The sequence below is a fragment of the Lynx rufus genome, unplaced genomic scaffold (assembly GCF_022079265.1).
Source record: "Lynx rufus isolate CCGP_SWC_20201006 ecotype Redwood Valley unplaced genomic scaffold, mLynRuf1.p SCAF_2, whole genome shotgun sequence".
Taxonomy (NCBI): domain Eukaryota; kingdom Metazoa; phylum Chordata; class Mammalia; order Carnivora; family Felidae; genus Lynx; species Lynx rufus.
In genome coordinates, this window is record NW_025814834.1 from 67705954 (window position 1) to 67850132 (window position 144179).

Genomic DNA, 144179 nt, shown 5'->3' on the forward strand with positions numbered 1-144179 from the left:
TGCTTCAGATTCTGTGTCTCCCTCTCTCTCTGACCCTCCCCTGCTCACACTGTCTCTCTCTCTCTCAAAAATAAATAAACGTTAAAAAAATTTAGAATATCAAAGTATAGTATCAAGTTAAATGTAGTGTTTAATGACAACACTAAAAGGTTAAAACATTCAGGAAAGAGAAAAATATATCCATTTTCCTCCCCATTAACTCCCTCTAAAAGCATCAGTTTTCTAAGAAACAAGGTCACCTGAAATATCTCCCTTGTGAACTCAACAGAAATTTTAGCCAAAAAATCCTCATCATTAGGATTGGCTATTTATAAGGGCAAAGGAAGTAAATAAAGAGCACAGACAGGTATGTTTCAGGACTAGTCTCCCCACGAGTGCCCTCACTGGGGTCCTGATAAAATGAGACACAAAGCAGGAAAATTGGAATAGTGACATAGAGTGGCAAAAACAGGTTCCGGGAGATCAGGATTCCACATACCTAGATACAGGGTTTTATCCCAAAGACGCCCTTCAGGTTTTACCACTAACTCTGTGCTTGTCCTGCTGGTATCATCTCCCACTTCATCTGACTGAGGAAGTTTTTGTTGAACGTCTCTTCTATGCCCTATTGTGAGCACTGGAGGGTATGAAAAGGAATGTAAAACATAGCCCCTGTCCTTATGAGTCTACATTCTAATTGTGGAGTTAACACATTAAGGCAAACATCCATGAAAATATGCTAAATGAGAAGCTACAAAAATAAATGGTAACAGAAGGTAGGCAAGTGCAGTAAGATGGACAGAAAAAGAGGCTGGAATAGGCTGGGTCCACAGGCGGGTCCTGGTGAGAGGGAAATTGGGCCCGTATTGGTGTTGTTGCCCAAAGATTCTGTGATTTACACACATTTGTGTACGGAGCATGTTAGAAGTGTCCCCACCCCAGAAGGTGATAATGTAGGCCAGAAAAAAGTACATCAAAAATTTATTTAAAAAGCAAACCATGAAGGGCTCTATAAGTGATAAATTTAATTTTTCAATGGTCAAATTCTCTGCCTAAGGACTGGTGAATCAGGCGGAATCATTTCCTCTGCTCTTTGAAGATCAGTCAGGGAATGCTGGGTTTCACTGCACATATCTGAAGCTTTTCCACACCCACAAAGCCCTCCAGCTATAGCTCAGCATTGTGTACCACTGGACATTCAATCTTAAAAGAAGTAAAACACTACCCTCTAGTGTCCAATGAGCAGAACTGTGAAAATTTAGCATGTTTCTTCATATTTTTCAACAGTAGCCAAGGCCTAGGCCGAGAGCAGTATTCAGTATTCAGGTTTTAAATGGGTTTGCAATTAAAAGGACTAGAGCACCTTGATAGGATAAAAGTAAACCCTTCAATAAATGAAATTCTGAATCAGAGAAGATTAAATTGTTTCAAAATGGGCCTAAAACTCTAATTACTACCATGACTCTGCATTTATGCAAATTTTTCCTCTAAGGAATTCAAAATTTGACTTAAAATCCAGAAACCTTGACTCCTGGTCCAACCCTTACCATGTAGTGAAAGCACATTCATTTAAACTAACTGTTCAGTAGGACATTTATTAGAATCTACCTCTTCTTGGCCCTAGCTACATGTGTTCTTTTCCTGCTCTAAATTCCAATAAGACTTGGGTCTACATTTGTCCAGGTCTTGTTTCCTGGTGGCAAGCAATATTTTTAGTTCCTTTGTGGCCCCTGAGATGGGCATGGTATGTAAAGTGCATTTAAAAAATGTTTGAATGAGGGGCGCCTGGGTGGCTCAGTCACTTGGTCCTCTGACTTCAGCTCAGGTCATGATCTCACGGTTTGTGAGTTCAAGCCCCACGTTGGGCTCTGTGCTGACAGCTCGGAGCCTGGAGCCTGCTTCGCATTCTTGTCTCCCTCTCTCTCTGCCCCTCCCCTGCTCACATGCTGTCTCTATCTCTCAAAAATAAAGATTTTTTTTTAATTTTAAAAAAAGGAATAGTACCGAGAATTCAGAAAAAAGGTACGTGTTCTTTAAAAAAAAAAAAAAAAAAGTTTGAATGAATGATGGACAGATGGATATGTGATAGATGGTAAAATAATCACCCTTATTTAAAGAAGAGAAAAAAATAGTATTCGTTGTGCAATTACAAACACACCCACAAAGCTCACTGCACTGGCTCTGAGGCCATAGCATACAACTAATAAAGAATATCAGGAAGGCAAGAATGGCTCCAAATCAAGCCTGGGAGCTACTACTGTACTCTGCTGACATGAGGAATGGATGCTCTAGCTCTGTCTGCTCCTTGTGGAGGCCCTCTAAGGATTACACAGACATGTGAGCACAAAAGGAGAGAAGAAATCTTGAGAAAGTTGGAACAGGTACCTCACCCTACTATCCTCAGAAAACGCTCTTCAGGGTTTAGTTCAGTTAGAACTAAACACACAAGTCAATGCTTCCTTGGAGCTGGGTAGAAATGTCATAAACAATGGCTCCTGTAGGCACCACTGAATCAGTCAATCCTTGAGTTTCTGGTTCTGGTTCAGTCACAATTTCTGGTTCAGGTGTTCTGTGGGTGGTGGCTGGGAATGGTTGGGTGATGTTGGTGGTTGAAATGCAATAACGCAATAATATTGGATGACTACCTGGTTCAGACTCTTTAAATGCTCTTTGCTTTCTCTTGAAGGAGCAAGCTAAAAAAGTGTAAACATATGCAGTAGGTATGTATACTTGCCCAGAGACTTCTCCAGACAAGCTCTACTTGTCTCCTCCACAGCAAGTAGCTCAAAGATTTCTGCTCTCTGTTCTCATTCCTTTAAACTGTGTACCTCGACTCTGTATTCTAAAGAGCTCTTTTACAGGTAACTTGGCTCAGTCACAACATGATAGACTTAAGGACAATTTTTCATATCTCCCTCTCTCCCAGGACCATAAGTATGAAAAGAAATTCACTGTGGTGCTCTCTTTGGGTATGGGGACAACTAGATGACAGGCCTGCCTTTTGGCCAGGGTTCCATTTCCCTATAGAACAGGAGGTACTGGAAGAGGTAGGAAATAAGAGGCAAAAATGAAGAAACCAAGGGAAAACGGCCTATGTACACAACACATACAGAACACACAGACACATGTGTGGTTCTAACTGCCAAACTCTCCTAAAGAATGGTTGAGACCAGTACCATTTTCTTATCATGTACTAATTCTTTGGCCACCTTTTACCCCAATATTTAGACTTTTTCCATAAAGAACTCCACAGGTCTCCTTAGTGAATACCAGGATCTTTTTTAGTGCTCATTCTCTTTGGTCTTTCTTCAACTTCTGACATTTCTGATATTTTTGATGACCCATTCCTAGAACAGTCTCCTTCTGATTTGCCTCCCAAGATTATCATTTGTTAGTTAATGGGAATCCAAAACCCTTCCATTTTTTTTTAAGAATCCAAATATTTTGGTATGTTTTAAATGTATACTGTTACTAAATTAAAGCTTTAATACATCCTCACAAAATATAGTGACATGATTTCACTTGAAGAGCATGTCAAAAATCTAAACTTGAAGCCATGTGTGACTGTGAGGGTCCATGGCAGTAGGACAGTGATACAGGCTTCTCCTACCTCTCCCCTTGGCTTCTACATCTCTTTCATCAATTCCTATTCCTCTTCTTGCTTGCAAGACTCAATCTTCAGTCCCAACACCCTTCTACTTACTTTCCTTTGGCCTCCTGATCCCGTCTCCTAAGGCCAATTGTCAATTTATACTAATGGCTGCTCAACTGATTTCCCAAACCTAACCCAAGCCTAGTTCCAATACCTCTAGTGTCCTAGAGAACATCTAAATCTTTCTATCTGCAAACTGAACACATCAGCCTCCCTCTGGGTAGCGAATTAGCTTTTCTATTTCTCCTGCCTCAAATCTCATTTCAACAGAAGCTGAGGGTTTCATACAGGGTTAGCTGCAGAGAAGGTGCCCATCCTATTTGAGCTTTCAGAACTGGGTATAGGTCTGAAACAGAGATTAATCTGAAGAAGTTTGGCAGATAAGCAAAGCTAGTTATAATGTGATGGAAAATAAGCTGTTATAACATTCTAGAACAAGAAAGCCCTCAGAGTAAAGGGCAGACACTGAGCTTCACACAGAAACTGGGGTATAGGTTATGGGTAGGCAGGAAGTTTTTAAGACATCTCCTTCATGCCATAGATCCAAGCTTTATGCATTAGTTATGTGCATATCATGGCAATAAGCTGAAAAATACAATTTTTAAATTACGTTTAACTTTTGCTTATCCTTCCACAAATTATTTACTTTGTGGATTTTCGTAGGCCATTTTTAATCCCCATATTATAATGATCTCTCAGGGATCTCTTTATGTTCTAAGATCATCCATAGCACCATGTATAATCTGTCCTTCTATATATGGAATCAACCAATACTGATCCATGGTATCGATGATATTGATCCAACCAGTGGATAGCTTTTCTTAAGCAAGTTATTACAGCCACCTGAACATCTTCATGAAAGGCATGATATGCACAGAAGGAAGAAAATTATGATGATTTGGCAACTTCCCTGTGAAAAGTCCTCCTTAGTTTAGACATTATGATTGGTTACATTCTGAGATTTGTATTTAATAGAAAAATATGCTCCTTTAAGTCCTAATGAGTACCCCAAATGAAGTAAGATAATCATGATTATACATCTCCATTGGATCACAATTTATGTCCTAAGAAAGATAATGAGAAAGGTCAGAACTTCTCTATTTTAGAAGAGTCACTCAGTCTTACTATTAGAAACCCAGCTGTAGGAAATGGACACTCCCAAAAGATGGAGTGTACTAAGCCCCTATGAGATAAAAATCCAGACTATTTAGATAATTGGTGACTCCTGTCTTCACACAGGAGGCAGAAGTGGTGCACAAAATATCTGAGTATGACACAATGTTGTAGAAGATAAGGGGAAACTGGAACCCTTTGTAAAGTCTCTATCTCTCAGTATACTGGAATTTTTCTTCCATCGTAATAAACCAGATCTGACTCAAAGGAAAAAGGAATCCCACATTTTGGCATTTCCTAGGGCACCTGGACTGATGTCCCCCAGCCATCTATTGGGGCTACATCATCATCATCAGTTGTTGTATAATTAAACGCACAACAAACATTAAGTGTGACCAAGATATAATTATGAAGGAGAATTTCCTTTTATGTATGACAAATTAGTAAGTTCTATTTCAACACTAAAGATAATTTACTTTTGACTGTCTGTGTTCTGCATAAATCTTCCTATAGTACAGAATTAAAAAAAAAAAGCATTAATTCTATTTACCAAGCAAATATACTACTGTATTAAACATATATATTTAATATGTAGGAACATGAACTATATGAAAATCAAATTTCACTCGTAGACAACAAATATTTCTCCAAGAGACATATTAGGATTACAGAGAGGGTTAAGTGGATGGATTCTTCCAGAAAATGGTGTCCTAGTCTAACAAAATTTCTATCAAGGAAAATTATTTTTCCTTATTCTAACCTTAGCAAATTTGTAACTCAATTTCCATCACAAATCAGAATGAAGCTTTGGGGGGTGCTTAGGTGGCTCAGTCGGTTAAGCATCTGACTCTTGGTTTTGGCTCAGTTTGTGATTTCATGGTTCAGTTTGTGGGTTTGAGCGCCCTGTTGGGCTCCATGCTGGCAGTGCAGATTGGGATTCTCTCTCTGCCCCTTCCCCACTTGTGCATGCACACTCTTTCTCTCAAAATAAACTTAAAAAAAAAAAAAAAAAAAGGAATGGGGCACCTGGGTGGCTCAGTCAGTTAAGCATCTGACTTCAGCTCAGGTCATGATCTCAAGGTTAGTGAGGTCAAGCCCTGTATCTGGCTCTGTGCTGACAGTTCAGCCAGATATCTCCTTCAGATTCTGTGTCTCTCTCCCTCTCTGCCTCTCCCCATCTCGTGCTCTGTCTCTCACTGTCTCTCAAAAATAATAAACATTGGGGCGCCTGGGTGGCACAGTCGGTTAAGCATCCGACTTCAGCCAGGTCACGATCTCGCGGTCCAGGAGTTCGAGCCCCGCGTCAGGCTCTGGGCTGATGGCTCAGAGCCTGGAGCCTGTTTCCGATTCTGTGTCTCCCTCTCTCTCTGCCCCTCCCCCGTTCATGCTCTGTCTCTCTCTGTCCCAAAAAAATAAATAAACGTTGAAAAAATAATAAACATTAAAAACAAAAGAAGGAAGTTTTGGTGGATTTACCCTGTAAGAAAAAAAAATGGTAAAAAGAAAATAGCATTATATAATGCATAATTTAACATTTGTTAGCAAAATTCTGTAAATTCATTCTGATTTATATTATGTATTATTAGTTCTAATATATTTTTCTCTACTCTTCTATTTTTTCTTAATATAATCTATTCCTACAAACATGCCCAAGTCTCTAGCAGCCAATTTAAGATGATTTCTTGACACTATCTTAAATTACATTGCCCTCATTGATCTCATCACATGCAAAGATAATGACACTTCACGTGTCCTTCCTCGATTTCTATAGTTCCCTTAATCCCTCACTTCCACTCCTACAATTCATTTGAAAATTGTGCAGAGCCCAACAACTTTTCCTCCATTTTCATCTCAGTTGATTTTAATCAATATTCAACTCTACTAATGTCCTCCTTTTCCTTGAAACTTTTCTTTTTTCTTTCTTTTTTTTTTTTTTTTTTTTTTGGCAGTTTTATTCCGGTCTATCTTCTGCATTTCTTTCTGATAGTTTCTTTTTAATTCCCAGCTGTCAACTCACAAGAGTTTTTCTTTGGTTCTCACTTCTCTCATATATAAGCTGTAGTTCACATGGCCACATTTTGTATCTCCTTTCTCTGACATTTCCTAGACTTAAGCACATGGGGAATTTTTTTTCTCACCATGCACCTAAAAATAGGGGTTTATCTACTGGAGAGTTAATGGGCAAATGCTCTCTCCACAAAGGGTTATCGCTGGGCCTCTAAAAATTCAATATTGTTCTCAACTATACTTTCTCCATTTTTATTATCACTGGAGATTAAACCCATAATTCTCCACAATAACAACTCCCCTCACAGAACTGCCTAAGAAAATTAGCCTGATTAGACCCCTAAGACCTAAGGGATGTTTAATAATACAAATATCACTGCATCTCTTTTCTCCTTTAGAATATCAATAGCAACTTTCATTTGGGGTAGAAGCAGATGTTTAAAAAATTGTAGCAAGACAATCCTTTCACTGCTGAAGTAGATGCAGACGTTGCTCACTTCTGCCTTGAATTCACCCATGTAACATTGAATTAATGCCGTGTTAAAGGAAACATGTGAGAGCGTACACCTAGTAACTAAGGTCCCAGCTAAGTCTTGGTGGGATAATTTGAAGGGAAACCTGGGCATTAAATAAGATAAGGGGGAAAAAATCACATTAAACAAAGTCAGCCACGGATCTATTCTTAGTTTCAGTTCTGTGTTATCAACAGTCCTGAAACCCAGGAGCAGAAGTTCCATGATGACCCTACCTGAGAACTTCAGGGTAGCCCAAAGTTGATGCAGTCTTGAACTTGGCAGCAGTAGTCTCACTATATACAGGCTATCATTGTCATTGCTATTTCTCCTAAGTCATTGCATTCCCCCATGCTATGCTACATTTGAGCAGTTCCTGCTTGAACCATGAATCTCTTTCCTCACTCCCAGTAATTTTTTTTCAGAAAAAAATTTTTTTCAGAACACTTTCAAGTGTTCACTTGGGCCTTGTATAGCTTCATGTTCAGGATATGTACAATATGAAGGTGACACCTCAACGAAGGATTGATTCCAGAACCCCGAAAGTATGTGGGAGACGTGACCAAAGTCTCACTCTTCCAAGTCATGATGATAATATATTTTATAGCTAAACACTTGGTGTTTCTACATCAAAAGTTCATCTTCCTGGTATCTGACACTCTGACAAATAATTATGGGTTATTATTTAATTCCATAAGTTTCTACAACTCATAATTTCAGCTTAGGACCTCAGGTTCTATCTCACTTATACACATTCATGATTATGCTCTCTTGCAATGGTTAATTTATCTTAACATATCTCAAGGGAAAAATGCTCACCACACATTTTTAAATGACTCTATCATAGTAGCATTATTCATAATAGCTAAAAGGTGAAAGCAACCCAAATGTCCATCAAAGGATGAATGGATAAATAAAATACGGTGTATACACACAATGTAACATTACTCAATCTTAAAAAGTAAGGAAATTCTGACACATGATTCAACATGGATGAACCCTGAGGACATTACAAGAAGTGAAATAAGCCAATCACAAAAAGACAAATATTATATGATTCCACTTACCTGGGCTACCTACAGTAGTTAAAATTATAAAGCCAGAAAGGAGAGTGGTAGTTTCTAGAGGCTAGAGGAGAACCGGAGAGTTATTTTTTAAAGGGTATAGAGTTTCAGTTTTGTAAGATGTAAAGAGTTCTGGAGATGGATGGTGGTAATGGTTGTACAATAATATGAATGTACTTAATTCCACTGACCATGTAAATAGTTAAGATGCTAAGTTTTATGTTATGTGTATTTTACCACAATAAAAAAATTAGGGAAAACCATTATTCTGGTGCCATATCAGTCATCCTGGGACAAGGGTGTCTCATTCCTTCCCAATGCAATGTTTTCTCATCATAATACAGAGTACTCATCTTCTCAAACACCCCATTCACACTGCATAATCCTGGTTCTTATTTCAAATATACTCATTCCAGTGGTGGATGACAGTTTCCGTTAATTCCACCTGGTACAGACTGAAGGATGGCTTACCAAACCTTCAGATAACAAAAGAAAAACAGCAGAGTCCTAAATAACCTAGCTGGTGACCACTTGCCCACCTGGTGTTTATATTTTCTCACCTCACTGACTAGCCATCTGTCTTTTGTCTAATGAACCTCAGCCTTGTTAATCCACCTAGCAGCAAATATGTTCACAGCCGGCTCTCATCAAAAGGTGCTCCAGTTTTAACATGGCAGTTTGGATTTGTACAGAGCGGCGGGAGTCCAGATCTATGCTTCTAAGCCACTCTACTATATTGTCTCCGTGAAACACAAAAATACTTTTTAAAACATAATTTATATTATCAACAATATATTAATACTTTAATTATAATTATTATATTAAAATGATTTGAGAATCACTAAACCGTTTAAAAAGAAAAATCTAAATCATTACGATTAACTTCACAAGGACAAAAAAACGTGTATATCACACTCAGAAAGCAAACAGAAACAATAACAGTAAATTGACTCCTTTAAATGATAAAGGGTGTGGGTGGGTAATTTATAAAGTCAACTTGAGAAACTCTTTGAGAACTAAAAGGATAGAGGATGTAGTTGAAGATAATATAGAAGTTAAGAGCTTTGCTAAACTGTGGTACATCCATACTTTGGAATACTACTCAGCAATAAAAGGGAATGAGCTGTTAATACTTTCCACAACTCAGATGGCTCTCAAGGGCATTATGATGAGTGAAATAAGCCAATCTCAAAGTCACATACTATTTGACTCCACTTATATAACCTTCTCAAATGACAAAATTATATCAGTTGAGAACAGGTTAGTGGTTGCCAGGGGCTACGGATGGTAAGGGTTCAGGGGCATGACTGTACAAAGAGAGGAAGATGTTTGTGTTGGCAGAATAGCTCTGTCTGTATCTTGATGGTGGTGGTGATTACACAAATCTATGCATGGGACAGAATGGCACAGGGCTATGCATACACCCTGGTTTGATACTGTAATACAGTTATATAAGGAATAAACATTGAAGGTATATGGATGAAGCACACAGGACATTTCTCTGTACTATTTTTGCAACACACCGTGAATCTAGAATGATTTCAAACAAAAAGTAAAAAAAAATTTTACTTTTTTCACTAAATGGAAAAGATCCAAGACACATATAAAAGGAAGAAGGGGAAGAAAGGAATAATCAGGAAGGAATAGAAAAAAATATGCTAAGACAAATATTTGTTCCTATTTTGAAAGAGCCAATCAAGCAAAATCAATATAGGATAGCCCACAGCTACAAATATCTTTGAAATATCTTTGGTTTTCAAGGATAATAAAAAGTGTTACAGGCAGAAACTACAAATAACATACAAAAGGAAAAATAGTTGGGAGTTAAAATTACACGTTCTTTTTATGATACTAAATTTTAGTAGTGCTAAGAGTGATTTCTATGCAAATAGTTCTTAAATTGTGAAGTTACTCAAAAGCTTGTTTAAAATGCATATTCCTGGACCTTATCTCCATAGATTCTGAGGCAGATGGCCCAAGAATCACATTATTTGAGTAAGACTGGTCTACTGAGTTATGTGGAGAAAAAATTTATGGTGATAAAATATTAACCTAGGGTCGTATGGGTGGCTCAGTCAGTTAGGCATCCGACTCTTGATCTCAGTTCAGGTCTTGATCTCAGGGTCATAAGTTCAAGCCTTATGTTGGGTGCTGCACTGGGCGTTATGTTTACTTATAAAAAAAAATCTTAACCTAGCCAAACTTTTGTTACGGTGAGAAGGAATCAGAAAGTGTGAGGCCCCACTGACCCTTTTGGGGGGAAAAAAGTACTGATGTCTGAAAAAATACCACAGCTGATCTACAGCGGATGAAAAGAATAAATAAAAATTACAAAATCTCAAGAGGTGATATGGTATTAAAAAATTGGTAATGTGTAATGTACCCATTAAGATTAGCATTAAATTTTAGGGGTGCCTGGGTGGCTCATTTGGTTAAGTGACCGACTTTGACTCAGGACATGATCTCACGGTTTGTGAGTGCTGACAGCTCAGAGCCTGGAGCCTGCTTCAGATTCTGTGTCTCTGTCTGTCCCTTCCCTGCTCTCACTCTGTCTCTCTGTCTCAAAAATAAATAAACATTAGAAAAAAGAAAATATTTAAAAAATAAAATTAGCATTAAATTTTAATTGGTAGTTTTTAGCACAGCTTTGTTATATAATTAATCTATAAAAAATATTTCTTGGGAAAGAACATACACAATACTAAAAAAGAAAGTCTTAATGTCAAAGAATTTAAATAAATCTTAATTAATTAATTAATACATGTTAGGAGGAGGAGAAAAGGGGAAGGTAAGTATATGAATCTCATGAGAATCAGTAGAAATCTTGTATTTTCGTCATCGGTTTAAAATTACATATATAGGGGCGCCTGGGTGGCTGGGTCGGTTAGGCGTCCGACTTTGGCTCAGGTCATGATCTCACGGTCCGTGAGTTCGAGCCCCGCGTCGGGCTCTGTGCTGACCACTCAGAGCCTGGAGCCTGTTTCGGATTCTGTGTCTCCCTCTCTCTCTGACCCTCCTCTGTTCATGCTCTGTCTCTCTCTGTCTCAAAAATAAATAAATGTTAAAAAAAAATTAAAAAAAAATTACATATATATACATGAAACTAATGCAACATTGTGCATCAATTATACTTCAATAAAAACTACATATTTTGTATATCAATCTATGTATTTATTAAGTTATACATGTATACAATATGTGTAAAATACGTATACATATTATATGTATTTTAACTATGCATATATTAAAGCTAAACACTGTAGAACTTAAATGAGACAAATGTACTGTATGTTCTACAAATACTTGTAGGAAAAAAATAACTAAAAGGAACAAAGAAAATCTTCAATGATATATAATACATAGGGGAGAAGAAAATGATAAGTATAGACCATAAATTATAAAATAAAATGGCAAAATAAGATCATATGTCACTTTTTATGGTATATGTAAATGACTTAAAAGGAAAATACCATCAGATGGCATCGTAAGGGAAATCAAAGTCACTGCTTATTAAAAGAAGAGTACATATAAACAAAATGACAAAGAAATGTTGGAAATTAAAGGGGTTTTGAAAATTTCTCCAGTCAAAATGAATATTAAAACATCAGAGGAGAAGAGAGGTAGAGAAATCAGAATCAAAGTATCATGTATTGTGGCAAAAACCATGAAATGGGATAGATGTGTAACTATACTATATGTAGTATTTTATAGATGTATAAAAGTTACAATGCACAATGTAAATATAATTGTGAACAATCCATATGGTAGAGAAATACATTCAACATAAACTATTAAGAAAGAAAGGAAAATTTCACTTAAAATTTAATGTGGCTCTAACAGATATATCAAGGACATGAAACAGAATTTCAGAAGGATTATAAAAATTGTAAGAAGAATTATAAAATATCATTTGAAGGCATGATTAAGCTTTACATTTATACAGAGAATATACACTTTTCTACAACATCCACAGAACAAATATTAAAATTGTTATGTTTTGATAAAGTAGTATTTTTACTCAACCAGCCCAAAGGGTACATTCTTTCCAGATCTAATGTGCAACCCAGGAGGTTAAGAAGTAATCACTATTCTCCAATGCTTAAAAGTTCTTTCTTAGCCCTAATGCCAGGAATTAGCCCTGATTCAGTCATTGTCTCCTAAGGGTCTTAGAGATGTACAAATAAAACCCACATCAGCTCTCTATGCACTTTACCTCACTGTACTAGGCCTCCAAATACACCCCAATCCTAAATCCTGAACCTATAAATATTACCCTACATGGCAAAAGGGACTAGGCAAATATGACAAAAGATCTTGACATGAGGAGTTTATCATGGATTGTCTAGGTGGGCCCTAAATGCAATCACAAGTGCTCTTATGAGGGAAAGGCAGAAGGAAATTTCACCACAGAACAGGAGAAAGCGATGTGACTGTAGAGGCAGAGATTGAAGTGGTGTGGCCACGAGCCAAAGAATACCACAGTCACCAGAAGCCAGAAGAGACCAGGAATAAATTCTATCTTAGAGCCTCCAGAAAGAGCGTGGCCCTGCTGACAACTTGATTTCAGTCCAGTGATGATGATTTCAGACTTTTGGCCTCCAGAACTGTGTGTGAATAAATTCCGTGTTGTTTTAAGCTATCGACTGTGTGTTTTAAATCACCTGCCACAGGAGCTAGTATGCTGACATTCTCATTACGTCCACCTAGTTCTTCTCTCTGGGACTCTCAACATATCAGCAATGGTACCATTGTTTTCGTTGTCACTCAATCACCATGAATTTCTCTCCCTCTTACATCTATATCCAAAATGGGGGAGAGGGAGGGAGGCAAGAGTCCATTTTTATCTCATCTCCCTTTGGGGGAAATAAATTAAAGAATATCTCCACAAGAGAAGTACAACTGCATACCCTTTTAAAGTAAAATTATCTCAGTTTGTATTCTTGTCCTCTCTCAATGAAACTGCTAAAAATGAAGAACACATCTTAGCAACCTACAGGCAATGGAGATAAAAGAGATGTCAGAAGAACATAATGCCTAAGTATTTAAAAAAGAGTTCTGGGGGCACATGGGTGGCTCATTTGGTTCAGCATCTGACTCTTGATTTTGTCTCAGGTCATGATCTCATGGTTCGGGGGACTGAGCCCCATATCAGGTTCTGTGCCCTCTCTCTCTCTGCCCCTCCCCCACTTGCTTGTGTGGATGCACACATGTGCACACACCGTCAAAATAAATGAACATTAAAAATTTTCAAAAGAGTGCTGTACATCTTGTTTTCTTACCAAAACGTTAAATTGCTAATATATTTTGCACCATAATTTTATTTTTAATTAATACTTTTGATGGAAAAGCAAAGCATTTGATAGATGTCGGGGCCATAATAAAGCCAACTGCCCTAAGAACCATGCAGTTCTTCACTAAAGATTTTCCCCACCTTGATTTACATGGACCCTGTCAGGAGATTCAACATGGCAGCTTCAATGAAAAACTGGATCCTGTATGTCCCTCAGTATTGGACCTGGAGGCATATAAAACAAACATTTCTTTTGATGCCAACGTCCACTGTAGGAACAAGTTTGGGCCAGTTCAGTTAATGTATCCATGCTTATGTTTTTCTTTCTCAATTATTTAAAGTCCTTTCAATGCTCTTGAGCAAATAGGAAGTAAACACTGTGGATTAGTCATAGTCTAGCTAGGAAAACAGAAACCATCTCTAGTATTCACAGAAGGAATGGAAAGCACAGGTGGTCCATGGAGAATGGAGAGGCTGAAAGTTACACAGGGAACTGTATAATAAGCCTGGACATTGGCAATAGCAGGAAGTCTTTACCATCCTTAAGCTGGAGGGACAATGGGAAAACATGCAATTACTAGAACCAAGAGGCCAGGACAGCCCTATGGAAACTAGGTACATCAGGATCCAGTGAGGCTGGAGCCGCAGAGGAGATAAAGCCACTAGAGAAGCCATCCTAGGTTGAGAGAAGAGAGTTTCTTGATTTCCCCCTCTCCCTTCCCTTGCCCTCCCGTCTCCCAAAATTGACTTAATCCTGTTGCTACTAAGCCAGTTAGGGTCGATCTGCAGGGGATCATCTGTACCCTCCTAGTACAGAGCAGAGCAGGAGAGGCGCAAAGGACAGATCTGCCTGGGCAATCAGGCCCAGGATCAGAACACCCTCTAATAAAATAATTTTATAGTGTTAGATAATGTGAAATATCATTTCATTCAACCTTTCCATTTTACACAGAGGAAATGAGGTCCAGGGAGATTAAACCATTTATCTAAATGTACACACACAGCAAGCTTTTAAGTCCCAGCACACAGCGAGCTTTTATTAGGATCTAGTATTTATTGTGAAACCATTCTTTGTTTAATTTAAGCCACATTATGAAGTGCGTGGTAGCTGGGCCCATTTCACATTCATTCCCAGTGTATGATTCAGTATTTGGTGCCTAGAAAACACTCAAGAAAATATGCATTTGACTAATACAAACTGAAAGAGAAAATGTAACCCCTAAGTGATTTAAAGTAGCTTTAAATAATTTCCAATCGAATATGGGTCACTGAACACGTTAAAGAAAGGACACCTTCTAAAACTAGGTCTCTTAAGTGTTTTAAAAGAAAGCACACATTTTCATTGGCTTGTGATGGTTTTCGCTCTCTACCATCCAAACAGCGGCAATGATACGGTCTTTCAACCATCATACCATTCTTTAATTTGAAATAATTGATAAATAAGGCTGTACAGGTTATATAGAACAGAGATATACAAATAAAAAACTAATAAATATTTATATGGTCTTGTGTGGGAGGCGTTGCCTAGAGCATTTCCTCCACAGTCATGACTATGGAGCAGAAAAGGAAACACAGGAAAAAATATACCCGAAGAGGGATATTTAAATGCTATGGTGGGCAGCTGGGGGAGCGATGACTAATACGGCTGCTAGTAGTGGCTTAGAAACAAAAGATACAAGTTGGCTAGAGACCTTCTGTTTTCTTCTGTTACCATTCCTCTTTAAAGCTAATACTGGAAGGGAGGAAGAGAGGGAAAGAGGGATGGAAGGAGAGAATCAAGGAAGGGTAGGCATTAGAGAGAATGCAAGCCGAAAACCCATGTCTTGCCTTTAGAATATACGTTGTAAGGCTCATCTAGAAGGCAGCATAAGTGGAATTGATGAAGCTTCTACAGTGCTTAAAACTTGACTACTAGTTCGCTTATCCATAGAAACTTAACATGCATTGAACTAATGTAATAACATGTGACGGAAGTCAAAGAAAATACAGTTCAAAGTTTTGGGGAAAAGAAACTATCAATTAATTTGAACTGAAGAAAACCTGAAAGATAAAGAGAGAAAGGCTAAATAAATTGAAAGGGTTTCTTTAGAAATTTGCAATTATTGGGGAATATTGTTTAGGAAGCTTCCTAGGGATGAGAGAAGCTCTGAGCCCTAGTCATTAGCCATATGACCAATGGCTGCTAGTTTAGGGGTGAGTGGAAAAGAGATCAAATGTATAAGAAGGAAGAAAGAGAAGGAGAAAGAGAGAGAGAAACAATTCTGTTTCAACAACACTACACAAAGCAAAATTCCATTACAACTTGTTGAGAGAAGTCACTTTGGGGAAAGATGTGATGGTAGGTTTGAACCTTCTACAAAGAATCCAAGAAAAACACTGATTTTTTTTTTAATTTAAGGTTATTTTTCTAGGTGTATAAAATAAAATGAAATTGTAAGTACTTTACATGTTAAGTAAGTTGTTTTCAACAATTTATGTCAATGGATTTGTGTCAGAAGAATATAGATAATGGGATTAAACAGAAGGAAATTATTATTAACACCTCAAAGTGCAGTATAAGAGATGAGTAACTGAAGGCAATTTCAGCTACATCAGAAAGGCTTTCCTTTTTTTTTTTTTAATCTTTTTTAATGTTTAGTTATTTTTGAGAGAGAGACAGAGTACAAGCAGGGGAGGGACACAGAGAGAGAGAGGGAGACACAGAATTCGAAGCAGGCTCCAAGCTCTGAGCTGTCACCACAGGGCCTGACGTGGGGCTCAAACTCACAAACTGAGAAATCATGACCTGAGCCAAAGTCGGTCACTGAAGTGACTGAACCACCCAGGCACCTCAAGGCTTTCCCTTTCTTTTCTTATGAATAAGAATATAATTTTATTATCCTATATACAGGCAAATAAACTAAAACAAGATCAGGAGAAAACATTCAAAATTTGAACAAATTAGGATAAATTCAAGTTAAAAAAAAAAGCATGTTCATATTTCATCTGAGTGCCAGCTGAAAGGTAATGGCATTTCTTAGAAGAGAGGCAATATTAAAATTTTAAACCATAGAAGTCTACATTCAAAAGACACATCGGGCACCTGGGTGGCTCAGTCGGTTGGGCATCCGACTTTGGCCAGGTCATGATCTCACGGTTTGCGGGTTTGAGCCCCCCGTTGGGCTCTGTACTGACAGCTCAGAGCCTGGAGCCTGCTTTGTATTCTGTGTCTCCCTCTCTCTGCCCCTTCCCTACTCACACTCTGTCTCTCTGTGTCTCTCAAAAATAAACATTGAAAAAAATAATTTTAGAAAGATACATCATCATCTATGTAGTATTCTTGCCCCAAATATTTTGTCTAAATGTAATCTTTAAGAAATAATCAGACAAATCCAAATTCAGAATAATCTGTAAAAGGAATAACCTGGACTCTTTGTTAATATAAACACACAAAGTAGAGAAACTGACCCCCTTCCTGCCCCCTTGCATCCATATGGTAGGACTGAATTTCCTCTGCCCTTTGGTTGGGTGGGGCTAGTCCTTGCCAATCAGTGATGAGTAAAAGTAACAAGCCACTTCTCCACTAGAATATTTCATGGTTGAGAAATCCACCCGTCTTCTGTCTTCCCCACAGTAGACTTGTAATTCTCTAGGTAGTAGCTGCCCCATCACATTAGTTCCTGATTAGTTCCAATATATCAGTTCTGAGCAACTAGAAAAAAGATTTACTACATATGATTAATATATTATGTTAATAACATATATATTACTATATATATTATCTCCTCAAAAGAAAAGGAAAAAGTTCTGTTTTGTAGAAGGTATTGGTCTCTTTGTCAATCAAATGAAGATAAATTATTCATCAGAATTTAATCTGAGAAGCGCCTGGATGGCTCAGTTGGTGAAGCGTCTGACTTGATTTCAGCTCAGGTCATGATTTCCCGGTTCAAGGGCTCAAGCTCCACATCCAGTGCACGCTGACAAAGCGGAGCCTGCTTGGGATTCCCTCTCTCTCTCTCTCTCTCTGCCCCTCCCTCATGCCCTTCCTCTCCCTCTCTATCTCGAAATAAAAAATAAATAAATATTTTAAAAATAATTAAAAAAGACTTTAATCTTAAGGAATCCAAGAACTAGAAGCTAATGGACAACATGTAACTAAAGAATAAATTAACTGAGCTTTATTTAGACCAAGAACCATGTAATTTTAGCCAGCTCATTCAAATGCTTTGATTTTTTTTGTCATGTGTGGATAAGATTACTTCAGGACAACCAGGCCTAAAAGAAAGATCAAACCCTTGACAGTCCTTTTACTTAAAGTGCAAAATTACCATGTTACTTGGATTATTTATTTATACTCCTACCTTATTTCAAAAAAGACTTAAAGTAGATTCCATATTATTATTTTATTAACACTTTAAACATCCCTGAGTAAATCCATGAGGATTTTAGAGTTTTCCCATAAAACAGAGTATTTTAAGCATATTGTAGAATTTATTCACTCATGACTTTTATACAAACTGAAGTGAACATCTCTTCTCTAGAATCCCATAATACTTAGAAAGCATAGCAACAAAGAAAGAGGAAGATCATATTTAGAGGAAGTAGGTGTTTTCTGATGCCCTGTCCCAAACATCAAAAAAGTTGCACTTACTCAAATACAAAATCTTCAAACTCTGTGAATTAAGGATTATGATTTGATTATATATTTTACGTTTACAGAATATGCGTAAATGATATCTTTTATTTTACCAACTGGTAGAAAATATTTAACATTTGTTGTGGTTTTAGTCTTCCAATGTATATGTACATGATCTAAAACATGAAAACATCACTAACATTATTCTATAAGTAAATATCAAAGGTGATTAACTTTAGCCCAATAAATTTTAATCTAATTTTAACTCTTCAAAAACTGGGTAAATATTTGAGAATTATTCCTTTTACAAAATATAATTTTATAGGGTGTTACGAACTGAAAATCTTTTATACTTATGGATTTGCAGAGGTCTTCATAAATATTAAATCATAAATTCTTATGGATTTCTCAATTGTTGAATGTTTCCTTTCATGAGCTATTTGTAAATATTTCACACACACACACAAAATGTATTGGACAGAGCATGGGCTTCAGAATTAGCCAAGCTAATTCTGGTGGGCTTACCAGTGATAGGGTTTAGGACACACTACCCCAAAATATGGCACCTTGGCATACTGAATATCTTAAGCTGAAGGAGTTTGAGAAAATGGCAGAAGCAGGAAGGTCACTTAGATCTCCCCACCACCTCACCCTTCTTCCCTGAAACAGATCATAAAACTCCCAGGTGTAAGGTGTGTAAGGTATCCTCCCTGTACAAGGAGGAAGGAAGGCATTCTTATCACCAGAGATGGATAATTTGGGGCTGAGAAATCTGTACAAACGAACCTTGTTAAAATAACCCTTATCTTCCTAGTTATTTCTTCACCACTTACTACCCTTAACCCAAATCCCTCTGCCTTGTCAATTCCTCACAAATTGTTTCTTTGTCTAAAGGGAATAAAATCTTCCCACTCTGGTCACTTCAGGTCTTCACGTACATGTAAAAATTCAATAAAATACATATGGTTTCCTCCTGTTAGTATGCCCTTGTCACTTTAATTTTCAGACCCAGCCAAGAATCCTCAAGTCCAGGAAAACATTTCTGTCCCCTACACCAGCTTAACTAAGCACATATTGTATTAACCCTGGATAATTTATCTACTTAAATTGAAGAGCTTCATCATCAGCACTTCTAAATTGGGGATAGTATTAACTACCTTTAAAAGACACTGTAAACAATAAATGAGGTTATTCAATTACATCCAGTAAGTTGACACATTGAGAAAAGTGTCCATGATGCAACAATAAAGTTACACAGGTAAAGCACCTACCAGAAATCAAGTATTTGCTAACCAACCCTTACTTAACCTTACCTCAACCCAAATTTCTAATAAATGTACAGGGAGAAAGGAACATTTTAAGAAACTTTCTTCAATGCATATAAAATAGGATATTTGAGGATGTGCTCATCTATCTTAGTCTACAGCTTGTTCCACAACTATTTTGGTGACTAAGGATACCAAAACCAGACATTGCTTTTATCTCTAAATTTCAAGTCAGTTGTTAAAAGTTGTGATTAAACTACTCAAGTAAAGAATTCTAGAGGAATAATGAACACTGACTACAAATTAAACTGATGATCACATATTCTATCTAGTGATTTGAGAGTCCACTTCTCATTGTACACTATAATTCATGAAAAGAGAGTACACAAACCAAGTACTTAGGAATAAGAAAAATTCAGACTTAAAATGAGCTGTCAATGTAATGTGCCATGTTAGAGATGAATAATAATTAAAATGTGCCTCAAGGGCTCTTCCCTCCCCTTTTTTTTCTGTTACAAATATTAAAGAGGAGGGTTTTAGAGGTTTTTTTGATAAACAATTTAATCAAAATGGCCAAATCAGTGATGCTTACAAGAGTTTCCTGTTCTTGACATCTAAGCCTTATTATAATGCTCTATTTCCTGTATCTCCTTGCTTAAATAGAATCTTGCTTCAGGCAACTTTTTTATCTGAACTTTTGTGTGTAAAAACCAGAGACTCTTATTGAATTGTTTCTCACTGGCTACTTGATCTTAACAAAACACTGAGATGGTACGGATGGCCTGTGCAACGGGGTGTTCCAGCCTACCAGTTAGTTGAACACCACACATCCAGCTCATTTGTGTCAGGGCTAAATGCAATTACAGGATTCAAAACTAACACGCAGAACACTTCTCTTTTAAGCAATTCATCTCTGAATTGGTTAACCCTTCACTGTTTATAAAATAATAACAACGTAGGAAACAAGGACACTCCCTAATATGCAAGTGTCCCAAAATAGATACTTGTTTCAAGGTTCATTTTTTTCAGTAAGTTATCTGGAACTTTCTCATGAAGGGAAATAAATTTTGAAAGATGATTATTTTCATCACAGAGCTAAAGTTTGCAATGATAAACAGGAAGAAATAATTGTGACAAAACAGTAACTGAATAAAACATAAATTCAATAAAATGATATAGAAAAATCAGTGTTTTACATTTATCCAGATTTAAATGTAAAGAGAATTAAATTGAAATTGAGAATGTGTGGTTTCTAATCTTTGTTCTGCCACTACTACTAATGTCTTGAGCAAACTGCCTGGAATCATATTTGGAAAACATGAGAAAAAGCAATTTTTTTTAATTCTTGAGAATTAATTTTTAGCTCTCCCCTTTGACAACTTGATCAGTAACTGATAAATATGAGATAATTATTTAAATTTAACTCAAATTCTTTATGAGTTATATTTTCTATATCTAATTTGTATGAGTTCAGCAAATATTTATTGACATTTATTGACATAAATCATAAATTCTTGTGGATATTGCAATTGTTAAATATCTCTTTTCATGAGATATTATGTAAATTTTTGCATGGTGTATTGGACAGAGAATGAACTTCCAAATTAGCCAAATCTGGGTCTGTCAGCTTAACCAAATACATATTGTATAATCTTGGTTGGTTTACTTAAACTGAAATAGCCTTTTTAATTACTTTTTCTTTAAATTCTGGGTCTTTTATATTGTGAATACTGTAGCTGGGAAAAATATTTTAAGATACTTGATAAAAGAAGATATATGATGTTCAGTACCATAAATCATCAGTAAAATACAAATTAAGGGGCACCTGGACTGCTTAGTCAGTTAAGCATCGGACTCTTGATTTTGGCTCAGGTCATGATCTAACAGTTGATGAGTTCAGGCCCTGTAGTGGGCTTTGCTCTGACAGTGTGAAGCCTGCTTGGGATTCTCTCTCCCCCTTTTCTCTCTGCCCCTACCTGGCTCATGCTCTCTCTCTCTCAAAAATAAATAACCCTAAAGAATTTCTTTAAATATAAGTTAAAATAAAAATGGGATATCACTGTATAGATCAACTAATATTTAAAAATCTGACAATATCAAATATTGGAAAGGATGTAGAGCACCTGAAACACTCATACAATGCTGATGGGAGAGTAAAATGTTGCAGCAGTTTATAAGGCTAAACATACATTTACCATATTACCTAAAATTACCAAGTATTTACTAAGAATAAACAACTGTCCACACAAAGACTTGTCCGTGAACGTTCACAGCTTTTCATAATAGCTGAAAACTGAATAAAGCTCCAATATAAAAGCAAATCAGTAAGCAAATTGCACCATATCAATTGAATGGAATACTCTTCAACAACAAAAATTAATGAACTAATAATACACTCATTGATATCAGTGTATTTTAAAATCATTATCCTACTTTAATGAAGCCAGACACAAATAATCACATACTATATGATTTCATTTGCATGAAATTTTATAACAGGAAAACCTATCTCATCCATAACAACAGAAAGAAGATAAATGTTTGCCTGGACTTAGGGATGCAGGAAAATTGACCGTAAAGGTGCACAAGGGAATTCATTGGGGGTGATGGGAATATTCTATATCTTAATTGGCAAGAGGTTATAGGATGTATATCTTTTTCAAAACTCATAGAGCATGCATTTCAAAAGTGGACTGCCAGCCAGTTTGCCAGGAGCTTCTGAGGGAGTAAACAGCAAATAGAAACTGTGCACATGATTTAGGCTGTAGGTAGCAACTAATAGTGTTAAGAAGAGTTAACCTTTTTCTTATTCTACTGTATTTAAAGTACAATGAGAAGGACCTAAGTTCTCCTGCTGAGAAATAGTAAAGACTTGATACAAGTCCCGCCAGAATGGAATCTAGTCTCTGGGAAAAGATGAGGAAGGAAGAAAAGATTAAGGAAATTGGTGGAGAGAAGAAGGAAAGAAAAGAGAAAAGAGAAGAGAAGAGAAGAGAAGAAAAGAAAAAGAAAGAAAAAAGGAGAAAAGCAGGAAAAAAGGGAATTAACAGATTCTTATCTAAGGTAAACTTTATTTGGGCTGGCTAGTGACATGATGAGAAAAATTTTTTAATGTTTGCACCACATTCTGGACCTCAAACACATCTCTCCAGAAATACTGTGTAGCCAAAGGGACCACCTAGAAGGTCTGAGCTCCCCACAGCATCAATCCCAGGACCCGAGCTTTCTACTTCTTTAAGGACCATGGGTCTTGCAAAATGAATTGTGAATCATTTAACTACTAAGGGCCATGCTTCTCTGACTGTGAATATTTTTATAATCACTGAAACCACTGAAGCAGTTAAATTGCTGCTTTTGAATCTTATCAGCTGACACATCACACACAAAAGGATTTCAGTTAGTAGCATACCAGAAAAGTGACCAAAGATAACCTGAACCAACACAGAATCTTACCAGGATTGTGGGATATTAATGATTTCAGTCTGTTATGTTTTCCATTTCATTTTAACATTATTTTAAAATATACCTTTCCTCATAATATTTGGGGAGTAAATAACAAGAGAGACATATAAAACAAGTAGGTATAGTCACATGATACTTAAAGTAGAAAATTTTTCTGAAAGGAATTTCCAACAAGGAAATATTTCTTCTAACCAGAGCACAGAAAATATACAAATTTAAAAATGTACTTGTTTTCCCCTGTAGCCAAATCAGTGGACTTATGGTACCCTACTAAACACTGGCTATTTAAGTTGAAAGGAAAAAGTGCACGTGATTTATTTTCATTCTCTGACCGCATGTAGTTTGGGATGTGTGTGTGTGTTTGTGTGTGTGTGTGTGCGCGCGTGCATGAGGGGAAGTATGTATTTTAAAATTATTAGATTGTTCTTATTTTTTGCTCTTATTTTTTACCAACATTACCCAGGCGGAAATTCTATAGGCTTTTGCATGAGATATACTTCATACCAAAAAGTTCTCAGATTGTTATGATTAAATTTTAAAACACACACACACAACAATGCACACAGTGTATTTACTCTAGTTGTTGCTACTATTCTACATTTCCAATCCTTAGGTCCGTGGCTTCTTCCTTTCAGATAATTTACATTTTAATTGCAATATGTTTTATATTATTTAATTACCATTTTTTCTGCCTTTTATACTGGAGACATTTAAGGTCAAGCCAACATCACGTAGGCAAAGACTCTGTATGGGCTTTACTGCACTGTGCTTCCCGCCACATCTGGGTTGAGTCCCTGCAAAGCAAGGTCATGAGAATGTGGCTGTTGTCCACCCTGCTCCTTCCTAGTCCTTAGGGAAATGCAGGTCATTTTGGACATGAGGCTGAAGAAGGTAGTAGTATTTAGAACAAACACACATGGATTCTTATCATTCTTGCTCATACTATTCAAAAACTACTTTTTATAATAAGGTTGAGTTCCTCACTGCCTGTGTGGCAAGAGGCTACTTTGTTCACACTGATATTTTTCTAGAAAACCTCTTACATAAAGAGTCTTGCTCTGAGAACAAGAGAGGTTCAAAAAGTTGTGAGAAAAGAACATAGTTGAGGAAGGGAAAATGAAAGCAAAATGAAATGAAATTAAAAACAAGTGTCTTTAAAAAAAAAAAGAATTCAAGTAAAAAAAAATGCTTGCTTCATTCTTGTTTTCACTTCATATTCCCATGTGGCTTTCTGTAGAGAGAATCAGCCACTGATAAAAATGAAACTGCTTATTACAATATATCATTTTTAATTTCATGAAACACTCTCAGTGCTTTATATTTAAAAAAACATTTTATATCTTTGAAAATTTACACTATTTCTACTTTCTGTCTAGTAATACATGGTATTGTATGGTACATGTAGGTACCTTCATAGTTAACAGGAAGAAAGCATGTAGGAGAAGGCAATATTACAAACCAAAAAGTAGTAAGAAATAATAATAAAACTAACTGGAAAGAATGAAATATGGCCTTTTGTAGCAACGTGGATGGAACTGGAGAGTGTTATGCTAAGTGAAATAAGTCATACAGAGAAAGACAGATACCATATGTTTTCACTCTTATGTGGATCCTGAGAAACTTAACCGAAGACCATGGGGGAGGGGAAGGAAAAAAAAAAAAGGTTAGAGAGGGAGGGAGCCAAAACATGAGACTCTTAAAAACTGAGAAAGAACTGAGGGTTGATGGGGGGCGGGAGGGAGGGGAGGGTGGATGATGGGTACTGAGGAGGGCACCTGTTGGGATGAGCACTGGGTGGTGTGTAGAAACCAATTTGACAATAAATTTCATATTAAAAAATTAAAATAAAATAAATAAATTTTAAAACAAAACAAACTAACTGGAATCTATCTTATCTATTTCTAAACAACCCTTTCTCTCTCTCTCTCTCTCTCTTTGATGTTTATTTATTTTTGGGAAAAAGAGAGAACAGGGCAGAGAGAGAGAGGAGGACAGAGGATCCTAAACCGGCTGTGTGCTGACAGAGTCTGATGCAGGGTTTGAACTCACCAACTGTGAGATCACGACCTGGGCCAAAGTTGGATGCTTAACTAACTGAGCCACCCAGGTGCCTCTCTTTCTTATTTTATTTTGCTCAATAATACATGTTTCTGCTTTATTTCCAATACTAGAAATTGCCATAACCTCCCCTTATCTTACTTTCAATCATCAAGGTCCAACTCAAATCCTACGTAGCATCATGGAATTGGGGGGTTACAAATTTCAGAAGAAACTTAAAATTACTTAGTGTTTCCATATATACTGGTCATGGTTTAGGCCACTGCCCAGGCCCACCTTTAGCTCAAACCACTTTCCTCAACCCTATTCCCCAATGCTTGGCAGAAAAGCCACAGTACCTGATCCAATGATCAGGCTATTGACTGGACGAGGGACTGGAACCTAACTCAAGAAGAGCACATCCCTCTGCTGGCAGCATCCCAGGAGGTGGTGTGGTTCAAAGGGCTGTGAGCAAAGAGCACCTGGGTGGCTCAGTTGGTTAAGTGTCCAACTTTGGACTTTGGCTCAGGTCATGATCTTATGGTTCGTGGGATCGAGTCCTGTGTTGGGTTCTGGGATGGCAGTAAGGAGCCTGCTTCAGATTCTCTATCTCTCTCCCCCTCTCTCTCTCTCTGCCCCTCCCCTGCTTGTGCTCACTCACTCTCTCTCAAAATAAATAAATAAACATGGGAAAAAAAAGTCTGTGCGCAAGAACTGAAAGCATTAAGTTGAGCATGTCAGACTCACTTCCTCCAGAAATTACCTAGGAGAATTAAGTGTCTAGCTGGTCAGTTGCAAGAGAAGAATGGATAAAGCCACAGAGAGAAGCCAGAATTCCATGAGATAAAGATAAGCTAGCCATGATAGAGAAAGCAAACATCCAGGGCTATCTGGAACCCTGCCAGGTTTCTAGTCCTGAATCCAGTATATAAATTGTTCTAACAACTATCCCTCCCCATTCCTAGGGAACACAAGTTTCTGTTACTTACAAGCAAAATATACCCAGCACCCTTCCTATCCTTCACCATCCCCTACAACACTCATAGTACATTCCTGCCCCTTGGTCATTTAAAGATTTCTAGTAGAAATTATCACTAAAGTTATCCCAATATATTTCTAGGTGATTAGATTATAACGCTATTTCTTATATTGAGTAAACCCTTAATCCACCAATCTTGTATTCTCCAGCTGTTTGAGCTTCATGAAAGCTCTCATCATTCTGATTCCTCCCTTCTGAAAATGTCATCGTTTATCTGTAAATTTTCCAACTGTGGTTTCTGCAGCTGAAAATAATACTCCTCCATGCGTGATGTAACCAATATAGATGGTATGAACTACCACCTTCCTTGTTCTGTGTCATACATTTCAAGTACTGTTGCCTAAAACTGAAGCAGACTTTTTTCAATGACATTGTTGAATCACTTTAAACTTATTGTTAATTGTAAGCACTAACTTGTTTTGAAATGACCTTCAAATAACCCACATATTCCCACCTTACAGGCATGTAGTTCATTTTTTAGATCCCAGGTTAGGATTTAGGTTGACAATTTCAATTTAAATCTTTGCTAGGCTAAACTTTTGCGTTTCCAGTCTCCCATTAAATGCCCCTAACCACCAACCACAGTCTTTGTGATCATTCGATCCTCTGAATTGCTCTAGCAAATAGATCTGTTTCACTCACCTGGTGTACCACTTATATTACCTAGAAGAAGTTATTCTTCTTTTTAATGAAGGTTGTCTCCAAAGTAAAGAGCTGATATACCTCACTCTCACAACCTATACAGTGCTATACACAAAGACTTTACTTATAGTAAAGCAATAACCAAACAATAAAAAAAAAGTATATTCAGTGGGTCATACACTGTTTTCTAGTCAGTACCTGTGAGCTTCCTTGTATATGACTAGAGTGGGGCTATGCAGTACAGCCTAGTACATTCTTTCCCCTCTTCATACAGGATGAGTGGACCATCCTCTCGAAACATGACTAGATAATATGTACCTTCAACTTTTAGTATTTGGGATATTTTGACACTTTTTTAGATATTTCTTTTTTTTTAATGTTTATTTATTTATTCCTAAGAGAGAGAGAGTGTTCACAGGCAGAGGAAGGGCAGAGGGAGAGGGGGAGACACAGAATCCGAAGCAGGCTCCAGGCTCCAGGCTGTCAGCATAGAGCCCGACGCGGGGCTTGAATTCATGAATCACGAGATCATGACCTGAGCTAAAGCCAGACACTTAACTGACTGAGCCACCCAGGTGCTCCTAGATATTTCTACTAAACATTTGTAAGACAGACAGTGCCTGTCACGGGTTGACAAGGTCATTTGGCTTGAGTCTTCAATTTGGCTTAAAGAGTCTCAGATTTAGACTTAACTCTAAATGAAGTTATACATACAGTTTCACTAAAGAGATTAAATCATCTGTCACCCAAACAATTTTAAACTCATGTCCCATTAAAACACCATCCCAATGTTACACATTATGGATAAATATATTTTAATATATCCTATAATTACCATATGAACAGCAGAATGGTATCACACTATATTTGGGGATTAAAATCAAAGCATTAATTTGTTAAATGAAAACATTTAAAACCATGTGAAAACTGTGTATCACCAGTTTTTATAATTTCAATATATAACATTGAATATCAATATTATTTTTAAATATTCTGACTGCATTAATAAATGGAGATGAGGCGGGCCTTTCTCAGTTTCTCAGAAGCCCTAAAGGCAAATGAGCATCATAATCTCATTACTAAAATGTTCTCCTGACAGCCCTTATTTCCAGCCACATTAAACTTATTCTCACTTAACAAGGCTTTTTACTAGCTGATTCCTCTTGAGATTATTTCTTCTATTTGGCACATTTTTAATGAGCAGCAGTAATTGTATGAATCCTTATGCTAGGCTCAGTGAAGAAAAAATAACATCAACAATAAGGACACTATAAATGTGATCCTTCCCCTCAAGTAGCTTACCATTCCCACAGTCAGTCCACAATTATATACAACACAAAGTTAAGAAATAGAAATTGCATTTTAGGAACAAACAAAATTACCCAGGACCAGAAAGAAAAAGACATAGGTTAGGAGATGTGGAAAAAGTTTGCCAGCCCCATATTTCTACACTGCGGGCAATTCTGGCTCTACTCACCAAGTTCTTTTTGGTCCCTTTACTCCCATTTCCTAATTTTAACCCCACTAGCCATTTTTCATGACAAAGTGTATTTCTGGCACACATCACACAGGAGAAGGCAGTGATCCAGCTAGAAGAGGACACGCAGCCACAGCTGTCCCTAACACTTCACCTGCCATGGTCCCACCCTACTCTGCTCCAGTCCTGGAGCTGATACAGTCGAGAGTGCGATCTTGCCAAATCTCTGATATTTCTAGCCAGCCTATCCGAGGCATACACAGTATCCTTACTCACAATTTATTTCAACTGATACAGGCATAAAATATGGCAAATGGAACTTTATTAAAACAAAAGAAAAAGAAAGATCAAAATAGGTAAATGAGCTCTTATTCTAGGGTAACCATCATAGATTGACTAAAATGACTAAAGAGTACACAGCAGCCAATTTCATTTCTTCACCTCCGCCACTTGAGGGGTGCCTGGGAATATTTATTAATGGGTGATAAAAACTGGCACTATCTGAGGGTCAATCACAGCTTGCCCACCTATTGTTTCATATCATGTTCACATTACAGTGGGCATGAAGTGACCAAGCTGTAAGAGCCTCTATAACCTCCAGCTTCTGGAGCTTGGGAAATGGTTCTGATCTTACAAAGTAAATATTCTCAGCTGCAAGCACGAAGGGTCAAACTTGAGTTTTTATTCCCAGTACAAATATTTTCTCCGTGGAGACTTAAAATTACATTGCGTGTCACATATGTAGAGAACGTCAGCACTAGGGCAGAAGATACCAAAAGTGCCCTCAAGGCAGAGTCAGAGATGCAGTTTTTCTGGGTCAGTCCTCAGGTTAACAATCAAAGACCAATGACTCTCTGTGGTAAGAGAAGCAGACCCTGAAGCAAGACATGGGCAACCAGAGCTGAGCAGACACCTACGTACCTAAAAATAAGACCAACATGGGACACAGAGGGAACCTACGACATGTTGACAGAGAGAGTATATATTAGCCAAGGTTCTTATCAGTTTGTAGTGAGGCAAAACTAAAAATATCAGGATCTAACGGCTTCTAGTTTATTACATATGAATAAATAGTAAACTGCCTACATTTATTAATATAGAGTTTAAGCACAGTGAGCCCTCTTATTATTCCACAAGGGCCTCCATTAAAAAACCTCTTTAGGGGCTGTTATACATAAATATCTGAATTGGATGAATCTTATTTGACAACTGCAATCACAGTTTTGGTACCCAGAGGAGGTGTGATAATTAATAAGGATTAGATTTGTCTACAAATGACAGAAACAAGACTGAAGTTTATTTCCTTCTCACATTACCTGAATAAGCCAGATTGACATATCCAGCAGGGGCTCAGGCCCCTTTGTCTTGTCACCCAGCCATCTTCACTACGTCCAACAGGTGGTCGTTCCAGGATAAAGCTCCAGCTTCAATCATCATGTCTCTGCACTCCATCCAATATGAAGAAACAAAAGAGAGTTAAAAAATAGTAACCTCCTCTTTAAGAACATTCATTCCAACGATATCCTCCTGGTCAGAACTTAGCCACAACCAGCTGTAAGTGAAGATGTGAATTTCATTCCTCTTTCTAGGAGGAATGGTGGCCATGGCCCAGACAAAAATAAGAGGCTCTATCATGGTGGAAGTAGAGACAATAGCTGTTTATAGCCAAATGGCAGTTTCTGATATAGTAACCCAAACCCCCTCCACATTATGCAATTTTGCACTAACAAAGTACTTTAAAATGTCATTATGGATTGAATTGTGTCCCTGAATAAGATATGTTGAGTCTTAATCTCAATACGGGCTCAGAATGTGACTGGACCCAGTACCTCAGAATATAACTTTATTTGAAAATAGGATCTCTGCTGGTGTAGTCAAGTTAAGATGAGGTCATTAGGGTGGGACCCAATCATATGACTGAGGTCCTTATAAAAAGGAAAACTTGGGGGGCACCTGGGTGACTCAGTCAGTTGAGTGTTCGACTCGATTTCAGCTCAGGTCATGATCCCTGGGTGATCACCAAGCATGAAGCCTGCTTGAGATTCTCTCTCTCTCCCTCTGTCCCTCTCCCCTGCTTGTGTTTGCTCTCTCTCTCTCTCTCTCTCTCTCTCTCTCAAATTAAAAAAAAATGTTTTTAAAGGGGAGCTTGGACAAAGACACAGACATGCATGGACGGAAGAGTCTGTGAAGGCACACAGAGAGAATGTCATGTGAAGATGAAATGTTGGAGTGATGCACATACAAGCCAAAAAACATCAAAGATTGTTGGCAAACTACCTGGGGTTAGGAAGAGGTAAGAAAGGATTCTCCCCTATGGGTTTCAGAGGGAGTATAGCCCTGTTGATACTTTGATTTCAGACTGTAAGCTCATAGAACTGCGGGAATAAATTTATGCTGTTTTAAGTTACCCAGTTTATGGTACTTTGTTACAGCAGCCATAGGAAACTAATACACATAGGTTATCTCATTTAATTCCCACAACTAGTGCTATGAAAGAGGTACTGTTTTCTTTCCCCTTTGTACAAATAAAGAAATTAAGGCTCAAAAAATTAAGCAACTTGCCAAGATCCCTTGAGCTTTGGTTCAAACCTAGGTTCTTCTGATTCCACAGCCAAAACTCCTGATCTGCTACACTAACTAAAGAATTAAGAAAAAAAAATGTGTTTTGGGATCTTCCATTCCATGTCAGCTTGGACATCACTAGAGAAAACTGTGAAGTGCTATGCAGATATTAGGTGGTTTTACTATCCCCCAAGTGCATTTGTAGCATGATATTGTAGCCTATCTTCCAAACTGGGACACATTTGAGAATGAAAAAGATGCTATTCATAAGTACATTGGAACAAGAAGGTGAAGCAAGCACTGCCTTGGGAAAACCAGGTCTTACAGTCACACTATTTTTAACTCATTCCTCAGTGTGCCCTCCCCCTACTCCAAACCAGAAATGACAACATAGTAACTTTACCAAATTCTAATAATTACAGTTAGAAAACATCAAAAATACCTTAACTATGAAATAATAATAACATGGCACCACAAAAATATTTCTTGATAAGGAGCAATATACAGGTCATAAAAGATAGTTATTAGAATGATTTTGTAAGATGATTAACCCATAAAAAGAAAGAATGCATCTTGACTATTTAGCCAAAAGTATCTGAGAAGTCCTTCCAGACCTCTAAAGACTGAAGACCTCCATCTCTGGAAAGCTGAACAAGAAAGAAAGCAGTCTACCTTGTTTGAGACTCTGCATATTAAGGTGCTGTTAATAGTGACTAAGCCAGTAACCTAATAAGATGGAGAGTATCAAGCATACATTTTTACAAAAAGATGAAATTGCCTCTCTCCTAGACTCCTTTCCAAGGTTGAGGAAAAAGGAACTTCCCCAAGGATGTGGATTGAAAATTGTTACCTCTAGTCTCACACAAACTTGGGCTGTAACAATGTCAGAAAGGAGTCAGGTTGGTAGACAGAAAAGAACTCTGTAAATTCGGAATTCTGCCAAGATACGGGCTTCTCTGATTATTTCCGAGAGAGCTAGGTGCTCTTGGAGGTCATCTAGTTTGATTATAACCAAATAATAAAGAAAAGTAATAATTCTCCACAAGCACAGTATACTATTACATAATTATATAATCTGATAAAAAAGCTCGAATTAAGGCTCTCTACATTCCTGGAAGTTTGGCTCCCATGGGTTTTATCTGGGGCTAAGACAGACACAATAGAACTGTCTCTGTGCAGGTGAATATGCACTTACCCTGCACATCAAACATTGTACAATCTGAGTAAACTGCAGGGTTCTAAAACACTAATTGTGTTTACCTCTACATGAGAGGATTTCCAGTCATTCTGTGTTCTACTTTCTTCATGTCTTCTCATTGAGAACATAGTACTTTTGAAATTATAATAAAAAATAATACTTTTGAAATTAGAAAAAAAAGGTATTTAAGAAAGATCATTAAAATATGAATAGAGGTACCTGGGTGGCTCAGTCGGTTAAGTGTCTGATTTCTGCTCAGGTCATGATCTCATGGTTCATGAGTTTGAGACCCTTGTCAGGCTCTGTGCTAACAGCTCGGAGCCTGGAGCCTGCTTTGGATTCTGTGCCTTCCTCTCTCTCTGCCCCTCCCCCACTCATTCTCTCTCTCTCTCTCTCTCTCTCTCTCACTCACTCTCTCTCTCTCTCAGAAAAATGAATAAACATTAAAATATGGATAAAGAACTTCCAGTTTCTTTAGAAAACTAGTCTAGCATATAAAAAGCTGGAAAAAGTCAATCCATCTTAAAAACAAGTAAAAGGCTTACCAAACTGAAAAATCAACTCTTTAGATCCTTCAGGGAAGTGAGGTCATAGGGCAAACTGATGTCTCCCAAAATTAGACAGACCAACAGACAAATACAGAGAATCACTAACCCCCATGGGAACCAGTGCCAAGGTAGGGAAACCTAAACTATAATTGATGAATTGCTGGAGGCTTAGCATTACATACCTGAGAGATAAAAAGTCCAGGGAGACCCAGTCATCAGGGGTCCCCATACTTTTGTGAATTTTACCTCCAGGAGCTCAATCAGGTTCTCACAATAAATACTGAAGAAAAATCTCCTCTTGTTTATTGCAGGAGGAGGGGAAAGGAATCATTTTTAAATATTGAGAGCATTCTGTTCTTAACAAGGTCTGCCCTCAGGAAAAGCTGTTTAACCAGAGCCTAGCCTGCTATTGTTTTATCTGAGCCTAATTGACCTGGGGGAAAGAAAATAAATAACTCTACCTCCTCTAACCATCCTATCCCACCTAAGAGGGAGGGAGTACTGAGAAACACATGTGGAGTTCACAATCCAGAGGTACAGGCTCACTAAAGACATAGACCTACTCATAGAATTATAGAATGCTTCCCCTCCCACCTCTTCACCATCACATCACTAAAGTCCTATTTATAGCAGTTCCTTTTACCCAGGAAATCATGTCCAGCTATCAAGCCAAAAATTATAAGACCTACCAAAAGGCAAAAAACACAGTCTGAAGAGACAGAGAAAGCATCAAGATCAGACTCTGATACAAAAAGAACGTTAAGATTCTCAGATAAGGAATTTAAAACAACTATAATTAAAATGCTAACAGTTCTAGTGGATAAAGTAGACAACATGCAAGAATCAATGGGCAATATCAGCAGAGAATTGGAACCAAATGAAATGCTAGTGATAAAAAAGAAAACCCTCTGTAACAGAAATGAATACCTTTAATGGGCTTATTAGTAGACCAGATGTTACTGAGGAAATAATCTCTGACCTTGAGGCTATGTAAATAGAAACTTCCAAAATTGAAAAGCCAACAGAAAAAAGATGAGAAGAACCCAGAACAGAATATCTAAGAACTGTGAACAAGTATGAAAGGTGTAACATACACATAACAGTAATACCAGAAGGAAAAGAAAGAGAGGAACAGAAGAAATACTGAAACAAGAATGACTGAGAATTTCCCCAAATTAATATCAGACATTAAACCACAGATCCAGCAAGCACAGAGAACACCAAGGAGGATAAAATGCAAAAACTGCACTAGGAATATCATTTTCAAACTATAGAAAATCAAAGATAAAGTTCTGAAAAAAGCCAGGGGGACAGAACACCTGACCTATAGAGCAACAAACTTAAGAACTATATAAAACTTCTCCTTAGAAACTATATAAGCAAGAAGAGAGTGGAGTGAAATCTTTAAAGTATTGTGATAAAAAAAAACCTCACCAACCTAGAATTCTGTACCCTGAAAAAATATGCTTCAAAAGTGAAAGAAAAATATAAAATTCAGAGAATTTGTTACCAGTAGACCTGCCTTGCAAGAAATGTTAAAATAGGTTATTTAGAGAGAAGAAAATGATATGTCAGAAACTTGGATCTACATAAACAAGAGAAGAACATCGGAAAAGAAGTAAGTGGAGGTAAAATAAAAACTTATTTTTCTGGGCACCTGGGTGGTTCAGTTGGTTAAGCATCTGACTCTTGATTTCAGCTCAGGTCATGATCTCATGGGTTCATGGGTTTGAGCCCTACATCTGACTCCACACTGACAGCACAGAGCTGGGATTCTCTCTCTCTCTGTCCCTCTCTCTCTGCTCTCCTTCTCCCTCTCTTCCCCTCCCATTCTCTCTCTCTCAAAATAAATAAACTTTAAAAAGTATTTCTCTTATTCTTTTTTTTTAAATTTTTTTTTAACATTTATTTATTTTTGAGACAGAGAGAGACAGAGCATGAATGGGGGAGGGTCAGAGAGAGAGGGAGACACAGAATCCGAAACAGGCTCCAGGCTCTGAGCGGTCAGCACAGAGCCTGACGCGGGGCTTGAACTCACGGACGGGACCGTGAGATCATGACCTGAGCCGAAGTCGGACGCTCAACCGACTGAGCCACCCAGGCACCCCGTATTTCTCTTATTCTTAATTGATCTAACAGATAATAATTTGTTCAAATAAGAGCAACAATGTATCCAATCATATATGCTTATAGGTGTAATAAATGTATGTATCCTAATGTATAAGTGAATGAATGACAGAAATGATACAAAGGATGGGAGAGAGAAATTAGGATTTTAAGTTATTACAAGGTACTTACACTACCTATAAATCAATATAGTGTTTTTTAAAGTGGACTTGGATTGGGTGTAAGTGTATTTTGTAAATTCTATGGCAACCACTTAAAAAAGTAAAAAATTAAGTACAACTCATATGCTAAGAAAGAAGAGAAAAGGGAATCATACAAAATTCTCAAATAAACCATAAAAGACAGAAAAAGTGTGGAAGACAAAAATAAGAACAAAGAACAGGAGCAACAAACAGAAAAAAGCAAATAAATGTGGTAGATATTAAAACAACGATATCACTAATCACTTTGAAAGTCAGTGAAAAGACAGAGATTGTCAGAGTGAATAAAAAAAAAGACTTATATTTTGTATACAAGAAACCTATTTCATATATAAATACATGTATAGATCAAAAGTAAATGAATGGCTTGGGCTCCTGGGTGGCTCAGTCAGTTAAGTGCCCAACTTGGGCTCAGATCATGATCTCGTGGTTCACAATTTCAATCCCCATGGTGGACTCTGTGCTGACAGCTCAGAGCCTGAAGCCTGCTTCGGGTTCTGTGTCTCCTTTTCTCTCTGTCTTTCATGCTCTGTCTTTCTCTGTCTCAAAAATAAAAATAAATAAATAAAAATAAATGTTAGAAAAATAAATTAAAAAAAAGTAAATGAATGGTAATATACTATACTAATATTAATCAAAAGAAAGCAGGAGAAGCTACACTAATTTCCAACAGGGTAGACTTCAGAACAAGGAAAGTTATCAGGGATAGAAGAGAATTGCATAATGATAAAGGGGTCTCTTCTCCAAGACTCATAACAATCTTTAACATGTATTTGCCTAATATGGAGCATGAGAATATGTGAGGCAAAATAGAACTACAAAAAAAGACAGATAAATATACTATTATAGTTGAAGATTTTAGCTATATCAGAAATTGATACATCCATCAGGCAAAAAACCAGTAAGTACATAGTTGTATTCAAAAAATACAATCAATCAACTGAATATCATTGATGTCTATAAACTACACCCAACAACAGCAGAATACATATTTATCTCAAGCACACATGGAACATTCATCAAGATAGATGACCTTCTGGGCTATAAAACACACCTTAACAACTTTAAAAGAATAGAAATCATATAAGGTCTGCTAACAGACCCAAACAGAATTAAACTAGAAATTAATGACAGACGAACAGCCAGAACATCCCGAATATTTGGAGATTAAACAACACACTTCTAAATAACACATGGGTCAACAAAAAATTTCAAGAGAAAGTTCAAAATGTTTTAAACTATATTAAAAATTAAAATATAATTTATGAAAATTTGTGAGATGTAGTAAAAACAGTGATTACAGGGAAATTTATAGCACTCAATGCATATATTAGAAAAGAGAAAAAGCTAAAATCAAACATCTAAGTTTCTACCTTAGAAAACTAGAAAACCAAGTGCAAATTAAATCCAAAGTTGGCAAAAAATAGTTAAAAAATTAAAAAAGAAATGAATGAAATTGAAAATAGGAAATCAATAGAGAAAATCAATGAAACCAAAAGCTGGTTCTTAAAAACACTGACAAAATAAATAAGCCTATAGGTTGGTTAACTAAGAAAAGAGAGAGGGCACAAATTTGTAATTTCAGAAATCAAATTAGCAATTTCAGACATCACTATAAATCCCATGGACATTAAAATGATAATAAAGGAACACTATGAACAACTCAATGCCCACAAATTTAATAACCTAAATGAGATGGACCAATTCCTTAAAAAATACAATCTGCCAAAACTTACAGATGAAATAGACAATGTGCATAGGCCTGTATCTATTAAATAAATTGAATCAATAATTAATAAGTTTCCCAAACAGAAACTACCAGGCCCAGATGGATTCACTGGCGAATTCTACAAAGGATTTAAGGTGGAAATTATACCTGCTCTCTACAATTGCTTTCAAAAAATAGAATCAAAAGAACTACTTTCTAACTCATTCAAAGCCAGCACTGACCTACTACCAAACCAAAGACATAACAAGGCAAGAAAACTACAGACCAATATCTCTCAGGAACATAGATTCAAAAATCCTCAACAAAATAATGAATCATTTCAATATTGTTCAATTAAATATTATTCAATTTCAATTAAATTGAATCCAACAGTGTACAAAAAGAATTATACACCATGGCCAAGTGGGATTTATCCCAGGTATGCCAGGCTAATTCAAAATTCAGAAATCAATTAATGTAATCCATTACATCAATCCATCAAAAGAGGAAAAAAAAATCACATAATGATATGTAAAATAATTACATGGTTTTCTCTTATAATCTATTAATGTGCAAAATTACATTTATAGATTTTTTTTAGTTAAGCCATCCTTTCATACTTGGGGTATACCCAACTTGGTCATGATATTGTTAATTTTTCATACACTGTTAGCATCAATTTGCTAATACTTTACTTGGAATTTTTGAATCTATATTTTTTAGTAAAATAATGCTGGAATTTTCTTCCTCTTAATGAATTCTATTGGGATTGAGATTACTAATTTTGAGTATGTCACAATTACTAATTTTGCTTAACAAAAAACTGCCACAAACAGTTAAAAAAAAAAGAGGCTGGGAGAAGATATGTACAAAATATGTAACTGACATACGTTGGCAAGCCAAATATATAAATAACTCAAACAAATCAATAAGAAAAAAAAGACTAACAACCAAAATCAAAAGGGTAGAAGATATAAAATGAAATTCACAAAGAGGACAGCCTAAATATTTAATTACATTCATCAAATATTATAAAAAGATTCTCAACTGCACTATAGATTGGGATAATACAAGTTTGTACAATAATTATATAGCATTGTAAAACCCATCAGAACAACAAAACTTAAAACAAGGAAACAACAAAGTCCTGGAGTGGTAGACAGTGCAGAAAAATAGGAGTTCCATCTCTGCTGGTAGAAGTGTAATTGGTACAACTAATTTGTAGAGCAATTGGGAATATTTTGTGAAGTTGAAATATGCATGACTTAGTTCCTAACAATTCTACTGCTAGAAAATCTGTCATTCAATATACACCAGGAGGGTGTAAAATGAGAACTTTAACAATCTTAATTAATTATAACAACCTTAACATCTGTCTTTCAGTAGGAGCATGGCTAACCGAACTGTGAGAAATAAAATAAATAAACTGTCCCGCTCACATCTACATAATACATCTTGAAAACTGTATATTGGGTAAACAAACACTAATGCTAGGGGGAAAATAACATGTACAATATGGGACCATCTTCTGTAAATCTTGAAAACACACAAATCAATGTTATTTATGATTTATGACTACAAATGAAAGAATTAAAATATAAGTATGGATAGAAAGATACACACCAATTTCATGAATTAGATGACATCAGGGATGAAGAGAAAGGAATGGGGATGGGCGAAGGGGTTTCTAACACAATACTAAATGTTTATTTTTGTGGAACATATGACAAAATGTTAACATTTAGTTTGATATAGAACTTATTTTATAATCCTCTTCAGTTTTTTCATGTTTTGAAAATGTTTCTTGATTTTAAGTAAAAGGACTTCTTTAATAAGCATTTGATAAGTACTTGTATTATATTACCACTCTTACTGTCCCTCAAACCTTTCTCTATAGGATTCCTTTTGTGATTTGAATATTCCCTGGGCCAGTTTCCTCATCTGTAATGTAAGAGTGAATAGGTGACCATGAAGATTCTATCTCATATATTCTAAGTGCTTTCTCTTTCCCATCCTCCTTTCACCTCCCACTTCCCTGTTTTTAAGATTCACTACCTGAATCCATCATGAATCCATCTTTTCCACTCTTAAGTCTCCTTTTCCGAAAAGTCATCAGGAAACATTTGACCAAAGCATTTGGTGAAACTCTAGAAAAGTTTTTTGTTGGGTTGGTTGTTTCCCATTTAAAATAAAAGTCCTACATTTTCATCTGTCCTCTCTAACACAGAAGATGTGTAGGGAGGAGGAGGTGGTGGGAACAGAAAAGATGCTCCATGGGAGGAGGGGTGCTACTGCATTCTTACCTGGGCGTTAAGACTCCATCCAAAGAGCAGCAGCTAACTTTGGAGTGGACTAAAATGAAGCCATCGTATCTCTTAGCACAATCTGGGTAGGGCAGCACAGAACAAACTGTACTTTCCCACTGGAGGTGGGGCGCGGGTGGGGAAAGACTGGTGAGGGGAGAGAGGGCTGCCCAGATCAGAAGCATCCCGTGTAGCATCCTGCCTGAGAAGGAGGGTGCATTGGCTGGACGAGCTCCCAGAAGAAACCATCCGGGGCTGCTGCAGCCCAGCAGCCCGCGCCCCCGCTGAACTGCGGAGGTGGGGCCAGGGGCGGCCGCGGGACCGCTCGCTCCCCTCTCCCGCCGCGCGGGCCCCCGGATGTGCGAGGTCGCAGGGGAGGCTGGGAGAGCAAGAGTGGGCTTCCCAGGCCCGCAAGCCTTCCGCTTGCTGAGGACTCTGTTGCAGCCATGGGCTACCAGGCGCAGGGGCCCGTCATCCTGCCTCAGGTAAAGCTGGGGACTGGGGCAGCTTCTGAAGCCAGGTCCCTTCCAGTTTCATTCACCCTGCAACAGAGGTCTGCTGCCTTGGGTTTTAGCACTGCAGAAAGTCCTCCAGGAGAAAAAGTTTTGCCTTCCTCTGACCTTTTTTTTTTTTTTTTTCTTGGCAGGCACTTTTCAATATACCCCTTTAATCTTACAAAATCGCATCATTGGCTCCCTAACTGAGCCTGTATTCTGGGATTCCATTCAGCAGTCCGTGAACTTGGTGCAGCTATAATTGGGACATTTTAGGATGGAATTTGTTTACAATGCTCTGTTCCTAGCTGTTATTGTTGTTCTTTATTATTATTATTATTATTATTATTATTCGTTATATTATTATTATCCTGCTCTCATTTTCTTACCGTTATCCTACATTGCATATTTATCTGACACTTTTCTAATTTTTTGACCTAGTAAATATTTAATTGCCATTTTATATATCAAAATAGAGCAATCTGGATGACAGAGAAACGCTCGTTTCTGAACATAAGCACAAAGGGAAAACTTGTCGTCAGTCCACAGCTGTTTTTAATGTTGTCAACTCGATTATAGGATCTGGTATAATAGGTAAGTGTTGTTTTGTTTTGTTTTAAGTTTTAAATGAAAAGACAAAATTTAAGGCTCTTACTCTGTTGCTAGTGTTCACTGATTATTTTTGAGGAAAAAATATTAAGTATTAAAATTGGTAATTTTTTCCCATAAAATCACCTCCTTTTTTTCCAGTGTAACCATGTGCACTTTTATGCTGAAGATGAGGTTCTGTTCACACTCTTTCCTCATTTGAGAGCATCTTCCATGAGTGGCAGATAAAGTTGGAGCTGCATATGGGATCTGCTGAATTTATTTTTATGGGCTCTATGGTCAATTGATAATAAATAAATAATAATATACTTTTTCCATCTTCCTGAAGTGTCCACCATTACTTGAACCACCTTTCTATGACCTTCTATAGTGTAAATCTCCAGATATTTGGAAATATTGAAGGTACATAAGTTTAATGTGAAAACATAATAACCTTGCGAATAATTAAATCATACAGTGTTTCCTTGCCTATCTAGAGTTAAAGTACAAACTTATGATATATTAATTTTAAGTATCATTTAATTAATAAGTAGATATTGGTTAAATGAAAATACATAGATTTTTTTTTAATGAAGGAGCCAAATAATCAGAATTGAAAGAAATGAGCAGCTCATATTTTCCCAGTTTGAAGCAAGGGGAAAATTCTGACAAAATTAGGTGCATTGCATTAGAGTAATTAAGGCAATTATTTTTTCAGTGCTTATCATTCTGTTTGTTCTCGGAAAACATCCAATTTAAGAAACAGCAAGACAAAACAAAATCCTGCAAAATTCATTGAGAATACTACTTTTTCCTGTAAAGTTTTGACCTTTTAGTTATAGTCATCATTGAATGTTCATCCGGATTGAGTTACTTTTTTCATCTGTTGCAAGCTGATGTGTCTCTTGATTTTCCTTGATTCCATATATAGACAATTCTTTTTGGTGGTACACAGAATAGAGGTAGGTGAGGCAAAGTAATCAAGTAGGGGCAATGATTTGTTTGAAATTCTGCCCCCATGAACCAGAGAGGTGTGGGCAACTCTGCCAGGCAGAATTCCGGAGTTAATTCCTAATGTGAACACTTTTAAGCTGATTCGTGTCAGCAGCATTGAAAAGTGCCTCTTAATTATGTACAGCAGATTTTTTAAGGAAAAATTTTTCATGGAATAAATTCTTGATGGAAATATTTTAAATACATTTTATCTTAAATATGTATTGCCCATAATCTAAAATTGACCATTTCCCAAAAAATTCATAGGAAATACTTTTATATAACCCTTCAGCTTTATAGAAAATACTTTTGCCTTCTCATTTTTCTCTTCTTTTCCTACATGGTTACCATTTTGATTCTGGCATTAGTCTTTCCTCATATCCCCTTTCTGTAGCCTTATTACCTTCTCTGCTTTCCCAGCTAGCACGAAAGGAAAGCTTTAAGTCATTACTTTCCACATATTCAAGGTCATGTTCCCCTCACCCTGAAGTGAACATTATTTGTGTGAACTGGCATCTTGCTGCTTTCTTATTCTTATTCCGTCATCTCATAAATTTGCTTTCTTGACATGTCCTTAGCTTGCATTTTATTCTGAAATAGTATTAACATACTAACATTTGAGTAGCCTTGTGCACTGTTTACAACCATGTCCTGTAAATATGTCACTTTATGAGCTTGTTATATATAGGAATTGGGGGGAAACTTCTAAATTTCTGTATGTTTTATTAATGTGATGGGTGGGGCATTTTATGTTTTTTCCAGGATTACCTTATTCAATGAAGCAAGCTGGCTTTCCTCTGGGAATATTGCTTTTATTCTGGGTTTCATATGTTACAGGTAAAATACTATGTAATTGCTTTTTCCTGCAACTTAAATTGTGCAATGATGATTACACACACACACACACACACACACACACACACAAATAATTGAATTTCCTAATTAAGAAGTGCATCAAATAATCCTAAAGATTTAGACATTTATGTCCGAGAAGATTTACTTTGCCTACTAATCCTCTGAACAGATTAGAAAAGCATTATATATCACCAAGCCTAAATCCTTTTCATGTGCCTTTTTTCACTTTGTGCAGAGAGCAGTAGATGGGGGAGTCATTTTAAAGGCTGGGAGAGACTGCTCTGAAAGTGTAGACATCAGGCCTTCCTCTCCCACAAATACCGTAAGCAGATGCACATGAATGAGCAGTATTTTCTAGCTATTTTTGTGCAGGTAAGACTGAAAGGCCTGGTGCTCAACCAGCACCTTTCAGGGTGTCCACCACCCGCTCCCCACGGTGCCTGCCCAGGCTCCCTACTACCACTATCTTAGAGGGCAGCAATAAGGTACTTCTCTATCACTTCTCTTCTGCTTCTCCCTTTTCATGTAACATGTTCATTCACACTCACGTTTTGCTACTTTACAGCTCATACTCACCTCCTCTTCCTGTTGTTCTCATCCCTGCCCTTTTACCCGCCACCCCCCCAACTCACCTCATAACAACCACAGGGTCCTTCCTCTACCTTAGGGTCACTGTGAAAGAGGCAGATACCACCTGCAGTGGCTGTTGGTATGGTGGCTGCTGTGTGTGGTCACTTGGATGCCTTTTACCAGGCAATGCAGAACTCCTCAGCTGTCTGTTTCTTCAGTTGACCTGGCTCTCGATGGTGCCACCTTCCTGTGAGGTAATGATGCCCAGCCTCTGGCCAATGACTGACTGGTAGGAACACAAAAGCTGACCTCCCAGCCTCCGGGAGACACCAGTGAGTGTTGCAGGTGTAGCTCCAGAGGGCCTCCACCACAAGGATTGGGCTGAGGATAGTCTTCACCTGAGACCATGCGCTGGCTGAGCTGTTTCCCTTCCCCTGTCCTGTTCTTCCCCTTCTCTCGAGGGCACTCCCTCAAATCCCATGCCCAGGAATCTCTGGTCAGCTCTGCTTCTGGAGCCCAAGATGCCATCCCCTCACAAAATCTCAGGTTTCCAAGACCAGCCTTTAACTCTGTTTTTTCCCTCAGGCTGAGGAAGAGAGAGTAAAGCACACAGTAGTTACCACAGTAGCTGCAGGAGCACTGGGCTGCTTTCCTCCCTGCTTTCTTCTCACCACCTGCTCTCCCCAAACCTAAGCTGCTTTGAGCTTCTAAGCTCTTATTTTGTAGCTTAAGACCCAAAACTGAGTAACCCATGGGACCCATAATGTTGTGCTTATTCAGAGTTTCTGGTGTTTAAAAATTGCATTCTATTCATGAGAACATTCATCACACTAAAAAATCCCATTCAAGGATTACTCTTGTCGTTTTTAATTTCCTGTTTCCCAGTCAGTCATCACTGACAAATAATTTCCACCCAGGCATAATAACCGTGGATTATTTAAGCGCGCTGTAAACATTTACACACACTGTAACCCAGTAGATAGAAAAAAATTAAAAAATATATATCACCTAAGAATTAAATACTTGAGAATTGACAATTTACCCAAGCCAAATCACATTATACATAAATAAATCATAATGTGAATAACTGTCTCAACTAATGCCATGCATAAACTTGTAGCAGTGACTGTGAACAGCCTTTTGCAAAGCCATATATTGCAAAGTTACTAATCAGTAGAAATTAGTTACTCTTATTCAGTTGCATGATCAAAATATTTAAGTAACTTTGATGAATAAAGGATGACCACACAGAAGCAAAAAAAAAAATTACAGACTGTGATTCCTTTTATTTTTTAATTAGGCCTTAAAGAGGAAAATCTACAAGTAGGATATAATACTGAATTTTTCTTTCAGTTGACACTGTAGGGGCCCCTGGGTGGCTCAGTCAGTTAAACTTCTGACTCTTAATTTTGGCTCAGGTTACAATTTCTCATCTCTCGGTTTGTCATTTGAAGCCCCACCCCACCTCCCACATCCCCCCAATCCGTCTGTTGACAGTGCAGAGCCTGCTTGGGATTCTCTTTCCCTTTCTCTCTCTCTCTCTCTCTCTTTCAAAATAGATAAGGGGTGACTGCGTGGCTCAGTTGGTTAAGCCTCTGACGTCAGCTCAGATCATGATCTCACAGTTTGTGGGTTCAAGCACCATGTCAGGCTCTGAGCTGTCAGCACAGCCTGCTTCAGATTCTGTGTCTCCCTCTCTCTCTGCCCCTCCCCCACTTGCACACATGCTCTCACGCTCTCTCTCAAAAATAAATAAATTTAAAATGAACTTAAAAAATAGACACTGTAATTACACAATTGTTTTTCTTTATAATTATTCTTTTTTTTTTTCTTTTTAAGGCCTCTAATGAGATATGTCCAGCTAGGAGGTAGTTTTTCTGTTTTCATGTTTTTGAAATGTTGGGAAATAAAAACAAATTGTAAATATTTACAACAAATGCTTTAGTTTAATTTTTTTAAGATTTTTATATTTGTTGATTAGAGTGTAATAATTTTTATTTTTCAAACATACATACTGATTTAAAAGAAAATTTTTATGTTGGATAACATAGACTCATTCATGGATTTATCTAAAATTTGCATGCAGTATATTTAAAGACTGCATAACGACAACAGAAAAAAAAGTATTGCATTCAAATTCCTTCATAGCTCAGCCACAATCTGAATTTTTAGTTTCATCTCCAACTAATCTAACATCTCTTTCACATTGTCACGAACATTACCATGTGTAGAAGTTATGTTTTAGCTATTCTGGAATATTCCATCCTCTGCAGATTGTGCTGTCATGCTGCCTTCCCATGGATAGTCTCCCTGCTTGACATTCTTTTTCTTCTCTACCTGGTGAAATCCTGTATATCCTCCAAGGCTTACTCACCTCCTCTGTGAAGCCTTTCCTGGTTTTAAACAAAGGCAATATAATTAATTTCTATGTCTTTTGTGATTTTAGAATATTTTTAAATATACTCATTAGGCCATTTATTACATTGAATTTTGATCAGTTATGTAGACATCTAGCAATCCTGCTATATTAATTCATTCAACAAATATTTAGTGACAACTGCTGTCATTATACCAATGAAGAATATTATTCCTGCCTGTATGAAGCTCACGATGTTGTGTCAGGCAGACAAAGACATAGAATTATAATACTTCATGAAAATGCCATAATAAAAATACATAAATATGTGCATTATGATACGGATGCTGGCACTTAACCCAGTCTCAAAGGAGCAGTCATATTTTGGGAATGAAGAGACACCTCCACTGACTGTTGATGAGTGAGCAAAGAAAATGGAAGGGTACTCTAAGCAGAGGGAAATGTGGAAGTGCAAAAGGAAGCTGTGTAAGTGATTCCATCTGGCTAAAGCATAGGGTTGATGTTCGAAGGGGAGAGAGATGAAGTTAGAGGTTTGCAGAGGCATTTATGAAGGCTCCCATGTAATGATCATCATTACTGCTTCCTGCGGACTGGCTGGATCCTAAGCGTAATGCAGCCACTGTTCTTAATCCTTCATAAGTAGATATTCTACTTCATGGAGTATGTTCTACTCTTTTAGAGAAAGAAATTGAGCCTTTGATAGGTTAAAAGACTTGCCCCAGGTTAGCAGTTATTGACAAGAAAATTGTAACTTTGACTAAGTGCATGGATTCTGGAGCCAGACAACCAGGATCTGAGTCCTGACTCTTCCTTTCTAACCCTGTGAAGTTCAGCAATTTGCTTACCGTTCTGTGGCTCACTTTTCTCATCTTTTAAAGGTGGTGGGTAATAATTGCACCTGCTTAGAGTTGTTGTGAGAATTAAACAAGTTAATATGCATAAAGCATTTAGGAAAAAGCCTGGCACAGAAAACAGTGCTGTGAAAGTATTTGCTAGTATTTTTCTGGCTGTTATCATTATTGTTATCAGACTCCAAATACAGAGCTTTCTCCACCACCACATGCAGCCTATAGAAAATAACCAAAAGTAGCACAAATTCCCGTTCATTTAGCCTGTAATAGCATGCTAGGCATGGTGGTAGACATTTAAATATCATAATCCTCACAGACTCTTCAAGGTTTGGTGTATTGTCTTACTTTACAGCTGAGACTCGAGAAAATCAAGTCTTTCACCCAAGATCACACAGCTAATAAGTAATTTTTTCTGCCTCATGAAAAGGATTTTTTTAATCCAAAAGCGTTAGAGGATTCCCCGGGCGGATTTTAAGCAGAAGACATGATCAGGTGTATGCTGTGGTCAGGTCCATCTGGTAGAGGGGAGACGTCAAGAAAATCTTGGTAGGGAAGGCATGTCAAAAGTATCTTGAAGAGGGGCCAGATGGGTGGATGGGAGAACTATTAGGAGTTTTTGCAGTAATCAAGGAAAGAAATGATAAAAGCCTAAGCCCTCAAATAAAACATATTAGAGATTAGAAATGAGAGGATACTGTTGAATAATTTATGGTGCAGTAGTTAATGGACTTGGTGACCAAAAGAATATAGCAGGTGATGGGTAATGAGAAGTCTATGGTGATTCTCAAATTTCTACTGATATTGTTAATAATTTGGAAAAATATAGATGGAGAAGCAGGTTCCAGAACAAATCTATAAATTAACATTTGGGCATTACAAAAAACAAAGATGTCTATGAGATGTCCAAGGTAAAATGTTTATTAGCTAGCTAGGTATAGAAATTGGAGTTTGGAGGAGACTGGTTTAGAGATACAATGATGGTGGTTAATAACAGCTGTATGAAAATTACAGCCACAGGCATGAGTAAGATCACAGTAGTTCATTTTGAGGAGTGAGAAAGAAGTCCCAAGAATCCAGGTTTTGAACAGAGTGAAAGAAACTGGTAAAAACAAACAAACAAAAAAACAAAAAACAAAAAACTGTATGATTGGTCAAAAGGTAGGAGGAAATCCGCTCTTTTGCAGACAGCGCTCAGAGCAATGCGCATCTCTGGGGACAAGTGGCACAAGCACCACAAGACAGGGGGCAAGAGAAAGCCCTACAAGAAGCACAAGTATGAGCTGGGATGCCCACTGCAAACCCTGATTGGCCCTGCCACATACACACAGTCCATGTTGGGGAAGGCAGGACCGTGCCTTGAGACTGGCCGTGGGGAACTTCTTCTGAGGCTCCCAGTGTTGTACACGCAAAACAAGAATTATTGATGTTGTCTGTAATGCATCTAACAACGAACTGGTCAGCACCAAAACCCTGGTGAATAACTGTATCATGCTCATTGACAGCACACCCTATGACAGTGGTAGGAGTCCTACTGTGCACTGTCCCTGTGCTGCAAGAAGGGGACCAACCTGACTCCTGACAAGCTTTAAACAAAAAACAAAGAAAATTCAGAAGAAATATGATGAAAGGAAAAAGAAAGCCCAAATCAATGGTATTCTGAAGGAGCGGTTCCAGCAGGGCAAGCTTCTTGCATACGTCGCTTCAAGACCAGACAGTGTGGCGGAGTAGGTGGCTATGTGCTAGGGGACAAGAAGCTAAAGTTGTATCTGAGGAAAATCAAAGCTCGGAAAGGCAAATAAATCTTCCTGCTTCCTATCTTTGGTCATGTTTATTGTTCTGTCCAAAAAAAAAAAAAAATGGTAGAAGGAAATCCAAAAGAAAGTGAAGTCACAAAGGCCAAGGGAAGGTGGTTGAGGAAGAGGGGAATGGTAAACAAAAAAATCGCTAGGGCGCCTGGGTGGCTCAGTTGGTTAAGTGTCCCTCTTTGGCTCAGCTCAATATCTCACGGTTCATGAGTTCAAGCCCCGTATCCCACTCTGTGCTGACAGCGCAGAGCCTGATGCCTGCTTAGGATTCTGTGTCTCCCTTTCTCTCTGCCCCTCCCCACCTGTGCTCTGTCTCTGTTTCTGTCTCTGTCTCTGTCTCTCTCTCTCTCTCTCAAAAGTAAATAAACATTAAAAAGTTTTAATAAAAGAAAAAAACTTGCTACTGAGATAGCAAGTTAGATTAAGATTTAGGACGCGTCAGTTGGATTTATCAACTTGGAGCTTACTGGTGAATTTGTTGAAAGAAGATTCGAGAAGGTTGGAGGGAATCAAGGTGGAAAGCATATTGCAATGATTTCTGTTTTTTCCTTTGTATTTTAATGCATTTCCAAATTACTTAAGGGATAAAAAAAAATCACCTGTGCTGGAAGCATGAGCAAGAGAAGAGAAAGAACAAGAATCATACCCTGTACATAGCTGTGTACCCAATGCACCTTCAATGTCATTCATTTAGTATTCAAAAAACATTGATTTAAGTGGGGGGGAAGGAAAGAGAGATCAACTTTTAATTGTATAATTTCTATATATTTGCGTCTTCAAATCCAACTCTAAAATGAGAGCTTAAATCTTTAAAATATAAATTACAAAAAAAAATTCTTGGGGTTCTCTCTTAACCACAATAACTGTAAAATAAAGTTCCTACTTGTACTTTGTTATAAAACAAATGATCTGATTCTCCTCAATCTATTTTTTTTCCTGAATGCTTGCATCATTTTTCATTCTTGGTTTTCACACATTGAATGTCTATGAAATATTTGATTACCTACATTCTGTTGCTTGGACAGTTGAGCCACATCCTGTTAAAAGTCGTTACATTGGTTAGGTTAGGAAAGTAAAATGGAAAACTGATGCTTTGTTTCTAGTCTGCATACTTCCTTCTGTCCAGGTCATTGCACAGATATGTTAAGTGTATTTGCATCTCAATTGAAAAATATATGACTGGAAATAGTACTGTTTCATGAAAGGTAATGTTTTATGAGAAGAAAGTAAGCCTTGCCATGCCAATCTACTGTGGCATTAAATTAAACTCTTCAAAAAGTTTCTTTGAAGTGTTTAAGTCAAAATATTTTTTAAAACTTGTGTATTAAATGCAATCTGACATTGTTTAATTGCTATTTTTGCCGCAGACTTTTCCCTTGTTTTATTGATAAAAGGAGGGGCCCTCTCTGGAACAGACACTTACCAGTCTTTGGTCAATAAAACCTTTGGCTTTCCGGGATATCTCCTCCTCTCTGTTCTTCAGTTTTTGTATCCTTTTATAGGTAAGTTGATTCCTTTTACAGGTATATCCTCATAGGTAAGGTGACAATGAATATTGGAATTATTTCATAAGCATACAACTATTTTTGAAGAAAGTAGCTTTAATAGTAGATTAAAAGTGAATAGGTAAGGGACACCTGGGTGGCTCAATCAGTTAAGCATCCTACTTCAACTCAGGTCATGATCTCACAGTTCGTGAGTTTGAGCCCCATGGTTCATGAATTTGAACCCCGCATCAGGTTCTCTGCTGTCAGCACAGAGCCTGCTCCTCTCTCTGCCCCTCCCCCCTCGCACACTCTCTCAAAAGTAAACATTTAACAAAATAATAAAAAAACAAAAGTGAATAGGTGAAATAATAGATTTCTTCTAAAGCTGAAATACATTTTTTGAAAACCTAAGGGTCTGTGGAAGCCATGTACAAACAAGGCCAACATGCAATTTAAAATTTGTGCCATACTGGTGAGCATGTCTTCTTAGGTGCGTTGTTAACGTTTACCAGTGGTTGAATTGACTTGATTTTTAAAATCAATAATGTAGAAGCTATTGTTCAAACCAGTAGCTCCTTATGTCTTCATGGAAGGCTAAGACTATTATTTCCCCCAAATCTTATTTTTTTAAATGAGGGGGTATTTGGGAGCCTTCACAATTTTCTATTATTGTTCCTTGTTTTGAGCAATGCATGTGTTACAGAAAACATGTTTGGAAACTGAACTTTAGTAACAAAACAAATCACATTTTAATTTTAATTAAAAAAAAGTTTTTAATGTTTATTTTTGAGAGAGAGAGAGACAGAGACAGAGCGTGAGCAGGGGAGGGGCAGAGAGAGAGGGAGACACAGAATCCTAAGCAGGCTCCGGGCTCTGAGCTGTCAGCACAGAGCCTGATGCGGGGCTCGAACTTGGAAACAGTGAGATCATGACCTGAGCTGAAGTCGGATGTTTAACCGACTGAGCCACCCAGGTGTCCAACAAATCACATTTTAAATGACTACCAAAACTCACTATTATTTAAAGGTGTTCTGTCTGGAAAAGATTTGTAAGGTGAAAATGTTTTTGTAATATAAATTTATATTCTCCCATAAATCTGTTATCTAGTTATTTTTGAAGTTGTACATATTCATAATCACAATACATATTTGAAAGATGTAGGAGTATGCCAATATTTGGGAATAACATTACTTTGAAAATCAGTGATGGGTATTAAGGAAGGCACTTGTTGTGATGAGCACCAAGTGTTGTATATAAGTGATGAATCACTAAGTTCTATACCTGAAACTACTATTACACTGTACGTCAACCAACTGGAATTTAAATAAAAAATTGGAGAAAACACTACTAAATGCAAAACAAAATTTTAAATATTCAAGATGAGATATGCAATGGCTTATCAGTAACTGTATTATTTTAATTATGTTTTTAGCTATGATAAGTTACAACATAATAACTGGAGATACTTTGAGTAAAGTTTTCCAAAGAATCCCAGGAGGTGAGTCAATATATTTATTTATGTATTATTCATAGTTAATGTTGTTCATAATAACTTACAAGCAAAATATTTGCAAGTGGAAGAATTGGATGACTTCAGATATCTAGGAATATCCATGATCCATTCTGATCCTAAAGTATTAATCTACCTTTATAGACAGTTTAGTTCTTATTTAGCTGTATAAAGGATATCATTGCTATTCATATACTTAGAATACTTTGGATTTTAAAAATCTTGTGCTACATATCACCAACTCTCTGTAGTAACATTTTTCATGTACTGTTTTTACTATGCTGTTTCTTAAATAAGCAAGCTGACTTTCCCCCCATTATTTGTATTAAGATATAATTTAATACAGTAAAATTAGCCCTTTCTAATGTATAGGTCAGTGAGTTTTGACAAATGCATAGCCATATATCCACAATCACAGTCAAAATACAGAACAATTCCATCCCCTCAAAAAATTTTTCCTTATTTCCCTATGTAGTCAAACCCTCCTTCATGTACAGCTCCTGGTAACCACTATACGATTTCTCTCCCTAGTTTTGCTTTTCCCAGAATGCCAGATAAATAGCATCATACATAGGTAGACTTTCAAGTCTGGCATCCTTTACTGAATATAATGCATTTGAGATTCATCCAAGTTTGGGGGTGTATCAGTAGTTTGCTCTTTTTTTATTGCTGAGGAGTGTTTCATCATATGGATGTACAGCAGTTTATCTGTCACCTAGTTGAGGGACATTTGGGTTGTTTCATTTGGCCTGATATTGAAAAACCACTATGAACATTTCAAGCAGACCTTTTCAACATGTGCCACAACCCCTCTCCCTGTTTGACCTTGCACTATATCATGGCGCGTTAAATAACTTAGAGGTCACGAGTCTTTTTGTCTTGAAGAGCTTCCCGTCCAAGCCACATAATCCTCAGTTCATGGTGACCTAACTCTACAGTTGTTATCATCGTTGACAGCGATGCAGATGCACCTTTCCTCTCAGTGCTGAATCACTCATCCTACACACATACAAACCGAAAGAAAACAAAACCTAAAACTAGAAATCACACCTACTCCTTTCACAGGGTTTAGTGGAAACGGAGATCAGGGAGACTTGACCATCAAATCACAGACACACTGTTTGCTGGCTGTGTTGCCTTGAGAAGGTTAATGCCCTCTCTGAGTTCTAGTCTCTTCATCTCTAAATTACGAAGTAGAGTACCACCTGCTTCATAGAATTGTGTGAAACAACAGAGGTAATACTGACAGTCCTTGGCAGATAGCAGGCTTACCCAACACTGTTAGCTCTTATCAGCAGCTTCTGTTCTAGCCCCCAGCCTACAAATCATGTTTTCATAAACTGAGATCATGTGAGTGGAAGAATGCCGTGTATAAAATGTGACCTAATTATGTAAACTTTCTATTTTCATCAACAACTAAGGGAAAAAACAAGAAAAAATACATTCACATGTCAGCTGTGATTATCTTTTAATTGGATTCATGAAGATTTTTTCGTTTCCTTTGTTACATTTTACGTTTTCAAAGGAGCATATATTAATTTAGAAAGATCTTTTTATCACTTTATTTTCTTATTTGAAAAATATATATATTTACTAGGAAATAATGGAAAACACAAACAAAATAGAGGAGATAGAACATACCCATAATTTCTTTGTTTGGGGAAAACCAGGTAGGGACAATTCTTCCAACAACTTTCTCCCTACTTTCCTTCCTCCCTTCCTTTTTAACATATACCTCCAGAGTCTTAAGAATATGTATGACTTCAGATATTCACATGACTAAGATAATACTATACAACTTATTCTATAATGTGCTTTTTCTCTTAGTAGTATAGTAGGGACACACTTTTATATCAAATTATAGATACCTATCCTATTTGCTTTGATGGTAGTTCAGTATTCTCCTGTATAATATCAGCTGTACAACAAAATAGACCAAAATTAATTTAAATTTCCCCAAAAGAGAAACATTTCGATCACACTTTTGTTGTTTTTTTAGTTATAAATAGTATATGGATATATACTCTTCATATAAATAAAACACCTTCTACAAAGCTAAAGTTCCCTTTGAACCTCCCTCCCTGGTTATTAAATTTTTAATAATCAAAAATGAATTTAAAAAAAATAGGCCACATAGCAAAGAACACACTTTATTCTTATCACAGTTTTTTTAAATTTTTTTGTTTATTTATTTTTGAGAGAGAGAGAAACAGAGCATGAACGGGGGAGGGGCCGTGAGAGAGGGAGACACAGAATTCAAAACACGCTCCAGGCTCTGAGTTGTCAGCACAGAGCCCGACGCGGGGCTTGAACTCACAAACCATGAGATCATGACCTGAGCTTAAGTCGGATGCTCAACCGACTAAGCCACGCAGGTGCCCCTTATCACAGTTTATTTATCATTGTTGAATGGAATATTTTATAATGTGTGCCTTGTTTGTATATTTTATGAAGTATAAGATGATGCCAAAATACTTTTAGAAGTAGATAAAATCCTTAGCTGTATTTTTTCCCCTGAAATATATCACCAATATCTTAGACTGGCAAGTGGGAATTGCTTATACTTCTCTCAGATAACCAAAGCTTTGGTTCTTGATACAAGTCAAAGTAGTAAGAAATGTTGGTATAAGAATTTGTATGTTTAGATGATTTTGAAATTTCTCAAAAATCTTACTATAGTTTAGGGGTGCCTGAGTGGCTCAGTCAGTTAATACCTGACTCTTGATTTCAGCTCATCTCATGATCTCATGGTTCCTGGGATCAAGCCCCACGTTAGTCCCTATGCTGACAGTGCTGAGCCTGCTTGGGATTCTCTCTCCCTCTCTGTCTGCTGCTCCCTTGCTTGTGCTCTCTCTCTCTCAAAATAAATAGACTTAAAAAAATCTTACTATAGTTTAAACACTTAAAATACTTATTCAGGTGTATTTTTGTTAGAATATCAGTATAAATAATAGATCTCATCATTAGATCCTTATTAAAAAATGTCCTTTATGGTAATAGAGAGCCTTTGTTACTAGGTTCGTCTCTGCTATTCATAGGATTCTATTTCAGTGTTTTTTAAGGACTTAAAATTTCCTAGTGAAGAGAACCTATACTTTCTACCAAACATATTAGTAGAGCAAATTATTTGAAAGGGTAAACAGAAACAGATATGCAAATAATTTAATTCAAATTATGTTCACCAGAAATATGTAAGTAGTTGAGCTCAGGGTTCAGGAACTTGAACTTCCTGTTTTAGTATTTTGATTTCACAACTTTATGATAATTGTTTAATTATGTCTGAGTTAAACAAATATTCATGATTATTTTTTATTACAGTATGTACGTGTGTGTGTTTGTGTGTATATTTATACCACTTTGAAATTGCATCTGAGAACTTCCCTGTAAGTTAATTAGCCATATGAGAAAATTAAAAATGAGTCTCACTTTTCCCAGTAATAGCTTTTTTTTTTTTTTAACCACACTCACTCACTTATTCTATAGACCTTAGACTTTGCACAAATTAATGAACAAAGACTTGGTATCACTGGGGACCTTTCAAAAACCTAATGGTAGGGTCTCTGAAAGAATTCAATATGAGCTCAAATATTTAAGCAGTGGTGTCTTCCTTGGAATGGATATATAGCTCCTGAAGTTAACACTATGGTTAGCACAGCTTTAAAATGATATAAACCCTTGCAAGTATGTTTTATTTTATGTTTACAACTTTTGCTTGTATTTGATGACAGGCACACGTGTGCACGTACACCCCCCCAACACACACACACACAATTATTTATTCATTATGATAGCCAAGAGTCTGCAGTATATACTGGTTTCTGCAGAGCTTCCCAAAGACTTGTCTACACAAGTTGTTTCTGTCTACTTTTCTTCAGGGAGACCACTGCTTCTCAACAAAAGTGTAGAAATAGAATATCTTTACCTAAAGCTTGATTTTTGAAATGTTAAGTTTTACTGCTGACGTCTCTCTAGAATACTGAAATTAAAAAAAAAAAAAGAAAAACCCTCAGAACATGCCCTGTCCTCATGTAGCTTACTTCCTATTGAAGGGATTTGCCATTAGAGAGTTTTGAACCAACAGTGACATCATGTGTTTAACCTTTGGGAAGGATCTTTGTACTTTCTGGGTTAAGAGTATACTCTAGGGGGACAAAGGAAAGGTAAAGCAGGAAAACTGACTAGAAGGCTATCAAAATGATTTGAATGAAAAATAAAAGAGTATTTGAACTAGGGGTGTCTGCATGACTCAGTTGGTTGAGCGTCCAACTTCAACTCAGGTCGTGATCTCATGGTTCATGAGTTTGAGCCCCGTGTCAGGCTCTGTGCTGACAGCTCAGAGCCTGGAGCCTGCTTCAGATTCTGTGTCTTCCTCTCTCTCTGCCCCTCCCCTACTCACACACTCTCTCTCTCTCTCTCTCTCTCTCACTCTCTCTCTCTCTCTCAAATATAAACATTAAGGGGTGCCTGGGTGGCTCAGTCGCTTAAGCATCCGACTTCAGCTCAAGTCATGATCTCACAGTCTGTGAGTTCAAGCCCCGTGTCAGTCTCTGTGCTGACAGCTCAGAGCCTGGAGCTTGCTTCAGATTCTGTGTCTCCCTCTCTCTCTCTGCCCCTCCCTTGCTCATGCTCTGTCTCTCTCTGTCTCAAAAATAAATGAAAACTTTAAAATAAATAAATAAATAAATAAATAATAAATAAATAAATAAACAAACATTAAAAAAATTTTTTAAAAGATTATTTGAACTATAGGTTCATCCTTAAGTTATTTTGTATTTATATTTTTGTGAATAATTTCTATTTTTACATGATTTTATGGGATTTATTTACTCAAAATCTTTGTCATTTAGGTAACATTTAATGTTGAGTTATTTTTGCAATTAAGTATTTGGCTAATTACTTGTATCCCTGGTGTGTTACTCTTACCCATAAAGACTTTATAATATTTGTTGTGTTTTAGTTGACCCTGCAAACTTGTTTATTGGTCGCCACTTCATTATTGTGCTTTCCACGGCTGCCTTTACTCTGCCTTTGTCCTTGTATCGTGATATAGCCAAGCTTGGAAAGGTAACTTTTACATTTTAAAAGGTGCAGACTGAAACCAAGAGCAGAAACGAGAAACCAAGAGCACACTTTACTCACTGTATGTTAGCCAATTTGACAATAAATTATATTTTAAAAATAAAAAGGTACTGAAGTATAATTTGTTACCTGTACTAATTGTGTGAAACTATCTTCTATATGGCCAAGTTCTTAATTATATTTATCTTAGTTTCTTTTAGTTTACTTATAATTATACTAGGGTAAACTGTGCTTGAATATTAATCTTATTTGTGGGAATTGATGGTTAAATAGTTAATGATTATGAAATAAATATGTTCTTTCCTTTTTTTAAGGTAGATACTCTGAAAGCAGACAGCATACTTTCAATTTAGAAAATAAAAAGAATTATACTTGCACAAGTCTAATTTACTGAAAAAATGTTCTATCATTTTTACAGATAGTAGTTCAAACAATTTAAAGTTAGACTAAGTTTAAGAAGTAAGGATAACTCACTTCATTGGCTAAAAATTTTTTAGTAAACTATGATGTGTTTCATCCAGTGAATTTAAATGTCAGTATGTTGATTGATTCATGAGAATTTGGCCGTTGTGTATGATTCTTATTGCTAAAGAGAAATTATGATTTATTTCTAGTGAAACCAAACAAGTAATTATTCCTCTCACCATATACGCTCATCTGCATGGGTTAGCCTTTATCTACTTATATTTTTATTTCATTACTCTCAAGGAGTGTTTGTATTTTATGCAAAATATTATTGGTGTTATAGCTATATTTTGCCAAGCATTCTGATGAATCATTTTTAAAGAGAGTTATTTATATATTTTTTATGTTTTAATTTGAAGAGTTCAACACTTGAGTGAATTTTACTTCTTACTGTGATGTTTCATGTGTATATGTAGTTATGGATCCTTCCATAAGGATCATGTTATGGGTCCTGTTACCCACAGTCCTTCTGGATGGAGCTGAGAGTGGAGATGATATTCCAAAGTATCCTGACCACTCTACCTTCATTCCCTAACAGACTTCCAGAAATAAACAAGAGCTTTTTTGTGAAAAATTTTAAATGGCTGAACAATTTTCCATTTCACATGTTATAGATGTAAATGTTATTTTCTGAGAGCAGAAGGCTGGGCATTCATGAAAAGAAAGCTAACATTCTATCATATTATTAATACCTGGACATTTTCCCTAAATTCCCTTTGAAAGATTCATATTGAAATATCTAAATAAACCTCCCAGTGAGCAAAGCACAGTAGTTAGGAGTCCTGATCTGGAGTCAGGATGGTTGCATTTGAATTCTCCCTCTGCCATCTTCTAGCTGTGTGACTTGGGGAATGCCATTTAAAATCCCTGTTCCTCAGTAGATCAGAGGACTCATAACACAACCTTCTTTCTAGTTAAAAACTAGCAACCCAGGAAACAAGGTTAATGACAATCAAATGAAATAAAAGCAGTTTCATATTATGTTTCTCTTATTAGAGAAAGAAGTCTAAAATGGGCGTATCCATTAAAAAATTAAGGGCAGAAACACAGATCTAATATTGAGTGCACAGAACACATATACACACAGACCGGTTTATATTTTAACCATTGAAATAGTGACAGAAGAGAGGGGAAAAAGCAAAGACTGTAGAAACAGACCAAAGGGCAAAGCCAAATAGGAAAAATAGACTAACAGAGCTAGAGAATAGAAGGGAAAAGGGAGAGGACACCCAAAATGTGTGAAAGTGAGTATGTGTGGGGAGGGTCTTATGTTGAAAGGGAGAGGAGAAGGTAAAGACAGAATCAGAAGAAGTAATTATAGGTAGAAAAAAAGCACAAGCCAACACCAAAATAGGACCTGAAGAAAAAAGAAAACAACTTCCCTTTCACTTTCATGAATGAAAATCACCAGTTTTGTATTCTATACAGTAAGCCACTATAAAAACATTTAAAGCCCTGTTGCAAGATTAGAGCACTCATATATGGTACTTGTCCCCTATTTTGAGAAAAAAAGTAATACTGTGATCTGATAAAAAGTTACATGCCTGAGATTATCAACACCAGTCTATAAGAATAAACTACTATAGGATTGTGTAAACAAAAACTGTATATGTGTTTATGCAAGTAAAAAGAGAAACACCTAATATTTTCAATACAACGATTTTTCTTCCAAACTGACAACATCTTTACATTTTCTTTTGCAGATCTCTCTTCTTTCTACAGTTTTAACAACTCTGATTCTTGGAATTGTAATGGCAAGGGTAGTCTCACTGAGTCCATACATGTAAGTTTTATTGCTATCTTGGTTAGTTTTTAATTTACAGCCTTCAGTAGATATTTATATAATATCTTGTAAATACTGAAGTATAAAGTAATCATGGCATTGGAAGCATTATTTATCTTTAGTATTTGACAAAATGAGAGAAAATAATTACGTCTAAGTAGACAGGCATTGTTCATCTGGACCCTGCATGCTGATGTGATTAAACTGAGGTTACTTTTTATGTTAATGGTCAGTCCTAAGAATTAGAATAAGGAAGGGTTTTGAATAGCGAGAAATAAGAATGAAGTCCAGCACTCAGGAGGAAAAATGGTAAATGACAGAAACTTTTTATCTATCTGAGAGAAATTTGCCCTTAACGAAGTTTCACCAACATAGGCCGAAATGAGAATAAGGAATATAGTAGATGTTTCCCCACTACATGAATATAGTCACTTTGAAAACCACCTTTTATTCTCTACTAAGATTATATTCTTTAATTAATTTGTGTGAAGATGCTTTGTCACTTGTGAACTGATGTTAATTGCTGAAAGTGGCATTCATTTGTTTTGAATGTTATTTGGCCAAATAAAATGATAACTTAGTATTGGTTCCCCAAGTTTTTTTTTTTTTTTTTAATTTTTTTTTTTAACGTTTATTTATTTTTGGGACAGAGAGAGACAGAGCATGAACTGGGAAGGGGCAGAGAGAGAGGGAGACACAGAATCGGAAGCAGGCTCCAGGCTCTGAGCCATCAGCCCAGAGCCCGACGCGGGGCTCGAACTCACGGACCGTGAGATCGTGACCTGAGCCGAAGTCGGACGCTTAACCGACTGAGCCACCCAGGCGCCCCGGTTCCCCAAGTTTTAAAAATATTATCTACAAGACAAAGCATGGATACTGCTATTTCAAACAATTCCATTTTTATGCCTTGATTATAGAATAGATTCTCCAGATAAGGGTTGGGGAGTTTATTATCCAGAGTCCCAAGAGAATGCTGGAATGAAACAAGCTTAAATTGGTCTTAAGACAAAATAAAATTAACTTAAGACAGTGTCTATAGCACAGTACAAAGACTGTACTGGGTCTTTAATGAATGTAACCTGTGAGGGAGAAAAAAGGAATCCTGATAAATAACTATCTTTGATAACATGGTCCCCAAGATAACTTATTCTTTCCTATTGATTGTTCTGAAAGATCACATCATTTTCAACTTCATATGCTGATGTCTAGGTTCTTAGTCAACCAGGAAAATACCAAAAATTATGCCTCTAATTTATTTGGGAGGAATTATGAAATATCTTGTCTAATTGCATTTGATATAGCCTTTCCTTTGGGAAAAAAAATGTATTTTTTAAAGGATTAAAATAAAAAAGCATAAGTAAGCACAAGTATTACTATAACATTTATATTAATGTTCTCATCAAATAACTTAATCCCAGTTCATAGTTGTATTAGCTTGGGGTGCCAGAACAAAATACTGTAGACTGGGGTTCTTAAACAACAGAAGTTTATTTTCTCATAGTTCTAGAGGCTGTCAGTATGGTCAGGTTTTGGGGAGAGATCTCTTCCTGGTTGCAGAAAGCTGCTTTCCTGCTGTGTCCTCACAGGGCAGAGAGGGAGAGAGACAGCAAGCTCTCTGGTATCTCTTTTTTTTTTTTTTCAACTGATCAAGATGTTTATTTGATTTCAACAAGTCACAGACGCAGTATTAGGCAGTTCTGAATGGCACTCGTATCTCTCTTCTAGAAAACACCTAGCTTATGCATGAGACAGATGAAAGTTTAAAAAACTTAAAAATGTTTATATTTATTTCAGTGGATTTCAAAATCCAAATGTGCATCTTAACAAATAAAAATTCCATATTCAGTAAGGTCTTGAAAATTATTATATAAACTTTAACATACATAATCAAATAAAGAAAAACTATTTAGCTTTATTTTAAAGTAACTTGTATATTTGGGAGATGATTTTCACAAACATTTACATACTAATATCAACAATAACTTAGCTCTTTATAAGGACACTAATCCCATCAAGAAAGCCCTGCCCTCAGGACCTCCTCTAAACCTAATTATCTCCCAAAGTCCCCATCTCCAGATACCATCATGTGGGGTATATGAACTTTTGAAGGAGACACAATTTAGTCCTCAGAAATCGTGGTTTTGAAATGCACCCAGTTCACTTCAATGTGGACATTTGTTCTTTCATTTAGTAAAAAACTCTTATTGAATGCCTATTGTTTCTAGCTATTTTGCCACACCCTGAGAGTAAAAGAGCAGAGAGGCATAAGTCAGCATCTGGTGCAAGTTGTTCACAATCAAGTAGTGCAAATGGACTTATTTTAAAAACAAAAGAAGAAAAGAAAAAGAAATGGCAGTACAGTAGGAGAAGTGCAAACTACAGGCATAAACACAGTAGCAGTGCCAAAGAAGAGAAGGCTTAATAGTTTGACTGAATCAGGAAGGGCTTCCTGGAGGAAGAAAGATACGATCTGGGTGTTTTGAAAGATGAGTCTGAATTTTCTCAGGTAGATAAAAGTGTAAAAGGCATTCCAGGCCCAGGAAAGGTAAGCATAAAAGCACAAAATCATATATTAAATTCTACTGACATTGATTAGTATCTACTATATTGAACTGTATTCATCTCTGCTTTTCAGAAGCTGAATTTACAGCAACAAAAAACTAATAAGTATATTGAACAGAATACAATAGATAATTGTTGGTTAACATTTTTAATTGTGTAAGACAGAACTTTTTTAATTGGAGCTTTCATTATAAAAAGTGACTCTAGAGAATAAATTATTAGGTTATAATAAAAGGCCTTATAGGGTTGCCTGGATGGCTTAGTCAGTTGAGTGTTGGGCTCTTGATTTTGGCTCAGGTCATGATCCCAAGGATCACAGGGATTGAGCCCTGTGTCAGACTCTGCGCTGAACTTTGAGTCTGCTTAAGATTCTCTCTCTCTGCCCCTCTCTCCTGCTCGCTTGTGTGTGTGCTGTCTCTCTCTCCCTCAAAAAAAAAAAAAAAAAAAAAAAAAAGGTCTTATAGATTTGGCAAATACAATACTATGAGGCAATATTGAGGAAAAAAAACCAAGTAGCTAAAAGTTGGAGGCAAATAAATTAATCATTAATTGAGCCCCAGCGGACAGTTTAAAGCAATGATTTTCAACTCTAGCATCGCTTTAGGTTTACCCGAGTAGCTGTCAAAAATACTGATGCCAGGACCCCAGCTGCAGAGACTCTGAGGGAATTGGTCTAGGAAACAATTAATTATTTAACAGTTTTGAGTCTGTGAACAAGGATCTAGAGCCTCTTGGTTTAAAGAGATTTAAATCACGAGTATACGTTTTTACTGACGTATCATTTCTAAAAATACACCATAGATTTTGTGTTATTTTAGGCACTGTTGTGCCATTATTTTTCACAATTCATTCTCTACTTATTTTTTAGTTACTTTTTAAATGAAAACGTATGTGAGATACTATTGTGAATACAAAGAGAAAACATCTCTACTCTCAAGGGGCTCGCAGTTATTGGGGAAGATAAGGCAGCACAAATGACTGTCATATGGGCAAGTGTATCTTGATACAAAGGAAAGAGGAAGGAGAGGCCATTTCCTGGTGGCGCTAAATGAATTGATTTTATGGCCAAAGAGCTATTTATTTCTGTTGTAAACAAAATGTGGTCTGTATCTTTCTAACCTTCCTCTAGTGGTGATACCATGCTTCATCTGAGCCTTTGCAATTTTTCTAATAACAGGGATTATTTACTTAACTCTTTCAATATTTAGATATTAAAAAAGTATTTTTTTCTAATATTGTGCTGCCTTTTATTTCTGTTTGAATACTACTGCAAACAACTTCTGTTTGTCCAGATTTATAATCAGGCTAATCAAATCCCATGTTCGAGGGCTGGCATAATAGCTAGTCAGGCAGGCTTCTTTCTGAAAATATGACAACCATAAATGCTTATAATCCATAAAACATGAGAAACTCAATACTCCATGTGTGTTTTTCCTCATTTTTGGTTCAGAGGAATGATCAGAAAAGCTGTACTTTTTCATAGGGCTTTTAAAATGGTATTTGGAAAAGATCTTTAAACCCACTATCAGCAAAGAGGAAGGTCTGTAATGGCTACTGGTATTGACCTTGTTACTATGGAAACACCTTTTTAGTCGTTGTGTTTTAAAAATAAAACACACGATTCAATTTCCTTTTTCATAACTCATAAGGCTATAAATTCTGCTTTTTGATATGATTTCAAATATCTTATAGTCCAACGACTTTCGGTTCTCTTTGGAAATAATGTTCATTTTTATTGCATTTTCCAACCTTTTGCTTTCTAAAAACTGAGGTGGCAAGGCAATTTAATTGCTTTCTAGAAAGTGTGCTAGTATCAAAATGCAATGACAGTTCTTCCTTTTTTTTTTTTTCAAACTACCATTGGAGGCATTATCACTACGAAAACCTTCATTCTGTGCCTCATTAATATTCTATTGTTTACATTCAGAATGGAAATGATAGCATGCAGTCCAAATTTACAACTATTTTCTCTTCATATAACATCTCTTTTATAGCAGTTTAATCATTAGTGTGGTGTTCCAAACATAATTCCAAAGAGTGTGTCCATACTTTCAACAGGCTTTTATGCATATGAAATGTGCCTTCCTCAAGGATCTTAATATGTATTAGTTTCTTTGCCCCTTATCCATTCTGATCCTAAAATTCTACAATTTGATGCTATACATAAAGAGGACCTGGAGGGGATTAAAGGAAGGATAAGAAAAAATGGGTAAAGACAGAGGAATAGTGCATTTTTGAAAAAGGCAATGATTAGTTCTGTCAAATACGAGCCATCGATTTTTTATGACTAAATTATTATCCTTTTTTGTTGCAAATGACAGCAACCACAGAATCCTAACTGCTTGAAGCAAAAGAGAATTTATTGTCTCACATAACTACAAAGTTCAAAGGTATTCCCGTTATTAGATTTGATTGTATTTAGCAGTTTAATCAATGAAATCAGACACAGTTTCTCTTTTCCCACTTCTTGGCTTTGCTTCCTGTTTTGGCTCCAGTTTCTGAAAGGCTGTCTCCTCATTGTGACAAGATGACAGTAGCAGAACCAGCCTACATCCATTCAAGTCCCAGTCCATGAAAAGAGAATGAGGTTTCTCTTTTAGGTTACCTCCAACCTTACTTCCACTGTTAGTTCTGATTGCCTCTAATGGGGACTGGTAATGATCCCAAACTCTATCATCATAGCCTGTGCTGACTTGCTCGTGTTTGTTACATGCCTACCCTTAATGCTAAGGATAGGGTCACTCCCACTAAAGCACATGGATTGAGAGTAGAGGAAAAAGTGGTCCCAAAAGAAGTCAAGGCAATGATGCCAGGAGAAGAGGGAGTAGCCACTGTATGATACAAGCTACGGATGTCCACCTCAGGTGACAGGAAGTTACTGGTAACCATTAGGAACATCAGTCAAATGATATTAGTGGACATCAGGTTAGAGAAAAGTAAGATGCAAGTGAATGGTAGGGAAGTGAATTGGGCAAATACATACCCACCTCTTTTTGTTTTTTAGGAGCATCAATGAATGAAAGTAACATGGCAAAAAAGTAGCTTGAGACAGGAAGAACTCTAACAGATACATTTTTGTTTTTACAATGGGAGATATTGAGCATGTTATAGGTCAAGCCAAAAAATGGAACCAAGTCCCCCAGGAGATCTTGAAAAGTTGGAATTTAAAATATAGAGTAATCCCTGATGAGGAACTGGGATGCTTCTTCCTCTTGAAACAGTAAGATCAAGTATGGAGAGTAAAATATGGATACATTCTGAAGACCAGAGAAGAGCATTTGAATGTGCATGCCCATATTTTTTCAGAGATGAGATTATTATCTGAAAGTGTGGTAGACAAAGGTATGTTCAGAACATGAATATTTTAGTTGGTTATATTTAGAAGTTTCACCATGGAAAGTAAGAAGGGATCCATGCATAGGAATGAAATAATCACACTATATGTTAAATTATCTTTATTCATATTTTATGTTTTCTTGTGTATTTTATCTCTTTCCCACAATTGCAAGCTCCATGAGAACAGGATTGCATTAGCTCTTTTCACATCATATACCCATGACTCAGCACAGAACCTAACACAGAATTAGAATTGCAGCAAAAGAGTGTTGAATGATTAGTGGAATAAATGAATGAAACTTTGTGCCTTCTGCTTTTAATTGCTTCAATTTGGAGATTAACTATAATTTTGAAGTAATGAGCCAGTAAAAATTATCATGAGACAATAAAAATTTCATGCAAAAACATTCCCTGTCAAAGAAAAATTTCCTAAGCCTACTTCCATGCCAGCAAAATTAGCTAACTGATTTACTAAAATACCATTTGATTCCAAGTTCTGCAGCAGTGTTAGAACTGGTACATTTTGCCAGACAGATTGCTCACATGAAGCAACAAGTAGATCCATCATTTGACTTGAGTCTACATGAAAATAGGAAAAAACAGCTGCAAGACAATGTATTCCCAGGAAAGATTCATCCAGTCACTGTGCTAGCAGAGCTGGAGAAACCGCTTAGGCTACTCGGTGTTAAGAATGTATTCTACTCATCATCAATTATTTTTTAAAATGGCTGCCGTAGTGAGTTTTTCACCTGTCTGTTATTTCCAGTGAGAAGCCAGACTGGCATGTGGTGTAATTCACAAACAAAGGGCAAAAATAGAGTAGTCTGTTCTTCCAGTCGACAAGCATTTATGAAAAGTCTAGCTAATGTCAGTCTCTCTTCTAGGTGTTCAGGCTATAAAGATGAAGAAAGGACAGTCCCTGACCTTAAATACCTATACCTATAGTTTATGGATGGCGAGAACAGACATTTGAAAGATAATTTCAATATAATGATGAGTAGAATTATGGGAAAGAGCTTAGAAACAGAGACAGGGCCCTTAGCCCAACCTGGGCAGGCAGGTAATAATATTTCAAGATAAGAGAATATATGATCTCCTGCTTGAAAAAAAATGTACTAATGTTAGTTGGGTCAAAAAGGAAAATGGGGAGAGGTTGGAAACTACTATTGGCCAAAGTGTGTGAGGCCCAGACATGTGATGTCTTTAACATGTGATGTGTAGAATGGCAGAAGCAGTTCAAGGTTAGGAGGGATACTGCCACTGGTTTGGGAACTATCAAAGGAAAATAAAGTGCTGCCCTTGAGAATTTTCCCAAAAACTCTATGTGGCTTTAAATCATTCCTCAAATATATATTTTATCACAGTTTTAACAACAGCCATGTCTCCATGTTACCTTAAGAGATCCTTAAGGTAACCTCATGTTACCTCATTTGAAAAATTACTGAAGATGGTGCTTTCCTAATCCACTGACCCCCATTCTCCCATCTCCACCACCTACGTAGCCCTCTGTGTTTAGGAAGTAACTAGACTTTGGTGATTCTGAGCTGAGAGTTTGACTAGGCTGTGCAAATAAATGACCATAGACAGGCTGGCAGAGACCAACATGGAAGGAGAGCTTCATGTGTAGTGTTAAGAAATTTGAATTTGTTGTTTAGCTGATGGGGCATTGGAGGTTCTTCACCAGGAGAGCAACTGCAGCAAGTCTCCCTATCAATGGACTAATCTTACAGCAGAGGTGAGTATAGATAGAGGTACAAAGACTCGGAAGGAGTCTATCTATAGCAAGCATTCAGGCAAAAGACAAAAAGGCTGGTAGAAGTGAAGAAGAGGAAGAAGAGGAGATTGATGTCAGAGTGTCCAGCTTGGACAACCGGACTGTTAGATGGCCTAGAACTCACCACCAAAAGGAGAAAATGGGAGAGTCAGTTCAGTCAGTAAGCATTCGCTTACCGGGTCAGTTTTTTAGGATATACGTCTATTAAGATCAATATAGCACAGTTCCTTTCTGCAGGTCTCACATAACTCATTGGGGAGTGAGGTAGGGAAGACAAATACATAAAAGATAACCTCAATAGACTATTTCATAGAATTATGAGCATGGTGTTATGGAAACACAGAGGAAGGATGCTTGCTTCTTTTAAGTTGTTAACTCAGAGAGGAAGCAGGTCTGGGAAAATCATAGGAAACGTTTAATATTTTAATATCTTGATTTTGAGTAGCTCTTGGAATGGGGAAGAAAATGAAAGAGTAGAAGTCATTCAGTGTTTTGGAAATGCAGGTTGAGTTTAGGGAGAGTCTGGTATGGCAAAGATTGTACAGGAACAATGTGTAAGGTGAAGAATGGCGTAACCCAAGTGGAACCCACTGGAAACAATTATCTGGAGCTCACATCTGAAATTACCTTTATTTTAATATGAACCCACATTATATTTTAATTTAAAAACATTTCATGAAAAACAAAGTAGAGAACCCAGACAACACTCATAATACTAACAAGTTTTCATTTTACCCGAAAGTTCAGTCTGTCCCCTCCCACCCACTCTCTGCCCTTTCAGTCCCAACTCACAAAAACAGTTAACACCAACTTTGAAGAGTTCACAGAGGAATTGGAGCCAATAGTGGGAAAGAAGAAATAAGTAGGTAATAGAATAAGAATCAAAAGTGATTGGCGTCCCAAATGGAAAACAAGAAGTATTTGTGATGTTAATGGTACCACGTTGTGCAAACTTTCATATAATTCATATAAAAAATAAAAATTATATTTTGGCAAAAAAAATCAGCATAATGTTTTATGTAAATTTTAGTTCAAGATCAGCTTGGTGTAAAATTTGTTTTTTTAAAAAAGGATCAGCTTTGATGTTTAGAGTGATTCCCAAGAACTTTCCTGAACAGCTTTGTGTGTTCACATAGATAGACCACAATTGTTTACAGAAGAGAATCAGAAGAAATGTGAGCTGGGAGCAAGGAGGTGGCAGAGAGCTGTCAGCTGATGCCCAAGCTGGGGAAATGGGCAGACCTGCCTATATCATTAATAGCTTGTGGTGTGACAGGAAATGTGGAGCCTTTGTTTGTGTGCCTGCCAGACCACTTAACTCTCAGATGTGTCTGGCTGACAAGGTTAATATGTAAGGATCTCTTAACAGAAAAGCAGGCTCTGCCGAGATTGTATGATTGTATGCCTATGTGTAGCCGAAAAGAGTTTGGGCAGGTACCACAGAGAGGTATCATGTTTGATCCTCTCGATCAGAGGCGTGATGTGCTCAGGATCAGAAGCAATCCCCTTGAAGCTTGTTTTCATAAGTCTGTGAAGACTAGAGATACATTGGATAGGACAGGCTTTCTGCTGCTTTGCCTTATAAATGCTTAGCTGTTGTGAAGATAAGGTGGAGCTTGCCTTTCAAAATAGGATGAAATGTCTGAATCCAAGAATCCAAGTGGAAATGATGTTGCAAAGTGAATTTATGTCCCTGAACCTCCCCACTCCCATCCCCCTCCACACATACAAAACGTTTCTAGAAAGAATATAATTAAGCATCTGACTGGATTTTTTTCTTTTTTCGGAGTAAGAGAAGCTGTCATTGTTTTGAAAGTAATTTGCTGTACCAAGGTTGCAAATTGCCATAAGCCAGTCTCTATTTGTGTTAATAAAAAAATATATTAAAACACTTGAAGCATTATGTCTTGAATCCTCTGAACCTGATGGTAAGCCTCCATTATGTTGCCATGATCCATTTGAAACTTTGTAAGACATTTTATAGGATCCTGCTTCTTCCCAGTACTGCTGTTATTTGGTTTTATTTTTTCTCAAAAGAATACATTCATATATTTTTACAAAATCAAATATTACAAATGGCTTTTAATGAAATAGAGAAACCTTTTTACCAAATCCTTTTCTATTTCATCTGTATCTTTTGACATTTACATCTTTACCTCTGCATAATGTGCTTGTAACTGATATTTCTGGATTCTCACTCTTTGCCTATATAGTAGATGAAGATTTATCTCTCTCAAGTTATCTTTCCTTTTGACCATATCCTAATACATGGAGATATAACACCATGTTTAAAATTAGTTATATTTCTATTCTTGTATACTTTTTTCCCCCAGAATTAATACTTGCTTTTGATTGTGCTTCTAACCAGATTTAGCTGGATGTCCAAGTTAGCTTTTTTTTTTTCTTTTGGTAAGGCTTTGAGTTTTTTGAGGCAGTTTTAGGTTCACAGCAAAGTTAAGAAGAAGGTACAGAGATTTTCTATATACCCACTAACCACACACATGTGTGGCCTCTCCCTTTGTCCACACCCCCCATCAGAGTAGTACATTGGTTACAATTGATGGAGCCAGATCAGTACATCATAATCACCAAGGCCTATAGTTTCTATCAGAGTTCACTTTTGGTGTTGTACATTCTGTGGATTTGCACAAATGTATAGTCTCATGTACCCATCGTATTATCACGCAGAGTATTTTCACTGCCCCCCAAATCCTCTGTGCTCCACCTATTCACCCCTTCCCCTAACCTTCCAACACCAACCAACCACTGATCTTTTTTTGTCTCCATAGTTTTGCCTTTTCCATAATGAAATATAGAATCATACAATATGTGTATAGCCTTTTCAGATTGGCTTCTTTCACTTACCAATATGCATTTTGGATTTTTCCATGCCTTTTCATGGGTTGGTAGCTCATTTCTTTTTAGCACTGAGTAATACTCTATTGTTTGGATGTTCCACAATTTATCTGCTCACCTACTGAAGGACATCTTGGTTGCTTTCAAGTTGTGCAGTTGTGAACAAAGCTGGTACAAACATCGTGTGCAGGTTTTGTATGAACAGAAGTTTTCAAATCCTTTGGGTAAATAACACATAACTCAATTGTTGGGTTGTATATTTCGAGTATGTTAGTTTTGTAAGAAGCCATCAAACTGTCTTCCAAAGTGGCTGCGTGATTTTGCATTCCCTCCAGCAATGAACGAGTCCCTGTTGCTCCACATCCTCACCAGCATTTGGGGTTGTCAGTGTTCTGGATTTTGGCCATTCTGGTGAGTGTGTTGTGGTGTCTCGTTATCGTTTTAATTTGCATTTCCTTGATGATATATGATGTGGTGCATCTTTTCATATACTTATTTACCATCTGTATGTATTCTTTGGTGAGGGGTCTGTTAAGCTCTATGGCCCATTTTTAATTGGATTGTTTGTGTTCTTGAGTTTTAAGTGTTCTTTGTGTGTTTTGGATAACAGTATTTCATGAGATGTGTCTTTTGCAAATATTTTGTCCTAGTTTAGCTTTTGATTTTGATCATTTTGTTACTCTTTCTTCAAATGCTCAAACATGTTAGATAATCTACCGATTTATTTATTTATTTATTTTTTCCTGGAGACCTCCCACTCAGAGCCTTCTAGCCTTCCACCCCGTTGCTCCTTTCTGAATGGATTGATTTCTGTTTGCAGCCCCACTGTCATCCTCTTTTTTGTGTTAGATGCCTTATATCCAGGATCTCATATCTTTCATTTTTCTTTATTTTCTCCATTTTCCAGGGCATCCCACATAGCTTTCTGTTGTCTCTGAGTCTTACACACACACAAGTTTTGCAAAAGGAATCAGCTCTTTTTCATCATTAGCTCTCTCTCTGTGGTGGTTACTTCTTCCATTCTCAGCAGCTAACCACGTAAGCATCTGCTTTCTTGTTCTCAAAATGTCTTCTCCACTGATGTCTCTTTTCCATTATCCCCTCCCCCATGAATTTATTCCCATTTTAAATTCCTTTAATATCATTTTCATAAGGTCTGAGGAGAGAAAGAAGGTATATTTCCTTTTTTGTGGGGCTTGCAACTATGCCATGAAGGGAGTAGACCTTACCATACCGGTGTACAGGTAGGGGATGGTTAGAAAGTCCCATCTCGAAATGTATCCAGTTACTGGATTATCTAATCCCCTTCCCTATCTCTTAGTTTACAGCTGCTATTATGCTGTTCCTGATCAAGAGACTAGGAAATAAAAGAAAGAACAACTATCGTATGTATTGGCAATTAACTTATAGCTTTGGGAAGAGATAGCTGTGAAAAACAATGACTAGGATTTTATCTTGTTTTACTGGGTATTTCTCTAGCACCCAAAATTGGGAATTGATTATTTCTGCCTGTCATTTATGCATTCAGCAAAAGTAACTGTGTATTCAATATGGTAAAAACTGTGAGAGATCTATTTCCTATTGCTTCCAAAAACTATTACACACACACACACACACACACACACACACACACACACACACACACACATGCCTCAAGAGTTTATAATACGTGTAAGGCCATTTCACCTTACTAAAACAAAATGCAGGTCCCCCAAGTAATTCCACAAAGTGAAACTCTTAAGTTTCCTGTTCAGGTAGGTAGCCTCTGACTGTCTCTAAGAAGGTAGTGGTAAGTGTTCAAGAAATAAACTTAAATGTCACTGTACTTCTATTTTCTCAATGCCAATGATAAAATATAACTATATTCTTTTATAATCTTTGTGGTAAAATACAAAAGGAAGAACTTTTAGTAATATGGACAGAATAAACCCTTTCTATAATTTGAAATTGAAATAACAAAAAAATAGTAAGAATAACCCTTAATTTGTGTATGTGTTCATGCGTGCATGTATGTATAGATAGAAGCTTTAAAATGCAAAAGGTTAATTTTTAACTGTTTTTTTCTTCTTTTAAGCGATTAGTCTATTATCCAGTAATTAAATAATCAGGCAGTTTGCCTCTCTACTCATCTTAGATGTCACATATCTTCAGGTTTAATGAATGCCCTCTTTTATTCAAACGTTTAATTATCTTCCATTGGTGGTAGTCTCCACACCACTGTAGCAAAATTTATCATATCAACACAGAGCCCCAGCTCAGCTGGGGAGACTGATGGCTGCACTAAGATATAAACCCTGGAGTAAGGTGAGCAGCCCCACGTACCCTGAGATTGTCTAAAATGGCCTTAGGCAGCTGGAAGGTGCACCAGTTTGACAGATGCAGTTGTGCAGAAAATCAGTATATGGGATAGAATACTGAATATTTACTGTGAATATCCAAAGCATAAATGAGCCTTTTCATCTTTTTCATCATTATCAACCAAATGGCTGCCTATTTGGTAGCATATGTGTCTTTTCTCAAGATTAATCATTCACTTATTTTAAATAAAATAGCTCAACCTCCTCAAGGTCCCTTTATTCTCTGAAGGAATTATGAATACTATGATGAAGATTGCATTTCATGTATTTGCAGGTTCTTACAGCCAGACTAAGACATGCATTGTTACTTTAATGATAACACAAGGAAAGGGAGAAAGAGTGGGAAGGAGGTCTTATCCAATACTGATTGTCCAGTATATAACACACTCATTCATTTTCTTATTTAACCCTGTGCCAGATATGTAAATAGAATTATTAATAATGTGGAGAATTATTATTAATAATAATAATGTGGAGAATTATTAATAATGTGCAGACAAAATTGTGACCAGTGTCATTAAGTAATCTGCCCTAAGGCACTCTGCTAGTATATCATAATGCTAAAATTTAAATCCAGGTTTGTCTGACCTCAAAGCCCGTATTTTTTTCCATTACAGCTTTCTGTATTCCATATGGTTTTTCTCAGCTGTGAGTAAGGTTGTCCTTCATAGAGGAAATTAAGTTCATTGTTGTTTTAGTTGTCCTTTATTAGTATTAACCACAGTTTGGTCTGTAGCCAGAAAATAATCACAGTAAATAAAAGAAGCAGGTAGGAGCCAAATAGAGGTAAAAAGCTAGTCCATTCATCAGCAGGTAACAATAACACTTACTGAAGAGACGCTATCGACCTCGGTGGACTAATTTCAGAACTATTGGCTTCCATTGCAAACTCTAGACACACACCAGTGAATGCAGTTGGTTTCAGTTCCTCAGGGAAATAAACTTCAACAGTAGCAATAGAAGAATCTAAACCAAAGACAACTGGGGAGTAGTTCTTATTTGGGGATTTCTTCAGAAGAAGACTTGCCTCCATTTGTACAAAATAAATATTCTAGAAGAGTTGTATGTTAAAATATGTTTGAATTTGAATGATCATTTGAAAGCCATTCCCAGTTGACAGGTAATTTATTGTGAATTATACTTTAAAATTCAAGAAAGAAAAAGGAGGGGCGCCTGGGTGGCTCAGTTGGCTGGGCATCCAACTTTGGCTCAGGTCATGATCTAGCGTTCACAAGTTCAAGCCCCGTGTTGGGCTCTGTGCTGACAGCTCAGAGCCTGGAGCCTGTTTCGGATTCTGTGTCTCCCTCTCTCTCTGCCCCTCCCCTGCTCATGCTCTGTCTCTCTCTCTCTCTCAGAAATAAATAAAGATTTAAAAAAAATTTAATAAAAAAAGGAATCCTGTAATCATTTTGTAATAACAAATTAAATTTCACTTCATTGATTCATATTTCATAGTATTTCAGCATGACTACAATATACTATATCTTTTCTGCCATGTCTGTATTCATGATAACAATTTTAATTTGTTTGTTGGGTTTTTTTTTTTTGCTTTTGCTTTTTGCTTTATTTTGAAGACTCTCTGATATCCATGATTCTTTATATGTTAAAAAAAAGTACTCTTTCTGTTTATTGTTATATTCAATTCTTCCATTCTTCTACTTGCCTTTCAGAAAATTCAAGTGGTAAATAATAGCTGAAATTTACAACGTAAGCTACACTATAGGAAAAAAAATTAAACCTCTTTGGGTAATTTCTTTAATTCTTTTAGAAATTAGAAAATAATTACATCTCTGAACAAAAGTTATCAATATGACTCCTTCTAGATCTGTATTGCCCAATATAGTAGCAACTAGCCACATGTAGCTATTCATTTAAATTACATAAAATTAAATAAATTGAAAACTAATTCCTCTGTCATACTAGCCATAATTTCAAAGTCTCAATAGCCACATGTGGTTAGTAGTAACCATATTGGACAGCACAGATATAGAACATTTCTGTCATCATGGAAAGCACTATTATATAGTGCTGTTCTAAATTGTGATATAGAATATAGACCAAGATGACTTCTTTTATCTTTTTTTTTTTTTCTGCACGATCCCCAGCAATTTAAAACAGTAATTGCTACCTAGATAGTGGCCAATAAATACTTGTTGAAAATTGAATGAATTGAATGAGTGACTGGAAAACAGGAAGAATGTAGTTTCAGTTGTAGAATATTTGTGGAAATTTATGGTTAAAAATTAGGTTCAGATCCAGAAAGGTTTTATGCAGTAAATATTGTATAATCATACAAAGTTTGGGAAGCAGGAAATTGGGCTAGATTCTTTTGAAATAATTTTCTATATTTATTGCCAATATTTGCCAGCAATAGACTATCATATTTAAAAGTCAATTCATTTCTCTTTCTCTAGAGATAGCTATTATTCTTAAGTTGGTTTAAATCATTCCTGTTTATGCTTTTATACTTTACTATGCATTTATGTATTGACAATAATATCTAGTATTGATTAGTATGTTTGTAAAATATATATATAAATAACCACTATGGTAGGGGCGCCTGGGTGGCTCAGTCGGTTAACTGTCCGACTTCGGCTCAGGTCATGACCTCGTGGTCCATGAGTTCGAGCCCCATGTCGGGCTCTGTGCTGACAGCTCAGAGCCTGGAGCCTGTTTCAGATTCTGTGTCTCCCTCTCTCTGACCCTCCCCCATTCATGCTCTGTCTCTCTCTGTCTCAAAAATAAATAAACGTTAAAAAAAAATTTTTTTTTAAATAACCACTATGGTAAAAATATTGCACATTCTCTTCTATAATTCATGATTTTTCCTTCAGTATTATTTTTCATATATTTCCATTTTGATACAGTTAGTACTGAGTGACTCTTTTTCATTGTTCTTATAGCACACAATTTTGTTTATGTCATATTTTAGTTATGGATTTATTTATCAATTTTATTGCTTGAAATTGAGAGAGTTTCCAAAGTTTGGGTAATATAAACAACGTAGTAGTGAACATCCTTATCCATATTTTTGTGTGTGTGCATGTGTGCACTTTCCTAGCCTAGGTCATATACGTAGAAATGTAATTGTTTGCTCACAAGTTTTGAGTGCCTTCAGCTTTACTAGATATTATCAAACTCTTCTCCAAAGTGTTTTACAATTTACAGTTCTCTCCATAATAATTGCAAGTTGTCCTTTCCCAGCAATTTATCAACATTTCTATGGTTGAATTAAGTGTGAAATGCCTGTTTGTATGGATTTTATTTGAGTTTCTTTGATTATTAAGGAAAGTGAGCAACTTGTAGCATAATTATTCTCATTTTCTTTTCTGTCAATTGACTGTTGTTCATCGCTTATTGGAATGTCTTATATACACAACAAATCTTGTTTCCAAGTGTTTAGTTTATATTTTAACTGTATATGGATTATTTTATTATACAAACATTCTCATGTTTACCAATCTTTACGTTGCTTTTATGGGTTTTTTAAAAAATTATTTCCTCCTTGAATATCATATTTTATTCTTTAAATTTAAATATTAATTTAGGGGAGAACTGACATCTACATGATAATGAGTCCTCTTATTCGTATATATGGATACAGTACATCTCTCCATTGATTTGTATCTTTCCTTAAAATTATGTCATGCCATTAAGGTTATGCATATCTTCTAAAATATGTAGTGTTTTTATTGACACTGCCTTTTAAAAAATATTTTAGGGGCGCCTGGGTGGCGCAGTCGGCTAAGCGTCCGACTTCAGCCAGGTCACGATCTCGCGGTCCGTGAGTTCGAGCCCCGCGTCGGGCTCTGGGCTGATGGCTCAGAGCCTGGAGCCTGTTTCCGATTCTGTGTCTCCCTCTCTCTCTGCCCCTCCCCCGTTCATGCTCTGTCTCTCTCTGTCCCCAAAATAAATAAACGTTGAAAAAAAAAATTTTTTTTTAAAAAATAAAAAAAATAAAAAATATTTTACTTGCTTATTTATGTACATCAACCCTATTGATTTTCGTGTATCAAGCCTATATCCAGTGACCTTGCTGAATACTCTTATTAATTTCAACTGGTTGTCAGTAAATTCCCCTAAGTTTTCTGTGTACACAATTCTATTGGGTACAAATAATTTATCCGTTTCCAATGATTACATATCTTATGACTTCTTGTTTTATTGCATTAGCTAGAAATTCTAGGAATATAGTCCAGAGGCAGTGATAGTAAAGATCTTTACTTGGTTTTCACCTTTAATTATAATATTTCTAAATTTTCACTTTTTTTTAAATTTTTTTTTTCAACGTTTATTTATCTTTGGGACAGAGAGAGACAGAGCATGAACGGGGGAGGGGCAGAGAGAGAAGGAGACACAGAATCGGAAACAGGCTCCAGGCTCTGAGCCATCAGCCCAGAGCCTGACGCGGGGCTCGAACTCACAGACCGCGAGATCGTGACCTGGCTGAAGTCGGACGCTTAACCGACTGCGCCACCCAGGCGCCCCTAAATTTTCACTTTTAAGTGTGTCATTTGCTATAGATTTTGGTAGGTATTCCTATCAGGTTAAGGAGGTTCTATTTTATTAATAGTTTGCTTAGCATATTTTTCAAATGAAATACTGGATTGTAGGCTTTTCTACAGATTCTGAAATGCTCATAAGCTTTCTTCTTCCATTAATCTGTTGATGAGATGAATTATATTAATAGATTTTTGTTATTGAACAACCCTTGCATTTATTTGAAAAACTCTACCTACTCAGGATTTTTTCTTATACATTGCTTGTTACATTTGATAATATTTCATTTTGTATTTCAGCATCTCTAGTCTAAAATCAGAACAGTTTATAACTTCATTTTCTCAATCACGATGGGTATCAAGTTTTCAGAAATCTCAAAATATACTGAGAAACTTTCTCTCCCTCTCCCTGCCTCTCACTTGCACATACATGTGTCTATAGCTGGTTGATTCTGGAACTAATTTCAGGCTCTTTTATAAAAGATTGGAAAGCTATATTTAATGCCTCTTTCTTTCTCTTTACCTAGATTTTGACACACATGCATTCTATCAGTAACATCTTTTTTTGGTATTTTTCATCTTATGAAATCAACATCACTAAGCTGAATACAAAAAAATCAAAATTGTCTCTTTGTACTGTTTCACACTCCATCTTATCTAAGAATATATTCAGTGAAACATATGGACCAGGAAAGATTTTAAAAACTTAAGTGGAGGAAGAAGAATGAAAATCAAACTCCTACCTTTTTATTACCAATAAAAGAAGTAAAAAGTATAACAGTACCATAATCTGTACTGAAGGGAAAAATGAGTTGTATTATCCATGTGCGAATACAGCAAGAGAAAGTAGATATTTTAAAACCTATTAAAAAGTTTAAAATCTTCCAAGTTTCTGTAATTTTTGTTGGTTTTAAAAATTTTTAATGCTTATGTATTTTTGAGAGAGATAGAGAGACAGAGCATGAGCAGGGAAGGGGCAGAGAGAGGGAGACCCAGAATCCGAAGCAGGCTCCAGGCTCCAAGCTGTCGGCACAGAGCCCGACTCCAACTCACGAGCCGCGAGATCATGACCTGAACTGAAGTCGGACGCTTAACCAACTGAGCCACCCAGGCACCCCCAAGTTTCTGTAATTTTTAGTGCTGCTTTTCTACATCGTTTTTTAAAGACCATGGACAAACTATGTATTTTTCCATGTTAACGTTGGAATTTGACAGGTACTCTGTTCCCAGTCGATGTTCACTGCAGTAAGAACAGTGGAGGCAGCAGGTGGCAGCAGCTCCCGCTCAAAAAACTGGGAATCACGGCAAGCCTTGTAACAGCCTGAGGCCTCCCTTGTAGGCTAGCTAGTTCTTTTGTGTAACTGGTCATTTCAAATATGGGGGGAAATCGATATAATGCAGAAATCCCACTAACTTTGACAAAGCAAATGAGACTTTTTTTGTGTGCCTATTTTACGCAGAGAATGAATAACAAATTTATGAATTAGGTGGGTGTACAGCTATTGCCTTTATGCTTTCTACGACCCTCCTTCCTCTTTTCCCCTCTTCTGTCCTAGTGTATTCTTTTGGGTTTCACTCAAGCCTTTCCTTTTTCAGGGACGCCGGACATCTTTTAACATTTCCCTACATTTTATTAAATGACAATGAATTACAATAATAATAAGCTGATAATATTAGTGACCACTTATTGAACACTTATTATATGTAAGGCTCTCTTCCAGAAGACTTACATATTTTATCTCATTTAGTTCACACAATCATTCAATGGAGTAGTTACTACTATTATTACCCACATTTTATAGATATCAAAGCTGAAATGCAGAAAGGTTAATAACTTGCCTAGGGTCACCCAACTAATAGGTAGAAGTGGCTAGAAGACTAATACCAGCTATCTGACCTTGGAACCTAGGCTCTTCACCATTATTCGGGGATATGTTAACCAGGAGACCAATCTCTACCAATAGACAGAATGACAAATATTTTAATTACGCTAAGGAATAGGGTAATTTAAAGTTCATATATTCCAAAACGTCTTTGAGAAGTACTTCCACAGGTAAGAATTTGAGGCCACTGACAGTTCAGTATGAAAGGGATGGGCAGCAAATCTCAACTTCTTCACTTACTATCTGTGGAAGCTTGACAAGTTACACCACCACCCAGAGCTTAACTTTCCTAATGTATTAAATGGTGACAGTAACTCTTGAGTGTTATTATGAAGATTGAGATATCATAGGATAGCTCCCAGAATACAGTTAAGTACATCCTCAATTAATATTAGTTCATGTCCACCTTCTTGAGTAAACTGTACTGCCAACTATGGATTTCCCTTGGGTAGGATGAGCCTGGAGAATGAGTTAAAGGGGAATGAAGGGAAGCATTCATTAACTGAGGAAGAACACTGCATTATGAATTTTTGTATTTCCCTCAGTGAGTATCTTAAATGATGAGTGCATAACCAATGTATCTTGTTAAGTTGATGACTAAATAAAGTCACAAAATTAAGTAGTCAGTGGATATTTTATGTATGTACAAACAGTCTTTTCAAGCATTTGACATGCATTTTAGAGGACCAAGGTTACCATTACATTCCTGTTCCTGAGAAATTATTCACAATTAAGGAAGATTAATGGGAGCCCCTTATTAATTTCTGACTCAGTTTTTATTGTGACAGCATTTTGTGTTCTCTGATATGCTTAGGCTTGTGTTTGTTTGATCATTCATTAAATACCTGATTTATCTTCTAGACCAAAAACAGAAGATGCCTGGGTGTTTGCAAAGCCCAACGCCATTCAGGCTGTTGGTGTTATGTCGTTTGGTGAGTATATGGTTTCAAAGGCCCTTTCTCAATATGGAGGCTTCTGTATAATGAAAAAAAAGTTTCGTATTTGTGTCTGGAGAGCAGATGTCCTAAGTTTTAGACTTCCTATTAGCAGCATATGATCTAGTTTGTGCCAACATAAAATTAGGCTCAAACTTTTCTCACTCATCACTAAAGTTTGATTTAATTTGGACAAGTCTCTTCCTCATGCAGACAACTCATTAAAGTCATCTTGTTTCTTAACTTGAAAATCGAGCAAGTGTTGTTATGTGCTTCTTCAAAACCTTGCACACAAAGTATTACAAATTGGCCAGATGTCTAAAGCTACTCTGTTATATCCCAGATTGGAAAAGAAGCCATGGACTGGAAATATAGTGTTGTTTAGATTCCCGTAAAACTGGAAGGCCAGTAGGAAATAGAAAATAGGAGAGAAAAGTTGGATAGGCCTGGTTTATATCAAGAGTGACATGAAGAGACTACATAAGCCTAATGTGAATGAAATTTCTCATTCCTAAAGCCGTTAGCAAGTTATTTTCTGACATAGCTAGTAAATTAATGTATTTGAACTTCAGTAGCATTCCAAAATCATATACATCTCCGAATTTTCAGAAGAAAAAGAGAAACTTAGTGTTTGTTTTAATGACGCTCATTTTGTTTTGTTTGTTTTGTTTTGCAGCATTTATTTGCCACCATAACTGCTTCTTAGTTTATGGTTCTTTGGAAGATCCCACAGTAGCTAAGTGGTCCCGCATCATCCACGTCTCCACCTTGGCTTCTGTATTGATCAGTATTCTCTTTTCTACATGTGGATACTTGACATTTACTGGCTACACCCAAGGTAAAATGAGAGATTCAGTCTCATCATATTTTGCTATTCACACGGAGTGGTTCTGTCACTTCTCATTTTGGGTACAATTATACCTAATATTCTACTCCGAAGTATCACTAATCTCTTCTGCCCATTCTCTCCTCAACCTTCCTGCCTCTACTGTTTCTGTTTTGTGATTCTCTCCCTTTTAAACTGCTAAACTTATTTCTGTAGTTCATTCTCTCTCTTCTTCCATGCTTTCACTTAAAAGCACTTGAATTCTGGCTTCCCTCCCCACTACCCCCTGCAGCTTCACTTTCAGAAATATCAGTATCTTTCTGCTCTTCAAAGTGAATAATCTTCTTGGTTCTGATTCTCATGCACCTCTGCGAGTCACTTAACGGTTCTGAACATCCTGTCTTTTCTCCCAGGAGAAGGAGCACCATCATATCATCATTCACTCTGTTCATATTTTTTTTTACTCCCGGAGTGATTGCTCTCTGCTTTTTCCTACCTTCTTTCCCCTTCTCCCCCCACCCACCCCCTCCATTAACTGGCTCAGGCAAGTTGCCTTCTTTTCTCTGAACAAATTCTCTGGAGATTGCCCTTGTTTTAAACTCTAGTCCAGGGGCGCCTGGGTGGCGCAGTCGGTTAAGCGTCCGACTTCAGCCAGGTCACGATCTCGCGGTCCGGGAGTTCGAGCCCCGCGTCGGACTCTGGGCTGATGGCTCAGAGCCTGGAGCCTGTTTCCGATTCTGTGTCTCCCTCTCTCTCTGTCCCTCCCCCGTTCATGCTCTGTCCTCTCTGTCCCAAAAATAAATAAACGTTGAAAAAAAAATAAAAAAAAATAAAAATAAAAAAAAAAATAATAAACTCTAGTCCAGACCTATCCTTTCATTTCCAGTCTCTTGCCTGCAGGACCTACCTATTTAGTTGTCCTGTTCTTACCTTAAACACAGAACATCATCTTTCACACAAAACCAGCCCCTCCCCTCCTTCACTCCTCCCTCAGGGCACCACTCCACACTGAATTTACTTCTCTTTTCCCTGTTCACCCAGGCCCAACACCCGAATGGCTCTCTCTTCTGGTTCCTTTGACCTGTGCGTTCACCCCTCCGTGTAGTGTAATATCCAGGGTAATCTGACAGCCCGCTAAATGCTGTGATTCAAACATGTCACAGCTTTTGCAGGTCTATTATCTCATTTGACCTTGAAACAACCCTATGAAGGTAAGTGGAATAACTAGTTTTACCCCCTGCTTAGAACACAAAGAGGTGAAGGAACTTGCCCAAGCTGGATGGTGACAAAGTAGAAAACAAGTTTCCTGACTCCCAGTCCAATTTTCTTTCCATTCTCTCTTGCTGTCTACCCCATTTTGGTCAAGTGTGACCCATTAAAAGCTGTCTCTTATCCTCCAGACCCTCTTCCCTTAGTTGTCAGATGACACTAGGTAGTCTTGAGTGAGTGGTCATTGTTTCAAATAGAGGTTACTGGTGACTATGATGATAGGCGGGCATTTTTCAAATAATGAAAAAAAGTAAAAATGCCTTCAAAACAAAGTGGTTAGTATAATTCCAGTGCCATCAAAAATATAATACAGACATATGCCATTAGAGTGCAGTAACAAAGTGATCGTGAACATCCTGATAAAAATTGTGTTTCAGAACATTGCCATATATCACTGTTGCTGTATCATTTGCCAAGGTGAATGGCCTGTAGGCTCCAGTCTGTACAAAACCTTGGTTTTTAAATGCCTTCTCTGTAAGACATAAATCCTTTATCTTAGTCACACCTTCCTAATGTTGTTATCAGTGGTAATTGCTTAGATATAATTAAATCTTTATATAACAATGCTGACAGGTTGGTTTGGGTTTGGGTTTTTGTGTTTTTTTAACCTAGCTATAATTCCCGAAAATACACTTAGACTCAAGCTGGAATAAGCTGACACTGTTCCTTCAGGCTGTTTCATTTTAGGCAAATCTGGTCTTATCTGTGCACGCTGCTTGCTTCCTTTCTTTTCCCTCTTAGTAGATAAATTTCAGCTTGTGAGGCACTAGGGACTGCAGGTTGCTCTTGACGTTCTAGGCACTTTTGAAAAGGGGCAGGGCCCATTTTGTAGAGAAGATTAGTGAACAGGGACTTTTAGTCCTCTTTCTCAGAATGGTGGAACCTTTTCAGTCAACCTTGAAACAGGCCTCTGCCACGACTGCTCTGTGGTTTAATCCCTTCTGCCCTAAGGGACACTAGACAGGAATGTGCATTTGTTCTAATTGACAGGAGGAGGGGAGAAGAGTCATTAGAGTCTTGGCAGAGCCAAGTCATTTAGCTTTTTAAAGAAAAAAAAAAAAGGACAGAAATACAGTTTTGTTTTCTTTTTAAACAGTATGGTAGTGTGTGACTTTGATCTGATATCCTGTTCAGTCTAATTGGAAAACGTGACCAAAATTTTAAAATGTAAGCATGTTATATTTAGGAAATGAACAGGCCCAAATATTGTTTGTTTCAGTTCTGGGAAGCTTTTTGCCGCCATGACTTCTGGGCCCTCGTTAGATACCTCCATTTCTTCATAGATGTCTGAGAAAAGACAGTGTCGAAATAGGAATTGGTCCGGGGCGCCTGGGTGGTTCAGTCAGCTAAAGCGTCCAACTTCCGCTCAGGTCACCATCTCACGGTTCGTGAGTTCAAGCCCCGTGTTGGGCTCTGTGCTGACAGCTCCGTCTGTGTCTCCCTTTCTCTCTGCCCCTCCCCCGTGTGCATGCTGTCTGTCTCTCTCTCTCTGTCTCTCTTTGTCTCTCTCAAAATATATAAACATTAAAAAAATTTTAAAAAAAGAATTGGTTCAAGGTGTACATGGTCCATTGTTTAGTGTGGAACTAATTAAATATAATGCTTTTCCTCAGAAATAACCATATTTCCACACTTTTAAATCAGTGCTCTTACACCAAGGTTGATCTGACACCATGAAAGGTAAATTCTTGCTGTGACAGGGGGTTTGTGATTGAACTCTATAGCGTGGTCTACAGGAAATTCAGCTCCCCAGATGTACTGGTCTACTCTTCCTTTCAGGATTGCCCTTGATCTAAGAATAACATTTCAAAAGGAAATTTGTTTATTTTAACATACTTTTTTTTTTTTTAATAACGAAGTCACTTATTTACCAGAAACAAAGACCAGAAGCAAGTTTATAAAACCAGTGTACAAGAATTTAGGGAGTTGATTCAGGTGTCAGAAGACAATGGATAAAAGTATTTTTCAGATGTTGATACAAATTTAAGGCACATCTACTAAAAACAAACAATGAGAGTAAGGGAAAAACTACTAGTTATAAAATCATCTTCAAGTTGGCACAGGTACTAGTTTTAATATCAGTCAATAATTATAGAGTTATCGAATGCAAACACGCTATATTTAGACTTGGCAGTCTGTTCCATTGATTAAATGAAGTTTCTGCAGCTTGACTTACATGATAAATACCCATTATCTGATTTGTTAGGTGTTTATCTCAAATATTCAGTTGAAATAAATCTATTTTATATTATTCTTTAGGAGACTTATTCGAAAACTATTGCAGAAACGATGACCTGGTAACATTTGGAAGGTTCTGTTATGGAGTTACTGTCATTTTAACGTACCCAATTGAATGCTTTGTGACTAGAGAGGTAAGCACAGTTCCTTTCCAACACTTTATCTAGTTGATCCCTCTACTACATTTAATTCAGGAAGACTTGTAAATAATTTAATTCTGCAAATTTGCAAGTGCACGATGAGGAATAGAAGTTATAAAATTTTCTTTTTCAACCAGTGTGAAGAGAATTTCATACTCAAATGCTTACAAGTTATTTTTTTCTAAAATTGGATTTGAAGATCACGTTTGGTGGTTTAGTTTATATTAGCATAAGTATAAATATTTATACAACTGCATTCCAAAATGAATGCCAGCCTTTAATAGGGCCAAACTAAGTTGTTTTTCCTTAAAAACATTCTTACAGAGAAATTAAGTACTGAGATTTAAAACATGTTTTACAGAATTGCCCTTTTGCTAAGATTGTTTTAGAAGTCAACATGTATTCAGGCACCTTGGAACAGATTTTGATCAGTTGTGTTATTTTTAAAAAATGAAAATATCTTACTGTACATGGAAAACCAAAATCAATTTAAGCCATTAGTTTTACAGATATATTTCATTTATATATTTATCCAAGTATATTTATCTCTATTTTACACCATGTAAAATGATAGAGATGGTATATTACATATATATGTTTTTGTGATGTATTTGTACTATATATATATATGTGGATTTGTGAAGGATGATTAAGTGAAAAAAGAACTCACTCTTTTTGTGTAAACTTGGATGACATGGCTTGTTGGGAATCCCTTATACAGTCAGCGAAAAATCCACTGTACGAGTCAGCAGAAAAACATGATCCTGTTTCACAGTGGTTCTTTCAGCAATCACACTGAAAAGGGCTTAGTTTTAGGATCTATTCCTAGAGGCTGTTTACACAGTGCGCCATGTGAATGGGTCTAATGTGTGAAGTGAAATGCCTAAACGCCACAGAGCTTTAAATACACTAACTGATCGGCTGGCTTCTAGAGGAAGACCAGTGCCTACCTTACGCCTTTTCTGGGGTAAGGAACTGCTCAGGGAAATGGAATAAGGAAATATTAAGCACTATGTATGTCCTTTACAATTAGCACTTGTCCTCACTTACAAATGTGTAAATCACAAGCCCGTTCTCCAACTTGAATATAAGAGAGAAGTATACTGAACTTTACTTTTATGAAGATTTTTTAAAATCTAAGAGCCTGTAAAGTATTTGCTGTTGTTGGATGCAGGAAATGGTTTTATTTTAGCTTCTGCCCAGTACTTTGGGTTCAAATCTGATCTCTAGATCAGCAGTAACAGATGGTACATTCTCGTGTGGTTTCTGGTGAACTGCTTATGGACCATCTGAGTCACTCCACCTGCACAGCTTATGTCTTCAGTACTTGGAACTTGTGTTTCCTCTCTAGCTGCCATGACAGGAAGACAGAACTAAATCAAGATCTCTGCCATGGTAGCAAATACGAGGCAGAGGAACCTCGGATATACTTCATTCATTCACTTCCTTTTTCTCTCTCCTCTGTCTACACACACACACACACACACACACACACACACACACAGTCAAAGCCATTTCTATTCATAGGTTAAGTAGCCAGCCACATAAAAGGATGCCAGAAAGCCTGCCCAGACCCCTAATGAATGTCTCTCACTAGCCTGCTGCACTTTCTACTCTTAGAATTTTGTCAGAGGCATCTACAAGAATGAATTTTAAATATTTGGAAAAACATTACCAATTGTAAAACCATAAATAAGTAAAAGTTATTAGTATCCCCATTAATTATTAGCAGAGTTATGGCAGTATCCAGTCTGTGGGGAATGCTACTTATCTAGGAATATTACTTAGTACAGCTTGGAGGGTTGGCTTCATTAAGACTTTCTAGGGCGCTTGGGTGGCTCAGTCGGTTACGCATCCGACTTTGGCTCCGGTCATGATCTCACAGCCCGTAAGTTCGAGCCCCGCGTCGGGCTTGTGCTGACAGCTCAGAGCCTGAAGCCTGCTTCAGGTTCTGTGTCCCCTTCTCTCTCTCTCCCCTTCCTCCGCTCATGCTCTGTCTCTCTCTCTGTCTCAAAAACAAATAAACATTTAAAAAAATTTAAACAAAAAGAATTTCTAGCATCTGACCTTCTACCATTTTCAACTCTTGTCTCAGAGGTTCCCTTGCACAGAGTCAACCCTGTTCAGACTGTCTCCTCCTTGTCTCCCATAGGTATCTTTCCTGTTCTTCTTACCTCTTTTGCTCTTTTCACATTGTTGCCTCAGTCTGTAATTCTGCTCTAAATCCTACCCGTGTTTCAAACCCTATCTCAAGCCAAGGTCAGACAGGCATATTTCAGAATTGCTGTAGAGCCAATTACTCTCTAAGAAAGATGGATCTAAGTAACTAAAGCTCTTTCTGTTCTAAATTCTATTTGATTATTTTATCCAATCATAAATTGATCACTATTTGCTTTTTAGATGGGTTGAGTCTCTACAATCTACTTTCATTCAAATAATCTAAATAGCATCTGTAGTTGCTATTAGTGGCAGCCTTATTGAACTCATACTTTTTAAGGTAACTTCCCAACATCATTCTTACACTTAAGAAATAGGTTTTTTTCATACATTATTATACCATGTTCTGAGGCTGTAAGATAACCTACTGCCTATATAATAATTCAACAAAGAATATTTGTTGTTGAAATGTGTATGCATATGTGTGCAAGTACTTCAGAAATATAGGATGTTCATATGGCTTAAGATCTGACTGATTGCCTTACTGGTAGTGTTTTATATAGTCCTAAATGCTATAATATGATATACTTACTTAATAAGTCCTCCATGCCTCTGAGAATCCCTCTCTAAATAATGTGTTTATTTGGCAGGTAGTTGCCAATGTGTTTTTTGGTGGGAATCTTTCATTGGTCTTCCACATTATTGTAACCGTGGTTATCATTACCATAGCCATGCTTGTGTCATTGCTGATTGATTGCCTTGGAATAGTTTTAGAGCTCAATGTAAGTACAATTAAAATTTACACCTTCTATCCTAAAAATAAAAATCTCTTTAAAAAGAGTGTTTACATTTAACAAAGGTTCTATTTTCCTTAACAAAGGTTGCACTTTCTGAATTGGAATGAAAATGTGTTCATTATGTTATAATAAATATTAGAGTGATGATATTGTCTACTTTATAGAACTATATACTTTTTTAAACGTTTACTGATTTTTTTTTTTTATTTTCAGAGGGAGAGAGTGGGGAAGGGGCAGAGAAAGAGGGAGAGAGAGAATCCCTAGGAGGCTCCATGCTGCCAGCACAGAGCCTGATGTGGGGCTTGAACTCATAAACCATGAAATCACAACCTGAGCTGAAATCAAGAATCAGATGCTTAACCGATTGAGCCATCCATGCACCCCTATAGGACTATATACTTTTAGAGCAGTGGTTCTCCAGTGGGGGAAATTTTTCCTTACCCAGCAAACATTTTTGGTTGTCACAGTTGGGTATGTGGGTACCACTGGCATCTATTGGGCAAGGTCTAGGGATGCTGCCAAAGACTCCACAATGCACAGGACAGCCCCCATCATAAAGAATTACCCAATCCAAAGTGTCAGTTGTGCTGAGGTTGAGACACCCTGGTTTGGAGCACTTTTTCATATTTTATTTTCTTTTTTTTAAATGTCTATTTATTTACTTTGAGAGAGAGAGGGAGGGAGAGAGAACGAGTGGGCAGAGACAGAGAGAGAGAGAGAGAGAGAGAGAGAGAGAGAGAGAATCCCAAGCAGTCTCCACACGGAGCCTGACACAGGGCTCAATCCCATGGCAGTGAGATCATGACCTGAGCCAATATCACGAATCAGATGCTTAACCCACTGAGCCACCCACGCACCCCTCATATTTAATTTTCTGTAATAAATAGACATTACCAGGGGGCCTGGGTGGCTCAGTCGGTTGAGCATCCGACTTTGGTTCAGGTCATGATCTCATAGTTTGTGAGTTTGAGCCCCACATCGAGCTCTGCACTGAAAATGCAGAGCCTGCTTGGGATTCTCTCTCTCCTGATCACTCTCTACCCCTTGCTTGCTCTCTCGCATCCTCTCTCTCTCACACACAAAAATAAATACACATTTAAAAAATATTACTAAAAATAACTATATATTACGTGGATCTGGAAGTTCCCTTGTTAAGTAAGAGTAGGTCTAGAGAGATTCATTAAATATGTGTGAATGAAGAGTTATACCCCACATTCACTTACCACAGCCCAAGTTTTTTCTTTAACGTATTTTTTTTCCTTCTCTAGACCTTTCCCTTGTAATCTGTACTGCCATCTCCCAAATCTAGGTGCTTGTGATACCACATCTGAATTAATACTGGTTTTTTGCCTCAACTAGCACATATTTAAGTTCTGCTTCCAGTGTATCATAATAATGCTTAAAAATGTCTACTTTCCTACCAGAGCAGGCATAAATTCTGTTGCCTCTATAATCTGACCCCATGCCTTCTGTGGAAAGTTATTTACCATTTACTTCCCCAAATCTACCTTTAGCTCTAGTCAATCTTATTTTGGGCCTCTGAGTAAGCCATATTAATTCTTTCTTTCATCCTTTGTCTTATATATATTCTTTCCTATAATTATTATTTTTCTTTCATTTCCATCCAAATATCACAAAGATTTAAGATCTAGTGCAACTTCTAATTCATGTATTTGTTGATCAAATATATATTATTCCTATATAATTGAAATACAGTGATGGGAGGAAATCAGAAAGGATCCATGCTTTCACGGAGCATACAATCTCACAATTAAACATGAAAAGTTCAGCTACTATATAAGTCATGAAGAAGAGAAATGAAAGTAGATGGATTCCCAGAAAATATTTATAAGAAAAGATTGACAGGATTTGGTGACAAAGAGGGATAGAGGGACACATCAAGAATGACTCCTTGGTTCTACTTTGTGGAGCTGGGACAATGATGCCACCTGATGTGAAGTGAATAGAAATGGATCTACCACTTTAGAGTCATTAATCTTCCTCTTCTACAATCCTTATGGAATTTCTGCTCAGAATCCCACCACTTGGCATTTATTAATTATGCACCACAAGGAGGGCAGACTTGTACAGATGGAATCCCAAGTCATTATTTACTCACTCTATTGAGATCTGAGGGATAGATGAAGGCATTATTGTCTGTGCAAGACACTGTTCCCTCCAAATGCCATTTGGATTTGAAGTTCCAGACAAAAGCAGTGGAGGATTCAGTTAGTAATACACTACTGGGGATGTTCTTATAGCAGAATATATGAAAAGTAGGGAGTAGGCAGCTTCTCAAAACCACAGGATGCTGGGGAATGATCTATCCCACCAGCAATGGAAAGAAAGCTCATTGGAGAGATACACAAATATTAAAGGTAACTTTCACCTACTTCCCAATTTTGCATAAACCAAAGACTATTAGGTTCATTCAAAATCATTTTATGTTCCAACCTTGATCTATGATCTATGTAAGTGGATGACTACTACCTTAATGCACTAACTTGATTTGTGTATTGTTATCATGTATCGTGTGTTGTTTAAACTGTCTGTAAGCTTGCCTTCCCTACCAGAGAGTAAGTTCTTTGAAGACAAGAATGATACTTAGCTATTTCATCCATCCTCCACAGTATATGGCATAGTACTAAGAACACAGTGCTCAAGTTACTGCATGGGCTATTGCCCCTTGGGATCACAGATCAGGAACTATTTCTACAATCGTTCCTGAACATAAGGGGTATTCATCAGCATAGCACCAGGATACTAAGTGTTACCAAAAAATGATGGTATTGACAGTGACATTAATCTTTCATCTGTGCTGAGGATATGATCAACATAATGACCCCCAGGTCTGTTATTTCTTACTTTGTTAGATGTCTCATTTGAATTCATATTTGGTTGTGTGTGGGCTTTTTTAATATTGTAGGATTTTGGTATGAAAAATATGTTTATCAACTGCCTGATCACTTAGTACATGTTGATAGCCTAACTGTTCCCTTTAAGTTAAGCAAGCATATAAACATTATTGATTTTTTAGTAATGATCTATTTTTGTAAATTTGACCATAACTTTCTGTTAATTGCTTATCTCCATGATACTTGCACAATAAAATTGTAAGCATTTAATTACATTAAAGAGTACCTATTGTACTTATGTTGAAAATTATTTGCAGTTAAGACAGAATTCTAGTATTGTAGAATAATCAGAGAAGAATATTGGGTGAATGTCTATTATAAGGTCAATATCTGAGCTGGTTTTAGAAAACGTTTTACAGATTTAAAGCATGATTCTAGATCTTTAGCTTTTTAAAAACCTGGTCATATAGTTGTTCATAAAAAGACAATTAAAGCAGAGTGCTAAGTTGTCTGTTATGATGTACTAAACCCAAGACAATTACACTAGTTTTAAAGAAATGAACCCACAACTATATGGTCAATTAATTTTGACAAATCAGGAAAGAATATCCAATGGGAAAAAGACAGTCTCTTCAACCAATGCTGTTGGGAAAACTGGACAGCAACATGCAGAAGAATGAAACTGGACCACTTTCTTGGTGGACCACACACCAAACAAAAAAATAAGTTCATATTGGATTAAAGACCTAAATGGGAGAGTTGAAACCATAAAAATCCTAGAGGAGAACACAGGTAGTAACCTATTTGATATTTCCCATAGCAACTTCTTTCTAAATATGTCTCCTGAGGCAAGGGAAACAAAAGCAAAAATAAACTATTGGGACTATGTCAAAATAAAATGCTTCTGCACAGCGAAGGGAACAATCAATGGAACTATAAGGCAGCCTACAGAATGGGAGAAGATATTTGCAAATGGCGTATCTGATAAAGGGTTCATATCCAACATATATAAAGAACTTATAAAACTCAACACCCAAAAAAATGAATAATACTATTAAAAAACGGGCAGAAGACATATAAATGATGGCCAACAGACACCTGAAAAGATGCTCAACATCACACATCATCAGGAAAATACAAATCAAAACTACAAGGAGATACCACCTCACACCTGTCAGAATGGCTAAAATTAACAACACAGGAAACAGCAGGTGTTGGCGAGAATGTGGAGAAAGGGTAACCCTCTTGCACTATTGGTGGAAACTGGTGCAGCCACTCTAGAAAATAATATGGAGGTTCCTCAAAACATAAAAAATACAACTACCCTATGATCCAGCAATTACACTACTAGGTATTTACCTAAAGAATATAAAAACACTAATTCAAAGGGATTCATGCACCCCAATGTTTATAGCAGCATTATCTACAATAGCCAAATTATGTAAACAGCCCAAGTGTCCATCGACTGATGAATGGATAAAGAAGATATGATATGCATATACAATGGAATATTATGTATCCATAAAAAAGAATGAAATCTTGCCATTAGCAATGACATGGCTAAGAGAGTAGAATGCTAAGTGAAATAAGTCAGAGAAAGACAAATACCATCTGATTTCACTCATATGTGGAATTTAAGAAACAAAACAAGCAAAGAGGAAAAAAGAGGGAGACAAACCAAGAAACAGACTTAACTATAGAGAACACACTGATGGTCACCATAGGGGAGGTGGGCAGGGAATTGGGTTAAATAGGTTATGGAGATTAAGGAGGGCACTTACTGTAATGATCACCTGTGATGTATGGAAGTGTTGAATCACTATATTGTATACCTGAAACTAATATCACACTCTGTTAACTAACTGAAATTTAAATAAAAATTTTTAAAAAGAAAAGCTGAGATGGGCAAAAAAAAAAAAATAAATCATTTTGTGAGAATGTAATAAAATTGAGGATCTCCATTCTTTTACAGATCACCTGAGCATATGTTTTTTCAATCGACAGAAGTCTTTTGGCATGCAGAACATGTGCAGGTCTTTACTCAACTCCCTTCTGTGTGGACATTTGTCATGTTTAATAGAGCCAGATGAGGTGTTATTTCTCTCAATAACTAATGTAGGCTGGACCATGCAACACTTTGGAAGTACCTCAAGTATGCTGTGTTCCACTTCCGAATGACAGTGTGAGCTAATATGTACTGATTATTTACTCCGTACAAAGTGTTTTGCATGCATTATCTTCCTTGATCTGTATTAGTTTTACAAATGAAGAAACTGAGGCACAGAGTGATTAAATAGAGTAATTAAATAGTTCAGGGGCGCCTGGATGGCTCAGTCAGTTAGGCGTCTGACTTTGGCTCAGGTCATGATGATCTCGCAGTCCGTGAGTTCGAGCTCCGCATCGGGATCTGTGCCGACAGCTTGGAGCCTGGAGCCTGCTTCGGATTCTGTGTCTCCCTCTCTCTCTCTGCCCCTCCTCTGCTCATGCTCTGTCTCTCTCTCTCTCTCAAAAAATAAACATGAAAAAAAATTTTTTTAATAGTTCACACTAGTTGTAAGTGCAGAATCTAAATTTGAACACAGGCTTTCAGACTCTGTAGTCCACATTTTTAAAAAAATTCCTTTAAATTACGTAAAATCAATAAGTTCATTTCTCTGTCCACTTTTTTAAAATTTTTTTAAAAAAATTTAAATGTTTATTTATATTTGAGAGAGAGACACACACAGAGTATGAGCAGGGGAAGGGCAGAGAGAGAGGGAGAGACAGAATCTGAAGCAGGCTCTGGGCTCTGTGCTGACAGCTCAGAGCCCGATGCGGGACTCGAACCCACTATCTGTGAGATCATGACCTGAGCCGAAGTCAGACGCTCAACCGACTGAGCCACCCAGGCACCCCACTCTATCCATTTTTTTAAGTTAAAAATCGATGCGCTGAATTTACCTATAAGTGAGGTTAAGAGTAATCCATAATATATATATATGGTTAGACTTTAATAATGGGCTAAAATAAATACCAGATGAAATAAAATGGGACTGAAAGTTTTCATCTAAATTGATGTTTCACTAATATCGTTTACCTTAGTTAATAATTGTACTTCAAGAATTCTACTGTGGCTTCTGAATCATCACTAAGTAGACTAATGATCTTCACTGATAGATAATGTAATAGAATCAAATCTTCGGTTTGCAAATTTAGGGAAATGCTGTTACTGTAACTAAAATAATAGAGGATAAATTATTTGGGGTTATATTAGTTATTTAATAAAAAGCAAAACCCTATTTAGAGCTTAGCTTCCCTTTTATTACATTGTTTTTATGGCAGTAGACAATAATGACGTATTTTCCAAAGGAAATGCACCCTCAATTTTAAAGGATTCATTTTAGAAGCAAATAAAATAAATATAAGTCCCATTCTTGGTAATAAAAATCCAGCTTCTTGGCACTGATGTTGTTATTAGAGAAAAGAGGTATCTGCAGTAATTGGGCCCTATGGGTTTCTACTTGCAGCAGTACAAAGAGAAAAGATGAAGCAGCTGGGGCCTGTGGCCAGAGTAACCAGCCCAACAAGCATTGTGTACAGCTTAAAGTAGAAGGAAGCAAGCAAGCCAATTACCCAGTGAGAGCCAACGTGGACAGATACAGTTATCAGGGTGAGCAAGGCATAGTCGGAGCTGCCAAAGACCTCCTGAGCTAGAGAGAATTTCTCTTTAAGGTATAGGAATACATTTCATGAGTCCAAATTGATTATGAAGTAGAAATTCAGAAGACGTATAAGCATTCTTTTGTTTAGTTTTCAACTTTCTTGCATCATTTGAGAGGTTTCTATTCTGGTAGGAAAACTTAGATACTTTTCCAATTTGAATTGCCAGTGAAAATCATCAACACCTTCTGTCATTTTCTTTAGCAAACTCCAGAATGCCCTGGCGCCAGTTGTGTCATTATCAAAGGATAGTGCTGCCCTGCCTTTATAAATAAGGCTGTATTTTATTGTCCCTTGAAGAGAGACAGACAGAATCCCAAGCAGGCTCTACGCTATCGGCGCAGAGCCCAACATGGGGCTCAAACTCACTAACCGTGAGATCACAACCCGAGTCAAAATCAAGAGTCGGACACTTAACCAACTGAGCCATCTAGGTGCCTCTTATTCTCCCTTAACGAACAGTTATGATATTTACATCCTGTCAAGCAGTTCCAAAAATTATTCCAAATCCAGTGGTGTATATCTCACACAAGGCTATATTAAATTGATCAAAGAAGCTGGACGAATTTACAGGGAATAGAGCAGGTGGAACCACTCTGTAATTCTACTGATGGTCTTGGGTCCTAACAACAACCTCTAGCAAGACTGAGCTTTCAAATATTAAGAAAGTAACTGTTATCTAGACAAGATACCCAACTGGACTTCTTCCAGTACAAACATCAGCTATATAGTTTTCCCACTAATTGCTACTTTCTCAACTCTTAAGAATTATAACATAAACAGAACACCCATTGCTTTGGACTGCCCAGCAAGTTAGGTTTGGAAGAGTCCCAAAATGCTGACTGATGACAGCTTCTTAGCAGCAGCTGGTGGCGGTTTTCATCCTGATAGTACTCTCAACACTCTGAAGTTCCAGATGAATTGGCATTCCCCGTTTGTTCCTGTAAAGAGAAGAGACTGTACATATATACATCCCCATACCCACATACATATATTTATATCTTAATTACTTTTTCATTGTTTTCAATATTTTTTCAAAGAAACCAAAGGGTAATAATTATCATAAACACAGACTGGGTTCTACAGTATTTTTCATAACTTAAAAACATTGTCAGTTTCAGGTGTTATGATCCAGCCTAAGGAATCCATAATTCATTCAATTGTTGCCAAATGAAAACTAATTCTTTATATCTGTGTACCTTGGTAGGTACTTATTTTTATGCAGGTTCTATGAATGACAAAATTACAATGTCCTTATATTTTGTATTAGAATACAATGTGGGGTGGGGGAGCGCCTGGGTGGCTCAGTTGGTTATGCATCCAACTCTTGCTTTCGGCTCAGGTCATGATCTCATGGTTTGTGAGATCGAGCCCTGCCTTGGGCTCTGTGCTGAGTGTGGAACCTGCTTGGTATTCTCTCTCTCCCTCTCCCTTTGCCCCTCCATAGCTCATGCTCAGTCTCTCTCTCTCTCTCTCCCTCTGAATAAATATATAAACATTAGAAAAGAAAAAGAATACAATTTGGCGCTCTTTTCTCATTCTTTATCTCTGACTGTAGATGTATTTTCCATGAAGTGTGGTCCCTCTTAATCTCCAAATTTTCAGATACTGCCTGAATAGTCTCATTTCATTTCTCTGCACTTCTGTTTTTGTAAAAAATAAAAAAAAAAGTTATAGTTTTGGAATCATAGTTGTAATATTTCTGGTATGAGGATGGTACTTAGTGTAATAGTAATTTTAGTAAATGATAATATTGAGAAAATATTTCTTCTAAAACTGTTTTAAGGTATAATCTGTTTTTACATCATCCAGCTTCAAAATCAGTTTTCTGTGATTTTTCCATGGAGAAAATCTGCTAAAATCATGTGTCAAACCATAGGTGATAGGTGTATAGGGTTTCATTATACTATTCTTTCTACTTTTCTGTATATTTACAAATTTCCATTATAACTGTTTCAAATATAGCAAAACATATTTTAAGGAAAGCTTGCTTTTAATTCTAAACCAATATCATATTTGCTATTGAGTGTGTTTTTAAAAGTTGTGTTTTATGGCTTAAGAGAATGTCATTTGTGGTGCGCCTGGGTGGCTCAGTCGGTTAGGCATCTGACTTCAGCTCAGGTCATGATCTCACGGTTTGTGGGTTCAAGCCCCACCTGGGGCTCTGTGCTAACAGCTCAGAGCCTGGAGCCTGCTTCGGATTCTGTGTCTCCCTCTCTCTCTGCCCCTCCCCCACTCATGTTCTGTCTCTCTCAAAAATAAATAAATGTTAAAAAAAAATTTTAAAGAGAGTATCATTTGTTGTGTAATTATATTTGTTATATCTTAGTAATATGTGTTATATTTTGTTTACTATATAATTCACATTTAATATAATTTAAAATCTCTATATTGCCTAAAATGCATTAAATTTTAACATTATTTCATGTGTTAGTGTCTAGTGCATATTTAGCCTCAAGGGGAAAGTATCTTTTCTTTTAAGTCAATAACTCTTGGTATTTTTATAATAGACAACACTACTGCCCATAATTTTCAATCTGACATGCCCCCTCAGGTTGGACTTACCCATAAGCTAATGTGGGGGAGGGTGAATGAGTCATAGTCATTTAGTTCTGTCAATTTTCTAGAGTAATTAACGTGTTTGGTTTTACTTGAAAGAGAATTTAGAAATGTTATTTCATGTTAAGTGCCCTCGGGTGATAGTTATCTTTTTTTATTCCAAGGGGCACCTACTTTCATACACAATGAAAAAAGAGGAAAGATAATATCCCCTACACACTTCCCAATAGTCCCCTCTTGTACACAAATGACAAATAGACCTCTCATATTTGAACAGCATAGTAGGTACTCAGTAATTTGAGATAATGAGTATAAGGAAATATGATGTAACTGAAAACATGGGATGTTTCAAGAGTTTGCCAGAAATTGACCTTGCCATCTGCTTTATTTTCGAAATTATTATTTTCTGATCATGTTTTTCTTAGTCTGATATACTATTATGCTATTTTACTATTCTCATTTGTAAATACATTATCAGAAAGGGGAAAACCTATTCCTAAGTCTCCCTTGGATTATTTTTCTTTCCTTTGTTTGATTCAACTAAACCTATTAAACTTTTAATATGTACAATGACAAATATATTTTGTAAATGTTTTTTTTCTTAAACCTGTGCAAGGAATGCTCCGTTCACTAACATATTGTTATTTCTTGTTTTCAATATGCAGGGTGTGCTCTGTGCAGCTCCACTAATTTTTATCATTCCATCAGCATGCTATCTGAAACTCTCTGAAGAACCGAGGACACACTCAGATAAGATTATGGCCTGTGTCATGCTTCCTGTCGGTGCTGTGGTGATGGTTGTTGGGTTCGTCATGGCCATCACAAATCCTCAAGATTGCACCCACGGGCAGGAAATGTTCTACTGCTTTCCTGACAATTCCTCCCTCACAAACATCTCAGGTTCTCATTTTCAACTGACAACACAACCTTCCATTTTAAATATCAGTATCTTTCAATGAGTTGACTACTTTAAAAAGTATGTATGTTTTCATAGACTTCTAAACTGTAACATTCACACGTTTTTAGTCCGTGTATTACAAAATTATCATTTTGGCATTTATCAAGATTTGGTTTTCTTTAGTCTTTAGACCAATATAAAAGATAAAGAAGAAAAGAAAATTGTATTTTGTTATTTTATTTTAAACAAAATAAAAAAATTTTTAATGACTCTGCTGCACTAATCTTAATTGCAGGAGGAAAAGTGAAGGCCTTGGCACTTGCTGCCATCCTCTCGAAGCATCATTCTTGTATTTGATAGGGGAGCCAACATATTGCATTTCAAAATAAGTAGATGATTGTGGGTTGGAATTTTGCATACATATCCTTTACAAGAAAAAATTGTTGTGTGTTTTAAAGTTTACGGAATCGAAGAGAAAGGAAAGTGAAAACTACTGAAGGGAACAGATATCCCAAGAGCAAAGTGAACGTTTCCATTATAATTTCAACAGCATCCCTTGTTTAGAAGGGAGTGAATCCCTGGAGAAGTGAGTAAAGTTCTTCCTGTGTTAAGAAGCATGAATAATAGACTGTACAGAGCAAGATGTGTGAGGAATAAACATTACCTCTCAAGTTTGGATCCTGTGGGAATACAATGGTAGTGCCATTAAATAGATTATAAAACGGGGCGGGAGGGAATCCACAAGTTTCTCTGAGGCACAAGCCCAAGAGATGGGTTATGTGTCAGCTTTGGACCCGTTGATTTCAAGTACTGGTGAGAGTATACAACTGGAAGCTGAAATCGGAGACTAGACCCTTGCAAGAAGAATCGGGGCTACGGAAGAGGTTTTCTTACTCCTCAGTGATCCTCAGGGAGATTCTCAAGAGTGCTTGTTGACTGGATTTTCCTGAATAGACACTGAAATGGAGTTTGGCATGCAGGGTATTTATTAAGGATCATCACTAACAGGAGAGAGGAGGAATGCACCATCGGGAGGGCAAGATGTAACTGTAGCACAGGCCAACAAAGCCTCAGCCAAGTCCATGGGGAAACTAGAGCATCTGTGGCCCTTCAAGACTTGTCCCTGTTCAGGTGAAATAGCCAAGTTGTAATACCACTGCCTCCATCGGTCCTTGAATGTGGGCACTCGTGGAGGACGAGCCCGTGGACTGGGAAGCTCTTGGCAGCTGAACAAACCCTACAGGAACTGAGAGTTGGGTGCTGTCTTTTGGTGGCTGGGCCACCACATGCTTCCTTGTAGGGGAACTGGTAGGCACAGCTGTGTCCTCCACAGCTGCCCTCAGTTTTTAATGAGGATTTTAAAATATCTTTTCATGAGGATTTCATATCTTCAAATCTATGACAATCTTTTAAAAGTAGTCAAACAAAATTTGGCCACCCTACACCAAATCGCCCCAAATTTTATTTCTCACTTTTTAATTTGTATTTCAAGTTGACAATACATGGCACTTTATTAACCATTGCCAAACAGAAAATACCACAAGCAGAGTTAATACCCGATGTGTTTGTACAAATCACAGTCAAAAAACAAAAAAGAACAAAACAAAACACAAAACAAAACAAAAACCCACAGGAAGTATATAACGGATAGTTTCACAGTAGTTTGAATAAAGAGGGGAGAGCTGAGTCATCATGTGATTCAGACTAAGACCTGTGGATAGCAAAGACAGCTGTACCTTAGGCAAAACTGTGCTCAGGCTTGGAGTATGATTTTTGCTTCAATAAAACATTATCCATGCCCCTCAATTAGTTTAAATGCTATGGGCTATATAGCTTTTCTGTGGTTGACTTGTAGATTTGTGTTTCATAGTTGTTTAAGAATCATAAGGTTAAGTGGTATGTGCCTATTTTTAGATTGATACATGTTTTGGTAAAAAAATAAAAATACTTTGATTCCATACTGAGGGAATGTAAAAAATTTTTACAACAGTCTATCTCTGCATTACTCAAGACTGAGAAACACTGACCTACATAGTTTTTAGATAAAGTCAGAAGAGATGAGATTCCAAGAGTGTACAAAGAGAACACATCAAGGATAATGTAATTTAGCACTTAACCATCTATTATCTTGTAGTTTGGGTATTGCTTCAGATACCAAAAGTTAAATTAACCTTGATTCTTCAAGTAGGTTACAAAAAAACCCAAAAACAAAAAACCCTCCTGGTAGGAACTGAGTATCGCATTAATGCCTAATCAATACTTTTTCTGGTTTTTTTGTTTTGTTTTTGTTTTATTTTTATTCCTAATCAAATGTAGAACAAAACTGCCCTGATCCCAGTTATAGCTACATCTTTCTTTTTTTTTTTAATGTTTTTTTTTTCCATTTATTTTTGAGAGAGAGACAGAGACAGAGGATGAGCAGGGGAGGCCAGAGGGAGACGGAGAAACAGAATCTGAAGCAGGCTCCAGGCTCTGAGCTATCAGCACAGAGCCCGACGCCGGGCTTGAACTTGTGAACTGTGAGATCATAACCTGAGCCAAAATCAGCTGCTTAACCATCTGAGCCACCCAGGCGCCCCACTACATCTTTCAAATTATGATAGAATAAATCTTTGAAACACATCTATTTTTTATTGCAATTATTTTTTGCAATTATTATATTGCAATATATATGCAATATATATGCAATATATTATATTGCAATTATAAATAAATTTATTTGCAATTATTTATTGCAATTATTTTTTATTGCAAATATTCTATTTGCAAGAATACTTATCTGTTTCTTTAGTTTGCTACCATGCAAAACTTTGAGAACTTACCCCCTTCTCTTTTCTACCTCAATTTAATGAGAGATTTCTACTTAAACTCATTCCCTCCTTGCTACTTGTTGCCCCTAATACAGCAACTTGAGGACTTTAAACCAATTTCTCAGGTTATCACTATAATTGGAATTATAAAGTGTTTCTTCATTTAAGAAATAAAGGGAATAGTATATTGACACACTAATGTAAACATCTAGTAATACATTTCCTTTAAGAGTACAGATTGGATGGCACCTGTGTAATTTGTGAATTGGGTCCTTGTCCATGTTACAATTTATAATAGGATCTTTTATCTCAAGCTAACTTGAACCATCTTCAAGTATCAGCAGGGAGACCTCCTTGCCTCTATCTCCAATGGTGTCAAGCTGTAACGGTTGCCTCTTGTCTTTCCTAAAAGGACCCTGAAATCCAGGTTATGCAACTAAGAAAATCCCCACTAGTCCTCTGCTGAAGACATACTGCTTACATCAGTTTAATTAAAGATTAATTTATTGGACAGAAGTGGTCCTCTTTCTGGTGTATCTGCTGCCATCTTCTCAGGAAAGCAGTATTAGTCTGGTTTGGGTTCAGTTTTTTTTGTTTTGTTTTGTTTTTTAGCTGAGCTGGCCACTGACAGGTAACCCAAGAGTGGCTCAAGCATGGGCCAGCCAGTGATCTTGGGGTGGGGTGCTCATAAATGCTAACTGTGGTAAGGGCAATAATTAGCTACACCAATCAGATAAGCTTCTTCAGGAATTTATACTTATTCTGAAAAGTGTATAAAGAATTTGCCCTGATGACAGAGCAAACATGCAGAATGGATGAGAGACACCATGAGTTAGGGAACCACATAGACTGGGACAGAGAAAAGAGCATATTCTCTGGAACAGTGGTTCTCAAACTTTAACATGTGTCTGAATCCCTTGGAGGACTAATTGAAACACAGATTGCTGGGACCCACCTTCAGAGTTTCTGGTTCAGTGCTCTGGGGTGAGGCCTGAGAATGTGCATTTCTGAAAAGTTCCCAGGTGGTGCTGCTGCTGTTGGTTCAAAGATCACATTTGAATATTGTTGGAGGTTGGACATAAGAGAGATGCTAGATGGTACCATCTGTTTAGAGGCTGGGCAAAATACAGGCAAGAAGTAGAAATGCTGTGCTGGAGCTCAGGGAGAAAACTGAGGCTAGAGACAGAGGGAGGAAAGCTATTGGCACATATTAAATGTCCTTATCCTTTGTTTCTTTGAAAAATCATTTAGAGAAGCTTACAGAGGGAAGAGGAGAAACCAAGACTGTAAGATTAGTGAAGAGTAATGACAAGAGAGGGGAGGAGAGATAACAACAAAGAAGAAAACAGAGATTACAGTCTAAAGTCAACACAGCTGCAGTGGTTAAGCTGAAAGCCTGGTGTGGAGCCTACAGGCATTCAGAGAAGGTTGCCTGAGCTTCATAGGAAGAAAAGAAGGAAGGAAATATTCCAGTTCCTTGAAAGTACACCAAGTTTTCCTAGGACTAAACTCTCAGTGGAATGTCTTACTTGGAAAATTACATAGGGAACACGAGTATAACTGGGATGGACTCATAACATCATGCAGATAAAGAATTCCTGTAGTAGTGTTGTATAGGACACTTTTAATAATCATTCCACTAATGTTTGCTCATCCACAATAAAGATTATCGGTAAATTTAGTTTTGGAGTTTTTATTATATTATTCATTTATAAAAATATGGTAAGTGCTCTATGAAAACATACACACACACACACACACACACACACACACACAGATTTAGTCTGTCCATTTCTAACTTCCACCTGATTCTGGATTCTGATCCTTATCAACTCACACTAGACTAATTCCACAGCCTCTGACATAAGTATTTGCCTGTGGTTTCTTTTCCATTCAAGGTGATCACCCTGAGAATCATCGTATTAAACTGACATTATTAAACTGATGTTTAATAACACCACTTGCTCAAAATCTTTCCATGAAACTCTTGTGCTTATAGAATAAAGTACAAACTCCAAACTCCAGCCTGTATTCAAAACTTTCATAATATGGTCTCAACATGGCATTCTGGTCTTTTGTTCCATGAACCACAGGAAGGGACTCTTTAGTCTAACATAACTAACACATTCCTTTAACTAAAATTGCTCTTTGCCACTTTTGCCCCTAAATTCTTGGCATTCTCTCACCTGAATATTCAACCCCTCCCTCTCATCAAAATTCTATCAATTCTTTGATCTTCTCCCTGTTCTATACCTGACAACTTTAGCTGCAAATCAGTTCTTCCTCCTTTGGAATTCTGTGATTCTTATACTTATGTTGCATGAGGAAAGCCCCTCTCTCTGTCTAACCAGACTGAAAGCTCGTTGAGGACCAACAGTGTGCTTTAAAGCTTCTTTTTATTCTTCATATCTCATGGCAAGGAGACTTGAATATAGTAAACACAAGTATTTGAAGTGAGATTGATGGCGTAAAAGGGAAAATGGTTAATTATACCATACGTATTATTTTATTGAATTTTTTCCGGCTATAATGATTGTCATATAAAGTAAAGTAGCATTTTAATGTGATGTAGTCATTCATCTACCAAGCTGGTTTAAATAATTGAGTTGGGTTTCTTGTTTTGCTTTATTATGCACAGAACCTACAGAGAAATTATTTGGGATAGTCATAAAAGGACTCTTCAAGTAAATACCAATCAGCACATCTTTTCACTCATTTTTGACAGCTAACTAAACATTTACTTATATCTTTCTTAATTATAAACTCTTTAAGACCTAAGACCATGTCACATTTAGTTTTCTTTTTTTGCCAGTGTATGCTCATTTTTTACTCATGCCTGATAAATATTTAATGATTTGAATTTATCTAATTTATACATATCTACCTCCATTTTATAACCCATCAAGAAAACTTACATTAACCCCTTTATTTAATATTATTCCTAAATTTAATATTTAATATTATTCCTCATGGTGTCTCTCATCCATTCTGCATGTTTGCTCTGTCATCAGGGCAACAACAACTAAGTGTCAAAACTTTAAACCAAATATGTTTATGATTTAGGTACAATTATCACCTTGCCTAATCTCAGCAAATAGCTCAGTAATTGTATAGGGCACTGAAAATAAGAGGTGGTTTAGGAACACAGGCAAAATTTAAGAACACTTTGGGCAACTATCAGTTTGAGTTTTAAGTTTGAAAGGCTTTAGAAATGTTTATATCCAAGACAGTGGCAGCTGTGTATTTATCATTTTTAAATTTTGTTTTGCCAGAGGACAAGGCCAATTCCAGAAAAACAAACCCAGCCCAGGCTTCTTAGAGTCAGGTCCCATTGCAAAACAACATTGTTCTTTAATCTTTACATTCTGAAGGAGAAAATAATAAAGCATACACACACACACACACACACACACACACACACACACACAGCAAAGAAAAATTACTTTATCCCAGAACAGCAGTCTTTGGAGGACTTCTGACTTTTCTTACACAAGTTTGCATTCTTGTAAAGTCTTAAAGAGAATTTTCCAAGTTACAACTTTTAACTATTGTTCCTCCTTGTACAAAATGTAGATAAGCTGGAAGTTGAGTAATATGACCTTGGGTTTTATGTGCTCTGTGTCTCAGTGCATTTTAGAATGAATTTAGATTTATTTAAAAAGTTGTAAGAATAGACAAGGGAAGGAAATTACCTTTAAACGTTTGGAAAAATAGGGCTTAGAAAACCCTGGGTTTTATAGAAGGGGCTGCTTGATTGGATAAACACAATGGGAGAGTCTCTTTATTCTAGAAGACAATCTGACCTTTTAAAGCAGACATTTCCTTATGTATACGTACCCTGTGATTTATATTCTGAATTGCATTTCTGGTGACTTTGCTCTCCATAAAAAGAGAAGCCCAGAAGACTTCTGCCTTGAATAAAATTCAAATGTGGGTTCATGGCTTTAAATAGGAGCTGTCTATCCAAATGGGTAACAGAAGGTTGACCACTATGGTTTCCCAACAAAGTTAACCCACATGGCTTAAAGTTGTTCCCCCTGAAGGCCTCTACTTCGTGTCTTCAGCCATTGTAATTTTTCACCTCAACACCAGTACTATTCTCCAAACAACAGCTGTGTGTCTGCCCACTTCCTTTACACTCTGGATAAATCTGGCCTTTCAGAATTACATTAGAGCAGGCCTAGCAGTAGTGGGTGGATAATCATCTGCTTTATAAGTGAGGAAAATCTAAAAAGTTTCTCTATTCATTTTCTCAAATATCTTCTATGAAATGATACCAAGGCATCTGACATATTGTTGATGGCTTTTCAGTGTTTAGAACAGAGTCATTCCTTAACACTGGGGATAAGTGAAAGGATCCAGAATAACAATTAGGAAGAGTAGCTCTAAACTTTAAGGGTAGCTCATGAGAATGCTGCCCTCCACACTTCTCTCCACCTCCCTAAATTCCAGCAGAACTTCAGATTTTTCCCAAATGCCTCCTCTTCTGAAAAGTCTTCCCAGTCTTCTCCTGCAGACCATAGCTTTTCTTCTTCTGCAAAACTAAGGGTATATATCTGATGGTTAATAGAAGGAACAATCCAGTGTAAATTAGAACTTTCTAATAATTAAGAGTTCACTAATGTTGGCATGGGCTACTATGGGACTTGGTGAGCCTTCTGTGACTGAGACAACTTGGAGGCTGGAAAAACAATTGCCTGTAATGTCACAGGGGCAGTTCACTGCTGAATAAAAACTGAACTTGATGATCTTCTCGTCAAGGTGTCCTCTAATGCTGAGCCTCTAGGTACTGCCTTGTGTTCTCTGATGAAATAAAATACAGAGCTGTTCTTGAAATGTTTCATTATTTGTTTTTGCAACTCATTTAATTTTTTTCTAGATAAGTATTAAACAGATTAAGAGTGGCAATCTTTTGATTCCTTTTCAGTGCTTAGACCACCTTGTACAAAATAATTGTTAAAAAAAAAAAAAACTTACGAATTGAACCATGAGAGCTAGTTTTGAAGGGAGGACAACCTGCAGACAATAAACCAGATATGGAACAGCACCTAAGCACCACATTTCTAGGGATCAGGTCCCACGGAAGGATGGGAGCTCACAGGAAGTTAGAGCAATTCGTCAGCAACTTCACTTATTCTACCATTAGGTCAATGTAGACATTATTGCTGCCATTGCTGACCAGCATGCAAAAACCGTTCTCATTCTCTTCCTTCTTGTCACCATTCCCGATTTTCCACTTACAAGAAAGATATTTGCAGGAAACGCTACACAGAATGCTTAATAATTGTGGCAAATAGATCCATAAGTTCTTTAATTGCCCCCCTTTGATTGGAGGAAGTTCCATAAAAGCAGAATAGAACCCAATCACAGACAAGAAAAACACAAATGTATTAAGCTCACAATGGGGTTCACAGATGTGCAGTGTCTACTGTTGATTAAGAACTAGGAGGTGGTTATACTGCTTTGCCCTGAGAAGTATGGTTTATGGATCAGCAGCATGGGCATTACATGGGAGCTCTTTAGAAATACAGCATTTCAGGCTCCACTTCAAACTGACTGAAGCAGCATCTGCATTATAACAGCCCAAGGTTGTTCATGTCCAAGTTTGAGAAGCACTAATGTACCAGGCCTTGTCTTTTGGGAGGGGGGCTCATCAGAATCCACTAGGAAAATTAGTTAAAGAGAAAAACAACCCCTGGAGAATCTGTTATGCCCAAACAAGGGCTTCCATTACTCACGAGAATTGTGGTAACACATTTCTTGGGGTTTGGGGAGGAAAAGTGACTGTAAATCATGATCCGTGGCTATAACACTAAAGCCCATTTCTGTGTATTGTGTTTTCTCCCAGTCATGCAATCAAAAATGAGGTTTTCTTCCCAACATTGTCTAAAATTGAAACAAACTAGTCATACCTTTTCTTTAGATAAAAATTGCAATTTCCTTTTAACTATGATAGAAACAGTATTACAAATGAAAAATTTTAAGGCATCCTGTTGACTTCTAGCTTGTGTGTAATAAGCCCTAATGAATAAGTCAGAAAGTTTCTACCATGGGAATGTGCTTTGAATTTATGGTCATATCTGGGAGGTAGAGAGCAGAAAGGATTACCATTGCATTAAATATTTAAAGCCTGAACATAGCAATTATATTTAAATGCATGGAGAGGATAACTTAAGAGATAAATGTATGAAAGTCACCAAAAATATTCCTTATGTCACTTCTAGATTAAATGTTTGATTAAACAAAATATTCACTATCTTAAGACACATTCTCCAATGAAGAACAGCTTAAATTACATTTTTCCTTAATAAAGATGAACGTGTATTTACTTTAACATTTTTTTAGCATTTTTAACATTTTTATTTTTGAGAGAGAGAGAGACTGAGCGCGAGCAGGGGAGGGGCAAAGAGCGAGGCAGACACAGAATCCAAAGAAGGCTCCAGGCTCTGAGCTGTTAGCTCAGAACCCGATGTGGGGCTTGAACTCATCAACCACGAGATCATGACCTGAGACAAAGTCAGATGCTTAACCGACTGCGTCACCCAGGCACCCCACTTTGTTAACATTGAAAACTTAAGGAGGGGCACCTGGGTGGCCCAGTTGGTTAGTTGGCTGACTCTTGATTTCAGCTCACAGTTCATGGAATCTCACAGTTCATGGGATCAAGCCTGTGTCTGGCTCTGTGCTGACAGCGTGGAGCCTGCTTAGGATGCTCTCTTTGCCTCTCTCTCTGCCCCTCCCTCACTAGTGCAGGAGTGCTCTCTCTCTTTTTCTCAAAATAAATTAAATAAATAAATAAATAATGAAAAAAAGTATGCTTTATTTTGAAGCAAACAATAACTGAGTAATATAATTTAATTTAAATTCAGGGAGGGTCTGGTATTCAGAGAATGGAGAATATTTCTCATTCTAACTGCAAGAACTCTTGACTACAAGGGTGAGCCACAGAAAGCCCTTATCTAAGTGGCAGCCACCTGGGTTTCCTCAGTCATCAGCGTGAGAAGGCAGGAAGTCTGGGTCCAAAGTTAGAAGGATGAATCTCAACTTTGTCCTTATTCATGTAAGAAAGTGATTTAACCTTTTTTTTTTTTTTTTTTTAAATAGGCCTCACACCCAGCGCAGAGCCCAATGCTGGGCTTGAACTCACATCCCTGATATCAAGATCTGAGCTAAGATCAAGAGTCAGATGCTTAACCAACTGAGTCACCTGGGTACTCCAATTTAACCTTTTTGACCCTCACTTTTCTTATCTATAAAATGAAGAAATCATTATATAGTAGGTTTCTGTGAGAATTTTTCTTAGGCTTATTGATAATGTGTATTACTATATGTACTATATTGCATTTATTTATTTTCTCTCATCGTGTTTTTTTATTTTATTGGATGAAATGATATCATGCCTTTATAAATAATGTATGAACTAACTTTAAAAATTTGGTATTTAACTTTTAATTTTGGTAATCATTATTTTACCAAACAAGTTTTTCATTCTATATAGCCAAATATTTTGTTTTTAAGGTTTTTCAATAGTTTTCATAAAAGTCATTCTTCAGCCCAAGAAAGGTAATACTTTACAAAAATAATCTTCTAGATTTGAATTGTAATATGCTCATCTTTTAAAGTATTTTTGTTACAAAATTATAAAGTGCAAATTGTAAATAAAAATATTTTGGTTTTGCTAACATTTTGTTATATTATTGTTAATATTTGGTTTATTACCTTTCAGTCATTTTCTATGTAGATTGTGTCCAAAACTGGAACAATGCTATTGTGACATAATAAGAAATATATATTTGGTCTCTGCCTCCAGTTCCTGACACAGAGCTCCTAAAACACTCATATTTTCTTTGAAGTGATAGAGATGCTATGAGCATCTTTTGTTTTAATATTTGGTCTTTAGCCCAGATTCCTGGTCCAAAGGCTTTTAGACCCTTGGAATCTCTGGGGTGATAAGAGACTTCATATGCTAATGAATAATGGGGTAGCTAGTGGTTCCTAGATAGCTTTGGGGGACTCTTCCCCCAAATAATTGTCTGTTCACCTGCAACTATTGTTGTAGGAGGGTTGTTCACCAGAAAGACCAAGGCCTAAGTAGAAGGTTGAACCTCTAGGGAGGGGAAATAGACTGGACTTAATCACCAATGGCCAATGATTTAATCAATTATTCCTAAGTTATGGAACTTCCGTAAAAACTCTAAACAACAAGATTCAAAGTGCTCCCTGGCTTGGCTAAACATGCCTGGAGAGGGTGTGGAAGCTCTGTGCTGTCCACCATCCTGAATACCTTGCCTACGCATCTCTTCCATTTGGCTGTTCCTGAGTTCTATCTTTTGTAATAAACCATTATTAGTGAGTAAACTGTTCCTGACATCTGGGAGCTATTCTAGCAAGTTATCTAATCTGAGGAGGGGATTATGGGAACCCCTGATCTATAACTGGTCAGTTAGCAATATGAGAGCTCTGGACGTGTGACTGGCATCTGAAGCGGGGGCAGTGTGTGGGGACTGAGCCCTTAATTTGGGAGATCTGATGCCATCTCCAGGTAGATAGTGTCAGGATTGAATTGAATTGTAGCACATCCAGCAGGCATCAGAGAATTGGTTGGGGGAGGGGAGGACGGGGGAAACCTCACACATTTGGTGACAGGGAAGTTTTGATGTCAGAGAAATAGGCTTTCCTTTATAAAGTTTGGTGTCAAATTTTTTTATATGTAATATTATGAGCATTTTCACTTGAGATTAAAAGTTTTCATGGTAGATATGATTTTTAACTGCTGCATAATATTCCACTTTATATATGTTCCATAATAATTCTCCTGTTGGTCTGTTTTTAAGATATTTCTCATTTTTATCATAAATAACATCAATGAACATTCTTAATGTGACTATGCCATATTTCATTATATTCTTATGATAAATTCCTAGGAATAGAATTAAAAAATGGAAGAGCATAAACACATTTAAGGCACCTGTTTGTTGCCACAAATCTAACACCTACATGAGCTATACTAATTCAAAATTTCACAAGTTTTTGTGAAGGTCTATTTGCCACACATTAACACTGAATATTACTCTTTAGACAAACTAGCCATCAGAGAGTAGCTCTTTTAAGTTTTAAATGTTTATTTATTTTTGAGAGACAGAGAGAGGGAGAAAGAGAAAGAGGGGCAGAGAGAGATGGGGACAGAGGATCTGAAGCAGGCTTTATGCAGACAGCACAGGCTCCAACTCACAAACCGAGAGACCATGACCTGAGCCAAGCCGGACACTTAATAGACTGAGCCACCCAGGTGCCACAGAGAGGAGCTCTTCTAAATGACTTTAGAACACAGTATTTTGACTGTACATCCCTAGAAAGATGTACTTGACAAAGATGTACTTTACAGACCAAAGATATTTTTTAGCCCTACATTTTTATATAATCCTATTGATTATATTTGTGGCAGCTATGGGCATTGTTATTCCAAGGTTATGTGGATATTGTGACTCCAGACAAGTAAGCAGTTATAACGACGTTCATAAGAATCAGGATTTTGAACATTATAATATCAATAACATTTTGTAAAATTCCTGTGGTCCTAAAATTGAATTAAAAATATATGGTTCAATTTGAAAGTATTTTATCTTAAAAGAATTTAAAACTTATTTCCTGGCTCTGTCCATTGTAAAGACCTAGAAGTAATGACCAATACATAACATATTGAGCACAGCAATATAAAACTGTAGTCTCCATATGCCATTCCCACTAAAAGGAATAAGGGCTCCTTGGAAAAATGTCTCAATGCAGAAGTGGAACATAAATGTGCAAGCTAAGAATGGAGCATCATTTGATAACAGAAAACAAAGTAACAGAACCATCAAAAGAACTTGGAAGTCAACTTGAAGAGGATTTTTTTTTTCCTTTGGTCAAAGATGGGACATGAGCATCAATCAGGATAATAATAGGAGTGGTTTAAAATAAAAGAAAGGATAAGAACCATATGATTCTCTCAATAGATGCAGAAAAAGCATCTGACAAAATACAGCACATTTTGTTGATTAAAATCCTCAAAAAAGTAGGGGTAGAGGGAACATACCTCAACATTATAAAGGCCATATACGAAAGACCCACAGCTAATATCCTCCTTAATGGGGAAAAACTGAGAGCTTTCCCTCTACAGTCAGGAATGTCCATTCTCACCATTGTTATTTAACATAGTACTAAAAGTCCTAGCCTCAGCATTCAGACAAAAGAAAGAAAGAAAGAAAGAAAGAAAGAAAGAAAGAAAGAAAGAAAGAAAAGAAAAGAAAAGAAAAGAAAGAAAAGAAAAGAAAAGAAAGGAAAGGCATCCAAATCAGCAAGGAAGAAATCAAACTTTCACTATTCTCAGATGACATTATACTCTATGTAGAAAACCTGAAAGGCTCCACCAAAATATTTCTAGAACTGATAACAGGAATTCAACAAAGTCATAGGATACAAAATCAACGTACAGAATTCTATTGCATTTCTGTACAGCAATAATGAAGCAGCAGAAAGAGAAATCAAGGAATTGATTGATCCATTTTACAATTGCAACAAAAATAAGATGCCTATGAATAAACATAACTAAAGAGGTGAAAGAGCTGTACTCTAAAAACTATAGAACACTTATGAAAAAAATTGAAGAGGGCACAAAGAAATGGGAAAACATTCCATGCTCATAGTCTGAAAGGACAAATATTGTTAAAATGTCTATACTACCCAAAGCAATCTACACATTTAAATGCAATCTCTATCAAAACACCAACAGCATTTCTCATAGAGCTAGAACAAACAATTGAAAATTTGTATGGGACCACAAAAGACCCCAAATAGTCAAAGCAATCTTGAAAAAGAAAAGCAAAGCTGGAGGCATCACAATTCCAGATTTCAAGCGAGATTACAAAGCTGTAGTCATAAAAACAGTATGGTGCTGGCACAAAAACAGAAATATAGATTAATGAAACAGAATTGAAAACCAAGAAATGGACCCACAACTATGTCATCAACTAATTTTTGATGAATCAGGAAAGAATACCCACTGGAAAAAAGTTTCTTCAACAAATGGTATTGGGAAAACTGGACAGGAACATGCAGAAGAATGAAACTGGACCACGTTTTTTATACCATACACAAAAATAAATTCAAAATGGATGAAAGACCTAAATGTGAGGCAGAAAACCACCAAAATCCTGGAGGAGAAAACAGGCAGCAACCTCTTTGACCGTGGCCATAGCAACTTCATCCTAGACACATTGCCTTAGGCAGGGGAAACATAAGCAAAAATGAATTATTGGGACTTCATAAAGATAAAAATCTTCTTCACAGCAAAGGAAACAATCAACAAAACTAAAAGGGCAAACTACAGAATGGGAGAAGATATTTGCAAATGACATATCTGATAAATGGTTAGCATCCAAAATCTATAAAGAACTTATCAAATGCAACACCCACAAACCCCAAATAATCCAGTTAAAAAATGAGAAAACATGAACAGACATTTTTCCAAAGAAGACAATCAGATGGCTAACAGACACAGGAAAAGATGCTCAACATCACTCATCATCAAGGAAACACAAATCAAAACTACAATGTGATACCACCTCACACCTGTCTGAATGGCTAAAATTAATAACACAGAAAACAACAGATATTTGCAAGGATGTGGAGAAAGGGGAACTCTCTTGCACTGTTGATGGAAACTCATGCAGCCACTATGGAAAACAGTATGGAGGTTCCTCAAAAAGTTAAAAACTTTTTAACTTTAAGAACTACCCAAGATCCAGCAACTGTACCACTAGGTATTTACCCAAAATACTGGATACAAAAATACTGACTCGGAGGGACACACGCACCCCAATGTTTACAGCAGCATTATTGACAACAGCCAAATTAGGGAAAGAGCCCAAGTGTCCACTGACTGATGAATAAAGAAGATGTGGTATGTGTGTGTGTGTGTGTGTGTGTGTGTGTGTGTGTATTATATATATATGGAATATTACTCAGCCATAAAAAAGAATGAAATCCTGCTATTTGCAATGACATGGATGGAGCTAGAGTGTATTATGCTAAGCAAAGTCAGTCCGTCAGAGAAAGACAAGTACCATATGATTTCACTCATGTGAAATTTAATAAACAAAACCGATGAACATAGGGGAAGGGAGAGAAAGAAAAAGAGGGAAGGCAAACCATAACAGCCTCTTAACTATAGAAAACAAAGTAAGGGTTGTTGGAGGCAGAGGTGGGCAGGGCAATGGGTTAAATGGGTGATGGGTATTAAGAAGGGCACATATGATGAGCACTGGGTGTTATATGTAAGTGATGAATCACTGAATTCTACTCCTGAAACCAATATTACACTATATGTTAACTAACTAGAATTTAAATAAAAACTTGAAACAAACAAAAATATTAAAAAAATAAATAAATAAGTAATTAAATAAATCCTGTTTGTGTTCAATAAAAAAACACACAAAAACTCATTTATCATCTTTGGAGTACTGGAAAGAATGAATGTATTATTTGAAAACTAATAAGCAAGGAGGAAATCGAGCACTTTTGTAGTCTTTCCTTTACAACCTGTATTACTGGATAACCAAAGAATTGGTGGGAGAAAGTTTCTCTTTATTACAGTATTTCAAATAATAAATGAAAAGGGAATGATAGAATTAAAATATCACCATTTTATGACCTCTAATTAATGAATAAATGCAAGCAGTGATCATCAATAGTGCTAACATTACAAAAAGAGATAACCTGATATTGTTGATCAGCAATGGAAAACCACATTCCCACCTACCTAGTAGTCAAAAAATAAAAAATAAAAATATAAGTGAACCTGAATTATCAAGCCTCTAAATCTAACTTCTAATTTTTAGGAAAGAAAAAGACAGAGAAACCTATTAAATGATATCATTGGAATGCAACTGGCAACATTCAGACTATGGAAAATTCTACAGAGCAAAGGACTTAGTTTCTTCAACAAACTGTAAAAATGAAAACCCCAGGGAGAGAAGGAGGGAATGAAAGGGAGGAGGAGGAAAGACGGAGAAGAAAACTGATTAACAGAATCTGAAGATTCTTCAGTTTGTAATGTACTTCTTTTTTTTACAGATACACACTGAAGTATTTATGGGTGAAATAATATCTGAGATTTGCTTTCAAAATAATCTGTCAGGTAAAATTGGAAGTAGATGAAGGTGTAAGTGAAACAAGATTGTCCAAATGTGATAATTTTTGTATAAATGGGTGATGGTGACATGGGCCTTCATTATCCTAATCTCTCCTTCTGTATGTGTTTGACATTGTCCACAATGAAAATATCTTAAAAATGGGGCACCTGGGTGGCTCAGTCAGTTGAACACCTGACTTTGGCTCAGGTCATGATCTCGTGTTCATGGGTTCAAGCCACACATATGACAGCTCAGAGCCTGCTTTGGATTCTGTGTCTCCCTCTCTCTCTGCCCCTCTCCTGTTCGTGCTCTGTCTCTCTCTCTCTCAAAAAATAAAATGATATGTTAAAAAAATTGAAAAAAAATCTTAAAAAAAAACAAAACACTCTTGGAGTGGAGAGGAGGGGAGAAGACGGAGTGAATCTAATCAAAAATATCCTTTCAGGCCCACAGAGAAGAAATTGTATAGCTTGAACGTTCTGAACTACTTTTTGAGCATTTAAAAAAAAATGTGTAAGCTTATAATCTTCTGGTCCTTGTGAGAAAAATGTTATTCTTGAGGAAACATGTGTATCCAACTTAAAGAATAGTATAAGACAATGAAGATAGCTCTTAGGAATTCAAATGATACTTATTAATGATACTTATTTTCTTGGGTGCAGAAATGAAGTAGAAGTGAAAATACCATCATCAAATATTCTCCTTTCTTAGCTCTCTAGTGTCTCTTTTTTAATGTTAAAAAAAATAGTTCACTAGAATACAGACTAAGTCAGCTTATCCTCTATGTTGAAGACTTACAATTATTATCTGCTGTGAAATTTTTTAATATAAACAGTTTGCCCATATTCAAATTAAAAGATGCAGAGCTTCCAAATGGGGTGCTCAAAATAAGGCACAAAAGAAGTCTCTCCTCAATGGGTTCCCTCCAACACTTGCTTTGAATATGTTTCTGGGTATTCACAAAGCAGGACAGGTGCCCTCAAGATCACACAGAGACCATCACGGTCTTTTGTTTTTCCCACTTTTTCTTCCCAGCTATACCCAGTCTTGTGCTGGCCCCAGAAACACAGCATCCTCAGGATGCATTAACATACACAGAGCCATAGACTGAAACATTTGAGAAGGATCTAAATCTCTGTTATAGTGTGAGAAAATTTCAGAATACAAATTATTTAGTTCTGAGGTAATTTGCAAATATACAATCACACATTCCTCAGTTAACTTGGCCCAGGTTTAAAGCCTTAATTAAACAGTCTGTTCTTGGATGGTTTCACTTGTATTGCCCCTGAAGGCAGCTGTTCCCACCTTTGGCCTTGACTCAGGGTCACTGTCCTTTTTTGCTAGGCAAACCATCACCTCAGGCCTCCCCCAAGTTTTACTCTACAGATTTTCGGAGCCTCTGGAGAGCCAGGCTCCTTTCCAGCCTGGGGCCTAATTCAAGTTCTCTGCACTCACATGGAAAATGTTCTGGCAGCTCCAGATGCAAGCTGAGAATTTTCTGACCAACATTCCTCTGGAGTCTGGGCAATGGCAGTTTACCTGATCTAAACATCCTCCCTTAATGAATATGCTCCGCATATCTTATAATTATTTTACGTTTTTCCTCTCCTTCCTATGCTTCAAATTTTCAAAAACCATCTATCATCCTCTTTTTCTACTCCTTATCACATACACCTAAGGGCTTCCTATCACCACTCTCCACTCTAACTTCCAATCACAGCTTCCATGAAAGTGCCCAAGCTCTAAATGTATCCTGGGACTTGTAAACTGCCTCACAGTTGAACCCTTATCACACTTTGGCCCAGCAAAAAACGGAGAATCACATTTCCCAACTTAAATGAAGATCTGTGACCAGGCATGGGTAGCAAACACCCCTGGGGACCACCCAGGCCCTTGGATCCTCCCTTCAGAGGACTGACCTTGAGCTGCTAGAGCCCCTTCTGCTCCTGTTCTTTGCACAGAGAATCGTAAGTGCTTGAGAGGCACTATATTCCTGGAAAAAACCCATAGCCAAGTACTGACTTGTGTGGGAGTTTGATAGCCCAGACTTTGCCTCAAGGTGGGACATGTCTGAGATGTAATTTATGTTCCTGTGTACCCAGTGGAATCAGTTTGAGGCTCAGAAATCACTTGAAATTTCTCTCTTGCTCATTTTCTTCCCCCTTTTCAATATTGCTTCCTCTACTCCCTTACCTGCTTCTCCTGAGGGCAATTCCTTAATAAATCCTGAATGTTTATACAGGAATCTTTATCTTAGGGTCACTTCTGGAGAATTCAACCTAAGAACCCATGCCATAGAAACATTTAATTAGGCAATGCCTAAACATTAATTAGGCAATGCCCTGAATTAGGCAAAACTGAATATTCCAGATTTACCAAATTTGTACCTCAGTACTAGCTGAAAACTTTAGAAATAAAATTATTCCCTACTAATTTTTTACAGTGTATATTTTCTTTGGTGATGTGCCTAATTTTCATATTAAGAATAAAAAATTAGGAGTGTGAATATGTTTAGTATAAAATGCCAAGAACAAAGGAAGGACTTAATTTATCTTAAAAAGCAGGCTGAATGCAATCTTTTGACTTGTATCTTTGCTCCCAAACGCTATGGATTATTTTTTGTAACCACGTTTCAGAAATACGATCACTTCCAAAAGCCATTGCAAACAATTGGCTTTTGGTTTTCCAAGTTTATGATGTAACATTTAAATATAAATATGTATATAAAATTTTGTATTTTGAATTTTTCATGGAATATTATATCCTCAAAGTTTTTTCATGTTACAAACATATTTTCAGATACATCAAAATCATATTAATGATACATTTTTATGGTGAATAAATTCACTTTAATTTTACTTTTTCCAATTTTTGTCAATTATGAATATAAATACATCATAAACATTTTAAAACTATATAAAAACTCTGGAAGGAAACAAACCAAAATATTATGTTTATATTGAAGTATCCTTTTTTTCTTCTTGTCTATATTTTTGAGATTATTGTCAAAAGAATATTCTATTTTTATAATGACACATTTTAAAACAATATAGCCAATATAATCAAAGAATATAGCAAAATTTCTTAAAATATGTAAGCTTACATAATTTTTATTGATTTCCCAGTATACCCACTCTAGCCCATAAAGAAAATTTTACAGTATGGTTGTTTATATTGAAAATCACAAGCTATGCTTCCTCCACCTAGTAGATGGTCTGATCCTGGAACACAACTCATATTTGCTAAATAAATGATGTTTTATGGTTAAAAATAACTTTTATTTCACTTAGTGTTCATTAACGGATTAGGCAAGATATTTCACAACGAGTAACACTAGCTGAGGCAGGCTTTTTGGTACTTATATTACATATAGAAATTCAAAATTTATATTCACACACAAAAACCTTAATAAAAAAAGGAACATCTACTCACATGAACATAGTGAACATTAAACAAAAATACAATACAAGAATTTCATTATTTGTCTCCTGTAAATGCAAACATTAATGTGGTAATTATTTGTGTTTGAGATTTACATTTATTGTTATAATCTCACTATCATTTCAAATATTTAGTCACTACTTTATTGGCACAGTTCTAAGGAAAGCCTTTAGTTTAGAAAGTGCTTCATTGACTGTTGAGCACATTTGACTTCAATTTCAGGATCCTCATACTTCAAATGCAAACTTGCCTTAATACACTGGAAAGAATGTAGACACTTACGGAGCTAATTTAAGAAATTGAGTACTTTTACTGGAAAAAAGTTGTGTTCTCATATCAACACCAGATATTTCCAAATGACATATCTGATAAAGGATTAATATCCAAAATATATAAAGAACTTATAAAACTCAACACCCAAAAAATAAATCATCCAATTAAAAAATGGGCAGAAGAGGGGCGCCTGGGTGGCTCAGTCGGTTAAGTGTACGACTTTGGCTCAGGTCATGATCTCACGGCTGGTGAATTCAAGCCCCGCATCGGGTTCTGTGCTGACACTTCAGAGCCTGGAGCTTGCTTCAGATTCTGTGTCTCCCTCTCTCTCTGCTCCTCCCCCACTCATGCTCTGTCTCTGTCTCTGTCTCTCTCTCAAAAATAAACATTAAAAAAATTTTTAAAAATGGGCAGAACATGAACGGCCATTTCTCCAAAGAAGACATCCAGATGGCCAACAAACACATGAAAAGATGCTCATCATCACTAATCATCAGGGAGATGCAAATCAAAACTACAATGTGCTATCACCTCATACCTGTTATAGTCAGAATGGCTAAAATCAACAACATAAGAAACAACAAGGTGTTAGTGAGAATTTGGAGAAAGGGGAACTCTCTTACACTATTAGTGGGAATGTAAACTGGTGTAGCCACTGTGGACAACAGTGTGGAGTTTCCTCAAAAAGTTAAAAAAAGAACTACCTTACGATCCACAATTACACTTACTGGATATTTACCCAAAGAATACAAGAATACCAATTCAAAGGGATACATGCACCCTGATGTTTATAGGAGATTTATTTGCAATATCTAAGATATGGAAGCAGCCCAAATGTCCATCGACTCATGAATGGGTACAGAAGATGCAGTATATATATATATATATATATATATATATATATATATATATAAATGGAATACTATTTAGCCATACAAAAGAATGAAATCTTGTCATTTGCAATGACATGGATACAGCTTACAGGGTATAATTTTAAGCAAAATAAGTCAGTTGAAGTAAGACAAATACCATACAATTTCACTCATATGTGGAATTAAAAAAGGAAACAAACAAGCAAAGGCAAAAAAAAAATAAGAGTGAGAGAGACAGAAAAACCAAGAAACAGACTCTTAATTATGGAGAACAATCTGATGATTACCAGAGGGGAGGTGTGTGTGGGATGGGTTAAATAGGTGATGGGGATTAAGGCGTGCACTTGTCATGAGAAGTACCAGGTGACATATGGAAGTGTTGAATTACTATATTGTGTACCTGAAACTAATATAACATTTTATGTTAACTAACTTGAATTAAAAAAACCACTTAAAACAATAGGCATCAGATAAATCTTCGTAGAACAAACAACAATAAAAAAGGATGATTTAATATGAGACAGGCTACCATAGCAAGAAGGTAGGGATAGTCTGTCTCAGGGCATCTGAATAATAGAATAACTGTCAGTATGTAGTGGGCAAATCTGGCTTCAGGATGAACTGTGTCATTTCTTGAAGACCCTTCCAATAACATGAGCTTGTGATTATTCATGGAGGAAACTCTTTTGTATCATTTACAAAATCTGACCTCGACAACTTTAGCTTTATGGAAAGAGTGAGACAATCTTATTTTCCAGGCAATGATTTAAGAGGGAAAACTATTTACAAGGTACTAGATTGTGATGTCTTTCAATGCAAGGTGCAATAAAACAAGTGAGTTTTTTCTTCACTCAAGAGGTAGTTTTCATTGATTCAGATTTAAAAATATATAGTTAAATACACATGTACATTAATGAGGTATTTAAAGGGAGAGTTAACATTTTAATAGTACACTTGATTAATGATGTCTTGCATGAAGTCAAAGCAAGAAAAGTCAGTGTGAATGACCTCTGAATTGAAAAAACTGCAGACTGAAATGTCTTCAGTAATTATTTTGGCTGCATAAAGTCTGAAGCAACAGAAGAGGTTTCAAAGTTATTTTATAGAACCCATAGGACTTAATATATCATAAGCAGTGAAGTCTTGGAAAGAATTATGTCCATTTATTTATATTAAAATATGACAACTAGTAATAACATTATTCTAGTTGCAGTCATCATGCACAACCCATCTTTGCCAACTTCATGAAGCAATGAAAATCAAAAACAAAAACGTTTTATTGAGTTATTCTAGTAATTCTGAACAGCTGCACCTAGTCTATAAGAGTAAAATTTTTGCCAAAGATATTTTGTCAGCCCTTTATTTATCATCCAGTTCAATACTCTTTATATTTAAATACCAAGTAGGGGCGCCTGGATGGCTCAGTCCATTAAGCATCCAACTTCGGTTCAGGTCATGATATCGCGGTTCTTGGGTTTGAGCCCTGTGTTGGGCTCTGTGCTGACAGCTCAGAGCCTGGAGCCTGCTTGGGATTCTGTGTCTCCCTCTCTCTGGCCCTCCAACACTCACGTTCTGTCTCTTTCTGTCTCTCAAAAGTGAGTAAATGTTAAAATTTTTTTTTTAATTTAAATACCATGTAATCTTCTTTCTTATTTCTCAGAAATATGAATGCAACTAGACAGGCCAAAGATGGTGTCAAGCTTTTCATACCGTCTCTTATTCATTAATCACACAATATGAAACACCTAAGATACTTTGCTAGTCAAGAGCAGCACTGAAGTTGAAATCCTGGCATGGTTCGTTGCCACAAAGGATGAAATGTAGAACACCCAGGAGACCAAGTTTTTCTCCCAGCATGTGAAGGCCCATTGTAGCATTCTTTTAGCTTTGGCTGTTTGTTCAAATATAAGCAAGTACGTTGAGAATCTTAGCTCACCTATTCCTTAGCCAGTTTCCTTTGTCCTACATCCCTCTACTACTTAGAGATTCACCCTAGCTGCCTCTTCCAACTCTAGTCTGAGGAGTACCCTTTGTTGCCCTGGCTGCTCACCAAATTTACCCAGGAAAGGCCAAAACAAATAGCACCATTGAGAGACATTACAAAATGGTTGTCACTTTGCCAGAAGCTCCAGGCAACTCACAAGCCCTCAGGGGGTCTCTAGGGATTAGTTGAGTCTCACATTCAAGTCTCCAGACTCTCTGGAACTCTGCTGCCCAAGGATCAATGCTCTTCTCATAGGCGGAAGGTAAGGATAATTTCAGGATGATTTTTCTGACTCATTTACGGAGCTTGCCCATGGCCTCTGAGTATGACAGAGATAAAGACAATGTCCTTTCAAGTGCAGATGGGTAGGTAAATGACTGCCCAGTAACACCGGGAAACCAACAGCACTTCAAACATACTGAGTAATATATAAGCCCGCCCAATAAAACACATGGTACAGTATTTTTGAGTAATGTTGGGCTTAACTAACAATGGACAACCACTAGAAGGCCTTGAGAAGAAGAGTTGTGTTTTGAAGAAGTTATTCTGGCTGCCCTGCAGAATACAGACTGAAGAGGATAAGAATGGGAGGGATGAGATGAGTCTGGAGTCCACTGTAGAGGTTATCAGCAAAAGAAGATGGTGCTTGCTGTAAGGTGCTGGCATGTGCACAATGTCTACAAGAAAAGTGTTCCACTTCACAAGAGTTTATCTGAGGACCTTTTTTGTGGCAATAATCACATAGCATAACCAATTACAAAGGCCACTTCTAATACCCTAACATACAACTGTGTCATCTGTATATAAGAATGTGCCTATTAGCTAATCTCTCTGTGCTTCAATTTCCTCTTCCATAAAATGGGTTAATCATTCTACTTACCCCATGAGGTTGTTTTTGAGAATTGAAAACATTAACACATGTCAGAGTTTTGCACACAGAAAATATAAATAAATACAGCTATTTTTAACTTTATCTCCTCTATATTACAGATTGACAAAAGGGAGGATATAAATAAAAGTTTTTCAGAATCTCAATAATAACACTGGATTTTACATTATAATGTAAAAGAAAGGATAAAAAGACAACCTTGTTTACCCCATCAATAAATATTATGAACCAGTCTTTCTATTTATTGACTCTGACCTCGCAGATTGTTGCTATTTAACAAAATTCAGTTTAGCTCATGGCTGATTCCTGTCCTCAGATTCAAAACAGAGAAGTCTTTGAACGACATAAACAATATTTTGTTATCCTAACAATTTTCCTTACAGGAAGAAAGTGAGGGTATTTTTTTCTTTTCTTGTGTCTTAAGGAATCTTTTGACAGTGCCCATGGCTCCCCCATGGCTCCAGCTCTTGGTAGCACGCCCCAGGCCTTGCCCCCAGAAATCACTGGCCCCCTCATCATGGGGACTCATCCTGAGTCCAGCTTCTGGTTTTAGGCAACCACATATGTTGTTGTTGTCCTTTCCAACTGAGAGTGATTAGAACTTCTCTGGGTTGCCTTAACAAACCCTTGTTTAGCCTCTGTTTTCCATCACCTGGGTGATCAATTCCTTGTATTTGAAGGATTGAGAGTAGCTTCTGTTTTCCTGGCTAGTTGCTGAATGATAGAATAGTCATGGAACTGATTTAGTAGAACACACTGGCAAAGATCAGAGGCCACTATTCACAGAATTACATAGAGAGGCAGGAAATTTGGGGGAGATACTTTACCTACCATGAACTTTCAAAATCAGTTTAAATAATGTTTAAACTTTTGTTATAAAGATATGGCTGCTGGAGCACCAGGCTGGCTCAGTCAGTAGAGCTTAAGACTCTTGATCTCAGGGTTGTATGTTTGAGCCCACATTGGGTATAGAGATTACTTAAAAAATAAAATCTTAAAAAAAAAATAAGGATATGGCTGTTTATTTTAGAAAAAATATCAAAAGTGTCAAAAATAAAAACATTTCTATTAATAACTATTAACATATGCCTCCTATATTTACTGTGTATTTTATAGTAGTATTTGGGATATCTGACGGGGGAAACAGTATTTGCTTTTAACCCACTAAATTTCATCTCATTAGATCTGAGCTATTTAAGATAGAATAGATACCAGCTTAACATTAATTTTATGACAGCACAGCTTGAAAGAGGTGAGAAGGAGAGGAATGAGGATCTATTAATCAAGATTCATTTGACCCCCCTCTTCCACTAAATGAAAGACTAGCAGGAGGCAGTAGCAGTTACTCTGGGAGAAACAAGCAGGCTTTATAATCCAGACGCTTTCTGCTAGCATCAAACAAGAAAACACAGAGGAAGAGAGAAGATAGTTCCTTTCAAGGGCAAAATGGATATATTCCTTTGAAATATACTGAGGCTACCAACTTCATATTCCATCTGAATTCCTAGTTTCCCTTCAAAGACACATCTGTTGAGCTTTTTTTTTTTATCCATGAACACTGTTTGTACATTGCATATAAGACTACCAAGATGTTGCTCACATGACTTCAATTTAACCTTACAAATCAATGATATTCTTCATGATAACCAGATTATTCCAAAGACCTCAAAAAATGTGAATTAAATGTTCAAGAATCACTCAAGTTCAAAGAACTTATGTCCAAAAATATAAAATATTCTAGAATTTGAAAGAATGTAAAGTGTTTATCACATCAATCATTCAGTCAGCCAAGAAAGTCTATATGCCAACCAACAATCATTGGGAATTGATCTATAAAAATCATCATTAAAATGCACTCCTGAATTTCTCTTTCATTACTTGCTTTCTTGTTAGTGGCTACTCTATTACTTTGGATTCCAGAAAGAATCAAATTGCAAATGGGGGTCTTGCCCTCAAAGGGAAAACTTCCGTAAGTTTCACAAAGGCTACAGACAGCCTGCCTTCTGTGCTGGAGGTCAGAGACAAGCGGAGCAAACTCACTTCACTCTTGCTGCTCAGGCAGAGTTGAGTCGGCAGCTCTCTCCTAATGACTGAATTCCAAGGCCAAATAGTTCTGCAACTACTTGTTGCATTAGCTTCCGTCTCATGGAGCACAATTTGGAGTGTTCCATTTTTTAAAAGATTTAAAATAATAATGTTTTACAACTTTCTACTAGAGTAGTTTAAAATCAGAATATGTTATCAAAGGCTATCTCAGTTTGAAGTTGATAATAAAGCATCAAAAAGCATTACAGTGTAATTAACATTTTCCACTGGAAAGCTCTATCTCTTGCTTCTTCTTCCTCTTTCTCCTCTTCTCCTTTCTCCCTTTCATTTCACTTCTCTTCCTTTCTTCTCTCCTCTTCTTTCTTATTTCTTTATTTAGCATAAACTTGGTCCCTAACACTCCCTCAAGTTCCAACCCTAGTCCTACTTATTTCCTTCTCCACAAAACATCTTAAAATTTTATGTATACTCACGTCCTTGCTCTTCAAACCATTTGAAATTGAGACTTCACCACCGCATTTAAAATTTCAAATTGTTGGGGTGCCTGGATGGCTCAGTCGTTTTAAGCATCCGACTCATGGTTTCAGCTCAGGTCATGATCTCACAGTTCATGAATTCAAGCCCCGTGTCGGGCTGCGTGCTGACAGTGTGGAGCCTGCTTGAGATTCTCTCCCTCTCTCTCCACCCCTGCCCCATTTGTACTCTCTCTCTCTCTCTCAAAACAAACTCAAAAAAAATTTTTTAAGTTAAATTGTTAATTGTGAAAGTTAGTGACACTATCCCAGTTACCAGCAATTGACAAAATTAATAATGACAATGTTAAAGTATTATTTAAAAAATTCATTCACATTCATTCAAATTGGAAACTAATTATGATGTACCACATCCCAAATGTAATCTATACACTATACTTGGACTATAATCAGGTTTTGTATTTACATAACAAAATTTCTGTAAATATCAGAATAACTCACTTGGAGTGATAGACTAGTCAGGGCCGTAGGTTTACTAGGGGGGAAGCCTGGGTGTCCCTTAATTGTCATTCTCAACCACAGGAAATAAAGAAATGAAGCCTAAGGGAAGGAGGCCTTATGATGGGGTGAGGAAATAAATATTTAGGGCTGGGAGTCTATGTGGAAATTCTGGTGGTGGGGGTGAACTGCCTGGTCATGTGGCAGCTGAGAAGATAAAGCTGTAAGTCGGTGGCCCTGGACCTAGAATAGTTGTAACGATTCTATGTGTTTTCCTTCCATTGCATCATCCCTACTCTTTCACTGCTTTTTTAAAAAGGCATATCCTTTTCTCAGTTGTGCAAGGAGTACTTAGAAAAAGATCTGTGGCTTGGTCTGGACTGAAAAGGTAGTGAATGCAGCATTGCCTCCAAGTCTCGAATGGGCAGAGTGGCAGTATCAGCAGCATCAGAGGCGGCAGCTCAGGGGGATAATGAGGAGGCCTCGCAGAAGAACCAGGCAGAAGTGGCCTTGTTTCTATGTACCTCTGAGGCAATAATCAGAAACTCAGGAAAAGCTGAGGGATTTGGTTCCTGACAGAAGCAATGGGAGGTCAAATCTTTGTGCCTTGGATTGCATTTATGTCCATATCAAATTTAAAGAAGATTAAAACGAATTCATAGGAACTCCAGTAACAGAAAACTATACGGTGAGTTTTATGGATTTTAATCCAACCCAGTAAACATTCATTCAGTGTTTTTTTTTTATGTATAGGGAAGGAAGTTATAGACTGTGTTCTTGAGGAATTTACAATACAAAATTCCAAAGAAGAAGAGAATTAATAAAGGCCTTAAAAGTAGTTCAGAATTTAACGGCCATACACAAGGAAGAAAATCTTATTTCTGAGATGGGGATTCAGGTAAGGTTTAATTGGCATCACGAAGGGGGCAGTGATGATGGAATCCAAAGAAGTCTCATGCACACCTCATGCACCAGTTGGAAACTGGGCTTAGGTATAAGCAACAGAAAGCCCAACGTGAGTTAACCAAATTAAACTTTAGTCTTTTTACCCAACAAGCATTTCTGGACAGGTGACAGTGCAGCAGCTCTCAGTACTGTCAACACCCCAGGCTCTGTTGCCTTTTTCCTCTACCTTCCTTAGTGTTCCAACTCCCATCCTGACAGTTCCAGGATGATTCCTGCTTCACCAGGCATCTCAGCTCTTGCTTCCTAAAGGAGAAGGAGGAAGAGAGAGATATGGAAGAGATAAGAAAATGTTGCCAAAACCACCACTTAGGTCTCCTTGGCTAGAAGTATGTCAAAAGGGCTCACCCCTTGTTTTCAGCGAGATTAAGATATGTAGTTTTTGTGTTCTTTTTGTTTTAGCTGGTCACACTGTTATCCCCCTTCCAAAAAATAAAAATTAGGGTTCTGCTAAAGAAAAAAAGCTGGAAAGAGTATTAGATTAGTAACTATTAAGATGTGCCAACATCCCACTTATTAATTCTGCAGCCTAGGATAAAAATCAACTAACATTTCTGTATGGCAGTTTCTTTACCTGTGAAATGGTTATAATAATATCTTCCTAGTAAATGTTTGGGTGAGGATCAGGGACCATGTATTCAAGATGTTCAATATAGTCCTGACAAGTTAGGAGAGCATAATAGAGTGTAGCTGCTGTTACTGTTTAATTGGTTTTTTGTTTGGTTTATTAGAAATTGAAGGAGGAGTCCAATTTCAATACATAAATACTGGAAGAATAAAATTTTAGATGAAGGAAACAAGATCACAAAAACATGGACTTAGAAAAAAATATGTAAGGGGTGCATGGGTGGCACAGTTGATTAGGCATCTGACTTTGGCTCAGATCATGATCTCATAGTTTGTGAGTTCAAGCCCTGCATCAGGCTCTGTGCTGACAGCTCAGAGCCTGGAGCCTGCTTCAGATTCCGTGTCTCCCTCTCTCTGCCCCTCCCCTGCTTGTGTTTTTTTTTTCTTATTCTCTCTCTAAAATAAATAAAATAAACATTTAAAAAAATATGTAAGAAAATTTAGAGCGTGTTCAGGAAATTTTACATAGTTTAGGAAGACTATCATTCATGTGAGAGGGAAAAAGTGAATGGTAATACTAGGAGGTCAGTATTCTGGGTCATATGATGAGTGTTGGCAGTGGGGGGCGGGGCTGGAACAGGGGTATAAGAGGCAGGCCAAAGGGTTTGATGCCTCGGCAGATAATGTAGAAGCACTGAAGTTTTCAACACAAGATTAAGTCCAAGCTATGCTTCATGCTGACCACTGTGACAGCAGTGCATACGATATACTTGGCAGCTGGAGAAAAACCAAAGCAAGAAGAGTAGGGGAATTAATTTATACCCAAACAAAACATAATAAAAGCCTGAAGTGGGATAGCAGCAACAGAATAGAAAAGAGGAACTGATTCAGGAGTCATTTTTAAAACATTACTTACAGAATTTGGCATCCAACAGAATAGAAAAGGTCAGGGAAAAGACGGTGCCAAGGTAGTGAGCTAAACTTCAAGTTTCGTGGTGTCATTAGCCAGGGTGGAGGGTAGAGAGCAGGCCAGGGAGAGAGAGGACCACATTTAAAAGGTGGAAGGAAAGAATGGAGAGGGATGCTGAGGGGAGAGATGGAAAAATACTGAGAGTAGAAACATTTAGTCATGTAAAATAAGATGTATAAAAACGGTTATATTCCAAGGGGTTGTTTAATCCATAAAAGGAATTTTCTCAGGCGAAGTAATGAATCTGTGAGAGCAAGATGCCTAATCCGAGTCATGCGCTAATCTGACTGTGTGGGGAGGCACCACCCATGTGCACTTTAGAACATGTACTTGCTGTTCAATGGCATTAGCATAGAAATAGTCCAAAAGTATGCAAACATGTTTCTGAAGAAAATTCCCACTACTTAGTCTTTCACTCTCGTTAGGATGCAAAATTATTCCTCTGGAAATATTTGGGCACGGTTTGTCCTTCCTAGAGGCAGAGGAATGAGTTAATTTACCTCTTCAGGATCCCTCGCAACGACGTTCAGATCTTGTGATCATGGGCTCTGGGCTCAGTTTCAGCAGTTAATGGTCACAATGGAAACCCAAAGCGAAAGCAGACTGGGGAATCACTGCTGGAATCAAGGCGCTTTGTCACTTTGAGAAGAACAGAGTAAAGAACATAAGTGGTCTATTGACAGAATTGTTTGCTTATCATTTTTAGCACCTGGCATTTAAAACCGGGCAGGAAACACCTTTGAAAAATGATAATCCCAAACAGTTTAGACTTAATACAGTACTTTCATCTCTGTTTCTGGGATTTGGGGTCATTTAGATTTTAACACTCTAGCCATAAACCATCTAAATACATTCTTAAGGTTGCAGTAAGGGATAATTAAATTCTAGGATCATAGTTTTGAAGAATTTATACAGACACAAATCTTTTCAGTAATTATTCAGTATTATTTCAAGTCAAACGCTAGTTTGTTTCAAACTTCAGAAACCCCTTTGAAAAATGTTATGTGTTTTCTTCCAGTATTTTGGTTTACTTTAGAGATACTCATTTCCCCATAAATGAAGTCACTGGAATTTATTACCGAATTTAATTTGGTACCTGCTCTGCCCTAGACACTTCATCAGCACTATGTAAAAAGGTACAATCTGATTATGCTAAATTATCTCACCTGTGATTAGGAATAACTCATTTCAGGAGTCAAAGTGATTGTAAATAAATTCGCATTAGAGGGCTGAATAATTGCAAATCGTGTTTTTCTCATCTTTTAAAAATTTTATTACACGTGAGGTTACAGGTCCCATGAGTTTATGGCACTTAACCTAAAGGCAGTAAAAGTGCTAAGCTGGGTACATAATGATATTCGTAAGTCACCTTATACTAGAAAAAGACTGTTGGTAGCTGCCTACAATGAAACTAAACTGTCCTCTTTCCTCCTTCATAGTTGTGCAAGTACACTGTTAGTGGGAATCTCACTTTAGGTTCCTAACTGCTAAAGTAATAATGTCTTGTATGTATACAAGACCTTCCTTGTAGAGTTTTTTTGCCAAAAAAAAAAAACAATTGGAGATTTTTGTTACTATCTCCTTCTACATTCCCATAACCACATATTTTATAGGCTTAAAAATTAAAGATTAAGTCAAGGTCATCCAATGAGAGATTAATTTTTTAATGCAAAGGCTAGTGTTCCATTCATTATCTTATCTCTATTACCTTAAAAATCACATTTAGCATGTATCATAAGGTAAAACTTTGTAAATCACCGGTTAGCATCTGACTCAAGGTATCATGCCTCACAAGCAGCTTTCTTAATAAACCCATTTGCTCAGCATATAACGCCAAGTTGAAAGAATTTAAAGAACTCAGAGTAGGTTGCTTTTTAGTAGTTCTCATTGTGACTTACTAAATTAAATGACAAATTGAAATGCAGCTGAAATAACTCCGGAACTGGTTCTGTTATGGTTAATGAAAAGGTTTCAATCTCTAATGCTCATCTCTGGAACGTTTATTTTCATGAAAGTGAGTTCTGTTCAACAAGTACTAATGAGACATTTGTAGGGTTAAAACTTTGCATTTGAATTTTTTTTTAAGAAAATCACAGCAACAAGTTCAGAGAAGTATGGGGTATGGATGGGATGCCAATCAGTGCTATTCAAATTGGCATTCATTCCAATTAGTGCTATTGATCTTCAAGTACATGCCAGAGCGTGTTCAGGCTCTTTCATAAACATTATGACATTTAATTCTCCTTCAAACATGATGGGGTAGGCATGGCAAACTCTGTTTCATAAATGACAACATTTCAGGATTCTGAGATTTAGTTTGATGTTTTGTCCACAAGCTTCATGGTAGCAAAACAAGTTGTCTGAACCTTACATGGGGACCCAAGGATAGACTAGCATATAGTATTTATTCTAATGATAATATTTATCATGAATTGGTTAATTCATTTATAAATTGGGCTGATATTATTAGCAAACAAATAAAGTTATATTTGAATAAAATGAAACTTCAGCAGGGCTGTGGCAATGGAACATATTGTGGACTTTTATATATTTCTATATGGATTAAATGTTATTAGAGTAAATGGTAATTGTAACTAAAAACAAGCAAAATACAAGAAAATGGAAGGAAAACTTTGGTTAGATTTACCTGAAGTCTGGGACTGTCCACTTATTTTAATTTGATACTGGGTCTTCATACTATGTGTGGTGGAAATCAAGAACAACAAGAACAACAACAATAATAATTGAAAACATGTCTGTTGTATATATTCAAACATGTTACTGCATGGCATGTATGTCCTATATATATCAACTCATTTAATCCTCACAACCCTTTGAACTAGAGATAATTGTTATCGCCATTTTAGAAATGAGGAAATCACAACACAGAGAGGTTAAAGAATCTTCCAAATTTACACATATAGGAAGTACACACATCCCAAGCAGTATGCCTCATAAACACAGGCCATTTAACACCTACTCCCTATTGTCATACATGTTGGAACTCCCCTATGGTCTAGTTCAATGACTATTAGGTAATGCATTGTTTTGATAGTTGTACTTTGGCACTGAAATCACAGCTTCCTAATCCTGACCTCATTTAGAGAGAGCCAAATTACGTTTAATTCCCAATTCAGTACATATTTGTTGGGACCCTGTCAGGTGCCAGATAATCTTCTGGATGCTTGGATGTATCGGCTACCTTTGGGCAACTGAAGTGGTAGAAGAAAAAGAAATTATTTGCCTGAATTCTTCATAAAGTAGAGTCCGTGATCAAGACTTCTTGTAAATGTAAGTGGATAATTTAGGAGTATTATCTGAGTGGACAAAATTAGGGACAAGAGGAATAAAAGAGGTATGGGTGAGGAATCAATTAATGGATGCAGTAAGTTGGCCACCACTCTCTTATTCTATACCTAAGAGAAACTTTGTAAAAGGCATACAGGAACATTTGCCTTAGGGAACTAAATGCCCAACTCCCTGGCCAAGGATAGCCCTGCAGGATCAAGTTCCCCCACATTCAGGTTACACTAATTTTGAATCCAGCAAGTTGCCAAAGGAAGTCTGCACTGTCAGAGAAGCCCTAAGACGGTAATTTAGGATGGAAGTCTGAGGTAAGGCACTTCATGCCTGAGTCAGGCTGCAACTACATGAAACTGATCAAAGTCTGCAGGCATAAATGACAACATTTCAGGATTCTGAGATTTAGTTTGATGTTTTGTCAAACTAAACATGAGTTTAGTTTGGGGTTCATGAGATCGAACCCCACACTGGGCTCTGTGCTATCAGTGCAGAGCCTACTTGGGATTCTTTCTCTCTCCCTCTCTCTCTACCCTCGCCTGTGCTCTCTCTCAAAAATAAATAAATAAAAACTTAAAAACAAAAGCCCACAGGGAACCAGCAGCCACTGCCAAAGCCAGAATCATAGGTGAGGCCAGCAGGATTGAGAGCTGTGTATCAGCTAAGCAATGTAACAATGAACAAACATAAGAAAATAACAGTATTTGAGAAAGTGACAAATGCTATTGATAAACAAAAACCAAAATAAGGCAGTTAAGGAGATTTGGAATGAGAATGGTGAAAGAATTAGGCTGAAACCTAAATACAGTGGTCAGCATTGCCTATAATTGAACAATGACTTGAAGAAGGTGAAGGAACATGTCACGCAGATAACTGAAACTTGCAAATATTCTGAATACTGTCAATTATTAAGAACTGTTGAGGAAGGGAGTCAAGATGACAGAGAATCCTGCAGACCCTGAGCTTGTCTTGTCCCTGAAGCATAGCTAGATCAGCATGAAACCATTTTGAACACCTAGGAAATTGATATGAGGATTAGCACAACAATCCACATAACTTGGGCCACAGAACTCAGCAGGTACACGGTGTGGAGAGGTGAACTAAAGGAGAGAAAAGCCGCAGAGGCTAGGGAGCTGTTTTTGCAGAGAGAGGACAGAGAAAAAGAATGCGGGAGAGTGCAGTGCATCAGGATTGTGCAAGAAAAGCACTCCCCCAAAAGTAGCTGGAGAGAAAAAGAATGAGTGTAAGCACTCACAGGGGACTGAACAAGAAATCTGTTCCACAAAACCATTTATAGGAAAAAGGAAAGAGTTTCAATGCCACCAGCATTCTATAAACTGTGGAGCACAGAGTCTGAAGTTTTGGAGCTCAGTGCCTGGTGGTGCTCTGGTGAGGAAATAGGGTGAATCCCCAAGAGCAGGCAGCAGGGTCTGAGGGGACTGTGTACCACATGGGGAGAAGTGGTTCCTGTTTGGAGTGAAATTTGGTAGAGGCAATATGGCCTCTCCACAGGCAAAGGTCCCAGCAGACCCTGGAGAGCAGCCACGTTTGCTGGTATTGGGACAAAGATGCCAGAGTACAGTGAAACCTGGCATGGGCTGTGTGCTGTGACTTGCCATAAGTCTCTGAACCTCTGCCACTACACAATTGCATGAATGTTTTCTGGGGCAAGCAGGCACCCAGGCATTGCTCAACAAGACCCTCCCCCAGGAAGTCAGGGCAAGTCCAAGCCACAGGGGGTCTCTGAAGCATGGGTTTTTAAAACACAACCCGATCTGAGACAAACTCTGGAGGGAGGTGCCACCTGGCAGACAGATAGATTTAATATGGACAGGGTAGAGGCAAGGAGTGGACAGAGGCCTGAGACAAAGGAGGGGTACTTGATCGTGGATTGGTGAGAGCAGGAAGTTCCTGTGCCAGAGACTAGGGAGTTGGATGAAGCCATTTCCACCTCTCCCATGTACCACATTGATCCACTCAAGTAAACTAAGCAGTGCCGCCTAGTGGAGAACAGAGCTGTTACACTAAGCCCTGCTCAACTGTGTCCTCCAAGCACATACCCTAGAAGACCAGCACAAGTCACTCTACCTGCTTAGTGTACAGACTACAAAAGTCTTCACAGTTTCAGTTCTAGGGGAAAATGGATGTAACTTCATTCAGCTTTCATTCTGTTTGCTGGTTCATTTACTTGTTCATTTTCTTTGCTTCTGTTTTTCCTTGAATTATTTTCTTTTTTTCTTTTTTTCTTTCCTTAACTTCTCTCTTCCTCATTCTTGGATACAAAAAGATAAAATTTTATTTTTATTTTATTTTTAATTTTTTGTTCGATTTCATTTTCTTTATTTCATCTTATTCTATTATGTTTTTTTAATTTTTAAAGTTTTTCTTACCTTTTTTTCCCTTTTCTTCCCCTTTTTTCTTTATTCTATCAAGCTTCTTTCAACAAGCAGAGCAAAACACACCTAGGACCTACCTTACTTTATTTGATTTTTTTGTTTTTGTTTTTGTTTTTAATTTTCATTTTTTATGTTATTAATTTTTTTTTTCTCCAAAGTGACAAAATGAACAAATTTACTCCAAGAGAAAACAGAAATGGCATCCAGGGCTTAATCAACACAGATACAAACAAGATGTCTAAAATAGAATTTAGAACCATGATAATAAATAAGAATACTAGCTGGGGTTGAAAAAAAACATGGAATCCCTTTCTGTGGAGATAAAAGAAATAAAATCTAGTGAGGACAAAATTAAAAATGCTATAACTGAGATGCAATCTTGAATGGCTGCCACAACAGCAAGGATGGTTGAAGCAGAGCAGCAAATCAGTGATTTAGAAGATAAAATTACGGAGAATAATAAAGCAGAAAAAAAGAGAGAAACAGAGGAAAGGATCATGATAGAAGACTTAGAGAACTCAGTGACTTATTAAAAAGGAATAACATCCAATTCATAGGAGTCACAGATGATGAAGAGAGAGAAAAAGGGGCAGAAGGTTTATGTAAGAAAATTATAGTGGAAAACTTTCCTAATCTGGGGAAAGCACATCAAAATCCAAGAAGCACAGAGAACTCCCATTAGAGTCAACAAAAAAAAGGCCATCACTAAGGCATATCATAGTCAAATTCACAAAATACACAGATAAGGAAAGAATTATGAAAATAGCAAGGGGGAAAAAAGTCCTTAACCTATAAGGAAAGACAGATCGGGTTCACAGCAGACATATCCACAGAAACATAGCAGGCCAGAAAGGAGTGGCAGGATATATTCAACGTGCTGAATGAGAAAAATATGCACCAAGAACTCTTTATCCAGCAAGGCTGTCATTCAAAATAGAAGGAAAGATAAAGAGTTTCCCAGACAAACAAAAACTAAAGATGTTCATGACCACTAAACCAGCCCTGCAACAAATTTTAAGGGGGACTCTCTGAGAGGAGAAAAGATAAAAAAGAAAAAAAACAAATAAGCAAACAAAAGCAACAAAGACTAGAAAGGACCAGAGAACACCACCAGAAACCCAACTCTATAGGCAACATAATGGCAATAAATTCATATCTTTCAGTACTAACTCTAAACGTCAATGGACTAAATGCTCCAATGAAAATACACAGGGTGTCAGAATGGATAAGAAAACAAGACTCATCTATATGCTACTTGTAACAGACTCATTTTAGACGTAAAGACTCCTGCAGATTGAAAGTAACAGATGAAGAACCATCTATCATGCTAATGGTTGTCAAAAGAAAGCTGGAGTAGCCATACTTATAACAAACAAACTAGATTTTAAAATAAAGACTGTGACAAGAAATGGAGAAAGGCATTATATTGTAATTAAGGGCTCTATCTACCAAGAGGATCTAACAATTGTAAACATTTATGCCCCCAATGTGGAATACCCAAATATATCATTCAATTAATCACAAACATAAAGGAGCTCATAGATAATATGATAATAGTAGGGGATTTCAAAACCCCACTCACACTGAGGGACAGATTATCTAAGAAGAAAATCAACAAGGAAGCAATGGCTTTGAATGACACACTGGACTGGATAGACTTAACAGATATATTCAGAACATTTCATCCTAAAGCACAATACACATTCTTCTCGAGACAAATGGAACATTCTCCAGAATAGATCACATACTAATTCATAAATCAGCCCTCAACAAGTTCAAAAAGATCGAGTTCATACCGTGCATATTTTCAGACCACAATGCTATGAAACTTAAAATCAACCACAAGAAAAAAATTTGGAAAGACCATGAATACTTGCAGATTGAAGAACATCCTGCTAAAGAATGAATGGGTTAACCAAGAAATTAAAGAGGAAGTTTAAAAGTACATGGAAGTCAATAAAAGTGAAAACATGACAGCCCAAAACCTTTGGGATGCAGCAAAGGTGGTCAAAAGAGAGAAGTATATAGTCATCCAGACCTTCCTAAAGAAGGAAGAAAGGTCTCAAATACACAGCCTAACCTTACACCTAAAAGAGCTGGAAAAAAGAACAACAAACAAAACCCAAAACCAGCAGAAGGGAAATAATAAAGATTAGAGCAGAAACCAATGCTATCAAAATAAATAACATAACATAATATAACATAACATCATGACATAACATAACATAACATAACATAACATAACATAACATAACATGACATAAACAAAACAAAACAATAGAACAGATCAATGAAACCAGGAGCTGGTTCTTTGAAAGAATTAACAAAATTGATAAACCCCTAGCCAGATGGATCAAAAAGAAAAAGGAAAGGACCTGAATAAATAAAATCACGAATAAAAGAGGAGAAATCATAGCCCACACCTCAGGAATACAAATAATAATAAGAGAATATTATGAGCAATTATATGCCAACATATTGGGCAATCTGGAAGATATGGAAAAATTCCTAGAAACATATAAACTACCACAACTGAAACAAGAAGAAATAGAAAATTTGAACAGACCCATAACCAGTAAAAGAATTGAATCAGTAATCCAAAATCGCCCAACAAACAAGAGCTGGATGGCTTTCCAGGGGAATTCTACCCAACACTTAAAAAAACAGTTAGCACCTATTCTTTAGAAGCTGTTCCAAAAAAATAGAAATGGAAGGAAAACTTCCAAATGCATTCTACAAGGCCAGCATTACCTTATTCCAAAACCAGAAAAAGACCCCACTAAAAAGGAGAACTATAGACCAATTTCCCTGATGAACATGGATGCAAAAATTCTCAACAAGATACTAGCAAACCGGATCCAACAATACATTAAAAGGATTATTCACCATGATCAAGTGGGATTTATTCCTGGGATGCAGGGCTGGTTCAATATCTGTAAATCAATCAATGTGGTACATTAATAAAAGAAAGGATAAGAACCACATGATCCTCTCAATAGATGCAGAAAAAGCAATTGACAAAATACAGCATCCTTTCTTGATAAAAACCCTCAGTATCATAAAGGCCATATACAAAAGACCCACCGCTAATATCATCCTCAATGGGGAAAAAAATCAGAGCTTTCTCCCTAAGGTCAGGAACACGACAAGGATGTCCACCGTTATTCAACATAGTGTTGGAAGTCTAGCCTCAGCAATCAGACAACACAAAGAAATAAAAGGCATCTAAATTGGCAAAGAGGAAGTCAAGCTTTCACTCTTCACAGACGACATGATCCTCTGTGTGGAAAACCCAAAAGACTCCGCCAAAACACTGCTAGAACTGACCCATGAATTCAGCAAAGTCGTAGGATATAAAAATCAGTGTGCAGAAATTGGTTGCCATTTCTATACACCAATAATGAAGCAGCAGAATGACAGATCCAGGAATTGATCCCATTCACAACTGCACAAAAAAGCATAAAATACCTAAGAATAAACTTAACCCAAGAGATGAAAAATCTATACACTAAAAACTACAGAAAGCTTATGAAAGAAGTTGAAGAAGGCACAAAAAAAATGGAAAACAGTCCATGCTCATAGATTGGAAGAACAAATATTGTTAAAATGTCAATACTACCCAAAGCAATCTATATATTCACTATAATCCCTATCAAAATAATACCAGAATTCTTCACAGACGTGAACATACAAACCTAAAATTTGTATGGAACCAGAAAAGACCCCAAATAACCAAAGCAATCCTGGAAAAGAAAACCAAAGCTGGAGACATCACAATTCCCGACTTCAAGCTGTATTATGAACTTGTAATCATCAAGTCATTATGATACTGGCACAAAAACAGGCACATAGATCATTGGAACAGAATAGAGAACCCAGAAATGGACCCACAAAATGTAAGGCCAACTAATTTTTGGCAAAGGAGGAAAGAATATCCAATGATAAAAGACAGTCTCTTCAACGAATGATGTTGGGAAAACTGGACAGTGACATACGGAAGAATGAAACTAGACCACTATCTTACACCATAATAAATAAAATAAACTCAAAATGGATGAAAGATCTAAATGTAAGATGGGAAGCCATCAAAATCCTAGAGGAGAAAACAGGCAACAACCTCTTTGACCTTGGCCACAGCAACTTCTTACTTGACATGTTTCCAGAGGCAAGGGAAACAAAAGCATAAATGAACTATTGGGACCTCATCAAGAAAAGGAGCTTCTACACAGTGAAGGAAACAATCAGCAAAACCTAAGAGGCAACTAATGGAATGGGAGAAGATATTTGCAAATGACCTATCAGATAAAAGGTTAGTATCCAAAATCTATAAGGAAGTTACCAAATTCAACACCCAAGAAACAAATAATCCAGTGAAAAAAAATGGGCAAAAGACATGCATAGACATTTTTCCAAAGAAGACATCCAGATGGCTAATAGACACATGAAAATATGCTCAACATCACTCATCATCAGGGAGATACCAATCAAAACCCTAATGAGATACCACTTCACACCTGTCAGAATGACTAAAATGAACAACTCAGGCAACAACAGATGTTGGTGAGGCTGTGGAGAAAGAGAAACCCTTTATGTATGAGGGTTCCTCAAAAAACTGAATATAGAACTACCCTATGACCCAGCAATTGCACTACTAGGTATGTAAAGAATACAGGAGTGCTGATTCGAAGAGGCACATGCACCACAATATTTATAGCAGCACTATCAACAATAGCCAAATTATGGAAAGAGCCCAAATGTCCATTGACCAATAAATGGATAGAGAAGATGTGGTATATAAATACAACGGAATATTACTTGGCAATCAAAAATAATAAACTCTTGCCATTTGCAATAACGTGGATGGAACTAGAGTGTATCATGCTAAGCGAAAAAAGTCAGTCTGAGAAGACACAGATCATATGATTTACTCATATATGGAATTTAAGATACAAAACAGATAACCATAAGGGAAGAGAAGCAAAAATAATATAGAAATGAAGAGGGAGACAAACAATAAGAGACTCTTAAATACAGAGAACAAACTGAGGGTTGCTGGTGGGGTGTTGGGTGGGGGGAAGGGCTAAAGGGGTGAGGGGTATTAAGGAGGACACTTGTTGGGATGAGCACTGGGTGTTATATGTACGTAATGAATCACTAAATTCTATTCCTGAAATTACTATTACACTATATGTTAACTAACTTGGATTTAAAAATTTTAAAAATAGCAAAAAATAAACAAACAAACAAATAAATAAAAGAATTGTTGAATAACTTCCTTCTGTAATCTTTTTACTTCCAACATCTCTAGTTGGAGAGGGATTTTAAGTGTTCATTAAAATCTATGATTAGTTAGAACTTTTGGTTTGGTTTTCAGGCATTCCATTAGCTTCTTTCAATTTACTGTTTTTGTTTCTTTCCTGTCAAGTAAGGCAAGCTTTTATTACTCTTAGGTAAGAAATTAAGACTGTATGCTAATGATGTAAAGAATGTACATCTCCAACCCAACTTCTCCCTTGGATGCCTGACCTACAGATTTAATTGCTGACAACTTAACTTCTTCACATGGATGTCTAATAGACATTGCAAACATATCATATCCAAAATTAAGCTCCTGATCCCCCCCCTTATTTCAAATGTGCTCATTTTACTTTTTAATTGAGTACATTTCCATTTTTCAAGTTCCAGTGCCAAAATCTTCGTACCATCCATGATTCGTTTCTTTTTTTTTTTTTTTTTTTTTTTTTTACTGCCTTCATCTGGTTTCTTATCAAAATTCCGATGTCTCTAATTTCAAAATATAGCCAGAAAATAGCTACTTCTTCGCAGCTAGGGGCTTGGTTTAAACCACCATCATCCCTCATCTATATTACTGTAATAACTTCCAATGGTCTCATTTTCTTGCTTACTCTCCTACAGACTGCTAAAACTTGCTTCAGATCATGATCATTCCTCACTTAAAAGCCTGGTGGCTTCCTGACCCACCCTGGGTAAAACTCAAAGTCCACCTCTGATTTACAAGGCCCTATATGTTCTAGCTGCTCATTACCTCTCTGACATCATCTCCTACTCCTTTCTTGTTCCAAGTAGACACACTACCTGCCCTTAAGCCTCTGAACTTGCTATTTTTCACTGTCTGAAATGGTTTCCCCCAGATAGCAAATGACTAACTCCTTCCATTCCTTCAGATAATTCTCAGGAGTCACTTTCTCAATGAGACCTTTCCCCCACTACGGAGAATAGCACAACTTTCCCTCTCAACATGTCCACTTATCCTTCTCTGTTTCATTCTTCTCCACAGAATTTATCACTTTCTAATACCTTCCTTATCTCTCTCATTTAATGTTCACCTCTGCCACTAGCGTGCAAGCACCTGAAACTGTCCTGAGCATGTAACATATGATCAGTGATTTTTGCTGTATGAAAGAATAAAAAAATGGTTCTGGAGCCATCCATCTGCCTGTAGGATAGTTATGATGATTATAGCAGCAATCTAAAAAACAAGAAAATGTTAAACTTTTGAAAACCAAAGTGTACTTTTTCAGCTAGTCAATAGGCTAAGTATCACCATTTGTTAAGAAAAAATATTTTCCAAAAATTTTTAGCTCCTCTTATTATGTTAAGAACAAAGTTGAGCAAATTGGTTGGCAAGGTTTTATTATACCCTATAGAGAAGAGGAAATCCACGATCTGGCATCAGCAAGTTTCTTTCAGAAAAGAAGAAGGAGAAAGCCTTCCTCTTCCAGGAAAGGTGATATTGGGAGGGAAGAGAGCCCCTTGGATGTGTGTATATACCTCTCAGGGTTAACTTCACAGGAGGTGGGATATTAATTAGGTTGAAAAGAAAGCCAGGAGGAGGAGGTTTGGCCTATCTCCTACTGGGTCCCCTGAGACCATCCTCACACTGATCCTGAGGCAGAGAGGAGAGGTGTAGCAGTGCTGAGGCACTGGAGAGAAGTGGTTTAAAAAGTGGTTACAATGAGGAAATCATAACACTCCTAGAACAAAAAAATTCAATGCAGGCAGACCAGACCAACTAGAAAGCACGTGGGAGACACACCCAGAAGAAATAAGGGATCTGTAGTGTCATCTTGGATCAAGATAGTACAGAATTGACATTATCTTGACTTAGTCAAGACAAACAAACCATAATTTTTTAGCCATAGATTTCAATGATGAACACCAGCAAGACACTCAAGGACTGGACCACATGGATCATGAGTCAGTGGATATCAATCATCAATCATTGTAAATCCAAAAGCCAGACCAACACAAAGACCATCATGAGGCATTCTACCCCTTCAATGAAGATCCTAAACTTTCCTTCATCCAGATTCCCTTTAAAAAAAAAAAATATAGGGGCGCCTGGGTGGCGCAGTCGGTTAAGCGTCCGACTTCAGCCAGGTCACGATCTCGCGGTCCGTGAGTTCGAGCCCCGCGTCAGGCTCTGGGCTGATGGCTCAGAGCCTGGAGCCTGTTTCCGATTCTGTGTCTCCTTCTCTCTCTGCCCCTCCCCCGTTCATGCTCTGTCTCTCTCTGTCCCAAAAATAAATAAATGTTGAAAAAAAAATTTAAAAAAATAAATAAATAAAAAAAATATATATATATAGATAGATATAGATATATACACACACACACACACATACATACATATATATATTCCCTTAATATTTATTTATTTATTTATTTATTTATTTATTTATTTTGAAAGAAAGTGCATGTGTGCAAGCAGGGGAGAGGCAGAGAGAGAGATAGAGGATCTCAAGCAGGCCCTGCACTGTCAGCTCAGAGCCCAACACACAGCTGGATCTCACGAACTCTGAGATCATGATCTGAGCCAAAATCAAGGGTGAGACACTTAACCAACTGAGTCATCCAGGCACCCCCTAGACTCCATCTTGTAAAGGGGACAGGCACAGGACAAATAGCCCTGATAAAGAGTTGGTTTTTTACTTGACTAAATGTTTACCTAATCAAATTGTTTTTAACTAGAAACTGTCTAAACTGAAAGAAAATGATACGCCTTAAATTGGTAAACTGAAGTTTTGATCCCCATTGCAATTACTCCTGCTGAGTGAGCTGAGAGCTCAGGAAAATTTTATCAGTTATAGATAAGTAAAAAGCCCCACACATTTTTTGCATGTCTATTTAATAATGAATTTCCTACCCTACAACCACAGCAAATACATCATTCCTTATCTCAATAACCAGTCCTGAATTAAAATATTATGGCCAATCTGAAACCAACCTAATCAAATTTTCACTTGTTATTTCACACTGAGCATTATAGGGACAGGATAGAATTTCAGCCCTGTCCAGGGTCTCTAGTCTACCCTTCTGAGAAATCTTATGTAGACAAGAAAAATAAACTTTTATAACAATGGAAATATTGGCTCTCAACATAATCAGGAGTGCATCAAATACAAAAATAGATATGTAGAAAAAAGGTATCCATATAAGTTAGTCTACTTTGTTCTCTCAGGGTTCCAAAGGAATTCAGGATATACTTTCCTTCATATTCATCATGCAGTCAACCAATATCCAAAGGAGGAAATGACACCCCGAAGTGTTTCCAAATGGAACACCAACCAAATACAGTCATGTATCTTCAGGTAAAAAGTATGTATCAGTATATCCCTTAATAAATGCAATACTCCTGAATGAAAATATTTTCTTTGAAAACAAGGTAAAATATCATGTTTTCATTTAATGGCAATTTCTTACTTTATGTTTACCTGGGAAATACGAGTTCAATGTCATCTGTAACAGGGTCTCAGCTTTTGCACTGGTCATGTAATAAAAGAATTTAACCTGTCATTTGTTGAAGCTAATTGCTATTTTTGAAATAAAAATAAGGAGTTAACATCCTGTTGCTGTTTTTGTTTGTCAGTAATTGACCAGGAAGAGTTTCTCGTGAAGCAATTAAGCTAATGCCATAGTAATTATTTAAATTATAGACTGGTATCTAAGACTTACTGGGGAAAACTGATGGTCATGAAGACTTGTTGACTAATTAAGACCAACTATTCTATCCATCTTATAAACTCTTTCCCCTGAATAAGACAGGCAAGAACAATTGACATAGCACTTGACAAAATATAATATAATCTGGGTATTCAAGTCATTTAAAATATTGTTACTGGTTTTAATCTGTACATCAAAATGAAAGGCATTCTATAAGAAAGCCAAAGATAAAGCAAGATATATTCATATTTATTGTTTTTCCCCATGTGCAATTTACTAATAATTGAGTGAAAATTTTATTTTTTTAAATTAAAAAAAATTTTAATGTTTATTTATTATTGAGAGACAGAGAGAGACAAAGCATGAACAGGGGAGGGGCAGAGAGAGAGACAGATACACAGAATCGAAGCAGGCTCCCAGCTCTAAGTTGTCAGCACAGAGCCCGCGGGGCTCAAACCCACGAACTGTGAGATCATGACCTGAGCCGAAGTCAGACGCTTAACCAGCTGAGCCATCCAGGAGCCCCTGAAAATTTTATTTTTAAATTAATCTATTTATTTTGAGAGAGAAAAAGAGAGAGGGTGCACACATATGTGAGTGGGGGGGGGGCAGAAAGAGAGGGAGAGAAAGAATCCCAAGCAGGCTCTGTGCTGTTAGTGTGAAGTTCTAGGCAGGATCAATCTTACGAACTGTCAGATCATGAACTGAGCTCAAATCAAGAGTCTGATGTCTAACCGACTGAGCCACCCAGGAGGCTCATGTGAAAAATTAAAAAAAAATTTTTTTACTGCTAATATCACTGTCTAATTATTGCTCCTAATGATCATATTCTTTACTCAACCATTGATATTTACTTCTCTTCTGGTACCAGCCCTCACTTACCCAATTACAATTCCTCCTAAATGGTAGCATTTCATACTTAGTAGCTCTCTCAGGTTTCTTTAATGTAAAAGTGTCTGTGAGTGTAAATATCAAAGTTAGCAATGAATTTACTGATTGGAAAATACTGTTGCAAACTTAAGGCAAATAAGGAAACAATAAATTGCCAAGAAATAGATATGATGATTTTCAAACTCAAAAACAGTGATAATCTAAATTAACCAGTTGATTTAGAGAAATATAGTCTTTTCCTCTCATTTAACATCACAGAAACTTCCAGGACCAAGAGCAAGGCAATTATTAAATTATAACAGTGATTCCTTTAGGATTTTAAAAGTTAATGGTTTAAAAAGAAAAGTTAAACCATCTTTATGTCAGAGTAAAATTCCACAGTTAAAAATCATCAATCCCAATAAAATTATAAAAGGTTAGATGTGAAACTTAAAATAGATTTAATCATATTTTTGATATGTGTCATTTTGAAAAAGTTGAAAACACTAACACAAATGTAGAATCAACATGTGCTAAATTTAGCTTATTAATTAGGGAAACAGGATGTTAAATCTGGGTCCAGTGGCAGAAATACCAGAAATTACTAGTACAGATCAAAAAACTTATTCTTTCCAGTATGCATAAAATATTTTCTAATTCACTTGGACTCAAAAATATACAAACAAACACCAAACAAATAATCCCCAAAGATTATTCTTGAAAACAAGAGAAGGCTGGTCTCATTTTATCTTGACATGTGGGTGTAGCATGAGGTGTTAATAACCACAAGAGCCTCCTTGCTGAGGTCAGCTCATCTGGAGGAAATTCTGTACAAATTTCATAAAGAATCTCAGATTGCATTTTCAATAACCTCTATTATTCCAGACATAGTTTTTGAATTGCTCTTATTGGCTGTTTTATTCTGAGACCAAGAAAGTAAATCTAAGAAATTCAACAAAGCTTACCAGTAGAGTCTATAAATTTGGATAGATTCTTCTCTCCCCAAAGTCCCTAAAATACAATGAGATTTCTGGGCTGCCACAGAATGATGTTATTTATAACGTGTAAGCTCTGGAACATGTATCAGACCAATTTTCTGGGGCTGTTTTATGGCCCTTGGTTTCACCTGTGAAGTAGAACCTTTATTTCTTCATGGTGGGCTTGTCGGAACTGATGAAGTGAGATTTATTCTCCTACAGTATGACACTACCAGGTATGGTCTTGGTTGCATAAGCAATTTATCTAATTGTGTCTTGGTAAAAAGGAGGAAAGATTCTTATTGAACTGGTAAAGTTAATTATCATTGCCATAAAAAAAGCTACAAGACTCGGGAAAGTATTTGTTCCTGAATTGTGAAGCCTCAAAGAGGATGAATTAACATTTAGAAATTTTTTTTGTATATATTTCAATTTGCAAAAGCATAGTCTATTAAATTGAGGGCTAGGGAGAGACAAAAAAATAGAAAAGAAAAGAAAAAAGAAAAAGAAAAAAGTTTTCTTCATATACCCAATGAGAAAAAAAAAAGAACGCTAAAAAATATTATCAAAATTAGATTTCCCTTTTATTTGAATATTAGAAATTAGGTCAACAGTCTGCTTTTGTGAGATATCCTCTTCAGAACTAAAAAAAATATTGATAATCCTGATTCAGTCTTTTAGTATCTGACAGTTGTCCAAGTAGTGACATTTTAAGATCCCTATCTTATACCCATAAGTCTGTATCTTGAAATATCAATAGTTAAGAGTACATGGTATATAGTCTGTATTTGTTTTCTACTGCTATACAATTAATTATCCCAAGGAGAGCAGCTGAAAACAACTTCCACTTATTATTTTATAGTTCTGTCCATCAAAAGTCCTGGTAGGCTCAATTGGGTTCAATAGTCAGGTTCTCAGAATTCTGTGGTCAAGGTTTGGCTGGGATGGGCTCTTAACTGGAGGCTCTAGGAAAGAATCCCACTTCCAATCTCATGTAGGCTGTTGACAGAATGTAGTTACATGCAGTGGTGGTTCCAAGGTCTTCTTGTTGGTTGTCAGCCAGGGACCACTGTCTGCTCCTAGAGGCTACCTATGTTCCTTCTCACCTAGCCCCCTCCATCTTGAAATAGCAACCATGAGTTGAATCTTCCTTACATTTTAACTAACCCTGGCTTTCCCTTCCATTGCCAGCTAGAGAAAATTTTTTTTTTTTTTTTTTTTGCTTTTAGAAAGCACCTGCGGGGGCATTGGGGGGTGCTCAGTCGGTTAAGCATCCGACTTGGGCTCAGGTCATGATCTCACGGTTCGTGTGTTTGAGCCCCACATTGGGCTCTGTACGGACAGTACAGAACCTACTTCAGATTCTCTCTCTCTCTTTCTCTCTCTCTCTCTCTCTCTCTGCCCCTCCCCCACTTGTGCACACATGCTCTCTCTCAAAATAAATAAATAAACTTAAAAAAAAAAAATAAAGAGCACCTATGGTTCCATCAGGGCCAACTAGATATTCTCCTTATTTTAGGTCAACTGATTAGAAACCTTACTTACCTCTGCAAAATCTCATTTGTGTTATAACATAACATAATCACATAGCTCACAGGTTGGGGAGGTAGCATTTTAGGATTCTGCCTAAAAAAAGCATTTTAGGATTCTGCCATGGAATCCTTTTCACAAGGCTCTGAGACACTCTTTTCTTCTAGCCTATAGTTTACAGCAGAGTCTTCAGAGAAGAAAGGGGGGAGGAGAAACTGCATGTTGATGATGTGACTGAATTTTGAGTTTATTATAATAACTAACAATATCAGAATTGAAAAGAGTAAAATCTTCTATTGGAGTGTCATAACTGTTTCATATGGACTTGATCAATATTTCTCTTAAGAATCATAAATGGACATGGGGCGCCTGGGTGGCGCAGTCGGTTAAGCGTCCGACTTCAGCCAGGTCACGATCTCGCGGTCCGGGAGTTCGAGCCCCGCGTCAGGCTCTGGGCTGATGGCTCAGAGCCTGGAGCCTGTTTCCGATTCTGTGTCTCCCTCTCTCTCTGCTCCTCCCCCGTTCATGCTCTGTCTCTCTCTGTCCCAAAAAAATAAATAAACGTTGAAAAAAAAAAAAAATTTTAAGAATCATAAATGGACAATGTGGGAATTGACAATTCTACATAGAAATGTTCTGAGTGTTACAAATAAATTACTACTTCGTAATTTCAGACTCAATACTTCTTATCTACAAATGACATTTTCAGAGTAGTTGGAGTCATTGAAAAAATATTATTATGGGAGATATTACATGTTCCACATTGTTCTTAAACTTCTCTCTCAAACACACAGAAGATGCTGGGTTTGAGCTCTAGCCTCTTTTCTGCAACCCCCCACAAAAGATGTTATAAGTGAAAAAAGCAGTTAAAGGTTTAGCTACACTCCATTTTCTTTTCCTTTGAGTTCTAACTATACTCTCAAATCAAATCATTATTTCCTTTCAAAAATCAACAAGGTAATAACAATATCTGTTGTAGAATAGCTTCTTTGTTAAAAAGAAAAATGTTGCCCCTCAAATCTCCTATTTTGTAGTCCTTTGTTCTCCTCTTGTTTGTGTCTCTCATTTTTAATTCACAATTGTATTATCCCTCCACATCATCCACAGAGCACAACATGCCCTACATAAGAATAGAACAAATACTGTTGTATTATTTCTTAGGCCTTTAAAAACGTTTGAAATGCTCATATTTATTGAGAGCCCACAGGTAAGAGGTTCTACAAAAAGATGTCATCTTTGTTTTCAAACATGATGCTATTTATTATTCTCAGTAGGACAGTCAATAGTAAATTATTACTCAAACAGTGTTGATGAAATTACACAAATCCACCTACAGCTTTATACCTTATGTTTTTATGACTGCTGTCAAGAATTCACTGTGAAGTTAGAGATCACGAACAAAGTGATCCATGTGAGGTAGAATCTGTAGCCTAGTAAAAGAATATCCAGTATTGGATTTGATCATTGTCTTTCCCAGAAAAGTATATTCTAAGCCTTTTGCCTATGAGATTTCCTTTTCAGACTTACCCAATGTAAATATTAAAAGAAAAAATTTGATATTCTATAATAATTCACTGTACCAGGGATTGGCAAACTTTTCTATAGAGACAGTGAACATTTTTTAGGCTTTTTTAGGCTTTACGAGTCATACAGTTTCTGCCACAGCTGCTACTTGATTCTGTTGTCCCATGAACACAGCTGTAGAAAATATGCAAACAAATTAGTGTAGCAGTGTTCCAAAAAAATCTTTATGAACACTACAATTTTAATTTCATGTAATTTTCACATCTCACATTACTTTTCCTTTGGTCTTTTTCAACCATTAAAAAATATACAATCATTCTTAGCTTGTAGTTTGCTAAGCCCTGTATTGTATTATACATTAGTTAA

General features: G+C 36.9%; 1 protein-coding gene, 1 long non-coding RNA gene and 1 pseudogene across 2 annotated transcripts; 2 read left to right on the forward strand and 1 right to left on the reverse strand.

The window, feature by feature from the left end:
* The first annotated feature begins 39225 nt into the window (after positions 1-39225).
* On the forward strand, positions 39226-95446 carry SLC38A11 (solute carrier family 38 member 11). Its single transcript, XM_047086035.1, has 12 exons — positions 39226-39285; positions 39771-39888; positions 41638-41712; positions 48701-48835; positions 50253-50318; positions 55288-55394; positions 57578-57657; positions 77786-77856; positions 78536-78697; positions 82214-82326; positions 85140-85271; positions 95065-95446. Exons 1-12 carry the CDS (start codon positions 39247-39249, stop codon positions 95356-95358), a joined length of 1392 nt encoding a protein of 463 aa, XP_046941991.1. The 5' UTR covers positions 39226-39246; the 3' UTR covers positions 95359-95446.
* Positions 46728-47327, forward strand: LOC124516610 (40S ribosomal protein S8-like; annotated as a pseudogene).
* Positions 95447-122612: 27166 nt separating the features above from the next.
* On the reverse strand, positions 122613-126968 carry LOC124514736 (uncharacterized). The gene is made up of 3 exons (XR_006962654.1): positions 126903-126968; positions 124756-124894; positions 122613-122964 (listed from the first exon to the last, which is right to left on the reverse strand). It is a non-coding gene; the product is annotated as an uncharacterized LOC124514736 (long non-coding RNA).
* Between the last annotated feature and the right edge of the window lie 17211 nt (positions 126969-144179).

Bases quoted from the DNA above. Each gene is read 5' to 3' on its own strand.
- SLC38A11 (XM_047086035.1), top strand. From the start codon at position 39,247: ATGGGCTACCAGGCGCAGGGGCCCGTCATCCTGCCTCAG. The intron at 82,327-85,139 runs GTAAGCACAGTT...TTTATTTGGCAG, and splicing joins AATGCTTTGTGACTAGAGAG to GTAGTTGCCAATGTGTTTTT. The intron at 85,272-95,064 runs GTAAGTACAATT...TTCAATATGCAG, and splicing joins GAATAGTTTTAGAGCTCAAT to GGTGTGCTCTGTGCAGCTCC.